Source organism: Theropithecus gelada, chromosome 15, assembly GCF_003255815.1.
Source record: "Theropithecus gelada isolate Dixy chromosome 15, Tgel_1.0, whole genome shotgun sequence".
In the NCBI taxonomy this organism is placed as follows: Eukaryota; Metazoa; Chordata; class Mammalia; order Primates; family Cercopithecidae; genus Theropithecus; species Theropithecus gelada.
Genome location: NC_037683.1, coordinates 96363786 through 96507964, shown reverse-complemented (window position 1 = coordinate 96507964; position 144179 = coordinate 96363786). Strand labels below are relative to the sequence as shown.

The following is a 144179-nucleotide window of genomic DNA, read 5'->3' as shown; positions in this document are numbered from 1 at the left end:
TGGATCACTTGAGGTCAGGAGTTTGAGACCAGCCTGGCCAACATACTGAAACCCCGTCTCTACCGAAAATACAAAAAAAAAAAAAAAAAAAAATTAGCCTGGCATGGTGGCACGTACCTTTAATCCTAGCTACTCAGGAGACTGAGGCAGGAGAATTGCTTGAACCCAGGAGGTGGAGATTGCAGTGGGCCGAGATCACACCACTGCACTCCAAATTGGGTAACAGAAAAAAACTCCGTCTTTAAAAAAAAAAAAAAAAAAGAAAAGAAAAGGAAAAAAGAAAAGAAAAAGGAAAAGAAAAAATTGAGTGTCTTCTTTTTATAAAGATTTTTTACTGCTGATATAATTTTGTAAGACATAGGATGCTATTTCAGCTTTTCTGACTTTGTGCATCCAATGAGATCCAATGTGTCATATCGAAAGCACTGTGGCTTTTATGTCCTATTATATTTGGTGATAAATCTAAAATCAAATGTTATGTAAAACTCATATTTCATTTGTCAAGTTTTACTGGAGCGTGGCTTAGTGATAAGCAAAGGTAATCTCTATAATGACATAATGTCATTGTATGCTTTTCTTATTTTATCTCCCATGAGAAACTATATGACTTAATAACTTGGTGGTGATGATGGAAACTATACTTTAAATGACCACACCCAGGAATATTCCATATCCCTCATGCAGCCGTCTCCCTGCATATCTCATATGGACGCAACCATATGGATACAAGCAAAACCTTGATAAAATAATTTGAAATGAAAATATGTTTTCTATGCAGGCAAAAAAATCAAAGCAACAGGAAAGAAATACAAGAAATAAAAATATGTATTTATGCCTGATTTATTGACCCCCTCATTCGAAAGTTGATCTATAAACCAAAATTAAACTGGATTATTTACCAAAACAAAATCCCTCTTTAATTATTTTTGAGGCTATTTGAATAACTAATGAACTGCAAGTTTTGGGTATAAAGTCCTTCTTTTTTTGTTTTTTTTTTTTTTTTTTTTTTGAGACGGAGTCTTGCTCTGTCGCCCGGGCTGGAGTGCAGTGGCCGGATCTCAGCTCACTGCAAGCTCCGCCTCCCGGGTTTACGCCATTCTCCTGCCTCAGCCTCCTGAGTAGCTGGGACTACAGGCGCCTGCCACCTCGCCCGGCTAGTTTTTTGTAGTCCTTCTTTTTAAAGGAAAACATTACTGAGATATAACTTTTTTTTTTTTTTGAAAACTTTCAGCCTTCAAGGACTCTCCATTAATGGATGCCTGAGACAAATTAAAGCTTTAGTTAAAAAGCATGGAACCACGTAATAATGTTAAACGTCTAATTTACGTGTTACTTTACATTTATGCATCACCTATCAGCCTATAGAGTGGATTCTTATATCGTATTTGTATTACATGATTTGGTATTTTATTAAGCACCCTTTGGCGTAGGCATCATCCACATTTGTCAGTTGAGTAAACTGAGGCCCAGAGACATTAAGTGATCTACTAACTAGCAGAAAATTACAGAAGTTAGACCTTCCAGTTTTAAGCATAGCCAAACTTGAAGCAAACATGTTGAAAACATTTCTGCCACCTCCTCCAGTTCTGCAGCATGTTTATCATAGAGAAAAGCAAATCACAAATAATTGCAGACTTTCCCCAACATGATTTGATTTCCACTGTCTTGGGCTGAAAAGGTTAATACCATGCATTTGCTGTACCATTATAGAAAGATCATTAAATGACTGCATCTTCAGGAGTTACCATTCTTCCACACTTTGGGGAAAGATTTATTCACCCACTATGGTAGGACGGTCACGAGCAGATGGCACCTGCATGAAGGCACTCTACACTTACAGGATTCACAAAAGACTGATGAGATTTGACTTCTTAACCTGAAGGCTTATCGGGCTGTGGTTTGAGAAATCTTCAGATAAGGTGGCATTAGAGACCTATGTCTGGTGTCAGAGTAGCAGCTGTTTTTCCCACGCTCTGCAAGAAACATCTAGAAAGAACCTTAATGGAAAGCAATGTGGGTTTCTTTTGTATTTCAGAGGTAGAATGATCCTGAGGTTGAAAGATTTTCATTCATCTAATTTAAGTCAGCTTCTAATTTGTGGACAACGCAAAAGGAGTCTAGTACATTTTGGCCATGGTGGAGACCAAGGTGCAGGCTCTATGCATAAACAACCCCTGGACAAACAGAACTTTTGTCCCTGTTGTACCTCAGTAACTAACTCCCTGTCAAGAGAGGCTGCCATCTTCTCTTCCACTTTTTGTTTGTTTTATTTTATTTTTTTATTTATTATTTATTTATTTATTTATTTTTATTTATTTATTTTTTTTTGAGACGGAGTCTCGCTCTGTCGCCCAGGCTGGAGTGCAGTGGCTGGATCTCAGCTCACTGCAAGCTCCGCCTCCCGGGTTCACGCCATTCTCCTGCCTCAGCCTCCCGAGTAGCTGGGACTACAGGCGCCCGCCACCTCGCCCGGCTAGTTTTTTGTAGTTTTAGTAGAGACGGGGTTTCACTGTGTTCGCCAGGATGGTCTCGATCTCCTGACCTCGTGATCCGCCCGTCTCGGCCTCCCAAAGTGCTGGGATTACAGGCTTGAGCCACCGCGCCCGGCCTTGTTTGTTTTAAAATACATTTCCTCAAGGCTATCAGTCTGGGAAAATCTAATGGAATAATATACTACTTGTGATGATACGTTAAAAACAAAGCAAATGATGGCCCCAACATGAATTGAAGGTTGATTTATTCACAACTTAGTTTGAAGTGTCCTTACTTCAGTCACTTCTCTTCCTTATAATTTTTATGTCATAAGGCACAGAAGTAAGTTGATATTGTGTTGCTGAAGAATAGCGTGGGAGATCCTAGACACTTACTTAAGACTGGGGTTCGTTTGATGCCTTAGACTTTCTACTTTAGAAGAAGAAAAATATTCTACTAGATGAACCAAAGTAATTGGTCAACTTGTTATAAAGAAGTGTTGAATAGATTATAATTTGCTTACAGAATGCCTATTCTTTACCCACTATGACATATTAATCATTTATCCCTCAAATCCTTATCTTTGAAGCCGTCTTTGAGTTACAGAAAAAAAAGTAGGAATCACGTAAACCTGTTCATTATTTGAATTTGGGAAGTTTCTGTACTTTCTGAGCCCCAGTTGGCTTATTTATAAAGTGTGGGCCATGATAATCAGGGAGAGCTGTTGTGAAAATTCAGACAGAATGTATATAAAACTTTTAGTGACTAGTACTGAGCATGTGCTGGATAAATGCTACTTTGTTTTCTTCCAGCCTACTTTGATTACACCCTTCTCTGAATGCCTGTAGCACATACTGTTCATTCCCCAGTATTTCTATAAAGATAACCCTGTCTCCTAAACCAAGGACTAGAGCAAGAATCCCTTATATGTCTGCAGGATTTGGCACAATGTCAGAAATAATTTGGGGAAACACCATGAATCCTCCCAAAGTCAATAGCCTGTGTGCATAATAGCTTATTTGGTAGAAAAAAAATCACCAAGGAGTGTGTGGCCCATGTCATAAAATATGCTGCAGCTGGCCGAGAAAAACCTCATCAAATTGAATTCTGATTGGCAAAGTATACAAGTAGATGAAGAAGGCCAACATTTCTTAAATAAATTGGCAGCCAAGTTGTGGTTTCTCCAGATTATCTTGAATCTTTTGAATCCTGGTTCTTGAAGAATTTTGACATAAGTCAACATTAAATGGAATGATAAAACTGGAAATGAAGTCTTGGCAGGGAGTTCCAAGAGTCCCTGTAGCCATGGTTTCAAATCTTAACTACACTCACTTTGGAATATGAATGTCAATGGTCTGGTTCAAAAAAGGCACAGTATACTTTTTCTATTTCTTTGTTAAAACTGTTACTATTTAGATAGATATGGTTTTAATTACTTTTAATGCATAGGTTTTAAAAAATAGTTGTAGCTTTTTTTTTTAGCATTTTAGCAAATATTTTCCTCATTATTAAAAACTCAGCATAATTTTAATGTTAGCAGTATTTATTAGCTACTTCTTAAATTCTGGACATTTAGTGATTTCCAATATTTTAAGGTAAATGCTGTCTCAGTGATACTTGTTCATTTGTTTTTGTTTGTTTGTTTTTGCACAGAGATTCCCATCTCCCTTTTTATGACTGTGTATTTATGCTAGATTTTCCAAAGTAGATTTCTAGTTCTAATGGGAGGTAGTTGGTCGGGGTTGGGGGGAACTTAAAATCTTGATTCACATTCAAGCGTTCTCAAAGACTGAATTAATTTGTATTTCACCAAGAATGGAAGAGAAGAGAATGCCTGTTTATCACACCCTTGCCAGTGGCTGCTCTTTTGTTGTGGGGTGGGAAATTGACCGGTGGGGACAAAGTGAACTTCAGTGATTTGAGTGGAAAAAAATATTGTGTTGTTGCATGATTGCTTTAAAACTCTTATCTTTGATTACTTGGTTTTACATTTATCCATATGTTAGCTTGTGTATTTCTTCAATTGTAAATTTGTGTTCAAGTTCCCTTGAAGATATATTGGGTTTTGCAACAAATTTTATTCATTAACTTTAGGATAACATTCTTTACTATCTAGATATCAAGTTATTATATCAATGTTTTATTTTATTTTATTTCTTATATGTGTGTTGAAAATTGACTTTTAAATCAATAGGAATTTTCAAATATAGTGTTTTTTAAACTATAAAAACAATGTTTTTTAAATGAGAATCTATAGAATTACAGAAAAAAGATTTTAAATTACCCATAATTCTACCACCTAGTGATAAACACAGTTTACATCTTTGTATCTCCACTGTCTTTTCTCTATGTGTGGAAATTTAAAAAACAAAAAACAAAAAACCAAAATTATGATCCCAAGTATAGAGTTTTATATCTTTTTTCATTGACTGCATTGACAGCATATTCACAATTGATCATTTCTAATTTATTCTCAGTTAAACATCCTTTGAAAACATACTTTTTAATGGTTACATGAAATGAATGTGCCAATTCACTAACGGATATTGGTATGGTTTCTAAATGTTTACTTTTATATGTAATAGGATGAAAAATCTTAAGATAGAGTCTTAGAGGTATAATTACTGGATTAACAGACAGGAACATATATATTTTTAAATAGCTTTCTAGAAAGTAGTAAAACACTCCACCAGAATGTCAATATCACCTCATATGCTAGCATTATTGCATTATTGTATACAATTATTATTATTTTTTTTTTTGAGACAGAGTCTTACTCTGTCTCCCAGGCTGGAGTGCAGTGGTGCAATCTCAGCTCACTGCAAGCTCCGCCTCCCGGGTTCACGCCATTCTCCTGCCTCAGCCTCCCCAGTAGCTGGGACTACAGGCACCTGCCACCACTCCCGGCTAATTTTGTGTATTTTTAGTAGAGACAGGGTTTCACCCTGTTAGCCACGATGGTCTTGATCTCCTGACCTCGTGATCTGCCCGCCTTGGCCTTCCAAAGCGCTAAGATTATAGGCGTGAGCCACCTTGCCCAGCCACATTATTATAAATAATTTTAAATAAGAATCTGCTTATTTGATAGATTTAATTATATATTATGTTTGCTTTGCCACTGCTCTTTAATAGCAAAGTTGAACATTTATTAATACATTTATTTATCATAAGCTCATTATTTGCCACTACTCTTCTAATACATGTTCATATTCTTTTCATATTTAAATATCTCAGTTTTATTTAAGAGCTGTCAGTATAGAGAATATTAACCTCTATAACAGCTATTGCAAGTATTTTTTAATCTTGTCATTTATAGTTAAGAAATTTATGTTCAGAATTACAAAATTTGTTATTTATTAATCTCCTTTATGCTTTCTTCCATTGTTTTTAGTTTAAAAGGCTTTGATACCCTAAAATTATTTACATATTAACCCATTTTTTTCTGTTTTTCAATGTTGTTTTCTCAATTAACTCTTAAGATATTATTCTTGGAAACTAGAAATGCACAAAGAAAATATGACAATTTTATGTATTCTTTTTTCCTAACTTTATTGAAGTATAATTGACAAATAAACATTGTATATATTTAAGATGAACAGTGTGATGTTTTGATATATGTATATATTGTGAAATAATTACCACGATCAAGCTCATAAACATATTCATCACCTCACATAGTTACTTGTTTTTTCGTGATGAGAATACTGAAAAATCTACTTTCTTAGAAGATTTCAGGTATGCAGTATGTTATTGTTAAACTATAGTACCAGGCTATAGTTTAGGCCTCCAAAACTGATTCACCTAAAACTGCAAGTTTATACCCTTTGAAGAACATCTCTCCATTTTTTCCGCTCTCCCAAACCCTGGTAACCACCCTTCTACTCTCTTGTATTTATTTTTGGAAGAATTGATGTCTTGTCAACATCTGAATCCTGCACATTGTCTTCAGATTTATTTCTGTTTCATTAAGTATTTCATTGCCTGCAATTTGCTGTTTAATCTATTCATTGAGTTTTAAATGTTATTACATTGTATTCTTAGAAGTTTTCTTTTTGCTCCCTAAATCTGCCTAACCAAGTTTGATTGTTTCTTGTTACTTACTTATACTTTCAATACTGTTATTTCTTTAGTGACATTATGCATTCTTATCTTACATTCTGCATCTAAAAATTCCAGTATCTGCAGGCTTTGTGCATCGGAATCTGCTGCTGGTTGTTTCTCACAGTTCTTGCTTATGGTGTCATGTGGTTTGTGATGTTTTTTTCATGTAAATTCATGTTTGATGTTTTTAGGGAATGCCTGGAGAACTGGGTGAATGTACATTTCTCTAGAGGGGATTTGGTTTTTCTTTTTCCTGATTCCTGGAACACAACTAACCCAGAATTACTGTGAAAGAAATTCTTGGGGCTTTTTAGAACAAACAGGTGGTATAAATTTAGGCCACCAACAGCGTGAGAGCCAGCTACTGATTGTGAGTAATCAGGTCAGGGAAGACAGACAGTTTCTACTCTGCCTCCCTTTTGGAGGTGAACATGGTTTATTCTTTCACTGAATAATCCATTTAAGGCTTTGGCTCTGTCTCTTCTGACTCCCCTCTTTGTGCACTCTGGGTCTCATAGCTTGTCTTCTGTGGTGCCCTTCAAATACAAAGTTTGAAACAAGTCCCCACCTTTTCATTCTAAGTGCTAGACCACCCAAATAGGCCATGCCAAGAGGTTATAATGTTAGGTTTGCCAACACTTGGCAAACATCTGTTCTCAGCCCATATGGCAGGAGGTGGAGGTTGAAGAATTGGGAGAAGGAGTTTTTTAAAAAATAAATTATTGGTATACTCTGAAGGGGGAGGGAAGTGCCTGCTTGACCTCAGGCCAATTGGGAAGGGTGATAAGAACCAGTAGGAAAGTTTGTTCCATGTCCCCTGTGGTTTACGGACCACAGGAACTAATGTCTGCTTCATATTCTTTTGAGTTTCTTTGGTTCCAAAATATGGTTGCTTTGCTGGTTGTCATCTTTTCATTTGAAAGGGCCGCTTTGCATAGGCTGAGGCATGCTAATTGCTCTGAGGCTTTAATAATTCTAATTACTAAAAATGAATACAACAGGAGTTTTGGTCATTTAATTTTCTTTAAAAATATGATTGTTTAAGTAATAAAATGCCTTTTGGTGATAAACTTATAAGAGTTGAATATCCGCATGAATCTGTGCATTCTTAGCAAACAAATTGATACAAAAAGTAGAAAATATGAACTAAAATGATATGTTTCTTCTAGTTTAGAAACTGATTCATTGGAATTAGAGAGATTCAGTCTCTTATGAATCCATAAAACCTTTTAACTGTTAGGGAAAATAATTCAATCTTATTGAGGGGGAATTTATAACGTTGCATCTGGGAGGAAATGTACATGGCTTTTGTAGAATGTGCTAAAGCTTGCACAGTGGTAGAAATGACAATTTTTGATTAACAAATTGTCAGCATGGGGCACATTCCTTCAATTTTCAGCAATTTAAATCCCAGCATTAATCAGCTTTTGTAGATGCCACCCACTGTTCATACAGCAGCTACGAAGGCAGTAATGAAGAACTGTAAAATTAGCATTAGATCAGTGATCATGCTGACTGGAGTATTCTCATTTTGTGTGAAGATAGGTTTTTCTTATTATTCAGGAATTGGTCAAAACATGCCATGCCCTCATTAAATGACTTCTACGAGTGCTTTCTTTCAGGACAATAAATGGTGCTAATAAGTTGGCAGGCCTCCCACTAAGTAGACCTTTGATATACGTTTTGTGAGCACATTAACATGAAATCAGAGTTACAGAAACACAGGGAGTACTCTCTACAAATAATTGTCTTTTTCTGGAGTGGAACATAAATCAAACTATCACGTTGCTCCCAGGAAGCCTAAACCATTTATAAAATAATGACTTTTGTTTTTATAAACTGGCTTAATTCATCCATTTCTTTATTACTCATTAGGTTCCTACAATGTGCAAGGCACCACAGGGGCTAAACAGATGCATAGGCATAGCCCTGCTGTAAAAGTGCTTACAATATCCACATACACTCCATTGTTTGGTCCCCTTGTTTTTACTTCTTCTATATTGAGACTGTGGAATTGAAGAGATGTGCCAGTATTCTTCCAGCATGCGACACTGCTAATGAACTCCTTTGTCTGTAAGCTACTGCCTTGTGATTTTTTCAATACTGATGCTAGAGACTGCCAGTTCTTCACTTCTGGTGCTCTTGGTTTATCTTGGTACCAGACTACGTACATTTTCAGAAAGGCTTCTCAGAGTTGGGTTGTGTATAGATTGGTCCCTTGAGGGAGAATGAAATAAATTGATTGATACAGGATGAGATATTGTGATCAGGATAACTGTTATTGGCTGTCACCATGAGTAGCTCTGTGGAGCAAGCAAGGGTGTGAAATAGAAGTTCCATCAGATGTAGTTCAAGGAAAAGAGAGCCCACGTGTGGATGGTTCTCAGTAGAGTGGTTTAGTAATTAGTGATAAAAACTGTGAACAGAAGGTCTTAAGTTGAAGTTCGATGACCGTGCTTCAGAGAGTACGTGAACTTCCTAAAATTATATCACGTTTTGTATTTAAGAAGCTGTGTTTTCTTGGGAAGATAATCTCTTAGCCTTCAGTGGATTCTCTAAGAGATCCACGAACCCCCACAAAAGAATTATGAACCACTGGCTTAGGTCAGGAGTAGGTGAACTTTTCCTGAGAAGAGCCAGATAGTAAATATTAGAGGCTTTGAAGAAGATACAGTTTCTGTCCACAAATGAGTGTGGCTGTATTCCAATACAACTTTATTTACAAAAACAGGGTTGTCCAGGGGGCCACAGTTCTCTGACTTCTGGCCTAAGTGCTCAAGTAGGTACATCCAAGTTTTCCCTTTTATATAGATTGTATCTGAAATAAAGCATATTTATTTAATTTTGTTGTTTCTTTCTTATTGAGGTGTAATTTACATGGGGTAAAATGAACACATCTGCTGTGTACTTGACAATTTTTTACACATACATACACCCATGTAAACACTGCCCAGATCAAGGTATAGAACATTTCCATCACCCCAGAGAGCTCACTTGTGTTCCTCTCCAGTTGTAATCTGTCCCCAACACCTAGAAGTAACTACTTTTCTCTTTTATAGCACCATGACTTCATTTTGCCTTTCTTTGAACTTGATTTAAATGGGATTGTAGACCAGTGTGTACTTTTTATGTTTTGCTTCTTTCACTCAGCTTGTTTTTGAGATTCATCTGTATTTTTCAACAGACAAGATTTTTAAAACAGGTTTCCTGAGTCACTCATATTGTTGTTTCCAAAGACACTGCTTGTTTAAACAATGAGAGTTTATTGGTCCTTTTGGTGTTTGGAGTGCTAGACTAGGGGCCACAAGAAGAGGCAGGAATATTTCTTTCTCCACCCTCCCACTACTTGGAGTTAAAGCATAAACACACATTTAAACATGTGTGTTTAAATGCAAAGAGGAGAATGGTTTAAGAAATGAACAACAGTAACAGTGTCTAGGACTGCCTAAAGTATATAAAACAAAGTGTTAAATATGTCTGTTGATTTAGCTTCTATCATAATTAGTGAACTTCATGGGAGTTCTTTTAGGAGAGTGACATGTCAAAAACCGGCTTGGCATGAATTGATGAAAATGGGAAATAAGAAAATGGAGATAGAAAACAGAGGTTTTGTCCAGAGGGCAAAAAAGAGAGAGGAGGTGATGACTGCATAGAAATGTGAAGTCGAAGGAGCCTTTTGATTTCTAATTGATGAGACTTGAACATGCTCTAATTCCAGTAGGAAAGATTCATAGATTCATTTGAGATGGAAGGATTGGATAAGAAAAATAGATGACAGTAGTGTATATTTCTGGAAAACGCTGGAGTAGATAGGATCCAAGGATTAGGAACTGACTGTGGAAAGGAAGAGAAGTGTTCAACCAATGTAAGAGAAGTGGAGAAAGATGAAAAATTGCACAGAAGAATGTGGTGGTAGGTATGGAGGGCTTTATCATTCTCCATGAAGTAGGACGTCATTGGTTCTGTGGAAAGAGGAAGCTGGCACTCTAAGGACATGTCTAGGAAGAGGTGCCATAGATTTGGAGTAGACATTCTAGAGAGGGCAGTATGTTGACCAGATGAGTGTTGCTGCTCATTTGTTTAAAATGTAAGTATGTTGTGCGACTTGCTGCAGTACAAAGCCAGAGAACATGGATAATGTTCATGTGGATTCTGATTATGCCAGACAGGACCTTGGGATACTGGCCAGATTATCACTGAAATGGTGGATCTGGCATTTAAGCAGGAAGAGAATGAAAATGAAGAAATTAGAAGGCTGATGGTAGGAGTGACAGTAAAGGAGATTGTTATTTGGAGGCCCTGAAAAGGAGAAGAATGGTCACAATGGGAATATTTAATAAAATAGTTTATAAGTAGGAAGGAAAAGGAGGCAGGGTCTAAATGAGAGATGTCCTGATCAATAATTTCAGTGTATGACGAAGTCTAAAGCCATCCTAGTGTAGCAGGTGGCTGATGGGACACAAAGGAGAAGATCAGGTTGTGAGTGATGAGGACGTCAAGAGCCCAAGGTCAAGGTGTTAGATGGGTCATCCACTTGGTTATTGAAGTCACCCAGGATGTTGGGAGGACTTGAGGTAGAGAGGAAAGGTGTGAGCATGTGCTGAAGTCTCTCAGGAATGGTGGTGACTAGGGGAAAAGGGAAGTGATGAGTCACTGGAAGGATGGCAGATGGCCGCTGTCACACATGACATAGGGGTAGATGATCATTGCTGTCAAGGGGTAATGGGAAGCACAGAGGACAAAAACTCCATGTCCTGATTTTCAGCTACTTTGACAGTGAAAGAATAAACAGTGTTCACCTGTAAGGGATATGGGCAAGTATTTGCATCGGGGGTCTCTCCTAAAACAAGGTGGAGGGATTAAGCAAAGAAACAGATACATTCATAGAAAATTAGTGTATGGAGTAGCATTTCCAAAGAGCTAGCTCAAGGATTTAGATGGGTGGGGGAGGAATAGGCTGAATCCAGGGCCCAGAAGTACCTGGTAAGAGGGATGAAGGGGGAGGAAACCATGACTGGCCAGAGACTTATACTTTGTGTATTCCTGATGAAAACACATGGTTTTTTTGCAGTTAATCTCTTTGAGGAGAGTGGTCACTGGGCCTCATGTTCAGATGTCTTCTCTCGGCTTAGATAATGATGATCTTAGCAGCTGCTATTTCTGTAGCCACTTGGCCTTGGGTGGTGTTCTTCTAGGCTGCAGTCCTGCAGCCAACACATGGGATGGTGTAAAAGTCCTGTTATTATTGAGCCTTATAACCAAAATTCCTGGCTCTGATTATTTTCAGCTTTGATGTCTTAGCATCATGCCCACTTGGCGTTAGTTAGCTTGGATTTGTAATAAGGCAAGCACACATTTTCATGGCGTTTACAGGCTTTAGAACAGTTTGCAATGGATTTTCAAGCACATGATCCCATATTATACCATGCATTTTCCTTTTATCAATGCAACAATTTTGTCTTAGTGTATTTGCTATTCTGGGAAAATTCAAGTCAAAAAAAGAAAATTTTATTTTCAGTTAATCACTTCTGTTAGATTCACTGGTTTGTCAAGTGAAAACACAAACACATTGAGAGGAATTTCGATTTGATAAATACATTTGGGGAGTAACAGGCAAGGTATCTTGTGTTGATTCTCAGTGACTCCAAATGAGTGTAGTTGAAACTAATCTTATCAAGTAGGTCTTCCTATCATTTTCTAGACTTGATAATGGCTGCTGTCTATCTTTTAATTTATTTATTCATCATTTTTTCACTTTTAATATAGTACTGCTCAGTATAGGATTCTATACTATCTCATTTGACTTTGTGACTCTTTGAGGTAGGAAGAGGTGGCAGATATTTCAAACATTTCACTGCTAATGTAAGCATCAGTTTGGCTTCAGAAGCAGCAAAAGGAGGTGGAAAGAACATGAATTGTTGAAATTTAACCTCTTGTAGATGCCCAGGCTTGAGTAGGCTACATAGCAACTCTTAAACCTCATTTTCCTCCCAGTTAACAATGAAAACTATGAATACTTATTTAGCTTGTACAATGAATATGGACACTCAATAAATATGAAGCTTTGCTTTCCTCCTCCTAGCTCATCTATATTTCTTTATTCTTGTCACCGAAGTGAGGTTTGGAAGTGTAGAAGGGATGTAAAATGGTCTTTTGTTTAAAGCACACTGGTCCTGGTAGTGTGCAAGTGCTAAACAATGTGACCTGTTGTATGTCACACTTTCTGGATAGTCTAATATTAGTTTCAGCAGTTACATGTTTTTAGAGAACTAACAATATTTTAATATAATTGTAGGCTCTATTAAAGTACACAAAGTTAAATGAGGGGTTTGAAAGTTGATACATCGTACCAAGAATGTAATGACTTGGGAAATGCAGAATAATTTGGTCAGATGAGGCAAAGATTTTTCAGGATTTGTCACTGAGATTTTCTTTTTATGGGAAGAAAAAGGAAATCATTCTTTGTAGTTCAGATGGACTGATACCCCTACGTATATTTATGTAGATTCATCTCCTGTCCTTTTCTGCGGCAGACACGTTGGTTATTGAGTGCTCTGAGGTTGCATAAAACATTTTGATTAAAGGGTCTCTTATGTTGTCCATCTCTTTTTATTACATGGACTGACTCAGTGTTTCTTGCAAGCTCTCTCAGTTTCTTAACTATGAAGACACTATGAAGAGGTAACTCTCAGAGAATTGCTGCTTTTTAAATTTTCTCTGTTGATTGACTTACAATTATGGTTCATGGATTTTTTTAAGGATTCTTATTTGTTCAAACAAGAATAATGAATTCAAAGAGTTTTCTGAAGCAAAAAGTTGGTCATTTTATGGAAAGCTTAAGGAAATTCTTATGTAAAGCCAAAATCTAGTACATATCTTAAGAAAAATTAATTGATATTAAGATTAAATATATTTTCCTTTTTCTTCTGTCAATACGTCTTACAGGAATTTTCACACCAAGATTTCTGAGGGCTGTGTTTGGAAGATTCTTTCATCGCTTGCCACAGATAGAAATGTCATCTTGACCTTGTTTCTGAAAGATGTTTTAACCTCACTAATTAAGCAGCCTCCACTTGCTATTCAGTGAAGCTCTCTTGAGAGTGAAGGGCCTTTGATTGGGGAAATTCCCTAATTGAATGGGACTTCTCATCATGAAGCAGTCATAACATGTTGATTATAGTTTTACCATTAGGAATTCTATTGCTTAACACAAATGTATTATAACAAGAATTTGATTAACCTAAGTCAATATTAGCCTGTAGATATTTGGAACTAGTGAAAAGATCAAGTCATCTTAGCAATCCAGGAAGTCTAAGGAAAGAGGATGGGTTTTTGATTCACAATCATAAAAATAAGTCTTATACAATGGTGTTTGGGTTTTTAAATAATATAAATATATAATATAATTTTATTATATTTTATATAATAATAGTAATTCTCCAATGATCGCTAATATCTAATGCCTCTTTTTTTCTGTCTTTCACCCTGCATTAAGAAATTTTTATTATGCAAACATTCATGAATGCTCAAAAGGAGAATTTTAGAATTAATTGCCATATACCCATCATACACCTTTAACAATAACCAATTTTTTTTCAAATATTGAAAAGTCAGTCCCTTTCACTTTTTTGTCCGTTTGCTGGAATAATTTAAAGCAAATCCCAAATATATTATTTCACTCATAAACACTTGTTTTCACCTCTGTCAATCTGGTTTATGCTGTTAAAATAACTATAAATACTAACATTTACCCACTCCTTTATAGTCTTAAAATGCCTTATCTCATTATTAGTTATCATAAAAATTTGGTAGATATTATCATCACTAATAAGCAGATTGTTTGAAAGAACCTCAGAGGTTCCAAGTGGCTAAATGATATTCTCGGGGACTACTGAATGATGACAATGGGTTTCAAGCCTGGGCCTCCTACAAACACTTCACTCAGCTTTACACTCTGCAGTGTGTGTGACCATATCAAGCCAAAGGCTGCTGCCTTGGGTATTTGATTTCAAATGCTCAGAGCAGAGGATCCCTTCTTTTGGTTTTGTGATAACTGAGGACCCACTGAAGGAGGAGGAGGACCAGAGGGAAGTGGCACATGCAGATGTACACTAAGCATGGCTTTTTATTCTGATGTTTTGACATCTGGGGTCATGCTGACTCTGAAGAGACTGTCCCTCCCAGGGCTAGCCAATTCCTACAGACAGCAAATTACTCGCCCACAAATGTGCTTTCCCAACCAATCCAAGGCTTGTACCGGCCTTTATCTAGCTCTTACCTTTCCAAGCTACTACCCACCTGTCCGAATCACCCCAGGGCAGGGTACCAGACAACCAGGGGTGGCCCTTGTGCCCCAGAGCCTGGCGAAATTACTCAAACTAGCCAATCTTAAGCCTGCTTAACCTGCCTCTCCTGTGTCTGTCTTCCAGTGGGAACCACGCTGAAGGCTCTTGCCCACGTTTTTCCCTTGTTCCCTCTGCCTCCTGCCTGAACCCGGTGCTTCTGTGTGTAAGCCCTGCGTGATGTAGCATGCCCCCTCCTCTGAGGAGCTCTGAGTATGAGAAACTCTCTTTTCCACACCTGCAAATTTGACTGCTTTCTAAAGCATGTTTGTAACCCCCATATCAATACACAAGGTCCCTTTTGTGGCCATTTGCAGACATGTGCAGGGCAGCAACAAAGCTGAGTCACTTAAGGTGTGCATTTGCAGCTAAGGTCCAACAAGATGAGGCTTTGCCTTTTTGTTTCTGCTCTTATACGGTAAAGAAATGTCCTCTGGGAGGCCAAGGCGGGTGGATCACCTGAAGTCAGGAATTTGAGACCAGTCTGGCCAATATGGTGAAACCCTGTCTCTATAAAAATACAAAAAGTTAGCTGGGCGTGGCGGCAGACCACTGTAATCCCAGATACTCGGGAGGCTGAGGCAGGAGAATCGCTTGAACCCACAGGTGCTGGTTGCAGTGAGCCGAGATCATGCCAACGCACTTCAGCTCGGGCAACAAGAGCGAAACTCTGTATCAAAAAGAAATGTCTCTTTCACATTTGTGCCACATTTTTTTTTCACATTTTGTGCTTCATTTTGTTATTTCACTGTTTAAAATGATTCCAAAACATAGTACTGAAGTACTCGGTGTTTCTGAGTGCAAGAAGGCTGTGATGTGTGTTAAAGAAGCTTCCCTCAGGCGTGAGCTATAGTGCCGTTGGCCATGAGTTCAGTGTTAGTGAATCAACAAGATATGTTAAATAAATGGTCACTAAACAGAAACACACATAAAACAAGGTTATATATTGATTGATTGATGAAAATGTTGTGACCAGAGATGAAAATGTTGCAAGAACTTAACTGTTTTTCCCATAAGAGCTATGGTTCCGTATTTGCTAATTCAGTGTTTACAGCAACATTATGAAAGGTTAACTACAATGAATATCGAGAATCAACGTGGTGTGTATGTGCTGAAGATAACATGCTTAGATAATTTTATCCATTCATTGAATAAATTTACACACTCATTTCACCTTATCGGCATTATATATTAACTTTTCAAATGTGACTTTATAATGCAGGCTTTCCACCATAGAAAAGTAAAAATGTCATTCAAGTAACCTTAGTGATCTGCTCATGCATAGTGGATCAGGGTGCACAGTATGATATTTCACAATTTGTTTTTCTTTATCAGTCTTCACAAAGTAGAAGTATTTGGCTGCCTTGCTCTTACCACCAGGAGTGTAGGGTCCTTGGCCCTGCAATGCCTGCACCTGAAGACCCTGAACATCGGGAGTGTCCCCAAGGTTTCTGAGACCTGCCTGGTCAGGAGCCTGGAAAATTTATGAGAAGTAACTGTGCTTAATGTTGCTGTCTTCACAATGGTGAGACTCTCTGGACTCAGAATGACTTTTTCAGTTGTTTCCATGTTTCTGTATTGCCAGAATATAAGGCTAGTAATGCTTTTGTAGCTTTTTCATGTCATCGTGAGTTAATGAACTGAAATGCACATTTAAAGGGGGACAGAATCTCCTAGTATCTGTGTGATAAGAAGGGTTTGCACACTGGGTTATGACTACTCAAAAAAAGAAATATTTGAAACTGGAGAAGCAAATATAATTCTCCTAAGGAAATACTGCTATTTAGTAGGTAATATACCTAATAGTTGACCAATCAACTGAATCTTTTGCCATTTGTGTAACTGAACTAACATTTACAGGAATCAATAAAATTACAAAAAACATAAGAGATGTTAACAATGATAATAGTTATCATTTATTGAGCCTATTCTATGTTCCAGGAACTGTACAAGGCACTTATTATAATATTATTTCATTAACTTCCTCTCTTCCTTGTGTCAGAAGTAGCAGCATCTCCAATTTGCAGGCAGAACGATTGAGGTTCTAGGAGTTGCAAGAGGTATGGTACAGGCCACAAAGCTAGCAAGCATAGATCCAGGCTTTCTGATTTGTTATCACGAAATCTCATTGACTTCCTTCTGTATGGAAGGAGGGGGCTATACTTCTCCTTCCAAATATGATTAGTTAAAAGTGATATGAACATGGGATGGGCTGATTTTCATAAATTGAATATTGATTCACATAATATTCTGTGAATTTAGAGTGGAGAGTATTTCTGGCTGAGAACAGATGATCACCATGTGACTTTTGTAAGCTTTGTAATATTGGTTGGTTGAAAGCCAGTGAAAAGATGTTCTGATGTAAGCAGCTGAATGAAAAATTTTATGAGTTCAGTTTTATCTTTTACTAGCTTCATCTTGGACTCTGAACTGTTCTTGCCTTGAATGCTCTCTGAAGAAGCAATGAGAGAACAGTACTACATTTCTTTTTCTTTTTAATAGAAATGTCATATACTTGAAAGAAATTATTCATTAAAAGTTGAAAGTCTGTTCTCAGCTTGCTAGGTGATTTAGATACGTTTGGGAAAGTCTTTCACAAGCTCAAAGTTCTGGGAAGAAATAAACTCTCATTCTTAGTCTGTTTTCACTCAAAACTGCAAAACACACAGCAACAGTAGCTTAATCTTACTCAATTTCTAGACATTCACTTTTAATGCATGAAAAACTCTTAAATTAACAATATGTACATAATGTTGGATTGCTTGATATCTTAAATAAGATGATAGATGCTGTGCTACTGCTTGCTGCTTAAATTATTAGCGTCTAGTTTCATAAATGCTGTATCACCATAATATTTGAGGTCACTTAATTAATTTAAGCATAATATGGGATAAGCACTTCCATGACTCTCTGATTTTTATTTTGGGGATTTTACAATGGTGATTCTGCAGATTCTGGCAGTAAAGTATGCAAGCTCACAAATTTAGAGGCCAAAGATATTTTGGGGGTGCTCCAGGTGCTGCTCATGAAGCAAAGCACAGTTCCTGGGACAAGTTCAGTGCTTCATAAATTTGTGCTAAGGACTAGGCTGAGACCACGTCGTCAAGGCCATCTCATAGCAAATTATGTATAAATTAAAATTTTGTGAATGAAGTCTCATTTCAACTACTGAGTGAGGGCTTGTTATATTTAGGAACTATGCCTCAAATTATTTGTAAAATGAATAGCTACTTCCTGATTTGCCTGCTATATAAGTTTGACTTTCTCTGACAAAAAATTAAAGGGTGGATCACCTGAGTATATGAGAAAATAACTTAGCATAACATGGTATGGTGAACAGGATCTCGCCTGTGATTTTCCATCTTTTTATGCCCTGGAACGTCAGACCCTTTCTGTGATGTTCTCTGAATGCCAGACTTTTCAATACATTCTTAAAAGAGTCACCATGAAAAAAAACATGCTAACTTTGCCCTTGAGATTTCAGCCTTTGAAGTTTAAGGTTTTACAAGTAGGCTTTTGTAGTCACTTATGTAGAGATCATAAGTGTGTGTGTGTGTGTGTGTGTGTATATATATATATGCACTTAAATCAGACTATAACAAGTACGGGGAATATTAGCACATCATAATGAGGCATCATAGATATACGGATAAATAGAACATATGTAGATATATGGAAAGACAGAGACAGAAATGTCAGGGTGCATGAAGGATATAGAGGGTTTGATTATCCTTTCTCTGTGGGTGTGTACATCTACAATAAGCCACTATTCTCAGATCCTGCTCCATTATAAATTATGAGAGGAAAAATCTGGGTGTGTGTTCAGTTCCTAGAACCATCTGATATGATTTGCCTCTGGGTCACCACCTGAATCTCACCTTGAATTGTAGTAATCCCCATGTGTTAAGGACGGGGCCAGATGGAGATAATTGAATCATGTGGGAGTTTCTCCCCTACTGTTTTCGTGGTGGTGAGAAAGTCTCACGCGATCTGATGGTTTTATAAATGAGAATTCCCTGCACAAGCTCCCTCTTTGACTGCTGCCATGTAAGACATGACTTTGCTCCTCCTTGCCTTCCACCGTGATTGTGAAGCCTTCCCAGCCATGTGGAAGTGTGAGTCAATTAAGCCTCTTTCTTTTCTAAGTTACTCAGTCCTGGGTATGCCTTTATCAGCAGTGTGAGAATGCACTGATACATCATCTTAGTTGCAATTAGGCACTTAATAATTTTATGATTATAATGATATTAGGGAGATAAATAAAATCTGTCAACAGAGTAGAAAGTAGTCATAAACATGAGGGTTAAAAATATAAACATAGTGAACAGTAGTTAAACTAAGCAGAAAAATCACATTAAAATCGTGGGATTAATCATAGGTTAGATTTGATTTTTTTCTGTGTTTATAATCTTCCAGTTTGGTATATTTTGATCTTTTAATAACACTTCAATTTCTTAGTGTTTTACAACTCATTTTATTCTAATAATAATTGTAAATGAACCCTATTAGGCCTAAACTTGTTATTAATCTTAGAATCTTACTGCCAACTCCATTTTATATCACTAGTATTACCAAGGTCTCTCTTACTTGCTGATTGTATTAATAGAGAACCTGGGTGCTTGTATAAGATGACTGACTCTTATTAGTTTAGCTCTCAACTGAAAGTTTATTCAGTATGGACTCTGGAGCCATCAGCCCTAGATCTAACTGTAACTTTGTTGTTTACTTAGGGATAACCTCAATGAGACATTTAACTCTCAGACTCACAATTTTCTTATTTGTAAGAAATAAGAAATAACATCTATTTTTGTAGGACTATTGTAAGCACTAGAACTAGTGTCTATAGGAGGCCTACCTAGGAATCTGGCATACTTAGGCACTTCTCAACTGGGAACCATAAATATGATGACGATGACGATGACGATGATGATGTTGATGATGCTAACTCATCTGAACAAATTCATGTCATGCTTCTAGCACACTTGATTCATTGCCCTATCCTCTATGTGCAGAAAGATTTGAACTTGAAAACAAGTCCTTGTTTGTTTCCTCCTGTAGGTGAGGGATCAGCTTGCCCATATCATTGTGACACAGTGTCATTAACTGGACAGCCTGGTCCTCAGCTCCTGTCCTCAAGTAACAGGCATGAGCTTGGTGGAAATCAGCATGAATCTGCGAGCCCTCAGGTACTTTTTTCTGTGTAGGCATCCTAACCAGACCCCAGCAAAGGCACCCTAGTGTTCTTTAAGATAATGGGTTTGGTCTTTTGATTTTTCTTTATTTAAATCACCCAAATAACCAATACTGTCTGTTTGATGGGTAAATTAGAAATGGTCACTGTCTGAGAAGTCAGCTGAGGTTCTGCCTGATCCTTTCTTGTTTTGGTGGAGCAGCCAGCATCACTCTGTGAAGTGATCTGACCCATCAATACTGAGTGGGATAGAATGAATTAGGAAGAAATAGACATGAGGTTTGGGATATGTGACATTTTGTTTGACCACAGGAAGGTGTTTTGAAGGAAAATTTTCAATATAATTTTAACAAAAGCACTGTGGCCATTCTATATTCCTAATGGGCCTGTCTTGCAATATCAATAAATGATTTAACCGTTTCTTCCTTTCACCATCAAATAAAGACAAGAACTGGGATGATGTGAAGAGGTAAATGAAGGCAGAGTGGTCGTAAATGCCCACTATAACAGAAGCCCACTTACCTATGAGTATGCACCAGAGAAAGATATAGCATTAAGGGTATTCTTTTAACGGGTCTAAGCCACAACATGATTTGCTTAATTTATTCCCATCTTATAGCTTTTTCCCCCACTTTCTTATAATCCAAAATTATAGTGCTGCAAACGACACTGAAAAAAGAACCTCCTATTTTATATGATGTAGCATTATTAGCCTGTTTCTGTGGCTGCCCAAAAAATCCTGCAGCAATTTAGTGGTGGAAGATAACCATTCGATTAGACTCACTGATTCTGTGGTTTGGGAATTTAGACAAGGCGTTTTCAAAGAATTTTACCTTTTATTTGATTAGCAAGTTTATGGACACACACATTTAATCATCAAAACAACTCCAACTCTTAAGTAGTTATTCTCACTTATTTTTCCAGAGGAAACAGGGGCTCAAAAGAATTAAGTAACTTGACCAGATTTGGCTGATTAGTAAATGGCAGTGTAGGCCTCAACATCAAGGCATCTGGCTGCACATCCTGTTTTCTTTTTTCCTCAAGAAGTTTTCATCTTTAATATGCAATATTGTTAAGATAAGGGTACTCTGCTGCTATAGAAGTTTGCATTCTAATATTCTAAGAGGGAAGAGAATTGCATTCTGGAATGCATTGTGAGCACTTTTGAACCCAGCACCTGAACCCTCCTATAAACTTTCCATTCCCCCAAAATGTCCTCTTTCCTTTAGAAGAAGGTAAAGGAAATAAAAGGCAGGAAATTCCATCCCTTGTTACAGGTTCCTACCCCTAGGTCCCATCTAAGCCAGGTAGATATAAAGAATGAAAGGTAGTAATATAGTTAATACTATAGCTGCATAGATGTTTATATACAAGCTCTTCTCCATTATGAAAGCTGAAGCTATTTTGTTCCTGTAAAAATTCAACAATGATTTCTTAAATAATTTTTCATTTAGGAAATTATTGATTCTTTTTCTCAATGTTGATGCTTAGAATATACACAAATGAAAGCAGCAAAAATATTTCAGTTTTATTTGAACTCTGCCCATAGAAATCTAGTTTATGTTATCTTTAATGTCTTTTTATAGCTCATTCTTGTAATCTTAGTTCACTGTTATGATCAGAAAATTCTATGAAAATCTAGGGAAGGCAAAACTTCTCTAGATACTTAGAGCTTATTGTGTTTGACCAAGCAGATGTGGGGAGGATAGAAAACAGAATTATTTTCTTGCTTAAAAAAGGGAGACTTGGGACAAGGCACAATGTGACCGGAATTGCACTGGTATGTTTCTTCTTTATAACAGCAAACTCCACAGAAGTGTCCTCTCAACTAGTTGTCCAATTCTTGTTCTACAGATAGGAGAAGGGAAGCTAAGTGTGCCCACTTGTGAAAAGCCTCTATTAAGTCCTTTTTACTTACACTCTAGGTATCTTGATGTGAGTGGTTGCTGACAGATTACCAATGCAGGAATCCATGTGTTGGCATGGAGCTGTCACCAGCTCAAGTATCTGGACCTGAGCTCTACAGGGATAAGCAAAAGAGGGTAGGAAACTTAGAGATTATATATTTTTTAAAAATCTGGTTGCTTTAAGAAAAGGGACCATGAATTAGTTATTCATTTCATTTTATCATTTTATGGGCACCTGTGAGTCTATAGTGTAGACTATGATAAGATAGGCCAAAGGAACATCTATAGATTCCTAAGCAGAGAAAATACATGATAAATGAAAGTATGAAGGAAGGAGATTCATTCACTCAACTGTAAGGAGAGTTATTTTGTAAGGGGAATATATGCAAATTATCTATTTTGTATCATCTGGCATGAACTGCTCTATAAACTTCAAATTAAAATATGGTCATATTTCTTCACTTTTATAATGTTTACTTAAGCAATTCCTGCTTCATTTATAGGAAACCCATTTTCCTCCTCTCTGGTTTTTCTCACTAAATTATACTAGAACCCTGGGGGCAACACAGTCTAAGAAGGTGGGTAGGCTCTATCCAGCTTCACCCAAGTGAAGAGACTGAAATCTCATTAGTCCACTACTGCCATTGTTTCCTGCTGCCATAGGGGTGATGCTAAAGATTCATGATTCACCAGATTCCAGAGTCCCCTGCTTCAGTGATGCTTCACTTGAGCCAACTGGGTTCGTTGAGATTCATCTCACTATCTCGGTTCCAAGCAGTGCACCACGAGACTGAGGTATCAAAACTGTATCAAGACTGGTGTTTAATTCCTTTCATTCCCTTATACAGCTACCTTCTAGGATATTAGTTGACTAATTACAACTGGTCTGGCACTTGTCAACTGGTGGTTCCAGAACTGCCATCGCTCTTCCTCCCCAGGTAGCATTTCCTTTTAAATTTTCAAATCATAAGGGTTCTAATTGCCCTTTCCCAGGATATTGGAACTAATACACCACCCTTCCAATGGAGATTACTGCAGTCATTTCCAGGGGCCCTACATTCACCAATCTGAGGGAGATTCCCAGTTATGCTTGGACATGAGGCTACCTTAATTATTGTTAAGTAAAGTAAAAACTATAATGTGAGAAACAAGAGAAACAAGTAGCCTAAGAATCACTACCAGGGTGTATATCATTCCTGTAAGTAATGTTAATTAGCCAGATCCCTTGTTAAAACACCAATATATCATTAGGTGTCATTGTCCCATTTAATAATTGGAAGTGCCAACCCCAGAGCAGGAGTTGTATACTATCCAGACTCTTCTTTTCAAATACCCTCATTGCATTTTGGTCATGTGCTGATTATCAGAATTTTTTAAAAAGAAAACTTAATATTAAGGAAATCTAATGAGTTCTCTCTTTTATACTAAATACACCTGACTTTTAAAAGACAAGGAAACAAATCTGTAAATTCCCAGAGCTGATAAATAAAATACAGGTTTTGAACTGGTTTCACATAATGAGAAGAAATTCCCAGGAAGGGTCTAGCAATGTATTTTCACTAGAAATATAAATCAATCCACATGTATAATTTAAAATCTTCTAGTAGCTACATTAAGAAAAGGAAGCATGAAAATAATTTTAATAATTTATTTTAACCCAATATATTTGAAATATCATTTTTACATATAATCAACATAAACAATATTAATTAGATCTTTTATATTCTATTTGCACCAAGTGTTCACAATGTCGTCGGTATTTTATATTTATAGCACATCTAAATTCAGGCAGGCCATATTTCAAGTGATCAAGATCCATGTGGATAATGACTGATATTGGACAGTGCAAATATAAACTGTAGGATCTTGTGGAACAGGAATGACATCTCATGATAGTATTATATTATTTTAATCATTGGAAACCATTTTAATCATTGGAAAACGCGTCCCACAAAGCACCCTGAGGAAAAAAAATAGTTTTATGGTTAAGTAAATTTGAGAAATGTTGCACATTATCTTCTGAAAAGAGATTTATAATAGATGACCCGTATATCAAAATCACTGGGAAGTCTTGCAATAAAGAAGTCTATTAAACATTGTTCAGCCCAATGTTTTATAACTTACTTGATTATGGGACTTTCAACTAACATTTATGAAGCTATCATTCTGTAGAATGCACATTTAAAATGCTATCTCATACTACGGCACATTTTTATCTGGAATTTGGAGGGACATAATTGGTTCACATTTGAAGATTTTCATGATAACTGAAGCTTTACAAGATGGGTCCATGAAAATGACAGAGTAAGGACCTTCAAAACTATCCCTGTCCATCATAGCAATTGAAAAACTGAAAAAAATAGCCAGAATCAACTGTTTTCGGAACTCTGACTTGCAGCACTCTTTGGGGCATTTATGCAAAAAACAAGATAAAAAGCAAAAGAATAAGAAATGAAAGAAAAAGAATATAAAAATGTAACATAGTTGGATCTTAGTAAGAACAGTGAGCTTTGTAGCTATTGTTTTAACTTACCCTAGTCCCATCTCCCTCCCCAGCTCAGTGGCCACTTAAAAATAACATCTCGGCCGGGCGCGGTGGCTCAAGCCTGTAATCCCAGCACTTTGGGAGGCCGAGACGGGTGGATCACGAGGTCAGGAGATCGAGACCTTCCTGGATAACACGGTGAAACCCCGTCTCTACTAAAAAAATACAAAAAACTAGCTGGGCGTAGTGGCGGGCGCCTGTAGTCCCAGCTACTCGGGAGGCTGAGGCAGGAGAATGGCGTGAACCCGGGAGGCGGAGCTTGCAGTGAGCTGAGCTTGTGCCACTGCACTCCAGCCTGGGCGACAGAGTGAGACTCAGTCTCGAAATAAATAAATAAATAAATAAATAAATAAATAAATAATAACATCTCACAATTTTGGTACTGATGGAAGCAGTAAATAATTCATTCCCAAAGAACTGTCATTGTTTGACTGTCTGGTAGTTCCCTGGAAGACCCCACTCAAAAGACTAGTCTTTATTTTACCTCTCTTAAACTTAGTAGGGCTAAAATCCTCTTCCCAGGGATTGTTTGTTGAATATTTTAACGTCACAGCTACTTGAGGCAATGGATAACAGCTGGAGCAAACAATACACTGACCAAAAAGCTCAAAAGAAAAGGCTAAGGAATTAGATGTCCATAAGGACTTTATTTTTAAAAAATTATTTTTATTTTTATTTTTTTTTCAGTCAGTATCTCCCTCTGTCATCCAGGCTGGAGTGCAGTGGTGCAATCTAGGCTCACTGCAGTCTCCACCTCCCAGGTCCAAGTGATTCTCCTGCCTCAGCTTCCTGAATAGCTGGGACTACAGGTGTGCACCACCATGCCTGGCTAATTTTTTGTATTTTTAGTAGAGACAGGGTTTCACCATGTTGGGCAGGCTGGTCTCAAACTCCTGACTTCAAGTGATCCACCTGCCTCTGCCTTCTAAAATGCTGGGATCACAGGCGTGAGCCACTGCACCTGGCTAGATGTCCATAAGGACTTTAAAAGCTCCAGTATATCCCTAGAAATATGGAAAGTCATGTGCAGGTACAGGGCTGTGTGCATGCACAGCAAATACCTGAGAGAACCCAAACACTCCTGTCTGGTTGATCTTGAGACTCTTTGCAAGTAGAAAGTGAAGTTAAAGCAGAGTTGAAAACCACCTGGCTGAATGAATGTTGAAAGCATGTCCCAATACATACACAGAGCCTGTCAGTAATTATTAGGAGATTTAATGGTTCTAGATATTTTAGGCACATTCTGTCCAGTTAGTAGCTAACCATAAGCTAACTGAGCAGAGACTTCAGTGGCCATACATGAGAGATAATATAGACTTTATTATTAGTCTCTGGAATAATATTACTATTTATTATTATTATTATTATTATTATTATTATTTTTTTTTTTTTTTTTGAGATGGAGTCTCGCTCTGTAGCCCAGGCTGGAGTGCAGTGGCCGGATCTCAGCTCACTGCAAGCTCCGCCTCCCGGGTTCACGCCATTCTCCGGCCTCAGCCTCCCGAGTAGCTGGGACTACAGGCGCCCGCCACCTCGCCCGGCTAGTTTTTTGTATTTCTTAGTAGAGACGGGGTTTCACCGTGTTAGCCAGGATGGTCTCGATCTCCTGACCTCGTGATCCACCCGTCTCGGCCTCCCAAAGTGCTGGGATTACAGGCTTGAGCCACCGCGCCCAGCCTACTATTATTATATAATATATATATTATTCATTTGTTGATTCATTTGATTGATTCACTTGTTATTCAAAGACAAAAAATGACTTGAAAATAAAAGGATGAAAAAAGATATACCATGCAAACACTAACCAAAAGAGAGTAGGAGTACCTGTAATTAGTAATAAGTAGCCAGTAACATAAACAAAATAGACTTTAAGACAAAATTTTTTGCTAGAGACAAAGACATTTTATAATATGAGTCAATCTATCAAAAATATTCAGCCCTTAAAAACGTATTTGCATCTAACAACAGAGCCCCAAAATACGTGAAGCTTATTTGGCAGAATTTATGGGAGAAATAGAACATTCAGCAATATTGATTGGAGACTTCAATACCTCACTATCAATGACGAGTTGAACAACTAAAGACAAGATCAGCAAGGTAACAGAAGATTTGAACAACACTATTAACCAAGATAGTTCACATATTATCTCTCTCTCTCTCTGTAGATAGATAGATAGATAGAGATATATCTAACTATAGATATATCAAGAGATATATCTATGTCTATATTTATATATAAAGAGAGATATGTAGGTACCTACATAGATATAGATATATAGAAAGAACACTTCACCCAGCAATGGCAGAATGCACATTCTTCTCAAGTGGACATGGAACATTCTGCAGGAAATACCAGATATTAGGACATAAAACAAATCTCAAAGAATATAAAGAATTGAATCACACAAAGTATGTTTTCTGACCACAATTGGTTGAAATTAGAAATCAATAACAGACTAAGGGAAATTCACAAATATGTGGAAATTAAATAACAGATTCCTAAATAACAAATGGGTCAAAGGAGAAATCACAACGGAAATCAGAAAATAATTTGAGATCAATGAAAATAAAAATACAACTTACCCAACTTTATGGTATGCAGTGAAAGCAGTGCGCAGGAGAGAATTCATTCTATATATTAAATAAACTCAAATCGGTCCCCTAACCTTCCCTTTTGAGAATATGGAAAAAGAAGAGCAAACTAACCCCACAACTAGCTGAGGAATGAAATAATATTAGTGTGGAAGTAAATGAAACAGAGAATAGAAACACAATGGAAAAAAATGAATAAAACCAAAAGTTGGTTGTTTGAAAAGATGAACAAAATTGACAAATCTTTAATCTAGACCGACCAAGAGAAAAATAGATAAGACTCAATAAAATCAGAAATGAAAAAAAGGACATTACCCACCCTACAGAAATACAATGGATTAAAAAAAAACTGTAAACAATTACATGCCAAGAAATTAGATAACCTATATGAAATGGAAACATTCCTAGAAAAACATCAACTACCAAAATTGCCTAAAGCTGGAAGCCATCTTCAAGCTGTGTTCTCACATGGCAGTAGGAGAGAGAGAGAGCGAGAGAGAGAGAGAGAATGAATAAGAACATGTGTATGAGCATATTCTCTGGTGTCTCTTCTGATAAAGGCATTACTCCTATCATGAAGGCTTCCACTCTCATGACCTCACTAAATCCAAGTACCTCCCAGAGGCTCCAACTCCAAATACCATCACACTGGGGGTTAGGGATTCAACATACAAATTTGGGGGACACAATTCAGTCCACAGCAAGGTAACTTTAACAATTTTGTCTTCAATGTCCCTGCCATTCCTCCCTATAATTGCAATCCCCACCCTTTAATAGCCAGACACATCTACTTCTTTCTTATTGGGTATTCAAGTCCCAAGGAAATCTGAAAATGTGATAAAATACTTGTTTTAAGTGGCTCTGTATAGTTACCCTTTTTCACAGCCAGCTTCCAAGATGGCCCCAATGTTCCCCAGCTCCTGAGATTCACACCTTGTGTAGTTCCTTCCAACATTGTATTAGCATTGGTCTGCGAGACCAAAGAATACAGCAGAAGTGAAGGTATCTCACTTCTGAGATTAGGTGATAGATGGCTCCATCCTGGCTGCTTGATTTCTCTCTCTCCCTCTCTTGTTCTCTTCTTTCTCTCTCTCTCATCACTTCCTCTGGGAGAAGCCAGCTGGCTTCTCATGAGGACACTCAGGCAGCCTATAAAGAGGCACAAATGTTGAGGAACTGAGTTCTCCAGCCAATAGCCAGTGAAGAACTGAGGCTTGCTTGCTGCCAACGCTGTGAGGGAGCTTGGAAACAAACTCCCTCAGTCGAGCCTTTAGATAAAACTGTAGCCCCCACAGCAACTTGACCTCAACTTTGTGAAGCACCTTGAGCCAGAGACACTCGACTAAGCTGAACCCAAACTGCTGATCTAGATAAATTCATATAAAACATAGGTATGGTCTTAAGCTGTAAAGTTTGGGGGTAACTTGTTATGCATCAGATAACTACTTATATACACTGAGAAGTGTTCAGTATAAATATTCTGGCTTGCTGAATAGGACATCGATGACCTCCAGACAGTTTCTGCTTGAGCCCATTTATCAATATCAAATCTGGCCCCTTTATGGATATTTATTTTAACAAATGTGTTCTTGAGCTCTGTGTTGCTTCCTTATTAAAAGCAAAATGAATCTATGATCTTTATTTTTCTTCTTGTTATCTTATCCTTGGATCTTTTCCAAATAGTTGAAGCTTCTGTGTACATAGTCTCTGATTTTAAGATATTAATTCTGCCCCTTCACATACCCGTAGCACCTAGCACATTTTGTACACTACTAGGTGATAATTCTTAGTTGATTGCTTAAAGCATCTTCTTTGCCAAAGCTACCTGAAAGTTTTTTTAAAGATAAAAATAATGAAGTAAAGAACACAGAGGAGGTCTCAGTTTGGAATGTGTGCAGTGTCAACGGTCACATACACATCACTGGTTACTGTTTGAGGATTTGTAACTTTTTTTTTTTTTTGGAGACAGAGTCTTGCTTTGTCACCCAGGCTGGAGTGTAGTAGCACAATCTGGGCTCACTGCAACCGCCACCTCCCAGATTCGAGCGATTCTTCTGTCTCAGCCCACTGAGTAGCTGGGACTACAGGTGCATGCCACCATGCCTCGCTAATATTTGTATTTTTAGTAGTGATGGAGTTTCACTGTATTGGTCAGGCTGGTCTTGAACTCCTGACCTCAGGTCATTCACTGCCTCGGCCTCCCAAAATGCTGGTATTGACAGGCGTGAGCCACTGCACCCAGCCACATTTTTTTTTTTTTTTTGAGACAGGGTCTCATTCTGTCACTTAAGCTGGAGTGCAGTGGCATAATCAGGGCTCACTGCAGCAGCAATCTCTTGGGTTCAAGTGATCCTCCCATCTCAGCCTCCCAAGCAGCTGGGACTGCCAGTGTGAAGCCACCATGCCTGGCTAATTTTTGTATTTTTGGTAGAGATGGGGTTTTGCCACGTTGTTGCCTAGGCCGGTCTTGAACTCCTGAGCTCAAACAATCCGCCTGCCTTGGCCTCCCAAAGTGCTGGGATTAGAGGCGTGAGCCACTGCATCCAGCAAGCAACATCGTTTTTATAATGCTTAAATGATTTCATGTCATGGACATTGAGATGTTATGTCTATAGAATGATAATGGTTTAGAATAACTGAATTTATAGAGAATTAATGTCTGACTGATCATAAGAAGTTGATGGCCTCCTGGCTTCTAAATATTACTATTACTATTTTTAGTTTGAAGTGAAGTGGGAGGGTATGGTGATGGCTGTGGCTTACTGGAAGCAATTTTGTTTTCCTGGGAACATTGAATGATGTTCTTGTACCTACTTGTTCTTACTGGGATATATCTTTTTAAAATTTCAAATAAATAAAGGACCGCTTTGTGGTTAAGTTTTCATTTCCTGGAATCACAAAGCTGAGTATTCCTGAACTAGGTGCAGCAATGCAGTTCCTGCCATTTAATTTAATGAGCATATTTAAAATGTATAATAAGTTCAAAACAATTATGGTGAACTGTTTGCAGTGAGGGATAGAAAAGAATATCCAAGACAAGTTCTTCCCTCAAGATACTAATTATTTGAGAAAAAAATATACACATGCAAAATCTAAATGTCATACGTACGTGAAGATGAAAGAAATGCGTGTAGCTTTAAGAGCAGGGGTGGCTTCCTGGAAGAGTGTAACCTTAGATAGTCTTGAAGGACCAGTAGGATATAGATGGGTGGGAAAAAGGAAAAGGAACTCCAGATGAGGGCAAATTGCCCCACATTGTGATATATTTTTTAACAGTTTACAGTTGCCAATAGCTTCCCTATGCATCAAGTTGCCCCCACAATCCTTTGAAGTACTTAGGGCAGGTGTGATTATTCCCACCTGCCCTAAGGCAGGACGTTTTGAGTCAGAAAGCGAGTTGAGACCTTTCCAAGTCAATTCATGTAAGACAGTAGTTGGCAAATGGCAGCCAGCTGCCTGCTTTTTACAACTCGAAGTGGTTATATTTTAAATAATTATATAAGAACCTATATAATATTTTTGAGTGTGACTCTTGGCCTATGATTAAATATAAATTAAACGCTGCCAAGACTAAAATATTTACTACCTGTAAGAAAAAATGTGCTGACTACTAATTTAGGATCTTCATAATGCTTCAAATGAAACATTTTAAACTTATTGTAATAAATATTTTATCGTAATGAAATAAGATAAAAAGATATGGCACTATTACAATACACTTAAGTATGGATCATTCTGTAAGTACAATTTTATCTGTGTCTTTTACACTTTTACATCTAAACTTATACCATGTTCTTGTTATCCATCATTTTTTCAAAAATATATTGATGCTTGCATAATATTCCATTATATGAATATAAAATAACTTATTTATATATTATCCTGTTGTTGAACATACAGATTCTTCGAATTCTAATTAGTAAAATAACATGGTAGTAAATATCCTTGTACAGAGGTATTTGCATCTTTGATTGTTTCATTGGTATAAAGCCCTAGAAATAGAATTACTAGTTCAAAAGTTATGAAATTACCATTTTTAAGGATTGCAATAAATATTGCTAAGTTCTTTTAAGAAAAGCTGTACCAGTTTATTATTCTATTAGTAGCATATGAAAGTGCCTATCTTGTTACACCAGAGGAAAATCCAGGGTTCCCTTAAATATGTACCCAGCATTATATGGGGGGTGTCTTATTTTATGGTTTTACTGATGATTCTTGATATTAAAAAATTTTAGTATTCTTAATGGCATTTTGCATTTTTAATTTCTTTTGTATTTGATGTGTGTGTATATATGTGGGGTTTTTGCCCCTTTTATTGAAATGTACATCTTGTTTCATAGATTTGTAAATAGTCTATAGATATGATATTGATGCTTGATCTTTGAAATATTTTGTAGATATTTGTTCAAGTATATCATTTTATGTAAAATTTTTCACTTGATTTTCGTGTTTTCTTGATGTATTGAGTACATTTTACGATAGAATATAGTTGAACGTGTACAAAATATATGCGTTTCAATACATACATTCTTAAACCTGAAAAATCTCTTCTTAAAGATAGTGTATAAGACAATCATTTACCAATTTGGATGAGATCAGGTGTGTTCATGGTAGGATGGCCGTAGACCATTTACCAATTTGGGAGAGTCACAGACAAACCCCTTTATGGAATTCATCTGCTCTGGGGCAGAATTGTAATGTGTAACCAACTGATGTTCTAGAAAAAATATAACAATTGTTCTTGGTTCCTTGCTGTGGTACTACATATATATTAGAGAGAGGATGCAGAAATGGATCTGAATGGAAAAAATAGGGCCATATTGGATAGGTATGAATTCGAACTACCCATGCATTTTTTTGCTCATTTACTACAGGTATGTTTGCTACAGATATGCGTCTCTATACTTACAGATCACTGGGCGCATGATCTTATATTAGATTGATCAAATTGACAAGCTTCTACCTTTGTTTTCTACTTCACCAATGTCATCCCTCTTTCTAATAATACTTCTATCCATTACCTCCTACATAATTTATGTAACAGTTGGTAGAGAAAGTAAACTTATCAGAATCCAACAAACTTTTATATGAGAAAAACTGTCCAAACAAATAGAAAGGGAGACATAATATATTTACTCCATTGTAGCCTTGAAGTCCTATTTTAATTTTGGCCTAACTTGTTATCTGTGTTTAAACCTGTCTGCCTTTGTTCCTTTTTGTTTTGCATCTTGGACTATCTGGATAAAAGTTGTGGTTGTAATCTCTTTGATCAGTCTCCTGCAAATGTTTGAATTTCACTTTTAAATCTGACTGAAATATAATGAAGAAAAAAGTGATACAGAGTGTGCTGGTGCAAATGATGAAATCAGTTAGATTTGTACCACTGATTTCATCTGCTGAGATAAAAGTAGCTCCCCTGGGTGATGCAGAGCTAATCAAGCGTTGTTATTCAGCTAGAATCATAGTTCTCCCTGGGATACCAATGGTAGTGGGCTTCCATGAGTGATAGATAGGTCAGGTTCATTCTGTCATTAGGAAATTATCGTCATTTTAGAAGGAGGCTGTGTCTCTAATTACATTGATGTGAAGTAGAGGTTGCAGAGAGAAAACTTCCTAAGTATGGAATATTGGCAACCAGCAGAACGAGGATCGTTTTTTCCATCCTGGCTTTGTTCCAAGGGCCAAGATCATACTAATTAAAGTACAGAGAAGAGAATGACCCGAGCCTTATGAGCTTATTTTGTCACATTTTCAATCTCTTACTGACGCTGGGTGTCTAGGCTACATTTCCTGGTAACTATGGCAACATCCCCATTTTTCGTTGGCTCTCCTGGGACTCTCTTATAGGATTATCTGACTTATGCCTTCTCAGTATTTTCCATTTATATTTTACTTCCATGTCTTAAATAAAACATTTAATTGACTGAAATGTGAATTCAAACCAGTTACATTGCACCTGTACCAAAGCCTGTACTTCAGGAGTTTAATTTATGGAGAGGTGATCACGTCGGTAAATACATGACAAGTACGTGGAGATGCTGGTATCTCCTTGTTTTACTAAAACTCTCGGAGCAATGGTACCTCCTGAGCCCAGCTGGCCTAGTTTAGCAGGATTTACTCTATTATGAAGAAAAGGATGTTCTATTCTAAAAGTGACGGGAACTTCCAACCGTGGTTGAATCATTTGAGAGAAATGTATTACAAGATATATAAAACCTTTCCCGATGTGGTCTTCCTCACATAAGGGAATTTGTTTCCTTGGAAGAAAACATGTAACATCATTCTGTGTTTATGAAAATGCTCAATAGAAACCAGTGTCTCCATCCGGTGGTGCCATCACAAGGTTTTTATACTATTGTTCAGGCTAGAAATGAACAGGAACAATTATAAAACAAAACAAATCAAAAAAACAGAGTCATCTCTACTCATTTACTAACAGACTAATCAAGAATGAGAGGCAGATTACTTTTTTCTGTGTGATGCAATATGACTTCTAACTAAAATGTTCAGGAAAAGACTGATTTCATGCTTGCACAAGTCTGAATCGTCTGTTTCATTTACTTTGAGAAGAGGAATTGCTTTGGAATGTGGACTTTGGAGGCAGAGTCCCTGGTCCAAGCCCCAGCTCTTTAATTGTTGGTGTGACCTTGGATAGGTTAATCAAGCCTCTCTGTGCCTCAGTTTCCTCATCAGTAACATGAGAATGATAGCACCTGGCTTAGGGTCATTGTGGGGATGAAGGGAGCTAATACAGGAAATGTCTTAGGGGCTTGGAACACAGAGAGCACTCTGTGTTAGGCATTAGTATTTTTCATACGATTGAGTTTTTCTTTATTCTGAAGAATATGCAGTATTTATTGTACATAAACTCAAATTACTAACTTACGAAAAGATGGTTATCTCTTCTCTCACGTTTTTTAAAAAGCAAAAACTATTTAGTATTACTCAGTGTGAGTAAACTCATGAAGAATTTTGTATTTTCATAATGGTTGCAGGGAAGACTTATTTCCTAGATTGCACCAGTCTAATGACTCACTGGAACCCAGTGAGATACCAGAATTTCAGTACTTACAGCTAATACCAAGAATTTTTTCTGTTATGAACAGAAATTAAAGAAAATGTCCATTTTAAAGATGGGGAAAGAAATTTTTTGTGTTTGTATAATTATTTTTAACATTGAGAGGCATAGATTTCTTACTAGATACATGTGTTCCATTACTGACACCTGAATAATTCTTTTAGTGAAAGTCCTTAGAAATTTTCCATGCTCTTGTTAGCTTTATGAAGTACCCTCCATAGCATGCTATGTGAAATGTTCAAAATCTAACCCAGGCCATCTTTGATAGTGTGTACAGGCCACATATACTATCTGGCTCCATCATCTGGGGGTGGGGCAAAGATCATCATACTTAGGATTTAACCATGAAAGTTTCTTTGCCTTTGATATTGGCATAGCCATATCTGTATGGAACTCTCTTACATTTCCATTATTACCATCTGTGATACTTGTCTGTCTCCTTTATGTAACAGGTCTGGGAAGTGGAAATATGTTTGATACAAACCTACTTCCCCTCATTTCTATCACTTGCTTCCTGTTCTCCACTCTCCCCTGTCTTCCTACAGTTCCATAATTTTTGCATTGAAACCTGGTAACTAACCTAACAGAAGAGTTTTAGATGGAATTAATGCTTTTGGAGGGCACAAATATGGTACCGAATATGGATTTTGTTTATTCAGAATTAATTATTTTTAGGAAATCCAATCAGTGGTAAATTAAAAATATTGCTTAATGAGATTTTTAACCTTTCTACCTATAAACTTATTTTAAACAATTTGTTGTTTAGACATATAATTTGTTAAGGTTGGCCGTGTCTTTGAGGATGATTCTCAGACATGAGTATTTTTTTAATCATCATATCACAAGGCCGTTAACATAGTTTAGCTATTTGTCCCTGCCCAAATCTCATGTTGAATTGTAATCCCCAATGATGGAGGTGGGACCTGGTGGGAGGTGTTTGCATCATGGAGGTGGATTCCTCACAAATAGTTTAGTGCTGTCTTCTTGATAGTGGGTGAGTTCTCAGCGTTCTGGTTAAGTGTGTGGCATCACCGAACTTCAAACTATACTACAGGGCTACAGTGACCAAAATGTCATGGTACTGGTACAAAAACAGGCACATAGACCAGTGGAACAGAATAGAGAGCCCAGAAATAAGGCCCCACATCCATGATCTTTGATAAAGCTGACAAAAACAAGCAATGGGGAAAAGACTCCCTATTCAATAAATGTTGCTGGGCTAACTGGCTAGCCATATGCAGTAGACTGAAGCTGGACCTCTTCCTTATACTCTATACAAAAATCAACTCAAGATGGATTAAAGACTTAAATGTAAAACCTAAAACTAAAGGAACCCTGGAAGACAACCTAGGCAAACCATCCTGGACCTAGGAATGGGCAAAGATTTCATGACAAAGACACCAAAAGCAATTGCGACAAAAGCAAAAATTGACAAATAGGATCCAATTAAACTTAAGAGCTTCTGCACAGCAAAAGAAACTAACAGCAGAGGAAACCTACAGAATGGGAGAAAATATTTGCAAACCAAACATCTGACAAAGGTCTAATATCTAGCATCTATAAGGAACTTATCAAAGTTACAAGAGAAAAATAAACTACCGCATTAAAAAGTGGACAAAGGATATGACCATATGAACAGACATTTCTCAAAAGAAGATATACATGTGGCCAACAAACATATTAAAAGAAGCTGAATATCAATGATCATTAGAGAAATGCAAATATAGTTACCTTATCCTGCTGAGAAATTCCTAGTACTATAAGTTAGTTGGCAGCTTCTGATTGGTTAGCATGAAGTTTCATTTCTCTCTCTCTTTTTTTTTTTTTTTTTTTAGACAGGGTCTACTCCTGTTGCCTAGGCTGGAGGGCAGTGGTGCAATCTTGGCTTACTGCAACCTCCGTTTCCTGGGTTTGATTCTCCCAGGTAGCTGGGGCTACAGACGCATGCCGCCACACCCAACTAAGTTTTGTATTTTTATAGAAACGGGTTTCACTATGTTGGCCAGGCTGGTCTCGAACTCTTCAGCTCAGGTGATCCACCCGCCTCTGCTTCCCAAAGTGCTGGGATTACAGGTGTGAGCCACTGTGCCAGGCCTCATTTCTGTTTAATAGAGGTGTTTACAACAAACAGCTCATGTTAAGTTTCGCTTATATTTACAAATTAAGGAAGGCTGAGGTCACTATGAAGCCTAACTGGCTTTGTCTGCTCAGGGGTACTTCAGGCCTGGCCTCCATTTTCATTTACTTTGACAGCTGCAAACCATTGAGGTCAGTGGGTCTCAAGTTTTATCTGCATCAGAATCACGTGGGGGACTTGTTAAACACACAGATTGGTGAGCCACACCTGAGTTGCTGATTCAGTGGGTTAAGGGTGAGACCTCAAAGTTTCTAACAATTTCCCAGGTGGTGATGATGCTGCTGCCCTAGGAACTATCCTTTGAGAACTAGTGATTTAGGTTATACAGAGATCCCTTGTCCCAGAAGAGGCCTTTTTGACTCTGAAACAAAGGTAAACATTTGCTTAAGAGGATCAAAATTTCATGTCTGGAATTTTCATCACAAAATCACTCCAGAATTTGTGATTTTAACAAATTCTGGAGTGGACTTAGTTCTCATCTCCCTCTCCCCACCATCTTCCCTTGTTTCCTGGGCTGCTGTTCCCTCCTACCTGGTTAATGTTAATTCAGGCTCTTCTAGTTCATTTATGAGCAAAATTAACGTGTGACGGTATTATCCAAAACAGATGGTTCCCTCCCATGAGTAATTCTGGTGCCAGAGGTTAAGATAATGATTATTTTCACCTCGTTATTAATACACATCACGGTAACACTGTAATAATTCTCTGGATTATTTCTTTAATAATCTCAAAATGAAACGCAGATGTCTTTAGATCTTTGCCTCTTTTTTTTGCTTGAATTTTTTCCCCAATGTTTTCCTTTTTTGCTGTCCGGACATTTTATCAAACGTCTTCAAAATGTGTACTTAATAAGTTCAATTTGCATTTTCACTCTGATAGGGGAGGGGAGGGTTGGTATGTCAGGGCTAAGGTAAGTTTGAGGGTGAAATTCAAGAAACTATTTGTAAAAAGTATATTTAATGACCGATTCTAATAACTTTTTCATCCTCTTTTTCCTATCCAGAGGTGGTTCAGTGGCTAATTATTGTCATACTAATTTGGAATGTGTAGAACTCAGTTTCTGTAAGAATGTCACCCTGGATGTAGTTGAAAAACTTTGCAAAAATTGTAGACAATAAGAGAACGCTGATTATGTCCACTTGTGTCTCTTTTAGTCTTATACGTCATCATAAAGTGAAACGGAAACCTGACATTCGCTGTGTACTGGTTTGTGTTTCTTCATAAGCCATCATTGTTTCCATTTTATTAACACAGAGTTGTAGCAATCATTAAGTATTTCCCAGAAAATAGCTTCTGGTAATTTCATTTAAGGATAAACCAAGTTTTCATGACCTTTTCAAGAGCAGAAAATACATTAGTTTCTTTGTGCTTTGGAATTCATGTAAAAATTCCAAAGTGAAAAATGTTTGGAAAAAAATAAAACAAAAAATTTTTCAGTCATGAGTGACTTCTGATTTTGGAATACTGTTTATCAGAATTATACAATAAGCTAATGGGAAAAAAAATCAGGACTTGTCAGAGTTGAAGTTAGCATTTCAGGTGTCCCATATTTCAAGAATTATGTGAGTAGTCCTGCTCTCTGAAATCCAAGCTTTTTGAGTAAAATCTGAGGTTTTTGTAATGAATCTTTCATGAAATGGGGGAATCCATTGAGCAACACTTCTATAGGGCACTCTGGGCCTTTTTAGATTTCAAAGCAAACAAAATAATAGAACAGTTTGAGAAAATTTGGTTTGCCAATAGTAAATATCGTCTAGAAAAATTAATAATTTGTTTATTGCTGGAAAACATTAACTGAGAGCTGAAAGGACATAATAAAATCTACCTTGTCTTTAAAAATCTTCTCTAAAGGCATGGCATTCTGAACAAATATGTTGGTGGGGAAAGTATCTGTCTTCTACCTCATTTTGTGGCAAATGTGACCTCTCTTCTTTTTTTTTTTTTTAACTAGACCTTCATTTTATCCACCTATCTTCTATGATATTAAAGACTTGCAAAATCAAGGAATTCATGTAATATCATTAGGAATCTTGATTCTGTATTTCTAATTACTACATTAGTGAAAATTAGTGTCCTAATTTGTTAATCTAAGACTCAAAGGTATTGGTAAAAAGAGATTTATTTGAATATGTCATCTTTTAAATACTGAATTATATAATGCTTTCCAGAGGAATGGGAATGGCTTTAGAGTTTTTTGTTGTTGTTGTTTTGAGACAGTCTTGCTCTGTCACCAGGCTGTAGTACAGTGGCGCGATCTTGGCTCACTGCAACTTCCGACTCCCTGGTTCAAGCAATTCTCCTGTCTCAGCCTCCCGAGTAGCTGAGATTACAGGCATGCACCACCATGCCCAGCTAATTTTTGTATTTTTAGTACAGCGAATTTTTGTATTTTTAGTAGAGACGGGGTTTCACCATGGTGGCTAGGCTGGTCTCAATCTCCTGACCTCATGATCTACCCGTGATCCGCCTGCCTCGGCCTCCCAAAGTGCTGGGATTACAGGCGTGAGCCACCGTGCCCGACTGGCTTTAGAATTTTTTAGATCTCTTTCTGACTTATCTATCTGATAAAGTCTCATTTTGCACTTCTGGGAACAGGAGCTTTAATCCTTTTTTTTCCTAAAAAACAGATGAATATTTTAACATCTCTTCATGTTATAGCATTGGTAACTACTTTCATGTCACACAGAAAATGTGTATTTCTCCATTATTTTGGATGACTATGAATGTATCTATGATCTAACAATGTACATATTACATCCCCTGGAGCTAAAATAAATTTTTGAGTGTTTTGAGATCAAATTCATAGGCTTCTGTAGGAAGAAATCTATTGTGGTCTCAGAACATAATTTGTCTTTAGTTAGAATAGTAGCTTGGGAAAAAGGTGAGTGTGTCCTTAGCAGCTGTGAAATAGTAAATTAAGAACAAGGAAATGTTGACATGCCTATCATTCTGATAGTTCTAACATTAAAATAAGCATAACTGCCTAAGAATTGTTTATAATTATTTATAATGTATAAACCCTGTCTACTTTCAAAAAGACTTTGAGACTTTTTATAGGTAAAAACACATACACACACACACATACAACTGGGAAATTCAAAATTATATTAAGAAAAAACCGATTGGAAACCAGTTAGAGAAATAATATAAATAGAACTGGGGTTAGGCTGAGAACTGCAGTTTAACAATGGAAGTCTATACAGACTCAATTCAGACTGTAAGTTGGAATTTGCTGGAAGGTAAGGCAACATGGGGAACAAAATAAACATCATGGTCCTTTCTGCCATCTAAAAAGAGGCCTACCAATACATCACAAAGGCAAAATTAATACTCTTTAAGGAGAATTGATCATAGGATCCTTCTACAATATTAAGAAACTGAAAACTTTAATCAGACAAAATTGCATAAGGTTATGCAGATGATGGTCAGTTGGTATTTTCTTATTTTTAAAATTTTAAGTAAGTTATTAATAGAATTTCCAGTCTTCCGGCATTCTACCACCATTTCCTTGTAATGACATCACTTCTTTCCCTGCAAGTTGATTACTATGTTTCTAACTGGTTTAAAAAATCTTAGAGGTGATGAAGGTAAAAGACTGGTTTGAACATAAAAACATTCCTTGCCAATGCATAAAGTTAACTTGTGCTATGAGAATATGTGAAATGTGTCTGTCCTTCCCTTCTTTCTACAGTGCAGGGTTGACAAACTTTCTGTAAAGGGCCAGAGGGGAACTATTTTAGGCTTTGCAGGCTATATGCGTGTCACAGCTACTCAGCCATTTTCTTGCAGCGTGAAAGCTAATGAGTATGACCATGTTACAATAAGGCTTTATGGACACTGAAATTTGAATTTCGCATAATTTTCACATGTCCTAAAATATGTTTCTTTTTATTTTTTTTAAACATAAAAACCATTTCAGTGAATAAGCCCTAGAATAGTGGGTGGTGGGCTGGATTTACTGACATCTGGTATCTCTGAAAGGGCCAACATCCTGGTTTTTAACTTAAGTATTCTCAACATACCCTCACTAAACACAGACAGGTGACAAATTCTAAAAATAGATTTGTAATTCTCAAGTTTGATGCTATCTTTCTCCTTTGAGAAACAATCAGTACTAGTCATAGCCAATGATATTTGAAAGACTCTTCATGCATTTATCATGCTTAGAATCCAGGCTCAGCTATATCCACTCCAGATAATCTGTGGTCTTTTATTTTCATCTTCTTTTTTGTTGTTAGATTGAAGATTCTCCATCTCTATGGCTGCACCATCACTTCTGACCTGAGCAAAATAAAAGAAGCTTACGGAAGTGTCAAAGTATTTCATGACATATCTGCCCTTACCTGCTACCATTTTCAGGAAAATAGAATTTCTGCCAACAAAGATATTGAAAATATACATAAATATGCCCAGGAGTTTTCCCCATTAAAATGAGATATACATTATTTTTTGGTTTGGAAATAATCAAGAAATAATTGTATGTGAAACTTCAGCATCATACCAAATAATGCATTTTTCTATGCCAAACACCACCTCCTCCAAATAATGATAAAGTTAAAAAGCCTAAAACTTTAAATATTGGTATTTTCTTGCTTATTAACATTATTGGTTTGTAATGGTTTTAACTCTTAACTGAGATTACTACTAACTGGCATATTGTAATCTATTTTCCTTTAGCCACTCAACATATCATGAGAGAAGAGTAAGTCAGAAAGCTCTAGAAGGAATATTTTACTCTTTAGTATTTAATGGTATGTACAGTGGCTTTATATGTACACTACAGCAAATATGGTGGTGATTTCTGCAGGCCTTGTGCCAGGACATGGCAGTGGCTTCCAGAAAGCCCATACATCACATAGGGTTCTTTCTCAACTGCACCCTTAGACATGAGTCTGTAGAAAACATTGCATGCCAAGGAAGTGATTGTACACTGCCTTCACTGGGTTACCATTCAGAGGAGGATTCATGTCAGTGTGGAAGGTTAAAGGAGGTAAGAAAGATAAGCAGTAGCACAACATTGACAACAAGCACCATGGTGGGGTGGGTGGAAGGTGGGGTGCTGGGGGTGGTGACTTTGTCTCAGTATCATTGCTGAGGGTTATGGAGATCAACCTCAAAAGTATTCTGTGTAGAGGGCAAGAGAGTTGGGGTATTTATTCTACCATGCATTGTTCATGGGCTGCTTTCAGAGGGGATACAAATTTCCAGGCACCTATGGCTCTCTGAATACACAGGTAAAGCAAACCCTACCAGCAGGAGGGTACTCCTCCAAGAAGTGATGCAGGGGCTGGTTTGTGGAAATGCATGGGGGGCTTATGGGGATGGGGCTGAGCAAAACAGCATCTGCTACATGTGTGATAGAGAGAAATGTGCCACAAATTTGAACTGGGTGATCTGGGTTTGAACCCTACTTCTACTAGCTGTGTGATTTTATTTATATCACTCAACCTGATGCTTAGTGTTCTCCTCTCTAAAATCGAGAAACATACTTTATGAAGGATGCTTAAAAGAGTAAATAACATAGCTGTGATGGTTAATATTGAGTGCCAACTTTATTGGATTGAAGGATGCAAAGTATTGTTCCTGTGTGTGTGTGTGAGGGAGTTGCCAAAGGAGATTAACATTTGAGTGAGTGGACTGGAAGAGGCAGACCCACCCTCAATCTGGGTGTTCACAATCTAATCAGCTGCCAGTGTGGCTAGGATAAAGCAGGCAGAAGAAAGTGGAATGAGCAGACTTGCTAAGTCTTCTGGTTTTCATCTTTCTCCCAAGATAGATGCTTCCTACCTTCAAATGTAAGACTCCAAGTTCTTCAGCTTTTGGACTCTTGGACTTACACCAGTGGTTTGCCAGGGGCTCTTGGGCCTTTGGCCACAGACTGAAGGCTGTACTGTTGGCTTCACTACTTTTGAGGTTTTGGACTCAGACTGGCTTCCTTGATCCTCAGCTTGCAGATGGCCTATTGTGGTCCTTCACCTTGTGCTCATGTGAGTCAATACTCCTTAATAAACTCCCCTTCATATATACATCTATCCTATTAGTTCTGTCCCTCTAGAGAACCCTGACTAATGCAGCGGAAAAGCAGCACAGTGGGGAAAAGACACTGGACAGAGGAAACAGCATGCAGGAAGTACAGAGTCTTAAAAATAGTGCATAATATTTTGGAAACAGTATGGCTGGAGGGCAGGGTATATGGGCAGAAGGTGTGAGGATGGTGATGGGGTTGTGGGATACTTAGAAGGGAAGCCTAATCTCTGTATGGAAGGTCAGGCAAATGATACTAAGTTAAGGACTGAAGTAGGGGAGGAAGATACCTGGTCAACAGGGTGGACTGAGCTGATGTGGGAAATACATCATCCTACTTCAAACATACAGAAATGTAGAAAACAAATTTAAGAAAAAGATTAAAGATGGTCTCAAAATTTCAACTGCTCCTCCTGCATCAAGAGGTGGAGACTAATGACCTTCCCGTTGAGTCTGGGTTGGCCTTAGTGATGAATAGAATGTGCCAGACCAATAGAAGGTAGCAGAGCTAATGTTCTGGGACTTCCAAAGCTAGATTGTATAAGAAGCGTTGCAGCTTTGGAACAAGACTCATTGAATATTCATCCTTAAAACCCTGAGACAATAAGAAACCCACTTACCAGATGGAGATACCATGTGAAGAAGCCCTGAGGCCACATGGAAAGTGAGAGTTGGATTAGAATGAAATCCATCAGTATAATTCACCACCGTTAACAAAATGAAGGAAGCCAGGTGCAGTGGCTCACACCTGTAATCCCAGCACTTCAGGAGGCCAAGATGGGCAGACTGCTTGAGATCAGGAGTTCAAAACCAGCCTGGGCAATGATGAAACACCCCATCTCTACAAAAAATGTAAAAATTAGCTAGGTGTGGTGGTGTGCACCTGTGGTTCCAGCTACTCGGGAGGCTGAGGTGGGAGGATGGCTTGAGAACTGGAGGAAGAGGTTGCCGTGAGCTGAGATGGTGTCACTGCACTCATGCCTGGGTGGCAGAGCCAGACCTTGTCTCAAAAAAACAAAAAAACACAGAACGAAAGAGCAAAAACAACACCATCATTTAAGTAGATGCCAGAAGCATCGAACAAAATGCAAAATCTACTCATGATAAATATTCTCAGCCATGTATGAAAAGAGAATTTCCAAAACCAATAAAGGGCATCTACAGAAAGACCCTCTCGTCACCATCACAATGGTGAAAGATGAAGTGATTCCTCCCCATCTCCTGTGACTAGGAATAAATCAAGACTATCTGTTCTTACTATTGCAATTCTACCTTGTATTAGAAGTCCAAAACCAGTGCAACAAAGCAAGAAAAAGAAATAAAAGACATACAGATTGAAAATGAAGAAGGCAAACCATCTTTTCTTCCCTATAGATGACATAATTGTGTATGGAGAAAATTCTAAGAAGTCTATAAAACAGCCACCAGAATTAAAAAGTGAGTTTAGCAAGGTCTCAGAATATAAGTGCGTCATTATAAAAATCAACTGAATTTTTATATACTGGTAATAACTGGAGATTGAAATTACAGTGTTATGTCTTTTACAATAGCATAAAAATCAGAATATACTTAGGGATAAGTTTAACAAAATATGTGAAAGACCTATAAATCATAACCTATACAACATTGTTGAGAGAAAATAATCTCACTGATGGGCAGATTCATCTCTCTGATGGGATGAATCTCACTGATGGGCAGATTCAATACTGTTATCAATTCTCCCAAAATTAAGCTATAAGATTCAACACAATCATGATATCTACAGAATGTATTTTTGTGTAAATTGACAAACTGATCTTAAAATTTCTACGGTAATACCTAGGACCAGGAGTATCTAAAACAACTTTGAAAAAAGAATAACAAATTTGGAAGACTGATACTACTTGATTTTGCAACTTATATTCACCTTATTATTAGGCAATGTAATCAAGACCATATGGTGTTCGTGAAAGAACAGATGAGAAATCAACAGAAAGGAATGTAATGTAGAGCCCAGAAATAAACCCACACATATGTAGTCATTTGATTTCTAACAAAGGTGATTCAACAGGGAGGGGATAGTGTTTTCTATTTTTTAAAATAACGCTGGAAGAACTGAATATCCATATAGAGAAAAGTGAACTTTAACTTTTTATTCACTTAATACACAAAAATTAACTTAAAATGTATCATAAAAGCAATGGTAAATAAAACTTTAATATTTCTAGTAAGAAAAGGGATACCTTTGCAACTCTGGGTAGACAGATGCTTCTTAAATGGGTCACAAAAATACATACCATAAAAGAAAAACTGATAAGTTGAACTTCATCAAAACGAAAACTACTCTTAAAAAGTTACCATTGAAAAAATGAAAAGGCAAAGCACAGGAGATTTTCAAAGTACCTATATATGTGACAGAGGACTTGTTTCCAGAATATGTAAAGAACTCTTACAACTGAATAAAATGATACAGTAAAAAGTGGACAAATGATTTGAACAGACATTTCACAAAAGATGCAAGAATGGTTGAAGACATATGAAAAGCTGTGCAACATCATTAGTCAACAGAGAAATGCAAATTAAACCTACAGTCCACATTACATATCTAATTTAAGAATTAGAATGCTTAAAGAGACTGATGCTTTAAGAATTAGAATTCTTAAAGAGACTGATGCTACCAAGGGTTGACAAGAATGTGGAGCAACTAGAATTCTCTTACATTTCAGGTGGGAATGTTAAATTGTACAGTCACTTTGGAAAGCACTTAGTTGCTTATAAAGCTAAATATGTATCTGCCATATGACCCAGCAATCTTACTGCTAAGAACTTCCTCAAGAGAAAATAAAACGTATGTTCCTTAATACAAAGACTTGCACAGGAATAGTCAAGGCAGTTTTATTCACAATAGCAAAACCTGGAAATGACCCAAATGTCAATCAACAAAGTAATGGATGCACACTCTGTAGTATAATGTATAATGTGATCCTACTCATTACTACAAAGAAATGAACTACTGAATTAATCTAAACACCTTCTGCTGAGCAAAGAAAGCCATGCATGGAAGAGTGCATAGTGTACAATACTACTGACATAGTATAAAACTCTAGAAAAAACACCATCATATTAAATCTGTATTGAGCAAGAGTAGGTTGGTGGTGAACTGGGGTCTGCAATTGGGTGAAAGATTGATGGGAAGGGAGTCAATGACAATTTTGGCATTGTGGAAATATTCTACATCTTGGTTAAGTGGAAGTTAAACAGATATTTACATCTGTGCAAGTTCACTAAACTATACTTTAAAATGGGTACATTTTATTGTATGTAAATTTTACCTCATTAAAAGTGATTGATAAATAATTTCATTCTCAGTAACAGTGGTCGAAACTCTCAAGTTTATTTATGCTGAAGAAACTTAAGTAGGATGTTTCTTAGGTATCCTCAGAGTTTCATAACACATTACTTCTTCTCTAAAGTAGTATTTGCTTTAAAGGTTTTAACAGTTTCTGTTTGCAAAAAGTATTATCAGTTACAGTTGGACAATATTAAATGGCACGTTTACAAGACCAAAAATTAAAGTCCTCAAAAGCTACTCTATTTTAACATAAACTTGCATGACAAATAGTTTTCAGTACAACAACCTGTCATGTTCTGCAACCGGCCTTTTGTCAGAGTTTTGATCCTTTAACACCTCCTTCCTCGTTTTATTTCTTCTTTAAGAAAACAAACTTACACTTGTGTATTAGTTTACAATTACTGTAAACAAATGACCACAAACTTAGCAACTTAAAACACCATTTATCATCTCAGTTCTGTGGTTCAAAAGTCCAGGAACAGCTGAATTGCGTTCTCAGCTCAGTATCTCACAATGCCAAAATCAATATGTCGATTTGATTTCAAGCTGGGGATGTGTTCTCATCGCAAGCTCAGAGTCCTCTGCCAAGCTCAGTCAGGTTGTTGGCAGGTTTCAATTCCTTGCAGCTACAGGACTGAGGTACCCATTTCCTTGCTGGCTGTCAGCAGGGTGACATCCTCAGCTCCTTAGAGGCTATCTTCAGGTCCTAGCCACCTCTTGTTCTCATGACACTTCTTCAAAGCCAGGAGGGGAATGGAATCATATAATGTCATCACAGGAGTGATTATCCCATCATATTCACAGGTCCTGCTCACTTCGAAGGGGACTGTGCAGAGTATGTACACCAAGGGGTGGGAACCAGGGTGCCATTGTAGAATTCTGCTTACCACAGTTTGCTTTTTCTGCTGTCCAAAAGTGAACTGAGGTCCACTTATTTTTATTAGATTTGATTTCTCAACTTGTTTCATATATAATATGAAACAGCGGCCAGGTATGGTGGCTCACGCCTGTAATCTTAGCACTTCAGAAGGCCGAGGCAGGTGGATCGCCAGCCAAGGTGTTTGAGACCAGCCTGGGCAACAGGGAGAAACCCCAGCTCTACAAAAAATACAAAAAAAAATTAGCTGGGAGTAGTGGTGCGTGCCTATAGTCCCAGTGACTCCAGCGACCGAGATGGGAGGATTACCTGAGCCCAGGGAGGTTGAGGCTGCAGTGAGCCGTGATCACACCACTGCACTCCAGCCTGCGAGAGAGTGAGACCCTGTCACAAAAAATAAATACATAAATAATAAATAAAAACACAGACTTTTGTCTTAACTGAGAGGAGCAAGATGGATGAGACACAGTTTGCTAACGTGGAAAAATGATATGAGTTTTGCTTAGTCATCACAAAATGGAATCAGAAGTTTGAAATGCAACACTTCTTGCTCAGTTCTAATAATGAACACCAACTCTGCTCTGGCTCGAGACATGAAATGGTATTTGATATTGTTTGGAGCCTTACAGAGATACTTAATTTTTTAAAATTTTTTTAAAATTTAAAATGATACTTAAGTTTAAAAAATTTTTTAAAATTTGCCAAAATCTGGTAACTGTCAACACAATACCTATACAGCAATGCTATAAATCAATTATAGAAACAATATGCAGTCAAAGGGGAAGTTCAACTGGGTCTCTAATGCTTTATTTAAAAAAAATAGATCTGAGGAAAATAGAATAGGATGTTCACATTTGCTAATTATGGATAGCAGTATATAAGTGTTATTATTTTCTCTTTTTCATGCCTTACATAAAGGGTAAGTAGATCATTATGATATATGCTGACACATTCCTTTTTGCAAAATCTCCTACATTTTTCCTGTAACTTCCTTAGGAATAGTAAGCTCTGAGTATATATTCATGAGAAACTAAGACTCAGCTCTTACAGGGGTATGTATGTTTCAGAGTGTTCCTGAACCTACTAGTTGGTGCCTCAGTGGTATGCCATTACTAAGATATCTAGTTCCATTTTAAATGGCATTTCGGATCTTTCTGGGGCAAAGTAACTGCAGTGTTAAGTCATACTCTGAGAAGCACTCTCATACCCGAAGAAAATTTTACGGGGTGGATTACAATAGGCTTCCACTAAAAGCTTTCCCCACTTACCAGATGAAAAGCAGGTTACAGTGGTGTTGCTCCTTCCCGTTATGGGAAGTTGGGCCAATTTATGATGTAGGAGCAAGGGATCACTTCTCATGACTCACCACCCTAGTCACTGTCTAAGATGAGATCGCCTCAAGTATGTTTTGAGAGCACTAAGTCTGTGGAAAGCTCACGGCAATTGAAACCCAACCAAACCAAAACCCAAAACTCAAAGTTACCATAGTCAAATACGTTTAGGAAATATTCGATCGAACAGCTTTATCTCGAAGGAATATAGGATTCTTTCTAAAATTTATTTGTGTTTTACAAATGTATCTGATCACAAAACTATTTCTTTCCAAAGATGTCTTTTCACTGCTTTGAGAAACATGCTCTAACAAGATTATCTCTGATTTTTAAAATCTTTGAGCAGGCAGAGAGGAAGCTGATCTTTCAAAAAGTCATGATGACAATCATGGGCAAGCTCTCCTTACCTAATAATTCACTGGCTCTCAAAGGCTGCTCTGTTATCTCCAGTTCCTGGCTAGCTGTTTCTGGATGCTAAAATAAAAAAGAAGCACCTCCTATTTCTTTCTTTTCTCTTTGCTGTTTCTTGAAAATAATTAGAGACAGATTATATGACAGTGGCTTTCCCCTGAGTATATCTGGGGTTATTCAAAAACATTCCTGCTGCTTGATACCTGAACTGACATACACACTAAGTGATGTGTTTGTGAGTGGCAGGTCACAATGCAATTGTGTAAACGTTTGTAGAAAAAGCAGGATCCAATTCTTTTACTTAAGCCGGGAAATGGTTTGGTTGGACAGAAGAGAGAAAAGCTAAAAGATCTGCTTGATATTCACATTTTGTCCTGATAATAAGGAGCTACTAACTTAATCATGTGATGAAGTGTGGCTTATTTGGGGGACAGTAAAAGCCCTGAGAGAGACTAAAGGGTGAAATATTTGATCTATGTGGTAGCAGCAAATTACAGAGGGCTCTGGATGCTCGGATGAAGAGTTTACCCTTAGTTCTCTTTTTACTGGAGCACCACTGGGGGTTTATGAGTTAGGGTACAGGCTTCCTCAACCTCAGCACAATTGGTGTTTTTGGCCAGATAATTCTTTGTAATGGGAAGGAGAGGAGGCTCTGGCCTGTGCATTATAGGATATTCCGCAGCATCCCTGCAGCTATCTACTAGATGCCAGGAGCATCTCCCCCTTATCAAATTAAGACAGCCAAAAATGTCATCAGACACTGCCAAATGTCCCCTGGGAAACAAAATTGTTACCTGATTGAGAATTAAAGAGCTGAAGAATGACAAAATAATTGGTGTTTAAGAAGGACTGTCCAGCTGTGGTTGTGCAGAATAAACAGGAGGATGGCAGGACAAGAGCCTGGCAGAATATATTAGAGGCTGTCCCTTTACCTTAGGTGTGGTATATTGTAACAGTAAGGGCCTTCAATGAAGTACATTTCTCTGTATCCCTGTTTTTTTGTAGTCCCCTCCCACATTGACTTAGGGCTTGGCCATGTGACTTGCCTATGTGTCTTGTCAATGGAATATCAGCAAATATGACACAAGCTAAAGCTTGAAGAGCACTTGTACATTGGGGCTTACTGGCTTGGAACATTGCCACCATGTGACAAAACCCATGCTAGCTTCCTGAAGACGCATGGCCCAGCCAACAGCCAGCACTAGCTTCCAGAAAAATGAGTGAGGCTCTATAACCATTCAGCCCCAATTGAGTCAACAAGAAAGCCACCTAAGAGATCCCAGGTCAGCTAGCAGACAAACCACCTAGCTGAGCTCTGCCCAAACTGATGATAATGGAATTATGAACAAATAAAATGGTAGCACTTTTAAATCACTACTGCTGTTATGCAGTGATAAATAACTGATATCGTAGGTCTGAAGTATATTAACATTGGTAGAAATAAGAATAAGAAAATGCATGCACAAGACATTTGGAATAATTCGTGTTTTTTTGTTGTTGTTTTGTTTTTTGACGTAGTCTTGCTCTATCGCCCAGGCTGGAGTGCAGTGGTGTGATCTCAGCTCACTGCAACCTCTGCCTCCTGGGTTCGAGTGATTCTCCTGCCTCACCTCCCAAGCAGCTGGGACTAAAGGTGCCTGCCACCACACCCAGCTAATTTTTTGTAATTTTAGTAGAGACAGGCTTTCACTATGTTGGTTAGACTGGTCTCGAACTCCCAACCTCAAGTGATCCACTGACTTCAGCCTCCCAAAGTGCTGGGATTATAGGCATGAACCACCGTGCCAGGCCAATTCATGTTTCTTGATGACTCTTCAATGAAGGGGCTTAGGGAAAGGGCAAAGCAAGTCACAGAACATAAAAATTCAGAAATAATGAGCACAAAGGTCAGAGTGAAAATTCAGGAATAAACTTGTGCAAGCAGTCTTCAGAAAAGCACTTCTGCCTAAGCAGTTAAAAACATGAAAGCATCTATTTTGAAAGACATAGATATCCATTAATTGCTAACAGTAGAAATATAATAATAGTTCAAAGATTTAGTTTAATAAGTATATTTGTAAAGCTTTAAAGGCATTACCAAACTAGCCACTTTTTAATTCATACGGAAAATCAATCTTTAGAATAAACAGGAAAGCACATAAGCTCAAAATCAATAACAACTTATATTGCACTAATGATAAGATTCATTTCAATGTAGCAGCTGTCCAACTGTATACAACTATATTCACTTAACAATTAGGTTGCTAAGACCAGGACTTCTAATGGAATGCCTCTCATAATTTACCAGTTAAATTTGCAGGTGGGGGTTATCAGTAGTAGTTACAGTTTAATAGAAGCTGTTAGCGTTGAACATGTTTATTGTACAATTCAAGAGGAAATAGGTCCTCAGATGTTTAGCACTTAGCTCTATGTTTAAGAACACTAGCCTGGTAGGAACGTGTTAGTAATATCCCCTACTTAATGATCATATTTTTAAAAAATCAAAGTAATAAACGATAAAGAGAATCCAGAATGAGATAAAAGAAAAACACAGAGTCAGAAAGTCTAAAATGTGGAGGAAATGGATAACGTAAATAAAGTAAAAATGAGCCAAATGTATCTTCACAGGCTGTGAGAATCGCCTAAAGGCACGGTTACAAAAGCCATAAGACAGACTGAGGGTCTCCTGGAAATGGATGGACAAGTGTTTAAAAGGATCAAAATGGGTGGATTTTAAAGATCTCATATCCATTAAGCAATCAGTATTAAAGAAACAATAGTATTGTCGGAAAAAGTGTTTAAAACCAAAGGGTAACATACCTTTGGATATATAATTTCCATGAAGTTTGTTTAAAGAAAAAAAACCTCCAAAACGACCTGTCTTTGTTTAAACAATGCTGCCTGCCAAGCAATTTTGTTTATTAAATTTTTTCTCAGGTTTAGGAGACAAGGATTGAGAAAAAATGTGGAATTGGATATCTGGAAGATCTGTGTTTAAGCAGTGGGACCTTAACGTTAGACGCACAGAAATGCGTTAACGAAAGCCAGTAAAACTGAGAATGGGGTCTTCTGGTAAATCTTGTACTTTGTTTTGTAAGAAACTTGTATGTAAAGAAGTTTACCAAGTTTCGGGAATAAGATAATAAAATGCACTTAACCCATTCGGATTCCTACCCCTACCTACCTTACCTCTGGCCGGTTAGCTTCTCACGCGCGCGCCGGCACCTTCTGTGGAGAAGCGAGGCGCTGGGCTTTACCCGAGCAGCGATTACGCGGAAGGGCAATGCTCCCCCCGCACCCCGTTCAGGCCAACCAGGTCTCCCCTTCCTACGCGGAAAGCAGCGGCGGGCTCCGGGGCGTGGGAACTAGAGAAGCGAAGGCGCGCGCTCCTCCTCCCTGGCTGGGCGGAGCCGCACCCGCCGGGAGAGTGGTGAGGGCCACCGCGGCGCGCGGGCGCTCAGTAGGGAGAGGCGCTTCTTCGCGGTGCCCGGAGCCAGAGCACACCCCACCGCCCCCGGGACCTGCTGGGGACTGGCCCGAACCGTCGTCGAAGGGAGCAGCCCGGCAACCCCCGACGTCCCTCGCCCCGCCCGACGTTCCCGCAAGTGGCCAAACCAGCCGGACAAGCCAAACTCGCCGGGTCTCCCGGCAGCAGCAGGTGGCCCCGTCCTTCCAGGGAGGGCCGTGCGCCCCGCGGCGCTCCGGAGCCCTCTCGGCCGCCCCCGCCAGGCGGGATGGAGGCGGACGGGGACGGAGAGCAGCTGGCCCGACTGCGCTCGGTCTTCGCCGCCTGCGACGCTAACCGCTCGGGACGCCTGGAACGAGAGGAGTTCGGGTCACTGTGCGCGGAGCTGCGGGTGCGGCCGGCCGACGCCGAGGCCGTATTCCAGCGGCTCGACGCGGACCATGACGGCGCCATCACATTCCAGGAGTTCGCACGTGGCTTCCGCGGGGCCCTCCGCGGGGGGCGGCGCCAGGACTGGGGTCTGCTGGGTCCTGCGCCCGCCGTGGCTGAGGTGGGGCCCGAGACCCCCGACAGCGAGGAGGACGAGGACGCGGAGGCGGCGCTGGCCACCTCGTGGGGCCCGGCGAGTCCCGACCCGGCTTGGCAGGATTTCCAGGCGCGACTCGGGGAGGAAGCCAAGTTCATTCCCAGGTGCAAGTGTGAGCTGGGGCGGGAGGTGATCCTGGCGCTTCCTCCTTTCTTCTTCCCACTTTCTTGCAGGTGTGCAGACCCAATGCACTTTACACTTCTCTGTGAGTTGCTTGTCTTCCTTCACCTACTCGCTTTGACTTTTCCAAGATCCGCTAGAGTTAAGAAAAGGGAGAGTCAGCGTTTGGGGAGAAAGTTTTACGTGCTGAATCCTGAGCCTGCAAAGGGCAGCGTGTTAATTACAGGAGCTCTCCTGAAATCTGCAGCCGCTGGCGCCCCTCGCGGGTTTAGGCGCGCGCCCCACATCTCACCGCGTCCTGGTTACGTCACCTTCTACCCCAGGCCTTAGACTCGCACCCCAGGGCTGGGGCCCGGGCTGTTTGCCAATTTGGCGTCCTCTGTATTAGTTTTCTGATTTGTCGTTTTCCTAAGACTGTATAGAAAAGGAAACTGTTGAGTTTTTATATTGCTGGACACAAATATTCATTGATGTACCTGCTAGGCATTTTACAGAGTTCACACGTTTAATTTTCATAACATCCCTAGAAGGTAGGCTAGCTTATTTCTGAACTTAGACTTAGAAATTAGACAGACGTTAAGGGACTTGCCCAGTTAAGCAGCAGAGATTCGACCCCACATTTTGTGAACTGGAAAACTCACTTTTTATGTGACGGAATAAAATGAAAAAATGACTTTATATTCTCTGCTCTTATTGCTGTGACAGAAATAACGTGTCAAGTCACGGACTTAATTATCAGGAGGTACGAGGATGCCTGCAGGTGGGATTTCAGGGCCTGGAGGGAGAGAGGCTCAGTTTTTCTTCTTTGAGCTTCGTTTGCATTTGTCCATCCCTTGGCGTGGTGGGTGTCTCCAGCTGCTATTTTTCACTTCATTCCCTGGCGATGCACACATTTCAGTGCTGTAAGTGTTTTTCTGCTTTATGTTTGGAGTTTAGCTGAAATTTTATTGAGCTCTGGCTGTCGTTATTAAGACGCTCTGAAAGGCATCATTTTGGTTGGCAGTTGGCACATCTGAGATGGAAGATTGAAAAGGAAGTATCCCTGGAAGGTTGTCAGTGTGCTTGTTCATTGGAAGTCCTCACTTCCTCCTCCTCCCAACTTCTCCCTCCAGCTTGGAAAGTGAGGGGAATATTGGGCATGGAGAGTGACTCACTGCCATGAAGGGTTGTGTAGAGAAAGTGGGTGTGTAACTATCTTTTCTATTGTTTACAGATGAGTTACTCCCCAACCAGGGAAGTACAAAATTAAAACACTGCTACAACCTATACTCTTTCTTTGAGTCATCTTTCATCTGTAACTTAGTTTGGGTGCAGCTAGTTTAAAAAGGTAAGAATTTTAGGAATGAGGCAAGATGAGTCCATATCATATTGGATATGATGTATGCATACATGTGGATCTGTTTTTCACAGCTGTCTAGTCTCAGCAACAAATATTTCACATACAACCTTAAATGATTGAAATGACCTGGATCAGTGTACAAACCAGGACTTAATATTGTTGGTGGAATTATTATTATCATGTTGCCTTTCCAAACTCTTCAGAGATTACTACGTTTAATGGGCACTGGTGTCACCTGGTAGACTTGTGTCCTAAGCCTCACCTCACCTCCTGATTTGAGATTAACAAGTACAATATTTGTCTTCCTCTCATGTTCAAGTGGAAGAGATCTAAACTGCGTTGCTGCATCTGATTGTTACCATGGCAGCCATCCGCTGTTTTGGTAAATTGGATTAATTCTGCTTCACTTCCTCATACAGCTGTTCACCTTTTCTTCCATCCATCCAAATGTGATTTAAATTTTTTTTTTGTTATTGATAATGCTGTCGGCATTATTTCAGCCAAATTTATTCCACAAACATTACCAATAGCCTGCCATATGTGAGATACTGGCTTAGGTACTGTCCTAGGTCACTGGGGACAAAGAGAAGGATGGTATGTAGTTCATGCCTTCAAGATGCTCATGGTGTAGATGAAACATTTTTCCAACAACTTCATTGAAGAACATTTAAAGCCAAAGGAAATTTGTAGGAAACTCTCTGTATTGTAGACATAGCTCAACAGACGGCTGCAAGCAAGAATTTTCTGTAAAAAGTCATTAAGTTGCTCATGTTTGTACACAATATTTTGGGACTTGTTTTAATATAAAGTAGAGTTTCTTCTGAAGGGAGAATTGTCTTTCCAGGAAAGTGTGCCATTCCAACTTGTGGCTTTGTTTCCCACCTGGCACTCAATCTTATCCCTGGGGACAGCCTGCTCCAGGGCTATCCTGGGGAGTGTTCACATCCAGTTTGAGAATAACGGATATTAAATAGGAAAATGTTTGGTTCCTATAAAGGTAAAGCATGACACTGTTGATTTTCATTTAAAGGATCTTTCAAGCAAAATATTAAGCAATTTTGGGTTAAACTCCCCAGTCATCAGTAATTGCGATGTTAGAGGGAAGATAATACGGCATCATGAAGGGATGAAAGTGGCCTTTGGGATGTGTGTCATTCTTGAGTTCATTTTCTCTTAGAAATTTGAGGGACTTTTTCTTTTGAAGGCTGAGGAAGGAGTGTCCAAGGAGCTGTGTGACATGGTAAGCTGAGCCTGGCAGGTGTGAAGGGTCTGCAAGATGGACCTTGACCACTTCCTGGTCAGTTTGATAAGGTCGGCCAACAGGTGAAGGCAGCAGGACAATGCGACATGGTTACATGGGGAATTTGGGAGGGCAGTTGCTACAAGGCTAAGAAAAGTCCTGGAAGTAGGAAGAAAATGTGTGGGTGTTGAGGGTGGAGGGGCAGGGCAGAGAGCAAACTTATAATGTAGCCTTGCCAGTTTCTGATGCCTGGGTCATTGTCTTGGTGACCGGGAGTTTCATACTCAGGAGATACTCAGTAAATACTCAGCAAATGTTTGCTGAATGAATAGAAGATACCAGTAATCTTTGATTCTTGTTTCAGATGTCTGCATTTTGAGAGGAAGTGTAGTTCATGTTGTGAGCTTTTGCAGATTTTCTCACTTTTTTTTTTTCTCAGTTACTGTTGTGAGCCGGTCATGGTGTTTAGAGATTGCCAAGAGAAGGAAATAGGCTCTGTGTGTGTGTGTGTGTGTGTGTGTGTGTGTGTGTGTGTGTGTGTATAGAGCATTTGATGGATGGCTGAGAGGAGGGATGAGGGTCTCTTCTCTGACTTCTAGTCAGAGCTGAAGCTTTTCAGTGTTTTCTCAGCTCCATTTGCAGCAATTTTGAGTGTTATCTGTGAATTGATTCACGCTGATAAATTAACTTGGAAAACCCCACTTTCTCACAAACAGCAACGTGAGGGTGCAGCTGGCACTGGAACCATCATGGGCCTGTGAGTGGGCACAGGTATCCCAAAAGTGTCCAAAGCAGGGACAACCTCAGGTCAGGTACCTGCTGTGTGACAGGTATCAGTGATGGGTGACCTGCCAGGCGGTGCTGGGCTAGGATTTGTTGGGACGTCAAAATCAGCACCATTAGCTGTTTCGCATAGTTTGCGATGTTTCTATATGCACCATGTTGAAGGGGATTCTTTTTTTTTTTTTTTTTTGAGACGGAGTCTCGCTCTGTCGCCTGGGCTGGAGTGCAGTGGCCGGATCTCAGCTCACTGCAAGCTCCGCCTCCCGGGTTCATGCCATTCTCCTGCCTCAGCCTCCCGAGTAGCTGGGACTACAGGCGCCCGCCACCTCGCCCGGCTAGTTTTTGTATTTTTTAGTAGAGACGGGGTTTCACCATGTTAGCCAGGATGGTCTCGATCTCTTGACCTCGTGATCCGCCCGTCTCGGCCTCCCAAAGTGCTGGGATTACAGGCTTGAGCCACCGCGCCCGGCCCAAAGGGGATTCTTTTATTTGGTAATTTAAAAACAAATTTAATTGAGAGGAGCCAAAACTTTCCATATGTGAATTGTATAGAGATTGGCAAAATGGCTTATCTTATTAAACTCAAGAGGAAAGGCTCCCCCATGGGACAGCAATCCTATTTAATTGGGAAATTTTGAAAAACAAGTAGCTGCCGGTAAGCAGAGGCAAAGTTTCAGTACTGGTGAGGGTTGCTTCTCCATTTCCTCTTCTTGGGTGCTAGTTTAGCCCTTTTCAGAATGATTGCCTTGTTTTGTAATAGTGTAGTTGCTTCACAGCTCCCTTAATTTACATGATACGGTGCTTGACAAGATAGAAAAGGGAGGGGAGAGACAGAGGCAAAGAAAGACATAAATAAATCAGGAGTGAGCCAGAGAGCAAGAGAGAAGGCCAGAGATAGAGTGGCAGAGGGGGAAATGGTGAGAGGGAGTGAAACACAGAGATTGGATGGAGGGGAAAGGAAGAGAGACTGATGGATTCCATCTTGCCTCGGTTTCCCCTCTTTCCACTCAGTGAGCCTATGGCCCCGAGCCACCTTGAGATGAGAGAGGCAAATCAGCTCTTCTCTCTTTGATCTCAGCTCTTGAATATCTTCCACATGTGAGCATCTTGGTGCTTTGTGATGTGTTTGTGGTATGTAAAGATATATATATATATATTTTCATGCTCATGGTCCTCATCCATGGAGGATGAGTACAACACTCACACATTTTCTTCCTACTTTCAGGACTTTTCTTAGCCTTGTAGCAACTGCCCTCCCAAATTCTCTTGTGTAACCACGTCACATCTGGTTCTCATCCAAGAAGAGAAGATGTGTTCTAGCCTTGCAACATGGTGGTGGGCTGCACCCAAGTCCTAGATATCAAGGGTATTTACCTTGAGTACCAGCTTTGGAATCTGTCACTGTGCTCACCATAGGTTTTCTGGAGGTTTCTTTACCTTTTCCGGATTCTGAACCAGGATCCTAACGTCTGTGTCTCTGTTTATGTCTGTACCTGGATCTCCTTGTTTTCTAACTGTTGCTATTCTGTAGCTTTTTGCTTTTTCTCTTTAATGTGTCCTCCGTCACAGTTACGTGTATCATTACTCTGCTGACTGGGAGAAACCTGTCTCTTAATAACTACAGCTCATTATTGCTGTATAGAAATGCTACCGATTTGTGTACATTGATTTTTGTATCCTGAGAATTAACTGAATTCGTTTATCAAAGCTTAGAAGTCTTTTATAGGAGTCTTTAGGGTTTTCTAGATATAAGATTATATTGTCAGCCAACAGAGATAATTTGACTTCCTCTTTTCCAATTTGGATGGGTTTCTTTCTTTCTCTTGCCTGATTGCTCTGGCTAGGACTTCCAGTACTGTATTGAGTAGGAGTGGTAAGAGCGGGCATCCTTGCCTTGCTCCAGAATTTAGGGGGAATGAACCTTTGATCCTTCCTCCTGGGCCTTGTGTGAATCTGTGCAAGCCTTAGGTTTTATGGGCTCTACTTGCTGGGTGGTGGCCACTTCTGGTTCTGATATTTGAATTTAATCTCAAGGTAGTAATTTCTTTTTGGCTTTCAGATTTGGGAAAAGTATTCTGGCCTTCTAGTCCTTAGAAGGCTCTCTGTTAGCCACCTGGGCAGTGGCCTGCTGTAACCCTCAGAATTCACTGATTGCTCAGAGCTTTGCTCTCAGAATTTGAAGAAAGATGATTTATTCTGTCATTCTGGTTTGTGCAAAAATCAAAGGCTTGAAAAGAAAAAGTCTTAAAACTTAGTGTTATCCGGGAAAGTTTACTGCCAGATCTACAGACTCTTCTCTAGCTTTTCCTCGAACCTGAACTTGGGATTTACTCTTCTCTAAAATTACTGTTAAATTCAGTTACACTACCCCTATCTCTTTAAGCGTGTAACAATCTTTATCTGTTTCTTGTTTTCTGCCCGTGTTATCCAATCTTTTTTCATTTGTAAAATGAAAGTGGCTGCATCATATGGGGAATGGTTAGTGTGCCATGGTGATTCCAAATGTGTTTCAAATCCTTTTTCTCTCCTCAGAGGGTATATACAGTATACATTCTTGCTTCATGTATATAACTTATTACAATTTACGTAGCACTTGAGTGCAGTATACAGTCAGAAGAGGGAAATGGGAAGAGAATATTTATTCTGAGTGGTCAGGGATGCCTCACCTGACTGTATTAGTCTCATGTGAGATTGTAAAATGGAAAGTAAACACTGTCTGTCTCCCGGAGGGAAGTTCTAATGGTGGAATTTATCTATGACACATAGGATTTCTTTAGAATTACTTTATCTAACAAACAAGTTCATTGCTTCAACTTGTAAATATTCAGGGTCTTCCAAATGATTATTGCTTTTCTCAGAGTAATTATAAGAAAAGAAGAGTGAATTTTAACCCTTAAGGCCTTAGTCTATATGTCTTATAAAAACAGGATATACAGTTCCAGTAGTGCAAATGTTTCTTTGATCCTTTCTCTAGTTCACCCAATTTTGACATTGCCCTTGACATCTCACTAGGCACTATGCATACCTGACCCTGACCTTGTTTCTCACGTTCTTAAATACTCAGGAGTTTCTGACACCTGAAGGACCTGGGGTGTGGAATAATGAATGGGAAAATTCCTCCTGGCACACCGAAACACCACTCATTCTGGACTATGGATGTTTCACATCAAATGTTTCTCAAATTGGGAGCCATAGACCCTTTGTGGTCATTACATATATCTTTGGGAGTTTTAGGAGACCAAATATTCTTATTTTCATTTTGGCGATAATGTAAAATAAATTGATGTGAGCTCATTCCAGATCACCTGCATTACAGATTCGGATAACTCTTGCATTGCAGATTTGGGTATGCAATGTCAAAACCAGCCTTTGTGTTTATGAGGCATCCCTTAACACTGTGCGCATTGTCATGAGCTAAGAAGGAAGGCTGAAAGGTGGGCTGTGCGTGTGAGCCATGTTTCCACATAATCCAAAGGTGACTGACAACAGAGTCCTGGATTTTCTGTAGTCTCAATATAAAAGTGATGGGAGAATGGGGTTTTGATCATAGAAATGTGCTCCAGATAGCCATGTATGAGCCAGTCCCACACTGACATTGACTGTGGAGATTTAGCTTGGAAAACTGCATGCCCTGTCAGATTAGCTGACTATTACTAATTCTGATTTCACTGATTTTGTAAATGTGTGTCAGTGTTAGAAATGTACTGATGCTATTGGTATAAGGAGTTTATATCCGATTTGTGTTTGTTCATAGTTAAATGTAATGTGTTATAAGCAATATTTAAGTTAACTGTGGAGTTCACAGGAGTCTTGTTTTTTTTTTTTTTTTGAAACGGAGTCTCGCTCTGTCGCCCGGGCTGGAGTGCAGTGGCTCAATCTCAGCTCACTGCAACCTTTGCCTCCCGGGTTCAAGTGATTCTCCTGCCTCAGCCTCTTGAGTAGCTGGGATCACAGGTGTGCACTACCATACCCGGCTAATTTTTGTATTTTTAGTACAGATAGTACTATGTTGGCCATGCTGGTCTTGAACTCCTGGACTCAGGTGATCCGCCCTCCTCAGCCTCCCGAAGTGCTGGGATGACAGGCGTGAGCCACCGTGCGTAGCCTCACAGTAGTCTTTAATAAGGTCTACCTGTTAATCTAAGTATGAGAAATATTATTCTAATGGGACTTGAAATCCTCAAGAACTATATAGGACTGTAAACATGCGTGTTTCATTTCTCAGTATGCATTTATCTCCTCTGTCATTTAAATTGAGGGCATAACACTATGGAAAAAGTACATCTTAAATCTCCCAATCCTAAGCAAGGAAGATCTGTGTTATTTTCCCACAGAGGAAACTCTTCTCGCCCTTTTTCCTATTTTTCATTCATTCATTCATTTATCTACTCATTCATTCCTTCACCTAACAAATTTTTTTTTTTTTTTTTTTTTTTTTTACTGTATGCCCAGGACTGCACGAGGCACTGAGTACTTAGAAATAGTCTCCTGCCAAAAGTCCAAGTTGCTTAGCTAGTTTCTCTCTATTCAGAAGGTGGTGACATCAGTGAGGATATAAAGTGGCGAGAATCACGAGGTAGATGGCCTGGGTCCAGCTCTCAGTGGTGGTCAGAAATCAAACAGACCAGCTACACTCGGGGAGTTTCCTCCCCTCTACCACAGAGAAGTGAAGCCTTCATGCCTTCCCTTGCAAGGCTGAAGTGTGCCAAAACTTCTTTCTTTTGTAGTCCAGCATGAGTAGGACTGCAGGTCCCTGTCAAATGACCTCCAAGCTCCTTCCGCTCTTACTACATACACCGTGGGCTGTGATTAATGGAGGAGGGTTCACAAACATGGAGGCCTCCAGAGCCAGGCAGGTAACGTTGACCCAGTGATGTGGACTCTATGGCCAGTAAGAGCCTCTGCTTTATATGCTGGGAGGAAAGCCACTTCTCAGCCTGGCCACTTTTCAGCTCCAGGCAGCGGCTGCCGTGCAGGATGTGGGTCCAATGTTGACAGTGATGCTGGATTTTAAGTGCCAATTTCCAATTTTGCATAGCTAAAGAGACAGCATTTCCAGTGTGCAACCTGTGAATGTGCCCTGGTTAATTCAAATGTTAGGTTCGATCTTATTTTGAAGATCCCTGTTGATCTGAGCATTTCGTTCCATGACATCCTAACTTAGAACTTTAATGGTGTTACTTATTTCCCCTCTAAGTTTGTGGGATACCCTTTTGACCCAATGACAGTTTATCTTTACTTTCTTGTTTGCTCTTAGATGTTATTGTACTTTGCAGAGTTATCTCGCTCAGGCTCAACAGATGTTGTTGTACAATATTTTCTACTTCCAGGTTATGCTGCCCTAATGGGTATGTCTTAGGGGAGGAGGGCTGAACTATGAATGCATTGGGATGTCTAGGATACCTATTACTCTAATATTTTTCTTTCTCTTCGTCTGAAGCTGGAAGTACTTGGCTGTCACAGTTTTTAAGACATGTAAAAAATCAATTGGAATGAAATGATTTGTGATGAAAATTAAGGGAATTATAAGAGGTCATATTTTCTGGTATTGTAGTATTATTTTCTTTCATTGTTGGAATTCTTCATCCGTTAGGCACCATTGTATTTTAGGGCTAAGAAATTTGAACAGCCATAACAGCTGTGTGTCTGGGTTTCTTTTCCTCTTTCTTTCTTTCTTTTTTTCATTTTCTGTCTTTTTTTATTTTGTCTTGGAGTAGTCTCATACAGGTTCAGTCAAGCTTTATTCCTTAAATGTTCTCACATGTATCTGTCCTTGTCTTCCATTTTTAAGTGGCCAGGTGGAAACACTCAAGGTAATGGCATGTTCTGAGAGCGCCTCCCCACCAAGTGCACACCAAGAGCAGCCGCTATCTTTAATTTCAATTTTTAAAATTTAGTTTTGGGGTGTCTTCGGGGAATGTTCAGCCTTGATACCCTCTGTGATCATTTACAACTATAAAAGTACAGTGCATGCTCAGATGGCCATTCTGTCATAATAGTATCTTTGATCAAGTATATCTTTTAAGTATCTAGATAGAAAGAAAAGAAGTACATAAGGAGTTATTTATTCTGAAATCCAAGTGCAGTGGTGAAAGTATCACCTATTGTTAGCTGCCTGTAGCTACCTGGTGCGAGGGCGAAGGGCTTATGGGAGGTTTAGGTAGCATTTCCTGATTTGTTACCCGTCTGCCTAGCATGGTGGACTTTACCATTTTGTCCCCTGGAATAACACAGTCACCTCATAATTCTTGCTTCTGTCAAACAGAGTTACAGTCTCCTCTGGGCTGAGGTGGAAGAATTCATGAAGAGCCAACACACATTTGTTTAGAAAGTCCATTTTAGGATACTCCTGTGTCATGTTTTCTGATGGGAATGCTGTGAACTAGTGTTAGTGTTTGTAGTGCAGAATGCTTTTTCTTTTCCTCCTTGGGGATCTCTTGGTATAGCATGTACTTCAAACTGGCAGATATGGTTTGCTTGGGGATGCTAATGAATGAATTATACTACAGGCATTTCTGCTTGAACACAGTGTATACATTCCAGAAAAGCCTAGTGTTCTGCAAACATACACAGGGCATTTGGGAAAAAAAGTAGAAATGGTGCAGACCACTCGATAGCTATACTTCTGTAATGAGAATACTCAAATAAGCAGTAACAATCATAAAATACTAGCACAGTAAAAAAAAAAAGTCATGCTAGATTCTTAATAGACATAGAAATACAGTACTCCATAATACCTGTAGGTATCTTAAAAATGGTAGCTGTTGGGTACTAGGCTTAGTACCTGGGTGGTGAAATAATCTGTACAAGAAAGCCTCATGACACAAGTTTACCTGTACAACAAACCTGCACATGCACCCCTGAGCCTAAAATAAGAGTTAAAAAATAATCTGAAAAACTGTTTAAACATGAAAATATAGGATTTTGCAGGGTTTTTTTTTTTTTTTTTTTTTTTTTTTCCGAAGGTGAAGGTAGCTTAATGGAGATGTGGGGTTGCAGCTGCTTTTAGTTAGTGGGGCAAGGACAAAATGCACAAGGATCCCAGAGAACCCAGACAACGCAGGTGGACATTCTGTGCTAAGAGGGCGATCACGGTGCGAAATGGCATCAGGTCCACACTGCATTCCTTTGTAGCCTGCGGCGTGCAGCTGTTAATGGACTTGCATTTCAGTGGCTGTTACTTGGGGGCATAAAGCATTAACACACTGGGAAAAGTCATTTCCACTTTAGCATCCTTCACTTACTAACCTAGGGAGTGAACTAACTGATGCTGCAGGTACCTGCATTATGGCAGAGAAATCCTAAAAAAACATCTTGAGTACAGAACTCATGGGAAGCTCCAGCAAGGCACAAAGACAGAAATGAATGTCAGATTGATTCTGTGTACACAGATTCAAGGTTTTGTATTGGTCTAAAAGGATAATGCATCACCTCTCTCCTACGAGATTATACCAAATGAGCTCTCTTCAGGATGATAGAAGTCCATCAGTCCACAAAAGTTTAGAAATCTATTAGGATGTTAGAGTCCTAATGACCCTGGCTAAAATGAAAATATGATGGGATAGCTGAGCACTTGGAGCCTTGGGAAGTGACCTACTCTGTTGAATGATATTTAACATTAAGGTTTTTATCAGTAACAATTAAAGTTCTTATTCAGCTCTTTTCATGAGTCCTAGCATACATTCACTGTGAAGCTGGCACATTGGTCTACATTGATTAACCCCAATGAGAGTGCAGTGATTTTAGACATTTGTATTAGAGTTCTCCAGAGAAACAGAACCAATAAGATGTGTGTATGTGTGCAAAATGTACATAAACACAGACACACATATAAAATATATGTGTTATGTATATACCATATGTATACGCATATGTCTTGACATATTATTTAGAAAGAGAGAGTTGAGAGAGATTGATTTTAGGGAATTGACTCATGTGACTATGGAGGCTGGTAAGTCCCAACTCTGCAGGGCAGGATGGCAGGCTGGAGACCCAGAGAGGGGTTGAGGTTGCAGTCCTGGTAAAAAGGTCATCTGCTAGCAGAATTCCCTCTTCCTCCTGGGAGATCAGTCTTTGTTCCAGGTCTTTACTGAATGGATGAGGCTCACCTACCCACATTATGGAGGGTAAACTGCTTTACTCGAAGTCTGCTGATTTAAATGTTAATCTCGTATATAGAATACCTTCACAGCAACATACTCACATGTTTGAGCAACGATCTGGCTGCTGTGGCCTAGACAAGTTGACATAAATAAAATTCACCATCATAGCCACTAAGAGAGTTTTTCAGATATTCTCAGTTTTGAGAAGATCACTGAGCATTTTTGAATGCTTCTAACTTGTAAGTAACAGAAAAATTCAAACTATTTTAATCAGGAAAAATTCCTATACATATATTATATCCCCCCACCTTCCAAATGCCTCAACACTCCACAACAAAGTACCTAAGTCAACTTTAAAGTTATTAATATTTTTCATCTTCCAAGAAAAGGCTTGCCCTACATCTGCTTATGGCTGTGAGATGCCCCTCTGGGAGAAGAGGTCTTATTATTCAGCCTTGTTCCTACCCCTCCACCCTCACTCTACAATCCATTTCTTCATCAAAATAGTCGTAACTTCAAACTGAGCACCTCACAGAAGATACATCTTGGATTTGAGCATAGCCATCCAGCAAGCCACACAAACATTATGCTTTGCTGGACTTTCCTGGGCAAATTCACTGCTTTCTGGCTTCCTTTCTTCTCCTTCCTTCTCACTCCTTCCTTCCCTCCTTTCTGCACATGCTGTGTGAAAGGAAGGCATTGTGCCAAGAAGTCCAAAGGCTGACATTTTAATGAGGAACAGGAAGAAATTCTTTCCAGTAGGAGTGGGTTCTTATCTGCTGTGTCCAACTACTAGTTTTTGTCCCTGAGTTGGAAGTTGCTTACAGGATGTAATATGAGAGCACAGGGAAGCCAGAAGTGTTCCACCAGGTATAAGTCCTAAAGCAGCCACAAGAGAGCTGCTAGATTCATTATTCAGCAGCTCAGTGGGCACTGGTGGTAAATCATGTCTTGTCTCTGCTAGTCAAGGGCGTTTCTAGAAATGCAAACTCCCAGGGCCCACTGCAGACTCACCGAAGCATCTGTATTTTAACAGAATCCCTAAATGGTTTGTGTGTGTAGTAAACTCTGCTGAGAAAATGAGAAGTGAGAGTGTGGGATGTGGCCACATCTGCTGGGCAGATGTTTCCAAAAAGGCAGAAAAGACCCAGAAAAAAATCGCTGAACTGAAGTAGAAGAGAGAAACTTCGCTGACTTCAAAATGTTGCCTTGGGGTGCTTCTGGTTATTTGATACCTGAATTTTGAGATGTTCATGACTGAGTTTACCTTGAGGATACAGTCCTTTATACTCCATCAAGTACTTTGTGTATTTTGTGAATGTATTCTTCAAAGACAAAACACATGCAAAAAAAGTACACAGAGCAGAAGCGTATAGCTTGCGGGGTTTTCAGATGGAATGCTTGAGTAAATCAGAATGCAGGTGAAGAAACAGAACATTTCACTACATTGCGGAAGCCCAGGTTCCCCCCTCAATCACTGCAGACCCCCCTTTCCAGAGGAGTCATCGTCCTTTGCCTCTGTGTTGATGTTACATACGTAGGTTCGTGCAGTGCATCTGGCTTCTTTCAGTCACCGTGATGTTTGTGAGCTTGTAGTTTAAAACTTTTATTTTCATTGATGTAGACTCTTCCGCAGTGTGAAAATGCCACAATCGATTTATCCAGTTTACTAAAAATGTCCATTTGGATAATTTCTACTTCATGGATGTCACACATAGTACTGCAGTGATCATCTGTCACAAGGCTTTTGGTAAGCATATGGACGTGGGCAACGCATTGGTCAGAAAAATTGTTTGCAAAATCACTGAAGCTTTCCGTGCTAATTCAGGGTCATCATATGAAGTCTGGTTTTACTCTGGGAGGTAGTAGAATGATATCCCCAGGGATTTGTGGAGATGGTGGTTCAGCTTGGCTTGTGAAGTTACTGTGTGGAGTGTCTGTCCTTGCCATCAGGCTGCCAGATGACGTTTTACTATTCTCAGTACTTCCTTCCTTCCTGGGTCTTTGTCTGTTGAAGTTTTGGAAAACAGATTATCAGATACATCAGAATCGTGTTTTTTAAAAGCCCCGTTTGAATGTAAATGATTCCTATACCAAGCAGGAGTGTCTCAGAAGCTGTTTTTCTTTTTTTCCTGACATTCCAGCCTCCTTTTGGATTCTTCTTGGCATCAGATACCTGAGTTTCAGATAGCTGGAGTGCTGCCATCATTTTGAAATTATAATATTATTATTATTTGTAGCTTTACTCCTGTTCCATTTTTATTCATACATTAACTCCTTTTTCAATTTTGTGTATTTGGAGGTTCCTCAAGTAGACACTGTGGTTCTAAATTATCTTTTTAGAAATTCAGCCACTTAGAGAGAGATAAGCACAAAACATGGACTTATATTATTTTGAATACAAATAAAAAGTAAGTGCCCAGCCGGGAGTGGGCATGGTTCACGCTGAATGAATCCACTGGAGTCAGTCACTTCATATGTTGGTCACTGAAATTATTTTTAATCCCTTCTCTTTTGAGTCTTAGGGGAAATGCTTAAAAAATTACACACCAAGATAAACAAATACTACTGCTTTGTGGATTCTCCTTGTCCACTCGAGCAAATTATTGTAATAACTTTATGACAACTTTCTGTATAGTACTGGGATTTAAAGCAACAATTAGGCATTTATTTCCATTTTCTTCAGTAGCTTTTGCATTCGTTTTGCTGCCCAGAGGGTATCTTACTATCCAAGCAGGTGAGAGAGGAGTGCGGCTCAGACCACAGGGAAACAGAACTGGAAACCAAGGGAATGTTAAAGGTTTGGGATAAAAAAATATAAACTGAGATAAATGTAAGTATACGGCTTACTGAAATTGCTTTTTCCTTATCTGATGAACCAGTGAGTTAAGATGATGACTCAATTAAGGGAAGACTGGTTTTTCTTTTCTTGACTTTTCTTGAGGGTTGAGGTCAGACTCTGTTGGCAGATGGTGTTTGCAGATCTGAAGGCTGTTTGCTCTTTTAGTGAACTGTGGCTCTGGGAGCACAAAAGTGGACCAGTGGCAGGACAACTGATCCTTGAATAATGTGCAAAAGTCGGATTTTAATGAGATTTTTTGGCTACCTTTTTTTAAAAAACACATTTCAGAAAGTCACCCTTCCATTCTGGAGAGGATCAAATGAAAAAGTAATTAAACATTCCAGCAGGTTGCTGGGAAAGCAGTGGAGTGGACAGATGATGGGCAGTGGGGTCTGTCTCAGGAGGCTTCTGCCTTGTGGAAAATGTATCCCAAGCACCATGGAGTGAGACTGGGAGCCTCTCAAAGGGTCTTAACTGTTGAAATGTCAAATTAGAGATGTCAGCAACATTTTATTTCTGAGGGGAAATGTGTTTAAGAAATTCATAAGAAAATCTCTACAGCTAATTTTACTTGTTTTGGTATTTTTGATCTATTTTTGTATCTTTTCATAAAACAGACTGGAACACTGTTATTGATTTATCTTTGTGTTTGATGGTTAGGTAGCAGGGTAGGTAGGTAAAAATCAGTGATTCTTAAAAGTAGATTATAAAATTCTGTGACATGTCTTTTGGGACACTAAAGAAATAATATCACATATATAAATAGTTTTAACATAATTCAAAGATGTAATAGACAATAATATCACGCTTAATTACATTAACTGTCATAGCAAACTAATGTAACCTTTGAAATAGGCTTTTAAAAGGGCCAGAGCACTAGGCACAGTGGCGCACACCTGTAATCCCAGCACTTTGGGAGGCCCAGGCAGGTAGATCACCTGAGATCAGGAGTTCAAGACCAGCCTGAATAACATATCTCTACTAAATACAAAAAATTAGCGAGGCATGGTGGTGCGTGCCTGTAAACTTGGGAGGCTGAGGCGGGAGAATCATTTGAACCCAGGAGGCAGAGGTTGCAGTGAGCTGAGATTGTGCCATTGCACTCTAGCCTGGGTGACAAGAGTGAAACTCTGTCTCAAAAAATATATTTAAAGTAAAATAAAAAGGCCAAAGCAGGTTGTGTAGAATTCTAACAAATTTTCTTGCCAGTGTCATGTATATTCAAGCATAAGGTTTATTTAACTGTTAACAAAATGTGATGAGGAACCAAACAGTTATCTTTCCATGATACCAGTAATAATTCAGAATTAAATGCCAATGATTTAATATTCAGTGGTAGGTATTCAATATATAATAAGTGCTAATTCAGGAAATATATTTGCTATTGAATGAACAAGTAGAATGCACTTACATATTCCACAATGTACTGATTTCGAAAGAAAAAGTGTTCTTTACTGGTATTCATGGTTCTGTAGTATATTAATAAATCATTTGGCGATTTTAGAATGACAAGCAAATCCTTATCTTTTGTAGAAGCTAATGGTGAGTTATCTATGTATGCAATATATTGTCTTTGTTGATCTCCATAGAATCATGTAATTTAATTTATTTTTGGAACTCACATATATGCTATTAACAAATATAAGTATTATTTTGTTAAAAATGCCCCCACATTTATTATTGAAGTATATTCAAAATATATTCAAGATTTGATACATGGGTTTAGCCATTCAGCTGATGTTGAAATTTCAGCAACCTCAGCTCACAAAAACACAAATCTGAGGTGGAGTGTATTCATTCATTTTCATACTGCTTTGAAGAAATACCCGAGACTGGGTAATTTATAAAGAAAAAGAGGTTTAAGGGACTCACAGTTCCACATGGCTGGGAGGCAAGGGAGGAGCAAAGGCACATCTCACATGGCTGCAGGCAAGAATGTGTAGGGGAACTGCCCTTTATAAAACCATCAGATCTCATGAGACTTATTCACTATCAGTACAACAGCACAGAAAAACCTGCCCCCATGATTCAATTACCTTCCACCGGGTACCTCCCATGACACATGGGAATTATGGGAGCTACAGTTAAGATGAGATTTGTCTGGGGACACAGCCAAATCATATCATGGAACAAAATGAAGGGGACTTTGCATATCAGAAATAGTTCCAGATACCAGCAAGACAGACAGTTTCTTGAGTTGGACTTATTTTCAGCATTCTTAGCATCTGTTATATGGTAAATAGTGGGCGCATCCCCATTGAAAACAATGTGAAAGGAGAAAAGGGAAAAAATAGCGGAGAAGGCAGCAGCACGCTGAAGACTGGTGCATGCTGGTGCGTGTAAAGTTCAGATGGAATCTGGTGTGCTTTCTAGAATCTCCTACTTTCTCACTGTGTTCAGCAGGGGAGACCCTTTTTATCTTGGCAATCATGTTTCCCATAGTTCGCCCTCTCCCTAACCCTGTGCAGGCAAGGCTCACCTGCTCACTCCTTCCCACTGTTGCCCTCTTTATTCTCTGTGAGTCAGAGTTCTGAGCCTGTCGCAAATCCAGTACAAAACTCCACCTTCTCCACATCAGTTCATGTTGAACCCTTCTTCCCAGACCTCCTGCCTCCTTCATTCATTCATTAATGGAGAAGCTGCTCCAGGTCAAACCTATAGGTACCGTCTGCTGCAAGGGATGTGAGACTGATAGGGTAACCGGGAAGGTAGAACATCCACAGAAAACTCAATACACAGAACTCAGATAATAAAGTGTGGTGGGGGTAGGAGGAGAGGGATTTCCCCGTGACTGGAGTATTCAGGGCTGATTTTCAGAGGTGACTTTTGGGAAAGCCTTGACTGATGTATAGGATTTGGCTTCTACATAGCATATATGAAAGGCTTAGATTCTGATCAAAGACTCAGATTAAAATGTACTTTGACCAGGGAGGAAAGAATTTGTTTCTCAACTTCTGCAGTCTCAAAAATTGGAAACACACACACACACACACACACACAGAACAGTGATATGAAATCAGTCAAGAAAACATGCTTCATCTGAACCTTGTCTCCTTTGTTGAAAAGTAACATATTTTGTATTGAGCCCTCTACAAAATACTTGAGGACATTGAGCACCTAAGGATGGAAAAAGAATGAAGGAAATGAGATAGGAAACTAGAGTGGCCGTAGAATTGATTCCCTAAACCAGGACTTGTTTGAGAATAAAACGAGGCGAACTAATTTACTTTAAATTATGTAATTTTATCAAAATACTATTTTATTATCTAACAAATTGTTTTCATTATATGGCGGTCCTATATAATAGTGCTAGTCAAAAATTTTAAAAGTAAAGTTATTTGTAAAATATGTAAAAGGTTGATGTACATTGAAGTAAAAATTTTCTTATCACTTATGCGAACATTAAAAATTTCATGTGCAAAATAGTACTGGAACATATTCATGTATTTTAATGTTAATTACCTATATCTATCTCTAATGCCAGAATTAGTGGTACTTTTCTGAAGAATACATCTTCCAATGTGGTCGTATTCTTAATTTTTTCTATAATATCACTTGTAATATTTAGAGTTATGGTTTCATTTTTTGACTACTAAATTTGAAATTGTTGACATCAGCAGTTGACTCTTCTGTGTAGATCATAATTTTTTTTTAAATTAAGAAAACACTCTCAAGTGTTGAACTATAATTGTAGAGTAAATTCTAAGTGGAGGATATCGTTAATTCTTTTTTGTCTTGGTATTGACATGTAAATATTAACATATGTGAATAATTTAGTCCACGATTGCCACAGGTTCTATGTCTTTGCCGCCTTTCAAAATACTTCCTTTAACAAATACTTTGACAAATTTATTAACATTTATAAGACAAGACTTATCCAGTTGTGTTCATTTATGTTTCTTTTAATGTTTTCCAATACTTAGATACATCAAAATTGTAGGACTTCTCAATTCTATCCTATTGTTACAGAATATAAATTTAATCAATAAAGATAGGAAGACCATCAAAAGATTTTTCTCATAAGTTCAGATATTCCAAATAATAATTACAGAATTTCATTTATACATTTGAACTCTCATCATTTAATCTGTTTAATTCCTTAGCATCTTCCTGTTTTCAGGCTTACTTTTCAATTAACTTCAATCTGCAAAAAGCTTGAAAAATGGATGGTAGCCTTTATAGTTCCCATTGTTGAGTGATTTGATTAAAGTTTTCCAAGTGATTTTGAAGAAAATGTAATGAAAACTTAGAGGACTAGTTTACAAAATGACGTAGGACATTTAGGATGATTTGCTAAGTAGTTCTTCAAAGGTCCAAAGATTTCCAAAATCTGAATGGTGGTAAGCCACAAAGAGAGAAAATGACAATTGCAAAAAATGTTTAGATAATGTAATTATGTGTGTAAATATATTTGAAATTTTGACTTTTAGTCTGCAGAATATTAAAGTGTATTTGGATTCAGTTATATGTGCCACCAATTCCAATGCATTTCTACTTCACAGATTTCTTGATTTGCTAAAAATACAATTTTTACTACAATGCTTTATTCTTTTATTTTTCACTGAATTTATGATAGCATTTGTAATAATAAGATTGAATGTTTTGTCTTTGACAGAATGAACTTCTTGAACTTTGATTCCATCTGCTTTTTTTGAAGCATCTCATTGCACTGATATAAAACTAGCCTGATTTACCTTTGTAGTGAAGTTCGTTTTCTGCTAATGCAGACAATAAACACAGCTATCATTTCACTCTTTGCATTTATACAAGATAATCGGTAATAAAAATTTGTGCAGAATTAATTTGAAACAACAGTCTCTTGACCTAAGAAAAAAGTCATGTTTCACAGGTGGTATGTAAGTAAGCCTTCTGCAGCTGCATGAGGAAAATTGTAGACTCTGAAGAATATGGTTGTCTTAAAAGACGTAGATCCTGTTGCTTCTTCAGGAGCTTTATATTTTCTGGTTTTCATATTGCTAATGATACCACTATAGGGCACCATGACGTCACTGTAGGGCACCATGGTGGACCATGGTGGAGGATAATATCGAGAAGCTTTTTTTAAAAAAAAGGTGGTATAGTATTCCTGTGTAACATGTACTCACTTCTCCTTATTAATATCTTGCTTTGGTGCAGTGCAGTTGTTACAATTAATGAACTGATTATTGATTCACTGTTATTAACTGAAGTCCATATTCGGATTTCCTCAGTTTTTCCCCAAAGTCCCTTTTTTGTTATTGTTCCAGCATCCATTTAGGACATCACGTTCCATTTCGTTGTCATGTCTCCTTATGCTCCTCTTGGCTATGACAGTTAACCATTTGGAGCAGTTATGCATTTATCTACTTTCTTGAGGAAAGGAAATTGAGTACTCAACTTTTTATTAAGCGTGCACCATTTTTTTGTTTATTTTTTGAGGTTGTTGCTGCCAGAAGGGTTTACTGCAAAAGATAAAAGCATTGCCATCCAGTAAAATAACTAGATATACACTTAAGCCATATAAAAAGCATCAGCTTACTGTAGCAAGAGCATCCGAAGTACTGTCCATCGCTCTGAGGCAGGCCTGTCCAACTTCTGTTTTCTGTACATATATCATGTGCACTATGTTTGTAAATTTCCAATTTCCCACTGACTTGACCACACGGCTGCCTGGCAGCGTTTCGCACATCTTGCAGATAGGAGCACAACTGACTGACTTTCGAGATGGTTGGCCGAGGCAACTGCTTCCAGTCTTTCTCCACCACCGTCTGAGTCCTGAAGGAGTTTTCTGTCTCCAGCTTCTCTTGTCCAAGCTTGATTTGTTTTATCAGTGAGTGTGAGTGTTCTGTTTCCTGCCCCTGAAAGGAAAGTTTCTGGTAAGGGTCAGGAAAGGAGAGATGGGTTTATTCCTGATTATCTTCTGATTTAGCCACGTATTATTCTATCTTTTCCCTGGCATGGATGTCTCACGCACCTAAAAAGTGGAAGTGAAAGTAGAGATGCAACAAATTCACCCTGGATTATTTTAATGCAACTGTTAATAAGTTTAAATGCACAGTTGGTACACAGTTTAAGAACAGGTAATACATGTTAATGCAACTTTTTGATTACAGTGAAAGGGAAATTCTAGTTAGATGCTTACCGTGGACAGGATACAGGACAACGAGCATAAACTGGGAGTGTGTGTCAATCTGGGAAGGTGACATGTCATCTAAAGAGAAATTGTACATAAAAATGGATACTGTACTCCTTATTTTCTCCTCAGCGCCTATCTTTTTTTTTTTTAACCAAAGTAGAAGTATTTTTTTCCATGAAAAATAGCTATAATATACCGACTTGCACTAACACTGCTAGATTATGCCTACATTTAACTTGACTCAGGTTAAGTTGATAGAAGAGAAATACAGGGAGAGCAAATGTGCATTGCAAGACAAGTGCTTTTAAAGAGCTGTATATTCTTACATATACATGTACACACATATAGCACATACATACTATAATATCAACAAAATGAACTTCTGTATATGAAAAAGTTTGATCTGGACTTGGGGCAGGATGTGAATAAAAGCCTGTTTATCTGAGTGTGGAAGAGTGAGGTCTGCATTGTCCCGTGCACGTTGCTACACTCAGGGCCTTATGTTAATAGATGGTAACAGGGGTCACCACAGCAAGGCTCATCTATCCCTCTGACTATTACTGTAATTACTTTATTACTGTAAATAAAGTTTTATTGAAACACAGCCAAACTTATTCATTTATGCATTGTCTAGGCTGCTTTCACACTGCAGTGATAGGGCTAAATAGTTGCAATAGAGATAGTATGTCCTGCAAAGCCTAAAGTATTTTCTACGTGGTGCTTCACAGAGAAGATATTACTTACCCAGGGACTGTAACTTTTGCAGGCTGACCTTGAACATGACCTAATTTAATTCTCCCTTTTCAGTTCCCAGAGTACTGCCACCCATAAGACATTTCTGTTCGTGGAGCTCCCATACTACAAGGTTTTCTTCCTTTGAGCCCCTTTTGAAATACCACCCAGACATGGACAGGAGACAACCATCTACTTCTTTTTAACTCAGTTGGGGAGTGGAGTCAGGAGTAATAATGGATGGGAACAATGGCTGGCACTTACTGATTACCAACATTTTACCTCACAGCTACCCTTAGGTGGTAGCTTCTATTGTTATACCCACTTTATGGTTGAGGAAGCTGAAGCTGGAGAGGTAAAGTGTTTGGCTCTGAGTCATAAAGCTTAGATGTGGTGGAGGAAGCATTGAAATCTGCCCAGGCCATTCCACTTATCCCGTGCTGTATTCATTTATGACTCCAGAAGCCCTAGTTGTTTTGAGGCTGTGCCTGCAGTAAACCTTCAGCACGATGCTTTCTGCTGTTTCTACCTTCCTGCCTCCATTGGCGAACTCCCAGTAACTAAATATCAGTGATTGAAAATAGAAAGCAATTTGCAATCTGGATTGTTTCTAGACATTGAATGGATCTAGTTAACTCTCTCATCTTCCAGGAAATTTTCATTTTAATACCTTTTAGTGAATGTTATAAAAATAGGTACTTAGGTAAGTAATATTTCTCTAGATGACACAAACCCAGAAAGACTTTTACCTGCAGGAGATGTATGTGGTTAAGGGGGCCTGAGTGAGGCACTGGTGGTTTAAAACGTAGATTAGAAACCCCTCTGATCAGACAGCCACAAAACCGAAGCCAGAGAAGCCTCAGCCCCTGGACCACATTGTCTTTCCAAGTCTGCTGGTTGCTGGGGCCAAGTTGAGGAGACCATTGTTTGTTTTCTCTAGATTGGAGAGCTGGATAGCCATTCTGTATGCAGATTGAGACCACAGCCAATCGTAGGCAACTCTGTTAGTGGGAAGAAGTCATCCTGTCTAGAAAGCAAGACTTAAATTTTAGAAAGGGAATTAATATTGCTCTGTTCTAGTAGCATAGCTGGATTTGGCCCTTAGAATTTATTTTCTAGTTAATTTGGGGTTTATTCTGGAAGCATGCATACTATGTAATAAAAATACATTTTTAAAAGAGTACTTTTTATTTAACTTGTATGGGAGAAAAAGGATAAACCTTTGCACTTACTGACGAAACAACTGTGATTCGTTCGGGGCATTGAACGAAGTAGGTGAACTGGTATTACATTAGTAAGAACGTACTCCTTGTTCGTACCCAAAAAGAGAAATAATTATACTATCAGATTTTAGTTGTCTGTAATTTTACCTATTCTGGAGTAGAAACTAGTTACAACTCCTGAAGTTCTACATTTCTGGATTAAATGATAATGGCCTTAGGTTTATCTTTATCTCTGCACATTTATTTCAAAGTCCTTTGTTTAATTCCTTGCTTCAGCCAAAACTGTGAAAATGCAAACTCGATCATGACACCTCTTGCTTTAAATCTTGCCATGGCTTCCCATCCTTTGGGGATATCCCCGCCGACCCCCTTCAATACGCTTTTGGTCCTTGAGGATGTGCTCATCGGGCTCCTGCTAACTTCTCCAGCCCCAGCTCTCCTGCCTGAGGCTGTGCACAGCCTGTGGCTATTGATACCTGGAAGAGACCACCCCCTACTGCACCGCCGTTCTGCCTAGTTGACGTCTATGCACGCTTCGGGGTTCACCTGTTCTATGCTGTCAGCACATCTTGTACTTAATCCTCACAGAAATTTTCAATCACGTGTGAGCTTTATGCAGGCAGGAACTCAGCTTCCTAGCATTTTATTTTCAGGATCTCACATGGTGCCTCTTGGATTGTATGCATGTTTTAATGTCTCATGTTCAGATGCTAGGATCTCAGCATCAATGTTCTTGTGGCATTCCTTAGTGTAGAATGATGAAGACATTGGCATTTAATACTGTGTGCTTTTGTTTACAAAAAATTGGGTTTTAGATACATAAAACATACAGTTTGAATAATTTAGCACCCTATTTTAATGCTTAAATCAGTAAGACTTGGGATCTGAGGGCCAGTTTTCCTAAGCCCCCTACTGGATCACTGTGTTTCTTAGTGTGGAGTGAAGTTTTCTGTACTTAACTGTTTCCAGAGATGTCCTGAGATCAGCTGTGTCCAAGCTTTCTACATACCAGCCCTACTGCATTCCAGATATATAAACACAAATATATATGTCATCTTCTGAGTAAAATGTTAATCTTATGAAAATGCGTGACCTTTAAAAATTTCTGTACATCTTAAGTATACCTGTTTTCTCTTCAAATACATGTAATTTCCCTCTCAGCTTCAATGGGAATATTTGCTATTTAGAGTTCTTATTTCCCAGGGATCATTCAAAAATTTTAAGTTGTGAAGTTTTCATCAGTAATTAGCCGTTGCTACTGTCATTCATACAAATCATCATGTAATTTATTGAACAAGAAGATAAATAACATCTAAAACATTGATAATTCAAGGTACATTTTTCTCTCATTGCATTTCACTTGATATCTTCAGACACAAATTAGATGTGTTAGTGTTGGTTGCTCTCTCAGCACAGAAGTAGAGACTGCTTTTTTCTTGACTGGCTAATGCTTACGACTTGATCCTTGATCTTTCTTTACCTGGTGTTTGCCAAGTACACCTGTAAACAGATCTGCGTGGTATTTGAGAGTGCAGGTGTAATTGCTTTAGATGAGCCCCTGGGTCCCTCATGAATTCAAAATGCTTTCAAGCCTTGTCACGGCTCGTCACCCTTCTCAGCACTCATTTGTGCCAACTGGGTCAGGCCCAGAAGAAAACAGAGCTGTGTGTCTGACCATTGTATCGTTTCTGCTTGTTTAACTTTTGACGTTGGAAGCTAGGACACCGGAAGAGGCCAGTAACTACGACACCCTTGGGGAGGAACAAAAGATTCTCTTGGCACCAAGTAATGGTGCCAAGTTTATTGAGTTGGGAAATCCACAGGCATTTAGCTGCCCAGGTGAGGCACAGCATATAAATCTTACGTAGAGGGACCAGGTGTTATCTTTTGCTATGATGAAGTACTTTTTGTTTCTTTTGTTTTTCCTTTTTCTATCAGGTGTGAGAATTGCCAAGAGCGTTATGTTCCAGTCTCTTGCCATAACCCAGAAGGTGCATCATTTCCACAGTATAGACCAAGCGAAGCACACAGGCAGATGGGGTCAGGGATGGAAGGTGGGACTCTGCCCCCTGCATGTAATAGTCCTTCCCCCAAATAGCTTTAAGTAAACTAAATTGTATAAGGTTATCTCATTTTTATCTTATTCATGCTTTCGTTCTTTTAAGGAGTCCTCTTGTAATGTGGGTAATCCTTGTAGCAGTAAAACATGTCCTCTTCCGAAGTAATTTTTAAAAAATCTTGTTATATTACATATTCCTAAATGGAGGTATGTACTTAAGACCCCTGAAAACTGGCTTAGCACTTACTTTCGGTGTGAAGAGCTAGTTCTTCCCTGGAGAGCCCAACTCTGGAGCCAGATGGATTGAATGGGAATCCTACCTCTGCTGAAGGGACATACTTGCCTAAGTCTCCTCCTCAGTAAATAGGATACTAGTGATAACATCTTCATAGAGTTATGAGAATTAAATGACTAATATATGTAAAGGCTTAAATCGGCACCTCGACTACATATATAAGGTGATCGATAAATGTCTGCTTTGGTATATGAATGCTTCAGAATAACCTTTTGTTCCCTTCTAAAAAGAGTGGGTAGTGATTGTTAAGACTTACCTGATCATAAAAGTTTTATTGCATACTTATGGTGTGAAGCTATCAAGTAAGGAGGTAAGGAAGTATGTTAATATGGAAGAAGATGATAAAATACCCAGAGAGGAAACCATAATGCCAACTTTCTAAGCTTAAGCTGACTGTAACAAAGAACTGGCTTTGTAACAAAGAACAAGTCTTACTGGCTTCATGCAATGCAAACATTTTTTTCTTATGTATCTGACAGATGGAGGTGATCAGGTAGCTCTCCTGAGCAGTCTTCTACCATGTGGTGATTCAGGGATCCAAGCACGTTCTATCACGAGGCTTAGCCATATTGGAGTTTTTCACATCAGTGATGAGGATGAGGGAGAAAGTGGGAGACAGTGAAAGAGAGAGAAAGGTGGGAAAGGGAGAAAGAAGGAGAAGGTGGAAAAGGAAGAGAGAGAAATTGAGAAAGAAAGTGAGAAAGAAAGAAAAAAGAAAGAATGAAGGAAAATGTGCTGAAGATTTTGTAAGCGATTTTAGAGGTCAAGCCTGGAGGCGGCAAACACAGACCATTTCTGTACCTACTCCATTTTCTAGAACTAGTCACATGACTCCAACTATTGGCCAAGGGTTCTTGGGAATCAGATCTCCCTGTGTGCCCTGTAATGCAAAGCAAGATAGTTGAGTTTCCGTGGTAGAGTCCTGGCACAACAGGTAACCATGTGACGTATTTTCTGTCAGTGGCAGATATTTCCTATAATTATTCTATTTGTATACTTCACTGTAAACTATTTTTGAAATTCTCTGTACTGAATTCCGGGACCAATAAATGACCCAAGAATTTACAAATCATTATGTTTCTTTCTCATTTTAGAAATTTGCAGAAAGTGAGGGAATCTACTCAGATGTCTACTTCTGAACATTTTGATGATGTACAGATAGCCAGCAAACAAGGATTCGAGGTGACGGTATCTTTGTGTGTGTGTGTGTGATGGAGTCTCACTCTGTCACCCAGGCTGGAGTGCAGTAACACGATCTTGGCTCACTGCAACCTCTGCCTCCCGGGTTCAAGCGATTCTCCTGTCTCAGCCTCCCGAGAAACTGGGATTACAGGTGCTCACCGCCACGCCTGGCTAATTTTTGTATTTTTAGTAGAGATAAGGTTTTACCATATTGGTCAGGCTGGTCTTGAACTCCTGACCTCAGGCGATCTACCCACCAAAGTGCTAGGATTACAAGCATGAGCCACCGCACCCGGCCTAGATGACGGTATCTTAATGTCCCCCTGACAGGCAGGATTCTATTAAAGAGCAGGTTTTTATGCTTTGCACCTTCCTGGTAGTCAGTAAATGACAAAGGTGCAAAGAAGTTAATGATCCATTGAAATTACGTCGGACAATCTACGAGTAGAGATTTTTCTTTTATTGCCCCCTAATAAATATGTCTTACTGTTGCAACCAGAATTTGTACTCAGTTCTGATGGGAAAGATAATGGCAGTTTTCTGTGTCTTATACCACCAAATGAGGAGACTTACTACTGCAGGTTTATTAATAATATTTTCCTTGAGCAGTTCTTTTGAATCATATTGGCCTCTGTACAGATCAAGCAGTTTGTTTATAAGAGTAAGCCTGGGGCCAGGTGTGATGGCACAGGCCTGTAATCCCAGCACTTTGGGAGGGCGAGGCGGGTGGATCACCTGAGGTCAGGAGTTTGAGACCAGCATGGTCTCAGAGACATGGTGAAACCCTGTCTCTACTAAAGATACAAAAAAAAAAGAAAAAAAATTTAGCTGGGCATGGTGGTGGGCACCTGTAATCCCAGCTACTTGGGAGGCTGAGGTAGGAGAATTGCTTGAACCTGGGAAGCGGAGGTTGCAGTGAGCCGAGATCGCACCACTGTACTCCAGCCTGGGTGACAGAGTGAGACTCTGTCTCAAAAAAAAAAAAAAAAAGAAAAGAAAAAGAAAGAGCAAGCCTGGGAGAGTTTACAGCCACATGGACACACCTTGGGGCCGTGCTTAACTAAGCTTCAGAGTTAATATGTACCTTATGTTTTTCAGTGTTTCCTAGATCTATGGATTGATTTCGAATCCCATTTCTTCTGCCAGAGTTTAGCTATTTAACACATAGGGAAGCAATATGATTTTATGGTTGATCAGGTGGCCTACAGCGTGAAACTGAGTTTGAATCCTTATTCTGCCACTTAACCACCGTGTTACCATGGGCCCTATACAGTATGTGTTTGCTAGGGCTGCCTAGGTATTTGTGGTAAGAAGCATCACAAACTGGGTGGCTTAAGTAACAGAAGTTTATTTTCTCACAGTTCTGGAGGCTAGAAGTCTGAGATGGTATCAACAGGGTTGGTTTCTTCTGGGGCCTGTCTCCTTGACTTGCAGATGGCTGTCATTTCCTGTGTCTTTACATGATCTTCTGTGTGTGTGTGTGTCTGGGTTCAAATCTCTTTTTATAAGGTGACCAGTAAGATTGGATTTGGAGCTACTCTAATGACCACATTTTAACTTAATTACCTCTTTAAAGACCCATTTCCAAATATAGTCACATTCTGAAATACTGGGATAAGAAAGGTGCTTCCTGATGTTGTTGTGAGCATTTGAAGAGAGGATGCATACACGTTTCCTCACGCATTACCAGGAATATGGTGACTACTCGCTACATATAACTATTTTTATTACAATTATAAAGTGTATTCTATCTGTCTGTGTCTTCTTTTCCAGTTGTGAGATGGCTCTCTGCATGGCTTTTCAATTACTGAGGCCTGGGATTATTGTCGTCTTTCTTGCGCCCTCATAGCATCTTAAAATGCTGCCTTCCACAGAATAATAGGGCAAAAGCCCAAGGCATGTTGATCAAGTGGATGGGTATGAATTTTGTGCTCAGGATTTCTGAGTGGTCTTCTGTGGCTGTTGCTTTGGTGTCACTGTGGTGTCACACCATAGATGGCTGTGAAATGCTCTCAGATTTCCTGGTTCCTGGAGTGGCCTGCCCAAAAACTAGACAAGGACCTGGAGAAGAGTAATCTCTCCATGTCAGGGACAGGAGACAGAAGTCGTTGTGCATTGTCAGGGGAGTAACTAAAATCACAGAACCAGATCACCAAACATAAGAATTATGCACACATTGGAGGCGATTTTTAAATCAGGCAGTGTGTCAAAGTGGTTGACTTTCCTGCAATTATTAGCTATCCCCAACATTTCTAGGCTTAATGAGAATCAATGGAATTATTTGATGCTGGTATTATGGTAAGTTATCATCTCATGCCTAAAGAATTGACTCTTCTCTAAATTTTTGGTATTTCTTGTTTCAACGGGTATAAATGTTCTTTGCTTTAAAAAAGTGCTGCTACTGTCACAACCCAGTCACAACCTGTGTTAAATACTAGCAAGCAGGGATCCACTAGGATCAGAAGAAGGCGGCCAGATTGCAGAGTCTCTGATGTAAGTTGTCAAGGAGGCCAGTATGCAGCCCATCAATGCGGAGAAGCTTGGATATGCTGGGGAACAGTGTGCTTATTAAGTCTACACATGGCTATAGCATCCATCCATAGCAGATGAGTTACACAGGCTTCATTAACTAGACACAAAGGGTATATTATTCATAGATCATGCTAGATCACTCTTAGTGAATCAGCTCTTAAACTGTGAGTCAAGGACACCACCAGCCTCACCAACGAGCTCCTTTATCCTCCATCAGATCAGCTACTGAATCTGGTTAATTTTTCTTTTGAAATACCTCTAAAAATGTTTGTCTTTTATTAAAAGGTTTTAAATAGTAACTATGAGGACTGTCACAAATAAAGAGTGTGATACAATAAGAAATAGGTAGTTGGGCTTTGTCCCAGCTTCCTGGAATACAGCTCCTAAAACCCTTGGAATCTCCAGAGTGATGAGTGTCTTTTGTATGGTAGTGAGAAGGCTGGTAGCTGGGGGCCCCTAGACCTTCAAGAGGGGATTGGACATGATTAAGACTAAGAAAGACTGACATGATTAGAAGGTTGGAACTTTCAGCCCCATCCCTGACCTCTAGGGAGGAGAGAGAAGCTGAAAATTGAGGTAATCACCAGTGGCCAGTGATGTAAAATCTCTCACATCTGTGCAGTAGAATCACCATAAAGCCCCTAAAACAATAGTGTTTGGATCGTTGCTGGGTTGGTGAACATACCGAGGTGCTGGGAGGGTGCTGTTCCCAGAGGAGGCATGGAAGTTCTGTGCACCCACACTCTGCTCCCATACCTTGCCCAAAGCATCTCTTCCATTTGGCCATCCTGAGTTATATTCTTTATGATAAACTGGTAAACCTAAGTCAAGTGTTTTCCTGAGTTCTGTGAGCCATTTAAGCAAAGTATGGAACCTAAAGAGGGGGGTCACAGAAACCCCTGATTTATAGGTGATTGGTCAGAAGTGTAGGTGGCAACCTGGAACTTGTGATTGGCATCTAAGTGGGGAGCAGTCTTGTGGCACTGATCCCATAACCTGTGGGGTCTGTGCTAACTCTGGTTGGTGTCAGAATGAAATTGGATTGTTGGACGCTCAGTTGGTATCTGAAATGTTGGAGAATTGGTTGGTATGAGGAAAAAATTCACACATTTGGTGTCAGGAGAATTGTGACTGACATCAATGCAAATATATATAAAAATGTGAATTTATATGAAGTAATTTTTAGCTGACCATAACATAATGGTTATATTCATTGCTGTGGTTTGACTGTGCCCACACTCACATCTCATCTTGAATGGTAATCCCCTTAATCCCCATGCATCTAGGGACAGAGCTGTTGGGAGGTGCTTGGATCATGTGGGCGGTTTCCCCCATGCTGTTCTTACGATAGTGAAAGAGTTCTCAGGAGATCTGATGGTTTAAGGAGGAGCTCTTCCTCCTTCACTCCTCACTCTTCTCTCTCCTGTCACCATGTGAAGAAGATCCTTGCTTCCCCTTCCGCCATGATTGTAAGTTTCCTGAGGCCTCCCAGTCATGTGGAACTGTGGGTCAGTTAAAACCTCTTTTATGTATAAATTACCCAGTCTTGGGTATTTCTTTATAGCAGTGTGAAAATGGACTAATACACCCACTGTTACGACCATGAAGGCTGAAACATGTCTTATTAGGGGTGGGTGAAACATGGAATTAAGTAACTGATTTAATGTTACCTAATTGTTCTATAAATTGACTTATCTTTCTATTAAAATTTAGAAAAAAAAACACAGCAGGAACAACAACAAAATCCTTCCTTATTAGTCACTTGCTGTACATTTTCACTGTCCTCACAGGTCCCCATCTCCTGTTGTGGAAAAAATCCAACCATGTCTCCTGACTGCTATCTTCCCTTCCTTCCGATCATTGTATGATTGCTGGTTTTTCTTTCCTTAGTTCTTCATTTATGTTTCTCTTTCTTAAAAGTCCCCTGCAGAGTTGCCTTTAACATTTTATAATTTGTTTAATTTTTCTTTATTTGGCAGAGAAGAGCAAGTTAGTACCTTGTACCAAAACATCAACCTTGTGGAACCAAGATTAATTCAACCATATGAACATGTTATAAAGAACTTCATCCGTGAGATCAGACTTCAAAGCACAGAAATGGAAAATTTGGCCATTGCGGTGAAGAGGTATTGAAGTCCTTCCTTTATAAGTGGCCTGTGGGTGCTTTAACTTGCTCTCTGACCTGGGCGGCAAATGGACTGAAGTACATTGTCACGCTATGATATTGGTGGACTTACTGAGCTTCAGGAGTCTAGAGCTTTCAAAATTAAGCCAACACTGGAGAAGTAGGTCAGTTACCAATCAATCAGTAGGTCATCATGATCCTATTATATAAACTCTTCAGGATCAATGACTTGATACAGAACAATTAAGAGATGTATCTTACATCTTGCTGCTTGAAACACACAGGAGAAACTTTATCTAGGGAAGTAGGTGGAACACTATTTGAAGCCTGGCCTTGTTACCTACATGTATGAGACTTTGCGAGCAGGTTACTTAATCTCCCTGAGTTCAATTCCTGCATTTGTAAAATGAGGATGAATATCTTCACGTCCTCTGGGTGTTAAGACTTAGTGGGTGATGTCATGGGTGAGCCCCTCACACTGCCCACCACATGGGTGCTCAGCAGTACTGCTTTGGCTCTTGTCTACTCTCTAGCCCTCCTCACTTGGCCCTCCCCCTCTGAACTGAAAGCCAAAGAACTATTAAACTCTTACTCTAATACAGTTCATATAAGCCATAGCTAGCTTACATAGGATATCTGATTGGTGTTAACAGCTATATCATGCAAAAAAAGAATTTATATGTGTTGCAGTCCAAACATCAGCCTCTTTGCCCCCTGGAAAAACTGCATTCCTTTAGCATATATTGGGAAAAAGAGGGCATTGTGCGTGTCACAGTTCTGGTGTGTTGTGCCCCACAGATGCTCCTTGCTGCCATGTGCTCCACCAGCAGCTCCCAAGATGCTGTGCACCCTGCTGGTTTCTGCCTGTAGCTTATAAACGCAGCCCTTTTAATAGGAGGCTGCCCTGTCAGCATAGGGGCGGGTGACTTGTCTTCAATTCTGCTGTCTCTTTATCCCTCCCATCCACATAATGCTGAAACTATCTAGTTGAACCTTCAGAGTAACTAAAGGACATTATAATGTGGGAAAGAAAATATTTTAAATTCTTGATACAAAATAGGACCTTTCTTATAGTCCTAGAATCAAGCAAAAGTTAATCTATTCACAAGGGACTTCTTATGAACATTTTTAGTACCTGACTGACCGTTTTTCTCTCAAATTAGCCTTCTAGGGGCTTCGGGTAGGATAAAGCGTGGTCCTCAGAACTCCAAATTCTGTAGAGCATGCTGGAGTGTGGATCAGAGTCCCAGCGTTGGCCTCTTTTGACATGTGACAGGCAGACACACACATTGATTCTTCAGAGCACCCAATAAGTATTAAAACAGACAAACTCACAGGTATACACATAGGTACACATATACAGACCCACACAAAGATATGTGGGTACACACACATACACATGCCCCCGTCTGAATATAATACCATGTACACCTATGAGGGAAAAAAACAGACTGGCGTGCTTGATGTTCTCATTACCAGCTAGGCTGCTTTTTCACGGTGGAGTGAGTACATCACATTAATTAGAGCTGTATTGGTTTCCCCATCCACTTCCTTCTGTGCTGCCCGGGCCATCCAGAGCCAGGCTCTACGCCGAGCCTAAGTCTCCTAAAGACTCCTTTCTTAGCTATCAAAGACGTCAGGAAGTATTTAAATGGCTACTTGTAAACCATTCCTTACATTCTTAGCCATCCATCCTCACCTCTATTTTGGATTGGGGGAGGGTTTTGGCCATTTTGCTCTGCACTGCATCTGAAGAATGGGTTCCCAGTGTCCTGGTGGGAGCCCTGGACTAAGGTCACAGTGGGCAGACATTTCACTAGAAATTAGAAATTACTGGGGCAAGCACTCTGTCATTATGCATCACCCTGATTTGCAAAAGAAGAAAAACGTTGCTCAGAAGTGAAAAGGGCAGAGAGAGTCCATTACGGAGCAGTCCCAGATGTGTGGGATGGGATAGCTAGAAGAAGTAGGTGGGAAATGATCATAGCACAGGGAGAAAGGATATGTGCCTTAGCCATTTACAGTCCCAGAGTTGACCAAAAAAACCACCAGGCATTGCTATGGAGATACATAATTTCTGGACTTCAAATAGCAGGTATTTATAAGCAGAAATAAACTGATTTCCCAACTTTGGTTAACATAACTTTAGACAGGCTATAAGCTGAGGAAAAAGTAAATACAAACAGAAAATAATAATGTTACTGAAAACTTTACTTTGGGGTTTTTTTCCTCCCATAATATTTCCTTGGAGTTTTATGTGGAAGTTGAACCAATGCATGAATAAATTGTGTTGTGAGGGAGTAAATAAGTCAAAAGCAGGTAAGTTGCTATAGCAGAGACCCATCAAACTAGAAGACAAAAATCTTCTATTTAAGCCCTATCATTGATTAATAGCATGTCATTTGTCCAAATGAATCGCCTCTAAAGCTCATGGTTTAGATGCAAATCAATGTGCTTTGCCTCCATAGAGATGTGATTTATAATCGCACTCGTAACAGAAACAAAATTTTTCTAAAAGGTAACCTTATATACATTCTAGAACTTTAGGGGACAAATAAGAAATAATGATTGAGATCTTTTTTTCCCTTCTCACTTTAACATATAACATTGTGAGTTTTTTATAGTGAAATTTCAAAATTATATCTAACCATCACTTTGCCACGGAGTTCTTTTTTTAATCCAGGATTGTAACTCAGTCATGAGAGAAAAAAAAAAAAAAATTCAGAATTTATTGAGAGCCTCCCAGCACTTTGATATCTTTATTCTTTGCCACAATCTAGTTTAATATCATTTTATCCAATGTATTCATTTATTTGATATAGTCAGGTACCACATCACGATGTTTTGATCACATAAATGACGGTGGTCCCATAAGGATATAATCCTATATTTTTACTGTATCTATTCTGTGTTTAGGTACACAAATACTGGCCATTGTGTTCCAGTTACTTGCAGTATTCAGTACAGTCCCATGCTGTTCAGGTTTGCAGCCTAGGAGCAATATGCTATACCGTATAGCCTAGGTGTGAAGTAGGCTGTACCAGCTAGGTTGGTGTGAATACTCTATGATGCTTGCACAATGATAAAAATCTCCAAAAGACACATTTCTCAGAATGTAAGCTAGTTGTTAAGGAATGCATGACCGTATCTAGTTTTAAAATGATTTTACACCAAAATGGTCAAATTGCCAATCTCATTTTGTTATGTAGATGGAATGGGGAATATCATTTTGAATGGTGTGTTTCTCTTCATCTGTAATATAGAGGGCTTCACATAGATAAGTCTGAAGTTTCTCTTCATGTTTCAAGTTCAAGAGTGTAATGAAAAGGTGTGCATCCTTTTGAATTTCAGAGCCCAGGACAAGGCAGCTATGCAGCTGAGTGAGTTGGAAGAGGAAATGGATCAGAGGATTCAGGCTGCAGAACATAAGACACGGAAAGACGTGAGTTTCTGGGTTGGCCATTCATTCAGCAGATCTTTATGAGGTGCTTTCTGTGGAGAGGGCCTAGACACTCTTCTGGGTATCATGCATGGGTACAGCAAGTCCAGCTTCCCGCAGATCCTCCCAGCAAAGGAATTTTTTACTGGTGGTGTTTTTTGGGGATGGGGTAAGAAGAAATAGAAATAATAATCAAATAAAAAAGTAAAGCAAGTAAGTTCAGATAGTGACAAGTACGATAAAGAAATAACATATGCGATAGTGACTGGAAGAGGAGGCGGCTTAGGTTGGGGGTTAGAGGCCTCTTTGAAGGGGTAACATCAGAGACAAAGCCTTGGGAGAAGGCAGAGGCAGCCTTCATAGAGAAGGTGACTTGACTTTCCATGCCTGTGTCACTGCCCACACCCGCTGCCCACTTTAAATCTAGATTAGAGTGAAATTAAAATTCTGTCTTCAAACTTTGGCGTTTTATAATGGAATACAGCCATCACTTGGTACCCGAAGAGATTAGTTCCAGGACTCCCCCGCAACCCTGCATACCAAAATCTGCATGCTCAAGTTTTTTACAAATAATGTATATTTACTTACAACCTACGCATATCTTCCAGTATACTTTAAATCATCTCTGGATTACTTATAATACCTAGTATTTAACACAATGTAAATGCTTTGTAAAGAGCTGTTATACCGTATTTTTATCTCCATCACTTTTACTGCTTAAAATATTTTCAATCTTTAGTGGTTGAATTTGCAGATGCAGAACCCGTGAATATGAAGGGCTGACTGTATGCCTTTATTCAGCATTATGGGAACCATTTAAAGTTGAAAGTGATATGTTACCTTCAGTGATTTCCATTGAATAAAGAATTTTTTTCTTATATTTTTGGGTGATTAATGTTTATTGAAAACAGAAAATAGACAATGCTAGGTTAAAAATGTCACTTTTATTTATTCATTCACCCTGTTAACACTGAATGGCAGCAAAATAATGTGCAAGTGGCCTGAACGTTGGCATCTGGGAGACCTCAGTTTGCATCCTGGCCCTGATCGTATCCAGGTGACATTGGGAAAATAACCCAACCTCTGAGCCTTTGTTATTCCATCTCTAAAATGGGATAATGCAACCTACCTGCCTTCACGGGAGTTAAACATGATGATCTATATGAAGTGCCTGCCACAGTACCTGCAATGTGGTGGCTGCACCCTGGTTGTTACTGTCCCGCTCTTTCCTGTGGCTCTGTATATTCTTGATTCCTTTTAGATTCTTCACCTTAAATGGCTTTACTGCATATGTGCCCTGGGGTGTCTTTGTCTCCTTATACAAAGTTTAATAAGAAGCTGGACATCATATTCAACCAGATAAATGGTTCAAGATTCATGGTCCAGCTTCAGAGCAATGGATCACCCCTTCTGCTAGCACTTTCCTTTTGGTAAAAAGGAAAGAGTAAAATTATTTTTCTACCTTTTTTCTCTCTCCATCTGCTGTGTTTAATCTGTGCACTCATTCATTCATCAAACACATATCAAGCACATGTGTTATTCTGTCGTCATATCTTACTGCTTCTTCTAGGTAAATGCCTCCCAAATTTGTTGCTGGTAATGAGGATATTACCATGGCCCCCACCTTTTAGAACTTCATGTTTTGTTAATTACAACATCTTTAGTTTCCTTGGCTTCAGTCCGGAGGTGGCAAACCCATGCATCTGTGGCATCATTTCTCTATTCCACAGCAATGACACATGTGGCCTGTAAGTCACCATATACACGTGGTCTCCACACCTCAGCACGCCGGTCCAGGACCTCACTGCCAGCTGAGCAGCTTTGGCACTGTGAGGAAACTTGTTTGCCTGTCCATCCCAGTGTCCACCTCACACCTTTCTAAAGATAGCTTCTCTGGAATAACGTGCCCAGGCCAGTCTAAGATTTTCCCTCATTTCCTTCCATTCCACACGGCTCCCTTCAGCTCTCCAGGGTTCTTCACCCCCAGCTCTGGCCCAGTGGCCTTGCTGTGCCTGACTCTGCTTTGTCTCCAGCTGTTTTCTTTGCCTTGATGATTATCTCCTCAATCCTTTCCTCCTTCCCAAATTCTGCAAAGCTCAGAGGAACCCTTACTTTCTTCTTGATGCCCTCCCCTGCTCCTCTAGCCGCATTCACCTTTTCCTGACCTGGACTCCTATGGCATATATAGCATATATTGCCTTGCTTCAGTTTTTTTTTTTTTTTTTTTTTTTAACTGTAACAGCTTTATGAAGGTATAATTGGCATGCAACAAACTGCATATGAAGTACAGTATATGTGAAGTTTGGACATATGTATGCACCGTGAAACCATTCCCACAGGCAAGATCGTAGGCATAGCTATCCACCCTAGAAGTTTCTTCATGCCCCTTGAAGGCATAACAAGCCTTTCTTCCTCCTTTCTTTGCCCCTTTTTGCCAGATAATCATTGTTCTATTTTCTGTCACTGTAGATTAGTTTGAAGTTTTCAGAACTGTATAGAAATGGAATCATGCAGTATATACTATTTCTTGTCTGGCTTCTTCCACTCAACATAATTATTTTGAGACGTATCCATGTAATCAATAGTTTGTTCTTTTTCATTGCCGAGTAGTATTCCATCATGTAGGGGTACCACAGTGTTTAGCCATTCATCTGTTGAGGGACCTTTGAGTTATTTCCAGGTTTTGGCTATTGCAAATTAAGCTGCTATGCATATACATGTGCAAGTCTTTATAGAGGTATATACTTTTATTCCTCTTGAGTAAATTCCTGGAGTGGAATGGGTTGATCATCCATGTAGATGACTGTGTATTTTTGTAAGACACTGCCAACCTGATTTCCAGAGTGGTTGTACAGTTGTGTTTCAATCAGCGGTGTATAAGAGTCCCATTCTTTCAGCATTCTAATTGGTGTGTAGAGGAATCTCATTGTGGTTTTAACTTGCATCTCTCTAATGACTAGTTGTGTGGAGAATCTTTTCTTGGGTTCATTTGCCATGTGTATAATTTTTTTTTTTTTTTTTTTTGCTGAAGTGTCTTGTTAAAAATCTTTGGCTCATTAAAAATATAGTTTTTTTTTTTTAAAAAATACTATGTTTTGAGAGTTCTTTTATATTCTGAATGCAAGTCTTTTATCAGATACCTGATCTATAAATATTTTCACCCACACTGTGACCTGTCTTTTCATTCTCCTAACAGTATCTTTTAAAGAGTATAAAGTTTTAATTTTGATTAATTGTAATTTACCAATTTTTTTCATGGATCATACTTTTCTTGTGGTCTTTAAAAATCTTTAACCGAAGTTCACAAAGATTTTCCCCTATGTTTTGTTCTATATAAGCTTTATTGTTTTAGGTTACATTTAGGATCTATTTTGTATTTGGTGTCAAGATATGGATCAATGTTCATACTTGTTTTTTGCATGTAGATATCCAATTGTTCCCACACCTTTATTAAACAAGAGTAACCATTTTCCACTGAATTGCTTCTGCACTTTATCCAAAATAGTTTATTCTATGTGTGTAGGTTTATTTCTGGGTTCAGTGTTCTGTTCCATTGATTACTTTGTCTGTTGTTATGCTAATATCACATTGTCTTGATACCTATTGGTTTGTAGTATGTCTTGATACCTATTGGTTTATAATAAGTCTTGAAATCAACTAGTATTAGTTCTTCAACTTTGTGCTTTTTTTTAAAAGTTGTTTTGGCTATTTTAATTGCTTTAATTTCCATAGAATCAGCCTTTCAATTTCTTTTTTTTAAAAAAAAGCAAACAAAAACTCAAAGTCTGCAGGGAGTTTGACTGAACTTCATTGTATCTATAGATCAATTTGGGTAGAATTGACATCTTAACAATATTGAAAATATGATTTATCTATGTCTTCTTTTAGCAATGTTTTGTGTTATTCACTGTACAGATCTTGTACATCTTAGATTTACTCAGTATGTCATATTTTGATGATCCTGTAAATAGTATTTTTAAAATTTCAATTTCCGATTGTTCATTGTGAATGTATAGAAATACATTTGAGTTTTGAGTATTTGTCTTGTATTCTGTAGCATTGCTTACATTGTACACAGTGCCTTTTTGTTGGTAGATTTTGTCAGATTTTCTAGGATGATGATTATGAAATACATTAATTAATAAGTTTTATTTGTCTTTCGAATTTGGATGAAGCTTTTTATTTTTCTTGCCTTATTGCACTGGTTAGAAGAATAAAGGAGATGAGAACATTGAATGTGATGTTAGTGGTATAGTATTCATAGATGCCTTTATAAGTAGAGTAGAATCCCTTCTGTTCCTAGTTTGCTGAGTATTATTGTTGCTGTTGTTTTAATCAGGAATGGATGTTGAATTTTCTCAAATACTTTTTCTGTCTTATGATCATGTGTTTTCTTTTTTAGAATGTTAATGTGGCGAATTACATTGATTGATTTTTGAATATTAAAACAAACTCGCACTTGAGATAGACCGTAATTAGTGATGATGTACTATCCTTTCTATAGATTGTTGAATTCAGTTTGCTAAATTTTACTTAATATTTTTGCATTCATATGCGGAAGAGATATTGGTTTGTATTTTTAATGCCTTTGTCTGATTTTGGCATCAGGCAAATTCTGGTCTCATAGAATGAGTTGGGACGTGTTCCCTCCATTCCAGTTTACTGGAAGTTTGTCAAGAGTTGACCTGAACCACTACCATGCCTCACCTGCATTACTGTAACAATCCCTTATCTGATTTCTCAGCATCTACCTGTCGCAGGTTTGGAATGAAATAGGCTAGTGATCATTTCCTTTATTGAGCTCTTGATAAAATATTTCTTTTTGTTTTTTTTGTTTGTTTGTTTGTTTGTTTTTTGAGATGGAGTCTCGCTCTGTCGCCCAGGCTGGAGTGCAGTGGTGTGATCTCGGCTCACTGCAAGCTCCGCCTCCTGGGTTCATGCCTTTCTCCTGCCTCAGCCTCTCCAGTAGCTGGGACTACAAGCACCCGCCACCACACCCGGCTAATTTTTGTGTATTTTTTTTAGTAGAGACGGGGTTTCACCATGTAAGCCAGGATGGTCTAGATCTTCTGACCTCATGATCTGCCCGCCTCAGCCTCCCAAAATGCTGGGATTGCAGGTGTGAGTCACCACGCCCAGCCTAGATAAAGTATTTCTAAACCCTAAAATGTTTATGTTTGGGTTTGTGGCTGTGGATCTAATGAAGAGACTTGCAGTCAAGTCCATTTTGGTGCCAGGAAGGCTGCCTCGTTAGTACCTCATTGTGAGACCTCTGTGTCTTCATCCACATGTGAGGCAGGCAATACTTGTTGCCTCACCTGTAAAGCTGGATGAAGTCAGCTTTTAAAAAAAGTTACCTTAAGAGAAGATATTGCTCTTCTGCTAAGCATTTCACATGGATTATTTAATTTACGTGGATTATTTAATTTATATAGATTATTTAACTTGGATTATTTAATTTAATCCTTACAATAGTTAAAAAGAAAATGGAGGCATGGATAAGTTTAGCAACTTGCCCAGGCTCCACAGCCAATGAGTGGGCAGTGAGACACACTGCCTCTGGCAGGTATTCAGATGTGGGAGCCTTCGTCAGAGAGGCCCTACCTTACCCTCTAGCAGACTGACTTCCTGCCACATCTCCCTGTTTTTTCTTTCTTTTTTTTTTTGTATCATTTCCTGAAATTGTCTTTTTCTGTCTCCTCCACTAGAATGCATGAGAACATCAGTTTTATTGTCCCCCTCTCTGTCTCCATGTCCCCAGTCCCTTAGAACCATTGGTAGGTGATCAGTGAATATTTGTACACTGAATTTTACTGGCTATCAACATAAAACTATTTGAATACTGAATGTAAGATATAAAATTATATAATTTATTAAGAGAAAAGGAAATTTAGAGATGTTTCAGCCCATGGGAACTTCTGAATGGCAATCCCCTGACCTCCTGGGGTGCCTTATTGCCATTCTCTGCTCCAGAAGAACTTGAAGGGACACCCCTGAAAAGTACCAGCCCACAGGGAAGCACTTTGCGTAGCAATTTGCAGTGATGTGATTGGGATTTAGATAAGGCATCATCTCTAGGGAAAAGGATGCACCCAGGATGCCTTCTTGAGTCCTGATGACATGATAGGATTCCAGTAAGCACAGCAGCCCTTCACTGTGCCATGTCTTTTAACTAATTATAGCAATAATTAATTAATTGGTGTGTTACGGCCTCTATCACAATGTGAGTAATAGTCTTAGAGGTGTCACTCCTGGGTGAGGTGTGTATGTAGGTTGTGGGATTCTGCTCTTCTGTCAGTTTTGTAGGTTTCCATTCCAAAATTGCGGTACTTCTGAAGTCAGTTGATTTCCTTCTGATATCCCTTCTCATCCTCCCTGTGTAGGAAAACTGAAGTCAGCCTTAATTTGACACAAAATGTTTCTCACCTGTGGGGTTTTGAAGGTTGTTTAAGAGGGTGAACCTATTTAAATGAACACAATATATTTTTTTTTCCTTTAGGAAAAGCGCAAAGCTGAGGAAGCCCTCAGTGACCTCAGACGTCAGTATGAAACTGAAGTAGGAGATCTGCAGGTGACCATTAAAAAGCTAAGAAAGGTAGGCATGTGGCAGCTGGACTTTTAGGAACAGCCTCAGCATCTCAGTGTATCTAAGTCATTAACAACCAAAAACATTTGGAATCCTATTGAAGTGGCACATAGATCAGATTTCAGAATCAAGGAATTCCTTGGAAAGACCTTTTCTTTTCTTTTTTTTTCCTTTTTCTTTTTTTTTTTTTTTTTGAGACTGAGTCTTGCTCTGTCAACCAGGCTGGAGTGCAGTGGCAAGATCTTGGCTCACTGTAACCTCTGCCTCCTGGGTTCAAACAATTTTCCTGTCTCAGCCTCCTGAGTAGCTGGGATTACAGGCACATGCCACCACGCCTGGCTAATTTTTGTATTTTTAGTAGAGGCAGGGTTTCACCATGTTGGCCAGGCTGGTCTCGAACTCCTGACCTCAGGTAATGCGACTACCTTGGCCTCCCAAAGTGCTGGGATTACTGCGCCCAGCCTGAAAGACCTTCTTTTAAGAGCCCCTTGAGTTCCTCTTTATTTTCCAGGGGCCACATGTCTTTTTCTTAGATCTGATCAATATTTTCTGATCCCTTCAACCGTTGTCCATAAAACTTCAGTTTGCTTTCCTTGGTCTTCACCAGCTTAGTACTCAAGTCCTTCGTGTCTAGTGGACTGCATGCCTCATGACTGTTTTTTTTGGTCATGTCAAATATCCAAGTGTCCCTATCCCTAGCTTATTGCAAAGTGCATGGTAAGTATTCAGGGAATATTTATTAAATGAAATGAATATTGCTCTTCTAAGTAGAAAATTTCAGATTGAGGGTACCCTGATCACCAAGGGTCACCTGTTTTTGAAGAAGAGCAGAACTTGTTGAAGTGTGAGCAAAGATGTGATTAGGTTTTTTTTTTTTTAAATGTGGTTGGTTTTTGGCTTTTCCTCTATTTGGTTTCTAATAAGCAGGTTCTGTTTGGCTCAGTCATATCTGGCCGTTGTTTACCAGGTGGCTCTGTAGGGGGTGGAGGGGAGGGGAGGGATGCCTATCATTTGTCGATTTCCATGGTATAACTACTCCTGTCATTACTGATTTCATGCTACCAAGTTGATACCACTGAATTTAAGGTTGAGAAGAGATGCTTAAAGCAGACTCTCACCTGCCGGTACAGGCTAGCCCCAGCACTGTACTAGACACACTTCTTGGATCTGTTTGTCGTTTTTCCCATAACTAATGGGAATGTGTTAGCTAAAATGAAAATGGATAATTAAAAAAGGATCATCCTTGCTGGGCATGGTGGCTCATGTCTGTAATCCTAACACTTTGGAAGGCTGAGGCAGGAAGATTGCTTGTGCTCAGGAGGTCAAGACCAGCCTAGGTGACATAGTTGAGATCCCACCACTGTAAAAATAAATAAATTAATTCATTAAAAAAATTAACTGCATGTGATAGCACATGCCTGTAGTCCCAGTGAGTCAGCAGGCTGAGGTGGGAGGATCACTCGAAGCTGGGAGAGCAAGGCTGCAGTGTGAGCCATGATTATGTCACTGCCTTAAAAAAAATCAAAAATCATTTCTGAAAATGGTGATGAGATTAAGTGACAATTAGCTATACTTTGTATTTTATACACTATTGCAATGTAAACCTCTGGGATGATTAAGAATTCTCCCCAGTAGCCTCCTTAGAAAATTAACATCAATTTGAACCTGATATCTAATTTTCAAAAGTTATTAGGCCATGCATACCATGCTTGTATTACAGAATTGAATAGACCAGTCTTCTGTTTATGCTAGAGCCACAAATTCACCGAGTCAGTGCCCTGACTTATTTCTGTGGCTTCCCCAATCTTTAGACTAAGGGAACGTCTACAAGAAGAGATGCTGCAAATGATGAGGGCCAAGTGGTCTGAACAGTAAGAAAGGCCATATGTCGGGAGACCTGAATCCTTGTCAAAACTGTACCCATTTTTTCCCTGAAGCACCTGGGACAGTTCAGATCATCTTTCTGATTTTTAGTTTCTGATCTGTAAAATGCAGTTAATAATAAACTGTCCTTCCTATCCATAATGACTGATATTTTATTGACTGTGCAGTTCACTAAGCCCTTTTTCATGACTTAAAAAATCAAATTCTCAAACTTTCTCTGAGGAGGCTATAAATAACCTGCTTTTAGAGATGAGGACTGAGTTCCAGAGAGGTTAAATAACTTGTTCAGAGTCACACAGCTAATAACTGATGGAGCCATGTTACTACACAGTTTGTGCTTTCTCACTTATACCAGACTTCCTGCATGCCTGATGTGGTTGTTATGCAAAACAGCAAGGTGTTTATTTGAGAGTACGTTAAGGGCTATAGTTTACTAATTTGTTACAATAGCCACTAACTGTGTCCTTGATTCTGAGAAACTCATTTTTTCCAGATGGTTTTTCTTCTCTGAAGTCAAAATGCGTGTTTAAATCAATGGCTCTTCTCAGTCATAGTCAGCCTTGTGGCAGTCATGATGTTTTTATATAAACACTATCCCTTTATAGCATCTGGCAAGGTGAAGAAAGTCCAGAGTCAAAGCACTTAGACTTGGTGAAATGTGGGATCCATTTTGATCAGTGCATAAACATTCCATAAATGAATCCCAGCAGATCCCCACCATTCCCAGAGGATGTAAGCTGTTTGTAGGAAAGGCATTTTGTTGTTGTTGTTGTTCTCCAGGTTATAAATGCTGTGGAACCAGTTTAGTCTGGTAATCATAACGAGTATGTAGTTGTAATAGAAATGAGTCAACCAGCAAGCAAAGCTCATGCAGAAATGAGTTAATCCTCAAGCAAAGCTTAAATGTACGTATTTATATAATCAAGTGTGTTTGTGTCTCTTGCTTCATGTTATACTCAGATTTTATTGATTTTAGTTATTTAATAAGCATTTCTTGAACTCACCATGAAGAGAACATATAGGTGAATCGGACGCTAATTCTGCTCTTAAAAAATCTTGCTCTCTAGGAGGGAAGGTAAGACATTTCTAAATAATTGTAATACAGAATGGAAAGTGTTAAATGCAGATAATACAAAGGAGAATAGAAAGATCAAGATTCCAATATAGCATAACCGAGTTAAAGCAAGAATTGGATTGCTTAATAGTTGAATGATTTCCAAAAAGGGCTTTTCAGCTGTTTCCAGAAAAGTTCATTTCACAACCAAACCCCCTTTTTCAAATGTTTAAATTATTTAGAACAAAATTTCAAATCCTTATGGATTTTATGTAGTTTAATGATTTATAAAGTCGCATAATGTTGAAAATTGGTGACTTCTAGAATTCTCATATGTATATTCAAGGATAGTCCTAAACTTAAAGCAATTCAAAGTGAGTTTGTAAGCACACAACTTTTATTTGGTCTTTCAGCTCGAAGAACAATCAAAACACATAAGTCAAAAGGAAGATGTGGCTGCACTGAAAAAACAAATTTATGATTTATCAATGGTAAGAATTACCTTTTCACTTACAGAAATGCACTTCCTGTTAGACCACATCATCATGCTCTTATTTCAGTGTTCCAGGAAGACCAGCTTAAAGAGAAATTAATACTATGGTTAGAAAAAATCCTTAAAATACGTTTGATCAAAGATATTATTTATGCAGGCTTTTCCCTCAATAATATCCCACTTATTGTGAAAGCTTTAACTTATTTTTCTTACAAAGTAGTAAAGACATAGTGTTTAAGTTTTGTAAAACATGGTAAATCCTGTATTCTTCCAACATCAGCTCTGGTCTGTACAACGTGATGCTTTGTGATGAGGATATTAGTGCCTTGCCCCTTCCTCCAAGTTTTTTTTTTTTTCTTTTCTGTCGCTTTTCTGTCTTACGCCAGCCACATCTTTACTTTTAGTACTAACAGAATTGATAACATTTACATCTCTTCTGTTATCTTTACTAAGTTTTATTTATTTTGGTTCTAGATTAACTCCCAAGTTTGAAAGCAAATAAAGAGTGTTTTCTTTATTATGATTCTAAATATTTTCACTGCAGAGCTAAGAAATGAATGAGGCTTGCATTTCTTTCTCTCCATTCATTATCTCTGTTCCACTTAGAAGGCTCCCAGCCTCGTGGTCAATTGAATTCCTAGTTCCAGATTTTTCCACATCTTAGTTGGCTTTGTATTTGGATAACGACATTCTTGTAGAGCTTTTTGTTTTTCTTGGGTTTCTTGTTGCAAAAAGAAGCTCTACTATTTTCATGATATCACTGATACCTTAATACTTATTTATTCTTTCCAATGCATGAAATTTGTTTAGTTTTTCTCCTTGAAAATATTAATTTTGGAGTCTATAAAATTTCAGTTCTTTTTTTTTTTGAGGTGGAGTCTCACTCTGTTGCCAGGCTGGACTGCAGTGGCATGATCTCAGCTCACTGCAACCTCTATCACCCGTGTTCAAGTGATTCTCCTGCCTGAGCCTCCCAAGTAGCTGGAACTATAGGCACGCACCACCACGCCCAGCTAACTTTTTGAATTTTAATAGAGACAAGGTTTTGCCATGTTGGCCAGGATAGTCTCGATCTCTTGACCTCGTGATCACCCACCTTGGCCTCCCAAAGTGCTGGGATTATAGGCGTGAGCCACCGCACCTGGCACAATTTCAATTCTTATTGGACTGTTTTTTAAACTTGCTACCCATACATTCTGCAATTTCTTTTCACTGGGCTTTTCACTGAATTGCAGCATTTTGCATATTGCAATTTTTTGGGAGGAGAGGGTTATCCTCATTTCGCCATAGCACATCCTTAAGAAACTTCTTCAGAAAGAACATGTGAGAGAGAAATTTTCTCTGTTTTTGAATATTTGAGAATGTCTGCATTCCCCCTCACAATTTATTAAGTTTGTCTAGATAAACTAGGCTTTTCTGGGACTCCTCTAGGATTTATTAATTTAATTCTTTCTCGGTACCATTTTTTTTTTTTCAAATACCTGGCAATGGTTGGTGATCTGTTCATATTTTAAAGTGAAGGACTAGCTTGGTTACTTGAGGTAGCTCGTGTAGGATCCTGTGGGGTGTGAACAGATCGACTCACCTGAAGGCCTCTCTCCCGAAAGAGTGTCTTCCTAGGAGCTCTGTGTGTGAAGCTGGCAAGGGACCCCAGGTACCAGCGTGAGTGGGGCAGGGATATTCAGAGAGAAGCCTTAGCTTTTTTTACAGGAGCCACTCAATTTTAACAAAGATAATCTCTGTCTTGTCTTTAGAACCCACTCTGGCTCTCTACTGTTACTTGCTAGGGTAAGACAGGGGATGGGCTTGGTGGGAAGGGTGCCTTACTATACAGTTTTAATCTCTCTTTCCAACCCCATATCTGGTTCTGTCTTTCTGGGGTTCGGCCTGGTCACTTGTCTCCTCCTGGGTTCTGTGTCAAAACCTTGAACACACTTCCTCTAGACTTCCATTTCCCCAGTCTTTTCCCTTTGGCAACACATTTCCATCAGTTTCCATTTTCTAGAAGTGCGTTTAAGTCACTTGAATGCTCTGGCCCCCTCTTCCATTCTTTTAGCTGTTATTGGTTCATTTCCTTTGGCATTTCATTTTACTGAGGTTTTGGAAGGGGAAAAAGACAAATTCATGTGCTCCGTCCACCATCTTGAACGGACGTCTCCAATATTATTTTAAGAAAACACAGAAATGTTCGGATCACACTGGTTTATTTTTAAGTGCAAAACTTAAAATATTAAGTGATAGAATTTATTTGTAAAAAGTAGCCAGTGTACCTACCAGGTACTATAGGTACTATTGATTCCACAAAATGTTTATCAATAATTTTATAGCTCTCATGAAATAAAGCAGGTGTTCGAATGGTTGGTGTCAGTTAATTTGCCAGTAACGTGTTGAAATACATCATGGTAAACCCTTGACTGTTGTAGTTTGGTATCAAATATCAAGCATAGAAAAATGAAGAATAACTTTGAGAATTTAGATTTTTGACATTTATGAATACATAATGATTTCAAACTACCTTGAATTGACAAATAGTTCTTTGAACACCGAGATTTGAAGAGTTGTGGAAGGGTGAGAGTGGTGTGGGAGGGTGACACGACACTACTTCATTTCTCCCAGCCAGAGGAAAATATGAATCTAATGACCTCCACTTTTCCTTTTATCCAGGAAAATCAGAAAGTTAAGAAAGAGCTTTTAGAAGCACAGACAAACATAGCCTTCCTTCAGAGTGAATTAGATGCTTTGAAAAGTGATTATGCTGATCAGAGTCTGAATACTGAAAGGTATGAACTTTGCATTTTATTTGTTAGTTTGAGTAGAATATTGAGATGATCATCTGAGCAAAAGAAGCAGCTCAGTTATGGAATAATGAAGAGTTAGTAACTTTGCTAATATCATCTTTATTTTATAAGGATTTTATTTTCAGTATCAGATTTCCCAGTGTTTTTTGTGTTTTTAATTTTTTAAAGCAAATAGAATAATTATTGTCTGCATAGGCTAGCGTAGGGCTTAATAAATGTTTGAATTAGCTGGGACCTTAAAGAATATACCTACAGTGTCAAGGGTTAGTGCTTATTAAAGTGCTTTGAAGTCAGGAATCCTGGCCATAAAACATAAGAAAGGGAGAAGTAGGCAAGTCTATTTTTGTGTGTGTTAGTTTTGCAGTATGGTGTTAATACAATAAATCCTAATACACATACATACACTCACAGACATGTATTTATATATAAGGAACATAGACATGTATATTTTTATATGGATGGTAAATATAAAATGCATAGATAGGCGTATATGTGTGTATCCCCTAGGACATGTACGCTTGGGAAAAATATCTTTTTTGGGGTTTGTTTGCAAACTTTAATCGGAATTAAGGTCTTATAAGATCTTAGAAAACAGTGAAATATTATTATTTACTACATACAAGTCTCTGAACTAGATAAGGAGTTATGAGAATATATATATATCATATATCATATATATATGATGTGGGCTCTGTGTTTTGAGAATTTCAAATTTAGTTGGGAAAAAAAAAGCAAAAAGATTATAGGGTTTAACAACAGAAGAGCTAAAAAATATCAGAAGCAGTGCCACTAACGTAGTCATGGTTTGGGTTAATTGCTGTGTGATCACAGAAAAGATTTTGTTTTAGTTCAGAAGAGATGAAGAACTGCATTAAAGAGGTGATGCTGGAGGTGAGCCTAGGTAGACAGATAGCTCTGTGCTGGGACAGGGGGAAGAGGCAGCCAGGATGGCACCATCAGCAACTCAGAGCTGGTGGCACTGCCGCCTGCCAGGCACTGTCCTGGTCCTTCACAGGCATTAACTGATCCAGTGCACACAACATCCGATGAGACAGAGACCTTCATTATGTCCATTTTACAGATGGGAAAAGAGAGTCTCAGAGATGTTCCAGGTAAGGCAGTAACCAAAGCAGGGGCCAGAACATAGGGAAGGATACGGCTTGGGGAAAGGTGATCAGACCACAGGGCAGAAGGAGACATTTTGAATAGAAAAGCAAAAGTTTAAAAAAAATTAAGAAGTTTAAAAGCTAGTTTAAGGTTATAATAGAAGGCCCCCGAACTTTGGGTTAAGGAACTTAAATTCCTAGAGACAATTAGGAAATGTGTACTTTTATCATCCAGGGAGCAGATGGACAGGTTATTGTGAACCAAAGATAGCCTGGGCGTTTTGGGAAGCTAGTGATGAGGTTTGTGTGCTCAGCGGGATAGGGGCTGGAGGAGAGGCCGGTGTTCTGAGTGCAGTTTGGGGAAGAAGCCAGAGCTTCCATCATAAAGCAACAGAGGGATTGCCACAGGGTGAGTGTCTCATGAACTTAGCAAGCCTGGTTCTTTGGGGGTCTCTGTGGTTTAGGTAAGGAGAAGAGGGAGGGCAGGAGTAGGGTGAGACAGGGAAAGAGGAAGGAATCACAGGAAAGGAGAAAATAGATGGAGTTGGGATTATATAAGGATGAGCAGGGAAGGTTCAGAGGATTGAAGGCACAGTTTCTGAGATGCCCTGAGGAGAAGGGACCCAGGAGGTTCAGCCCTCATGGAGAACAGAGCTGGGTCAGCGAGGGTGGGGATGGAGGAGCTGGTGGGTGCTGAGATGGGCTGAGGAGGAGAATCTCTAGGCTTGTGATGTCAGAGGTGGGGCGGAGCCTCACAGGAGAAAGCACAGGATGTGAGTGTGTTTGTGGAGTCGCAGAAGGAGAGGAGGCCGCTGAGGCTACAGAGGCCCAGAGCAGGAGCACGGGAAAGGTAGAAAACTGTGGCCAAGGACACTCGTCTTTGAAAAAGGTGGAAAAGGGTCTGGGAGGGTAGGTATAGATGAGGCAGGGCTTGACACCTAATTCTCACTCAAACATAAAATATAATTTTACAGGGATCTGGAAATAATCCGAGGATACACAGAAGATCGAAATAGTCTTGAGAGGCAAATTGAAATACTCCAGTAAGTTATCAGATCAAATGCTCATTACATTTACATTTCACTTTTTTTTTGTTGATAAAAGACATAACACATAGAATGTGGGTTTGCCATGCTCTGAGGACTGCATTTGTGGCTCAGTGTGTGTTTCTTCTGAGGGTGTGTACTTGGCATCTCCTTTTAGCTTTCTGATGCTTATAATCCTAAATATATTATCCAGATGTGGAGAATAGAGTATAAATCTCTAAACATCTTGGGAAGTCAGGGGATATGTCCAGTGTGTATTATGCCTCTATAAAGAAGAACAGCCCTGAGCACTCAGCTTTCTCTGAGTTCTGTACTGCGAGTTTTTCAGGCTTCTCCTATTAGTGGGGCCACAGGGCTCTGCCTCCACAATTCTTTCTCAGTTTGTTGTGTTTACTTAGAAGTATATTTTTCTTAGTTTTTTTTTCCTCTCCCCAAGTAGAAATATACCCACTCTGTCAGCTTTATGACTAGGTTATAGCAGTTCCATTCTCTGAGAGTCTTCCCCACAAAACCTAGCTCTCTCCCTCCCCTTTCTTTCTTTTCCACCCATGCCGCATTGTCTTCTGGTTTCAGTTCCCGCCAATGAAGTCAGGTCAGGTTTGACCTTTTTTCTTTCCCACCATTTTTGAATGCTTATTAAGTCTCACCTGTGGCAGTTGTACAGTTCATGTATTTCAGTAATCCTTTGAGTTATTTTATTCATTCATTCATTCAACAGATTTGTCAGTACTTCTTACAGGCCAGGTATGCCAGGAGTAAAGGATAGAGTGGGAAGTGGGTGAAAAATCTCTCTCTCCTTGTGGGGCTAGTCTAGGAGAAGAAGAGAGAAATGGATCAATAATTATAGAAATAAATAGAAAAGGCCAAACGAGAGAGATGCAGCAAAAGAAAGGTACATGTCCCCTAAGGGGAGATTTTGGCCTATCAAAGAAGGTCAAGGAAGTGTTCCGGAGGAAGTGAGGATTGAGTTAAGATACGAAGGGTGAACCAGCCTTAAGCTGGGGAAGGTTGGCCACTCTGTGGGGTAGGAGCTGTGGAATCATAGCTGTGCTGTACAAGAGGGTGCTGAAGCTCTGACAGCTTAAATGACTTCTGTTAAGTCATATGGAAATAAAAGTTAGGATTTGAACCCAGATCCGACTGAGATCATCACCCAAGTGTTTACCTGCTACACGACAGTGCCAGGTGGAACAGTGCCAGGCTGTGCATAGAATGCAGGAGCTGCCAGGAGCATGAGGCCAGATACAACACACTGCGTTCATCCCTGACCTCTGACATGTGGGAACTGGCTGGCCAGGTTCAGGCATTTAGGGAGCTTTCGAAGACCTGCATGAAATCTGTTCAGTCAGCGGGGCTGCATGAAGGAAGAGTGAGTTCCATAGCTCAGACAGGTGACTGCTGCAAGGCCCTGCAACCTTTAAGGAGAGAGGAGCCATCGTTTCAGGTCTTCTACTTTAAGTAATGAATTACCTCAGTTTATGAGGTTTGAAGGGAAGTGGTGGAAAGTTGCAGAAGATGATAAGCTATTCCACATTCTGAATGTTACAGCTAGGAAAGAAAGTGATGGCAGTGACCCCCCCAATGATACTTTCCCTGTCTCTCTTTCTGCTTGTTTCTTTACTCTGCAGAACAGCTAACCGGAAGCTACATGACAGTAATGATGGCCTTAGAAGTGCCCTTGAAAACAGTTACAGCAAGTTCAACAGATCTTTGGTATGCCACATAGATTTTTATCCTGTATTTCATTCTTTCTAGTGGTGGAGTATTTTGGTGTTGATGAAAATAATGTAATTTCTTAAAGGAGAATGTCACATAAGTCCTTATAATAATGAGAAGATCTTTCTGTAAAATAAAACGAGGCAGCATTCTTCCAAATTAAAAAGTGTACTACCCCTCTGAAGAAATAAGTGTCTCGATGTTAACCAACTCTTTTTATAGATGTTCTAGGAATCTAGAGATAGGTGTGTAAAATGTAATCTTTGGCCTGAAAGAGTTTATCATGTAGTAGGAAGTTAAGATGTACACAGATAGATAGGAGAATCCCAGAGAGGTGAAAATAAAATACTGCCCAGTTGAGAGCTGGGAGAAGGTGCTTCTGTCTGAGGGGTGAGTTTAGACTTGTGAGTATTCTTTATGTCAGTGAGATGCTCAGAATGGGAGCCTTGGATTTCAAACCCTCCTACAGAAATCAGCTTAGCTCATTTGGAATTGTAAGGACCTCTCCCAGACTGCATTTGTCACGAGGCCTCTTATCCCACTTGTGGAAGTCAGCTTCATGTGTGAGATTCCAGGGTCATATTGGGATATGGAGGGGTCAGTCACTAAGCCAAATTATGGTTCAAGAAGAGACACGTTCAAGGAAGTTGGTGGTTCACGGTCCTGGCAATGTGGGGAACCACAGTACTCCTTTATGGAATGTGCAGTAGGGTTTGGACGTAAGATAGGATGAGGAGGCGAGCATACTATGGCAGTCATCTTCGTCGCAATGTTTCCCTTGACTTTTTTGCTCACATTTGCTCAGGTAGTGTAATATAACTTTTAGTTATATTAGAAGTTTGAATAGTGTGATATGGTTTTAAAAAGTGGGTTTGTGTGTGCCTGTGTGTATATAAAGTGTTTACATGAAAATTACATGAACTAACAAATAATTACTTCTATATTACAGCGTATAAATAATATCTCACCAGGGAATACCATTTCTAGAAGCAGTCCCAAATTCACTGGTCATTCCCCTCAACCTCTAGGCTATGACAGGTATGTTAACACGTCCTCACTTTTTGTTCGAGTTCAGGATCACAGTTAAAAGGAAAGTAAATTTCCTTGGAGGTGGATTAAAATAATAGAATACATTTTGGTCACTAATTTATATTTTCCATGATGTTAAAAGTTTCTAAAACATGAATCATGTAAAAATTAAAAGTGTTTCAGAGAGGCAAAGTTATTTCCTGATGATGTTATGAGTTGGTTTTTTATATGCTCACCATTACCTCATCTCTAATCATGTCTTGTTTCTTAGAAGTAGACTCAATAAGAGATGTTTCAGGGATGCAAGTAGAATTATGGTATATGATGCTGCAGTATTTCTGGTGTATAATGTTGAAGCTTTTGGCATGATCTGTAAATATTCAATAGCTCAGCATAATATTATGTGAGCTATGTTGCAGAAAAGGGAAACTTTCAAAGCAAATATAAATATGGCTAGTAGATCCTTATAAAATAGCTACTGTATTGAAGGAGTCACAGAGGCTTACCAAAGTTAGAATTTAGCTCTGCATTTAATCAAATGAACTGAAATATTAGGCCTTTTATTACGTGAGACCTAGTAATCACTTAGAGATTACAGGAGTGTATGTGTATGTTTATACACATATGTCCAGTGTTGCTAGTTAAAAGTTAATTTTGTAATATGTCAAAAATTTGAAATTGGAAGTGAAAGCATAAACATAAAGTTTCCAATTCTCTATATCTTTGTGACTTTTAGCTTCATGTTTATCCCCTTTTCATTGGGATACTTTTGGTAACAAGAATAATGTACTTAACATCCTGGTGTTAGAAATGGTCATGTTGCCATTTAGGAAGACCTGTTACGAAGGCTTATTGGTGACCACTTCCAAGAAAATTCTATCAGGTTTAAGTTGTTTCTACTGTTTACTGATTTGCTCAATAAAAAAAAATCTAATGGCTTGATTTATAGATAGCTGACTATTCTGTTATTGAGAAATAATAGATTTTTTTAAATGTGTAGGTGTGATGTCATTTTTGACTAATATTTAAAATGATTCTAAGCAAATTGAGGGGAAAGGTATACCACTGAAAAGTATTTCAGAAATTTCACTGTGATTCATTTTGAAAAGATTATTACCATGAAAGGCTCATAAGAACTGGAGTAAAGCTCATCAACAAAACATTCTACGGGACAAAGTCATCACGTCCCCAGCATGTTTGAGTGATGTAGCACTCATGTGCCTACTTCCTTGAGCTGTGATGAGAGACCACCATAGCCTCAACACCATGCCCTTTCTGGGTGTGTGTGTGTGGGGGGGTGATTATTTTGATATAAGAAGTTAACATTTTATTTTATTTTTGATGCTGATATAAAAATGTAATAAAAGCATGTACATAAAATTAGATGTACAATAAAATTATATTGTTTTTATAGCTTTATTTGGTTTTATCTTTAAAATTTATGTTGGCTTTGTTTTTTGCAAGAACTCTAACAAAAATTTAATTTGTTTTGTAATTTTACATAGTTAATTATAATGAAAATATTGAGGGGTGGCAAGATGGTTGACTTTGAAAAGGATATGCAGTTCAATTGAGTTTGAGAAAGTTTGACCTGTACCTGTGTTTTTATTTTTATTATTTTTACTTTGAAAAATTTTTCAACTTTTATTTTAGATTCGGGGGTACATGCACAGATTCGTTACATGGGTATATTACGTAATGCTGAGTGTGCCTATATTTTCAATTTAGAGTCTAGATGTTTATTCAGGTGAATTCTTAATTTGGGACTTCATGTTTTCTTTGCTCCTTGTCAAAATACAAGTGGGCTTAAAATAAATCATAACCAGTAGTGAAGACATGGAACTGAAGTAGTTTATAGTAGATTATAACTAGAATGGTTTTCTTATGTACTTTACAGATGGACCTAAAATCAGTTTCAGAAGGAGAGTTTTATAAATAATGCAATAATATGTTAGCAATATATTTTCAATGTTATTGTTAATAATACATATTAACAATAAATATTAAAATATATTAATGTATTTTATTATTGTTATTCACAATATATTAACACACACTCACATGCACACGTGCACACACCTAGCTAGCTACATAGATTGAGATATGATATAAAATTCTTGACTCAGCATAAAGACTTTATAATTGAGCAGTATTGAGAGAGAGGAAGTTAAATCATCTTTTTAGTTAATTTTAAACATTTGCTAATGGCATAAAAATACTTTTGACTTCTCAGATTTACATGGCTCATACTTAATTATATTAAGCTCACCTCTCATCTAAGCATGTCTACTTCTTGTTTCTCATATCTGAAGACCTATGTATCGTGCTTATTCTCCCTTTCCAATGATTCATGTAAGTGTATTGGTAGGATGGTGCCCATGGTGTGTAGTGGGTGGTAAATAAGTCATAACCATCATTGGTAAACTTAGATTCTTATGGAAATTAAATGGAAAAGCAAAAGTAAACAGGGATGTATACAGTTTCTTTTGATTCTCTTATTCGATGTGAATTTCTCCCTCACTTATAACATCTCCAGAGTTTCACTAATGTTAAGATCTATAGAAGTCAGGAGTTCAAGCCTTTATCTGAGGCACCTCCCTCCCTATGAAACATTTCCCGGAGGGGTGTTTCCAGACGGTGTTTTAACATTTAGTGGCAGAAAACTTATGTGTCAAATCATACATTCCAGCAATGTTTCTAATTGCTTATCATTTTCATCAGATGTTTCTAATTGCCTATCATTTTTTGCCATGTTGATTAGAAATCTGACACCCAGAAAAGCTTATCTTATTTTGTCTTGTGCAACCTGAGAGGATGTGGTCTTCTTCATGTATCAGCTCTTGAAGTATTTGAAGAGAGAAACCGTTAAGGGTTAAGTTGAGTACACCGAATCTTATTTTTCAGATCTGAGGGTCTTGAGTCTGACATTGTGGTTGCCTTTTCCATTTGGGCTCTCAGCAGCCCTTTTAAGTACAGATGTTATCCAGAAATGGACACAGTGTTCAGAATATAGTCTGACCACCTTAGAGTAAAAAGGCTCATATGTTCTGCATACATTTTTATAAATACAACTTGAGATTGTGTTTATGTCTTACGTACCCTAATTCTTTTTGTATCAGGAAATAACATGAGTTTTTAAATGGGCTTGTTTGTTAAGTGTTTGATGTAAGGGTCTTTATCTTAACTGATTGCTGCATAGAATGAACGGATGCTGCCTTGAGCATTTTATGTCCCCTAATGCCTAATCATGAAATACACTGCGGCTCTTAGCAAAAGTGAGAACGTCGGCCTACTTGATTCCATCTAATAGCATATGGTCTATTGCCTGTACGTTCTTGAGCATCCCCAGCCCTCAGGTAAATTGGTCTTCCCCTTTATTACCAGGTCATCCCGCTCTTCCTATGTGGATGAGGACTGTGACTCCCTGGCCCTCTGTGATCCTCTGCAGAGGACAAATTGTGAAGTTGACAGCCTGCCTGAAAGCTGCTTCGACAGCGGCTTGTCTACCTTGAGAGATCCCAATGAGTATGACTCAGAAGTGGAATACAAGCACCAGAGGGGATTTCAGAGGTCACACGGGGTGCAGGAGAGCTTTGGAGGTGATGCTTCAGACACGGATGTAAGCCCTAGACACCACTGCTCTCCTAGGCCTTCTACGTGATTGAAATCTGTCACCTTATTTGCCTTCTGTCTGTTATGGGAGTCTGTTTTAAAGGTCACAAACATAAAGCATAGTTAATAAAATGCTTTTTTCTCCACAGAGTTAGGGAGAAATTCTCATAGATTGCCATTCACTGTCACTCTGTTCCCGAATATTAATAGCATTGACTGTTGATTTAGCTGCATAGTTTTCTTCTTTGTAATCCATAATACGTACATTTTAGGCTTTGTTTCTTAACTGCTGACATTTTTTTAAAAAATAGGTTCCTGACATAAGGGATGAAGAGACATTTGGTTTGGAAGATGTGGCTTCCATCTCAGACTGGAAGCCCCAAGGAACTGTTAGTGAAGGCAGCATTGTTAGTTCATCGAGAAAGCCCATCTCAGCACTCTCCCCCCAGGTAGGTGTCTCTGAGACACTCCTGTTCATGAACACTGCTTATTTTCTGTGCAGTGTTACGTATTAGGATGAGAACTGGCAATACCTTTATCATTCACTGTGGCTTTTCTCCCCAGACAGACCTGGTAGATGACAACGCTAAATCTTTTAGCTCACAGAAGGCTTACAAGATTGTGCTTGCTGGGGACGCTGCAGTGGGGAAGTCTAGTTTCCTCATGAGACTTTGCAAGAATGAATTTCGAGAAAATATAAGCGCCACCCTGGGTATGGCTCCTATTTTGGTTGATAATGGGAAAATGATCTTCCTTAGCTTGATTTTCTCTTCTTCAGGGATTACATACACAGATACTCAGTTAAACAGTTTTCTCTTTCTCTGTGTATGTGCACATATGTAGGTGTGTGTGTGTGTGTGTGTCTGTGTCTCCTAGTCTATGGAAAGGTCCTTCTTGTTTTGGCCAAGGCCTGCTTTTAGGAAAGGAAGACTAAAAGGACAGAGATATCTGGCTGGGTGCGGTGGCTCATGCCTGTAATCCCAGCACTTTGGGAGGCCGAGCCAGGTGGATCACTTGAGGTCAGGAGTTCAAGACCAGCCTGGCCAACATTGCAAAAGCCCATCTCTACCAAAAATACAAAAATTAGCCAGGCATGGTGGTGGGTGCTGGTTGTCCTGGCAACTCGGGAGGCTGAGGCTGGAGAGTCGCTTGATCCTGGGAGGCGGAGGTTGCAGTGAGCCGAGATCGCACCACTGCACTTCAGCCTGGGTGACAGAGTGAGACCCTGCCACAAAAAAAAAAAAAAAAAAAAAAAGTATCTGCTTAGCCAATCAGATGAATCAAATCAAATTTAGAGCCTGAGATATCAGATTCATTTATTCAGCATGTATTTCCTGAGTCCCACTAAAAGCAAGATGCTGTTGTAGGTGCAAAGAATACACAGTTAAGAAGGTTGACAGTTCCAGCCTGCACTGCACTTACGTCCCAATGGAGGGAAAAGGTACAAAAAAGAGGTTTAGGGAGCAGTGCAGTTTTACACAGAGTGGCCAGGAAAACCCTTTCTGCTAAGGTATCATATGATGTTGACAGAGTGACAATATGGATTGCCACTTTGTCATTATGGTCAAAACCATAGCCAGACATATGCTCCGTTCCCCACCTTCACAACAGAACAGTAGAACAAGTAGTATCCTGATTTCCCAAATGTGCATAATAATCAGTAAAAGGAGCTGAAGATATGCAAATTGTCATTTATTTTTCTTCTTCGTCTAAAGAATTCTTATTTTGATTACCTGAAATGTTAGAACAGTCTTCTTCACAATGGGTGGCTTTGTAAATTTGTGGTTCTCTGACACACTCTTCAGGATAACAAAGCTGAAAGTTTACTTCAATTTGATTCATAGAAAGACTACATACAGTATTTGGTTCAGTTGTCAGAGACCATGATGCATGTAAGTGTGTGTGTGCTCTAACGTGTGTATATATACACACACATGTGTATACATGTTTAGATATACATACATTTATACACATATACCTACATATACACATACATGCATATACACAAAACGTATCTGCACCTACACATATACTTACATGTATACACCTGCACATTCACGCATGCCCACTCATACACACATGTACACATGCCCACACACACACACAAATATGACTGAGTTCATCCAGTCATCAGGGAAAATAAAACACAGATTTTTCCCTTGGCTCATAAATTAAATCATTCTCCAAATCAGCCAACCTGCAGATGGTGCCTCTGCACACACGTGTGGTCTGACTTGCCATTCCTATTTGAAGGTCACTCTCCTTAAAGGTCATGTTCATTCTTCCCTCCCTGGCTGAGCTGTGGCTTATTGGCTTTTGCCTCATCTAAAGAGGGCTTGAAAGTAAAAAGCCAATGGAATTATTTACATCATGCTCTCCACTCTCATGTTCCTTTTCAGGAGTTGATTTCCAAATGAAAACCCTCATTGTGGATGGAGAACGGACAGTTCTGCAGCTCTGGGACACAGCTGGTCAGGAAAGGCAAGTGCTTTCTGCAGCGCTGTGGGCTCTCCTGGGTTTGCACTAACAAGCCTTGCAGGCCACTTGATGTTCTTCATACTCAAAATTCTATAATTATAATATACTTTATAATTATATGCATAATTACATGTATAATTATACAGTGTATTATAACTGTAAAATGCTTATCTTTTCGCACATCTTCTCCTCCTTCATTTACCTATGACTGCTGTGAGAAGAGGATCTTTAAGCTTCTTTTGAGCCGATGTTCAGTTGAGACAGAGTGTCCTTTGCTAACAAGAGAGGCAGCACTTTTGAGTGCAGTGACAGCCTGAGGAGCTCCCTGGCTGTAGAACAATAAATGATGGAGAAGAGAACCAGTCAGCTCCCCTTGATTAAGGGCAGAGGCACAAACCAGATAGCGGACTCGCATCTGGTGATGGCAACTTACCTTGCATTCCTCACCGATAAGCAGAGCATTCAGCACCGATTTTAATCTTGTCTAACTCCTTGGGAACAAAATCATTCAGTCGTTCAACCCATAAGTATGGGATGCCTGCCTCTGTGCCAGGCATTATTCAGCGTGCTAAGATTCAGTGGTGAACAGACAGGCACGAATGCCCGCCCCCATGGCACTCATATTCTCTAGCAGACTGGGAATTTCAACATTTAAAAAATATCTGTGGTTGACATGACTGTATTTTTAAAGTACTTATAAAATATTGCACTGGGTTTCGAGTTAGGGCATGTGTGTTGAGGTGTGCTCTTCCCACGGCAAATCCCCTGACCCCCATGTATGTGAAGTCCTGGTATGTTACGGCATTCCACACTGGTAGTTCCTCCACCCACCCACCCACAACACTCCCTGACCACCACCACCAAAAATAAGTATTCTCTAGTTTGTACCTCCTTCCAGCCTCCTCTGTCCCACATGTGGCTTCTGGTAGCTTGTTGCTGAGGTTGAAATTTTTGGAAACTGTGCTCTCAACCTTGCCCTGGTTATGCTCTGGGGATTGTAGACATTTTTGGGGTTGTTTGGTAGGGAGAAGGATTGGATTTTCTAAGTCGGTCACCCAGACTCTCATCCTGTTACCTTTCTTTGGGTCATTTGAGACCTTTGAAATGGCTATTTCTCAGTTGTATATTGCAGTGAGAGTCTTCTCAGTTTGGGGTTGATTTTAGAAGATGAGAAAAAATGAGCATAAAAGAGAAGAAGAATGAGGCAACACAAACTGACTGATTATGCGGTTTTCTCTTTCTCAGATTCAGAAGTATTGCCAAGTCTTACTTCAGAAAGGCAGATGGTGTTTTGCTGCTGTATGATGTTACATGTGAGAAAAGCTTTCTCAATATACGAGAATGGGTAGATATGATCGAGGTAAGAAATCACAATGGAGAAACAGAAAATTACACGAGGAAGTTTTAGGCCATCTTGGAAAATGCTGTTGCTCTTCTTTGTCGGAATGAACTTGATTAGGAACCGTTGATCCAAGCCATCAGGAGGAATTGGATGCTACAGGCAGAACTGGCCACATTCATCTCTTCCTCAGGATGTGGGCACGTTTCCCTGAAGCCAAGGACACTAATGAAGGAAGTTTTGGGGAATAAAACTTCTAGGTTTTCTTATAGATAAAATCAGAATCCCATTGTAAGCAAGTAAAACTCCAGATAGCCTAGGAAGAAGCTATTACAAACAAGGAGATGGTGTGGTTGGGTGTGTAGTGTAGTTGAGGGCATGTAGGGGTGTCCACGGGCATGGGAAGTACAGGTGAAACACCACCTGGATATGAGTGTGTGTCAAGGTTCAATTTGTATGGGAGCTCTCTTCTCTTCTCAACCTTATTCTGGTAGCGATTTGGGATCTTTAGATGTCTCAGGGTACTACCGAAATACCAACTGGTATTTTAAATATGAGCGTAGCTTCTGTGCTTTCTGTGGTTAAATAAGATGATGTCTTTCACCTGAGGAATGTTCCTGTCCTCTGTTTTCATGGTAAATAATTTTGAAAAGTAGGAAATGATGTTGACCCCATTTAGCATGCTGCCAGCAGTTATTAACATAACACTACAGTTCAAGCTATGGTTCAGCATGCTGTCTTGAAAAATAAAAGTAGTGGCTAATACAACTTTTCAAGTAAGTATATTATCTATAATTTAAGCAGGCATTAAATTGCAGTAGTGGCTGAACAGAGGACTGGTTGCTGTCTGATCTCAATTTAGCTTCTGGCATTATTGTTCACTTTCTAACTAAAGAAGTAATGTGAGAAATGACTGATTGCAATTGGCAGTAAGACTTTAACAGTGATAAATAAATATGCACTGTGTTCTACCAACTTATCATGACTTAAAATGATTGTAAACACAGTGAAAGAGTGTTTACATTTATGTAACATTTTTACTTCACAGAATTTCCCGTGTTATAGTCGTCTCTCTAGCATCTGAGAAATGAAATAAAAAACATTAGCCTAATATTTTGTGAGAAAGTTGAAGCATAGAAAGCATAGGTAGCACTTACTTATTTAGTGGTTAGGAATAGAATAGGGGCTCACACCAAACCTTCTGATTCAACAGTGGTTGTCGTTTTGATAAAGCACCAGCGTGAGCAGAAGATTACTTGAAGAAGCCTCTGACCTCAAGAAGGAATCCCAAGGCCTGTAATTCCAGCACTTTGGGTAGTCAAGGCAGGCAGATGGTTTGAGCCCAGGAGTTCAAGACCAGCCTGGGCAACATAGTGAGACCCCATCTGTACAAAAAATACAAATATTACCTGGGTATGTTAGTATGGACCTCTAGTCCCAGCTACTTGGGAGGCTGAGGTGGGAGGATCATATGAGCCCTGGGAGGTCGAGGCTGCAGTGAGCCATGATTGTGCACTGTACTCCAGCCTGAGTGACAGAGCGAGACCCCCATCTCAAATATAAAGGAATCCTAAGGTGTAATTAGAGCATAGAGGAGTGGAGGCTACGCAGATGAACAAATGGAGATCCCTGGGATAGAGCAGTAAGTCCAGAGAATAACAGGTAACCCTAACTCATCCATATTAGTGTTTAAAATCCACAGCAAAATTGTTTTATTGTTGACATTTTTGGATTAGTCTTTATTTAAAATCTTTGGGTTATGCCGAAGAAAAGGAGGCACAAAAGCCTAGAGTAGCCACAGCGAAATAACCCTTATGTCAAGAGGCGCACTGCCATAATTTGCAAAGCACCTTCACGAGCTAAGATATCTTTTCTGCCACTGGTATCACCTTTTCATAGGGTCTGAAAAGGAAGAAAACTGTAGAAGAGATGAATTCTGAAATTTGTTCTGGATGAAAAATTAGATACTACTAATGGCGTTTGACTTTCACCTTAGAAAAAGAGTGGGCACAGTGAAGTTTCTCCATGGCTTACTCTTTCTAATTTGAGGAAATCCTGCAGGGACAGTTTATATGGCTACTGTAAATATGGGTAGAAATGAGTGGTGTGATCACCTGGATAGACCAGAGGATTGAGAAGCAGTAGACTGTCAGCGGTGAACAGACCCTCTTAATTAATAATTGATACACTTCGATGGAAAACTGCTGAGTTAAAAAATCTTGTAATAGAATTATGGATAAAGTAAAATTATAGCCATTTATTTATCTGGCATGAATATTTTATTGATTGAATATTTGGGTAAAAGCTGAATGGAGATACTTGAGATGTAAGATCTCTTCCCAACTTTAACACATTCAAAAATATTTTTTGACTATCTACCCGGTTCCTGTGTAGCAGTCTAGGTTCTCGGAATATATCTGTTAAGAAAACAGAGCCCTATCCTTATGGAGCTTGTGTTCTAGTAGGGGAGACAGATGAAAAGCAGCAAACATAGATCAGTAAATGAAATGATATGCTAGAAGGTGATAATGTTATAGAAACAAAATGAGAGCGAGTTGAAAGGCCTGACGATGAGGAAGTGGGCTGCTGTTTTCATCAAGGCAGCCTCACTGCGAAGGAGATATTTAAGTTGAGACTTGAAGGAGGTGCCCTTTACCTCTGTGGCTTTGAGGCGTCATTTAGATGCCTGGATTCTTGGGCTTACTGAAATGAATATTTGACTAATAACTTTCAAGTGATGCCCCTTGCATCCTGAGATCATTAAAGAAGACAATTAACTAGCACATGAATGAGTGAAACAGCTAATTTTGGAGAAGGCCATTCATTCCCGTCTTTCCTTTGATTTTATTACACTCTGGAGCCTTCTGTCCAAGGAAAGTTGCCTGAAGAGAAAGGAAGTCAATTACAATTTCATGTTGCGGCACGTTTTTTGATCCTGCATCAGGAATAGCCCCAAACCCAATGAGTACGCAGGTATCTTTAGTCACTGCAAAGAGTAATTTCCACATGTTTTCCTCAGGGCTGCCACTTCTCTTATTTAGGAACCAGAAACTTGTGTTTCTGTGCTAGTCAGGTTGTCTTCTTGTATTCTCATCATAGCCTGCTGAGGTGGGGTATGCCCTCATTCAGTCCTTCATTTTACAGACAGGGAGACTGCAGCGGAAACCTGTGGAGACTTGCCTGATCTCACACAGCCAGTGGGTCCAACTGGTGGAGGGGTGGGTCTCAGACTTGACTCTGCCACACTCATCTCACATTCCATGAGTTCCACTGTGACTCTGGGACCCTGTGACCATTGCATAGGCTGACATGGGAGCCTTATCTTAGAAACCATTACTTTGAAATATTGGTCCTTGACTCTTTCTTAGAAAAATGTTGACCTTCAGGAGTTTTATATTTTGCTTTTGTTGTAAACCAGAGAGCAGTGAGTGTGGAACTTCCAAACTGCCTTTTTGTTTCATTATAGCTGAAGAATTACTGTGTGTTTTATAACTGTAATAATGAACTTGACTTGTGATCACTAGTGTTTGAAGTAACAATTGTAGAAAATTATGTGGGCACCACAGCCAAATATGATTCTATGGTCATGCCTTTTGAGTTTATATTGACTTGTTGTGCTCTGTGTGCTAGAGATAAGAAATTAACAGATATGTGTTTCCTTTGCCGTAAAACTGATTAATCCCGGTGCCGTTTAGCCTTTTCATTAACCTAAGGATGGGGCATTGTATAGAGGCCAGGGTTATGGAATTAGTTTGGACCCAGGCCCTGACCCTTATACCTTCTTATTTAATGTCTCTGAATTTCAGTTTTCTCTTCTATAAATGGGAAAATGTATGACTGTTTTTAGAGATGCGTTGGGGTTTAAAGATATCCTCTATATAGGATTTGTCACAAAGGGGGCAAAGGGAAAATGGTAATTGCTGTTGCTGTTGTTCTGTGGTCAGCGTAATGTGTCCAGTGTTTGATGTGTGCCCCATTTTTCTTTCTTCCTGGTAGGATGCAGCCCATGAGACTGTTCCCATCATGTTGGTAGGAAACAAGGCTGACGTTCGTGACACTGCTGCTGCAGGGGGACAAAAATGTGTCCCAGGGCACTTTGGAGAGAAACTGGCCATGGTAAGAGTAAGAAAGCCTCAGAGTTGGAAGAGAACATAGGGGTTTGATGGCTTTGAAGTCAGTGACCTTTCACTTTTGTCTACCTTTGCTTGAGAGGTCCTTTGACAAACCTCCCCCATCTGAGGCATCTGTCCTTAACACAGGCAGAACTGCCATGACTCCCACTTCTTTTATGCCAAGGATTAAGTCCCTTGGGAAAGTAAAACAATCACATAATCATTTTCTCCCATTGAGTATCATTGACAAAAAGGAACCTACATAATCCCATCATCTTCCTCCTCCCTCTCACCTAGTTCCTAGAAACCTTCTCTAGTCCTGGAATCCAAGTAAAGGAAGAAAATGGTGTCCTGTTTTGAAAAGATAGCTTCGGTTTCAGAGGGTTATAATGCCAAAGGTAGAAGATGGTACAGTGTCTCACCCGTGTGGAAGGGAATTGGAAGACTTCTTCTCTAAGATTTGTGTCTAGTTGATATGAAAAATCATTCCCATATACAAATGCATACGCATTTTGGGGTATGCATTTGTATACAGGAATAAACTCATTCCTATTCAGATTGTTGTCATGGGCAGTGTTTATTCTCCCATCGGTGTCATCTGTCATCATGTCAGAATGCTACCTGGCTCTCTTCTGACCTGTCTTACCCATACAAGTACTTAGATGCACTTTGGGGCAAATAAATTCATATTGCAGCAGTCTGATTTGATGTTGATAGTGTTGTCTGTCGTCAGCACCAGGAAAGAACTACTCTGTAGCATATGTATGTGAACTTCAAAAGGAAGTTTCAGTTTTAATATTTTAAGCTGGAATAATCGTTCTTGTTTTAAAATTTAGAACTGCACACCAAATGTGATAAATGTCAAAACTAGGCAATGAAATGCAGAAGAGATTCATTCAATCCATGTTTATTGGTATTCACCATGTAAAAAACCACTTCATTATGTGCTGGGCCAAGAGCAGAGAACACAGCAAACAGTCCTTGCCCTCGTATTGTTTACTATCTGAGGGAGACAGATGTTAAGCTCATGAAATCCACATGCTAGACACGGTCCCACACAGCCACTTTGAGATCTAGTTCTTCTTGGCTGCCTGCCAGCGTTATTCCCTCTCCACGATTTCCCAAAGTTTGCTTCTTTATGCATCTTGTGACCTCCACAGTCCCGCGTCCTCAAAGGCAGTCTCTGTTTCACCCCATATCGCCCTGGATGTAGAGGTCAACACCAGCACTGACGGTTTCTACCGGAAATGCATTTGCTTTGTGGTGTTTGCAGATTTTGTATGGATTTGTGGGCTCATGGGTAAAGTTCCCATTGTGGCATTTTTCCCCATTTCCTGGCTTTTCTCATTCTCTCTGTTCTAGAGCAAGTATCAACTCCTTCCCTTGTCCCACACAGGACTGTTTAACCCACACCCAGGCCCACAACACTTAGTTCTCCTTTTTTTTTTTTTTTTTTTTGAGGCGGAGTCTTCACTCTGTCCCCCAGGCTGGAGTGCAGTGGCACCATCTCGGCTCACTGCAAGCTCCGCCTCCCGGGTTCGCGCCATTCTCCTGCCTCAGCCTCCCGAGTAGCTGGGACTACAGGCGCCGCCACCGCGCCCGGCTAATTTTTTGTATTTTAGTAGAGACGGGGTTTCACCTTGTTAGCCAGGATGGTCTCGATCTCCTGACCTCGTGATCCGCCCGCCTCGGCCTCCCAAAGTGCAGGGATTACAGGCGTGAGCCACCGCGCCCGGCCTAGTTCTCCTTTATTAAGAGAAAACGTCTTCAGCTGGTCAGACAAAGATACATAAAAATAACTTGAGCAATTATAATTGTGGCAGTTGCTGTGCAGGAGGATCAGAGAGTGCTCGGAAAGTTTACGATGGGAAGTCCTAATACAGATTTTTCAGGTTAGGAACGACTGAATCTTAACTTCAAGGCAGCATTACCTAAAAATCCCAAAAGTAGGTAGGTGTCAGACTGGTGGAGGATGGAGGGAACCTAGGTGATGGGAAGAGCAGGTGCAAAGGTTCTGAGGTGCGAAGGCTTTGCGGACACTGGAGAATTGGAGGAAGGCAGAGGAAACTGCAGCTCTGTGAGTGAGGGGGGATGAGTGAGGTGAAAGGTGAAGCTCGGAGCTTGCCTGGGGCCACATGAAGCTGGGCCTCATTGGCCATGGAAAAGCATTTGTACGTTATCTAAAGAGGAACAGGAGGCATTGAAAGATTTGAAGCAGGAGAGTGACATGATACCATATGCACTATGGCTGGGAGGTTGCATAATAGAAGACTAGAGCGTGTCCTTTGGTTTCAGCAAACATGGAGGCTGCTGGAGCCAGAAAGGAAAAGTTAGCGGGAAGGAGGGTGTGTTAGCTGCTGGCCAAGAGGAAACAGACTCTTGATGGACATTTAAATCCTGAGTGGTTATCTTGAACTCATTTTTATCTGTCTCGGAATATTTGATAAAGAACATTTGGTAGCATGTGTTTTGACTGTTGGAAAGAAAAACCTTAAAACATGAAATGTTCTATTTTTTAAATGTAAAGTAAAAATCCTCCAACTAGGAACTGTTCCTGGAGTAACTATGCTTAAATCATTTTCTTTGTAAGTACGGGAACTCTGAATTCAGTTTCTTAGCTATTAGTTACTCTTAGCATGCTCAGTAGGAACATATTTTTATGTTACTGATTTTAAAAGCTAAAATTTCAGGAAACTCAATGAAGGGCTTCATTTAATTGTGTATATTTCTTTTCTACAGACGTACGGGGCATTATTCTGTGAAACAAGTGCCAAAGATGGTTCTAACATAGTGGAAGCTGTTCTGCACCTTGCTCGGTAATGTTTGGGAAAATGGATGTGGGACTGAATTTTCGCTTGTTGCATATGTCACATTTCTTGTCCAGAATGTGCAGATGGAATATATGCAGGAAAACACTCTCTTATCTTTCAGTCATGGTGGGAGAAATAAATATGTGGATATTATAAAAACTGGCAACATTGCTGTGAACACTGGCAAAATATCTTTACTGCCAAACAAAAGAGGTGCATCTGAGGTGTCGTTGACATTTCTGAAAAATGTCACCACAAAGTTACTAGTTGACTTGTATGAATCATTTCCAGGAACCAGATTTTATACACAAGGGACTATTATGAATACAACTGTCAATTATGATATTTCCCCGGGCAAAAGGGGGGAAAAAACAAAGCAAATTGTATGTCATGCCAGTTAGAAACACTTTGTCAGAATTATTACCTAGGTAATTATTAAGCTAAAGCAATAGTGTTAATAATAAATAACATTTGGGAAGTACAATAGAACGAAAATGGCATCATTAAAGAACTTGGATATAAATGTATGTGGTTTAATCCTTGAAGTAATTCTTAGGAAATAACATTATACATTAGATTTTTCCCTTCTACCTAGTTTTCTGCCATAAATGAAAAGATTATTATTTACTGGCCTAAAGGGATTAAATATCAAAAAAGAAAAAAAATCAAAATGTACATTACAAAATTCAGAGCAATCATCTTTAATTGCAGACAAAGTTAAAATATAACTTTAGGCATGTCATTCTTTTTCTGATTATTTGTAAGGTTTTATAAGAATCTCAATTTTAGTATGATAATTGGCCTCTTCTGCTGGTGAACATTGATAGTTAAAATACTTTGCAATATCTTTAATGCTGTTTTTCAATTAATGACTTAGGGCCGGGTGCAGTGGCCCATACCCGTAATTCCAGCAGATCCCATTGGTTTCAGCAATATGGAGGCTGCTGGATCCAGGAAGGAAAAGTTAGCGGGAAGGAGGACGTGCTAGTTGTTGGCCAAGAGGAAACAGATTCTTGATGGACACTTAATTCCTGAGTGATTATTTTTATCATTTTTATGAGAGGCAAGGCAGGAGGATCACTTGAACCCAGGAGTTTGAAACTAACCTGGGCAACATAGTGAGACCTTGTCTCTATTAAAAAAAATATATATATATATACACACACACACACACACACACACACACCCCTATATATATATATATGCACACAAACATACACATATGCACATTAATGACTTGGCATTTATAGTGCTTAATAAAATAGAGTTCTATTAATAGAATGTTTGGACTAGGGCCACGTGATAAACTATTGCCCTCACTTAAGAGAATCAGGATATGGACTTTGGGTGTCCTGCTTGGCATTAGTTTGTGGCAGGCTTGGCAGATGCCCTGTATTCACACTCAGAGTCTTTGAACATTTCCCTCTTTGACATCAGTCCAGGAAAGATAGCCACCTCCCCCTACAACACTGGAAATCATTTTTGTTTCAAGCAAAAACAGTGCTAACCTTGAATGTGCCCTAGCACATTTTTCCCTTTTGCAGTAGGCTGTTTTGTGCATCTCTGTAAAGGAATACCCAAGACTGCAATTTATAAAGAAAATAGGTTTAATTGGCTCATGGGTTCTGCAGTCTTTACAGGAAGCTTAGTGCTGGCATCCGCTTGGCTTCTGGTGAGATCTCAGGGTGGAAGGTGAAGGAGCCAGCATGTCACATGACGATGGAGCGAGGAGTGGGGAGGGGCTACACTCTTTTAAACAACCAGATCTCCTGTGAACTCAGAGCGAGAACTCACTCATCACAAGGGATGGAGCTATGCCATTCATGAGAGATCCACCAGCTTGATTCAATACCTCCCACGAGGCCCCACCTCTAACACTGAAGGTCAGATTTCCACATGAGATTTGGAGGGGACAAACCTCCAAACCATTTCATCTTTTAAAAGAAAAAAAAAGCAAATATTTGAACACTCATAATTCAACTAAATTAGATGGGGTTTCTTGGGTTTTTTTGTTTGTTCGTTTGTTTTTGGCTGTGAATAGTAGGAGAATCATGGGCTAATATCACATTCGTGAAAAGAGTCAGAGTAAAACTTTATCGGGTTGAATAACAGATTCCACGCACTTGTGGGTACACAGGGAACACCAGCTGTTTGGCCAAACAAGCTATATTCAGTAAAGAGGGGAGTGTTCAGTAAAATGCAGAATTTGACTTCACTAAAGATCAAATAACTGTTGAATTGTCAGGTTTTTACTTTTCAAATGGTTGTGTTGGTGTTTCATTCATGTGTTGCGAAGAACTGCTGGATGGAAGTGATCTAGTTGCTGGGGCAGATGGCAGCAGGGAAGGATCTGCAGGTCTTTGGAGCATCCCTGGGATGCCTTAGCCTTGGTCAACGGAGCACTGCATTGCTGCTCCCATGCAGCAGTAATGGATGCAGCGGGTCAAGCCTTGCATATGGTTACTGGCTGCTCCCCAGCATATTGGAGGATTATGGTGTCACGAGGCTCCAAGTCCATTCTTAAATCTATTTCTAAACAGCTATGAGGTCTTGAACAAGTCCCTGTCTTTCTTTTGGCAACTCTAATTTGTAAAATGAGGGAGGGGGCCGAAGAAAATGACCTCAAAGGTCCTTTCTAATTCTAACAGTCTGTGACTCTAACAGTCTATAGACTCTATATGTGACAGCCTGTACTCCACTGAATATCTTAATCACTGTTTAATGCTCAATTGTCTTATGGGGTCATATTAAAGTTAAATGGTTCCAAAGTGCCCCGGTGAAGAATCGATCTCTTTATTATGTCATAAAGATGGGAGAGGCTGTAAGTTTCCTTTGACTTTTTCCCCATCTGCTCCTATGAGGCATGTTGGGTCAGCCAGGTGTTGGCCCTGCTTACAGTGAAGCTTGGACACCAGCTTGTGTGTGTTTAAAAACAACTGGTATGCAAAAGCATTTTGATAACTAGGTTATTTCAGCTGCATAATGGATAGGTTATATTTATTTTAAAAAGCTTTAGACAAGTAAAGAAATCAGATAAGCTTCTTGAAAATCATTTCGCATAGAGGTTTTTGTTTCATTGTTACTGCATTATGGCCTGGCTTTGGGCTTCTAGTGATGTTAGTGATGTGTTAAATATAAAAATTATAAATAAAGCAAACATGTGAAGACTTCAATTGCTTTATACTTAGCCTTCAGATTTGCTTATCAAATTACCCAACCTTTAAATGGAAATGTTATAGTCTCCACAGGTAAAATTATCATTTGTTCAAATTTTACAACCGTGGGAAATTTATGTATAATGCAAAACATGTATGTTCTCAATTTAGATTTCATAGGGTGAGATCATATAATGGCATACAACTAGGAGAAGGTATGGGTTTGCACTGTCTGAAACAATTTATTTTTAAAGGGATGCCATAAATATTTGGTTAACAACCTGAACTACTCTGCATTTTCTTGGAAAATCTCTCAATCCCAGGAAGAGTTTCTCCTAGAAACGCAGTTTCTGTGTAGTGCTGATAGGCTGTCGTTCATGACCATTGTCCCATTAGCAAGTAAATTTGCCATCACCAGAACCACAGGCTGTAAACATTTTGCAATAGATTCAAGTTCAAGAGCCATTTAATTATCAGTTGCCTGAAATTGGAGAAAACACAAAAAAAACTTAGGCTGATGTATCAGTTCAGCATCAGAGCTGAGCCCGTTGGGTATAAATCTGTCCATAAGACTTAGCCATTTAAACTGCAGTCATTAAGCGTATGGTAGATTTTGGTGAACCCTAATTTTCCCAGCCTTAAATCTGTTTTAGATGTTTGGAATTGTATCTTTATGATTTCCTTAAAGTGGAGCATGCCTGCATTTTTGGCTGAAGGCCAGATGAAAGTGTGGGTATATACTTTCCCCCTTAATATTTGCTTTCAGGTTCAATAATGTCTGCATTATGGGCACTGAGCATGTGCATAGTCCCATGCTGTGTTCAATAGAGACATCAAGGGATTAAAAGACTGGCCTTGCAATTTAACATTACAGAAAAAAAATGACGATATATGACCAGGCAGCTATATGGTACGTAGCTGATAGAGGCCATTGGATCTACAGGAAGAGAGAGATGTGAATTGTTCAGTGAAGATGCTATGGTTATTGTACCCATTTTACAGATGAGGAAATTGGAAATTAGAATACTTAATCAGCTTGCTCAGTGACACAGCTAGTAAGTGGCAGCGTGAGGACTCTTCACCACCAACCTGGATCACTGGCTTGCTGCTTAAATGTTGGTAATCTCATGGTCTCCGGCTGTTGTCTCTTTCTTTTCGTTCTCTGTCTGCCTATATCTTCCATCCACACAGCTTCTGGAACCATCTCTACCTGGTAACTTCCAGTTTTGTATTTTTTAACCCCCCACCTCTTTAAAATTCCATAAGCCTAGAGTGAACTCCCCACTGGAAGCTCCATAGCCATGGTGACTCTGCATATCCAAATCCTAGTGTGTTCATGTGGCTTTAAACGTGTTCGTCAATCTGCATTCCCTTTCTCAGGAATCTACCAAAATTGTAATTAAACAATAGTCACCTGGAGTCAGTCTTGATTCCTTTTCTCTCTTGCTTCACGCCTTGCCTCCAGTGGCTTCTGAAGGTCGTCTTTCAGTCTCTTTGAATCCATGCGTTTTTCTCGCTTTCTCCCTTTTTCTGCTTTGGTTCAGGCCTCAAAATTCCCTACCTGGGCTAGTGCAAGAATTTCTGCCTCAGAGTTTCTCTAATATCAGTTCATTCTCTACTGTGTAATCAGGTAATCTTTATAAATAAAGATCCAGTTAATATTTACTTTCTTGCATCCAACCCAACATTGGTGTCCTACTGACAACACAGAGTCCCAGCTCCTTAGCATGTGGCTGATAGCCCATCACAGCCTGATATGGTTTGACTGTGTCCCTACCCAAATCTCAACTTGAATTGTATCTCTCAGAATTCCCATGTGTTGTGGGAAGGACCCCGGGGGGAGGTAATTGAATCATGGGGGCTGGTCTTTCCTCTGCTGTTCTTTTGATAGTGAGTAAGTCTCACGAGATCTGATGGGATTTTCCGGGGTTTCCACTTTTGCTTCTCCCTCATTTTTCTCTTGCTGCCGCCATGTAAGAAGTGCCTTTTGCTTCCCTCCATGATGCTGAGGCCTCCCCAGCCATGTGGAACTCTTAAGTAGAATTAAACCTCTTTTTGTTCCCAGTTCGGGGTGTTTTTATCAGCAGCGTGAAAGCAAATGCCCTGACCTCAGCTACCTTTCTGGTTGAATTTCTATCTCTTTTTCCCAAATGAATGATAATCTGTAGACACAGCAAACTTCATCCAATCATGGCCAAGCTCTTTTATGCCTCTGCCTTTCTGCATGCCGTTCCCTGCACCTGGAGTCTTCTTTTCTGTTCTTTCAAAAGGTCTCTCCAATATCAAAAGTCTCCATGAAGCCCCATCTCAGTGAAGCCCACAACACATCTGTGGGCACAGAGTGCATCTGTGGTAGCTGCTGTCTCAGGACCATGAGATTATTTATTTAGACATCTGACTCTCCCTCAACGCTCACTAGCTGAAGGTCCCAGAGCCTGGCATAAGTTGGGCATTTATTCAATGACAGAATGACCGAGATTTTGCATTTGGAAGTTGTGTTAATTTTCTGTCGTCCTTGTAACAAACTCCCACAGATGTAGAGGCTTAAATAATGCAAATTTATTATCTGACAATTTTGGAGGTCAGCAGCCTGAAATGAGTCTTCCCGGGTGTTTGGGTTTGAACTGTGTCTCCTCTTTCTTCTCCTGAGTCTCTGTTGCCTCATCTGTGAGGTGAGGATAGTACTGCTCACCCATCTCCTGTCGGGTGTGTGTGTTTGGGGTATATATCAAATATGAAAAACATGTATATTGCATTTACCAGCTGGCCTACAGCTAGAATGAGCTTATTTTTTTCCCTGCTGAGATGTCCTCTTTCCAACTGACAGTGCAGTGGTTTTCAAAAGGTAGGATTTATCGGCACCTTCTGCAGCTATGCTGGCCAGTTTGGTAGCCACTAACCACTCACAATGTGGCTAATCCAATTCAGATGTGCTGTATGCAATCAATATAGACTGGATTTTGAAGACCTTCGACACATTATCTCATTAATCGTGTTTTTATTGACCACATGCCGGAATGACTATATTTTTGCTATACTGGGTTAAATAAAATATATTAATAAAATTAATTTTACCTATTTCTTTTTACCTTTTAAAAATCTGGCTACTAAGTAATTCAAACTGACATGTATGGATCCCATTGTATTTCTGTTGAGCATTGTGGCTCTGCTGGAGACACACAGACTCCTGGTAGTTTCAGTTAAGTGCTTCATCTTAAACCATCCCAAAATGTAGTTGCCCAAAACAACAGCCAAATTTTATTTCTCACAATTGGCAAAGGTGGCTGGATCTCAGCCAGAAAGTTTCTCGACTGCTCTCGTGTGGGTATCTCCTATGTTTGCAGTCAGATGGCCACCAGGGCTGTGGCTCGGGCTGGATGTCAGCCACCAGGGTGCTTCTCCTTGTGGCTTCACTCCATGTGGCATCTCAGTCCCCAGGGCCACTCTGGTGGCCTCTCTCCATTGAGGAACCCTGGACTTCTTGAACCCTAGACTTCAAAAGGGGTAGCGGTTGATGCAGCCCCGCATTATAAACACTTGGGCTTAGAAGTCACAGAATACCATTTCCTCCATATCCTATTGGTCAAAGCGGGGAGAGAACCCGCTCTGACCAAGAGGGTAGGGAGGCAAACCTTCACCTCTTGATGGGAGAGGCATCAGGCACTGACAAGGAAGGGCAGAATTATTTGGGGCCATCTTGGGGAGGCACTCATCTCGCCCACAGAGATAGCCATTCAGCTTGTCTAAAGTGAGACTTCTGGTCTTCATATTTCACAAGCATCCCCAGTGGCTACACCTGGAAGGATACTTCCCTAGGGGGTTTTCATAACATCTTGGAGAGTAAGACCTTTTTTTGTGAGTCTTGCCTCTAGCAGTTAATACTGGAAGAAACTTATAATGACAGAAAAGGATGGTGATAAATCCATTGTTACCTCCATGATCATGTATAATTAAAGCATGGTTATAAAATCACCGTTGCTTTTGTTAAGCTCAGCAAGCATTACATGAAGCTGGAAACCAGGTTCCAGAGTGTTAAGGAGCAAGCTGTGTGTATCGCAGGTTCTGCAGCATCCTGAAACCTTGGAGACAGTGAGGGGAGGAGGGTGTGTGTGTGTGTGTGTGTGTGTGTGTGTGTGTGGCCTGGCGCTCAGAAAACAGGTGCTGGAGCCAGCCTGTGTGGTTAGAATCCCACTTCTGTAGTCATGTGACCTAAGGGAACTGTCTTAACCTCTGTTTGCTCTCATTTCCTCACATACAAAATGGGGCACAGCAAATTTATATGGTTCTTATGAAGATTAAGTCAACACCTATAAAGCATTTAAAACAATGTCTAGAAGGCCATGCAGACACTCAGCATGGCTATGTTTATTTCTACAGAACCATCTGTGGCTTAGTTTTTATACCTCAGTAATCCTCTCTCTCTCTCTCTCTCTCTCAGAGAAGTGAAAAAGAGAACTGACAAGGATGACAGCAAATCCATTACCAATCTCACCGGGACCAATTCCAAAAAGTCACCACAGATGAAGAATTGTTGCAATGGCTAAGTCCCAAACATCCTTGACCTGTGAAGTCTTCATTTCCAGAATACTGAATTTGTGTGACTTATTTGGCTGTTGACAGAGTGGCATATCCTACTGACACTGTCATATGGAGAGTTACAGTGCAGGAAACCCGAACCCTGCTCTCAGGTCCCTCTGGAACTTTGGCTCTTCTTTGTTTTGTCTCAGTGAGTGGTTTGGGCCCTCTGGTTAAATAGACTAGTCATGTCCTTACAGGTCTTAAAAGATAACATGTAAATGTTTTCTAAAATGGTAAAAAAAAAAAAAAAAAATCACATGCTCACATCAAAGCTGTAGAGGAAACTGACATAATTAGATTCATGTGGTAGCTGAATTAGGTCCCACAAAGTCAGCATTTAAATATTTGATATTAAAGTTCTAGTAAAAAGGGGTTCTCATCCTAGGTTTGCTGTTAACTGGCCTTGTGATCTTGGACATGTCACAAGCCCATGTCGGATCTGTTTCTTCATCTGTAAAATGCACAGCTTGCCCTCAAAGGCCTTGCAGCCCTTGGCACCTCAGATTCTGTAGGAAGCAGTAGGAAGGAGAGTGTGGCGGCCCACAGCTAATAATAAGAACTGTGGTTATTCCTGCTTTTTAAATATTGGAGTATTGATTTTTCTCACTTCTGAAATAAGGACAGAATTTAATTGAGAAAAAAAATGGAAACATCTATTTTTTATGTATAAAGAAACATGCTTGAGACAAAAATAGTTGTATATAAAAGAGGATATTTCATAATCTCAGAATAGTTGCAAAGCCCATTGTTTAAATTTGGTGTTAAAAATTGTAATGAAAACATGTAAAGCCACATACTGCTGAAAGCACAATGCTCAGGAAAGTTGTTACTCTTCACTTAAGGGAGTGGTTGCCAGGGGCTGAGAAAGGGAGGACAGGGTATGTGGTTTCTTTGAGGGATGATGAGAATGTTCTGGAATTCAAATAGGGGTAATAGTTGCATAACTGTTTGAATATACTAGGAACCACTGAATTGTATACTATGAAAGGGTGAATTTTATGGTTGTGAATTATCTCACTAAAAAAAATACTAGTACTTAGAGTGATTTAACATGTTGCAAAATGAAAATATCCCTGCTGATTTCAAACCTTCCCATGGTTTAGAAGCGTAACCTGTAATGTAATCCAAGTCCCCTAACTCCCTAGTTGCTAACATTAACTTCCTTAAGTAATAATCAATGAAAGAAATACTATGTATGGTTTTGAAATAATGTCTTTAAAAGAGGAATTGCCATTAGGAAAGGTGAGTCAGGATCCTTTGTTTAATGTGACTAGTCCCTCATCATCACCAATGACCTGGTTGGGCCTACTCTCCTTCCAGAATCTGCATTGCTTCCCAGACGTCCCCACTGAGATGTCTCTAAGAGCCAAAGGAGTCAACAGCTGAGCCTAGGGTGGGGCTATAACACAGAATTCTAATTTACCTTGCTTCATCTAGGTCCAGGCCCCAAGTCGCTTCCTGAAGGCACTTAAAAAAAAATAGCTGTTATTTATTGTATTATATAAGCTAAAGACATTTCTTTTTGTTGAATCAAAACAATTCCATGTAGCAATACTTTTTCTGTTCACGATGTTTGTGATAGAACCTTATATTCCGCAAGCGTCAGTTTTTTAAAAAACGGGAATTGACCAGATATGTTACAGGCAAAGATTATAAACAGCTACAACATCATTTAACTTTTGTAAACATACCTTCTCCCTATTGAAGACATCTGATATTTTTGCTGGAAAGTTGGATCTATCCTCAGCAACTCTGCCATGCATTCCTGTTTCCTGGTTCCAGAAAAAGAAAAGATTACATTTCTAATCAGAAAGAATGTCTTGCGTATGGGAAATTTTTCAAAATAAAGGGGGTATTATTTATGTGGCACGACGAAGCAAAAGTTTTACCATGGCTGTTTGTCTTAGTGGCATCTTTTGATGAGATTGATGAGATTGGATCTGATACAGATGCTGATATATGGGACACATGTTTAGGTTTTGGTGCAGTTGCACAAAACTGTGTTAGTTTATATGTTACTGTGTTGCCTTTATTTATTCTCTCCAAAGTGTCTCTTTTTATTTGTTTTACAATCTGTAAAAGAGTATACCTGTAATGCAGAAGTATTTTCATAGTCTTTGTCTCTGGATTGTCCCGTCAACGTACCCGACGTTGATGAGATTACACCAGTGCCTTTGATCATCAACCAATCGTCTTTAACTATTTGAGCCCTGATAAATATTTTGGTAACATCATCCAAATTAGAGACTTTGAGCTCTGGTTAGCAATCATGTTTCAAGAGAAGCTTCTTAATGTATGCTGCAGTGCTGGGAGATCCTGATTATTACCAGCGTTTTGATTTCACGAAGGTGTTCTCAAATTTAAAGCACATTTTCAGTAAGAACAAAAATATTTAATGTTTTTATCTTAGACTTAATACATTTGCATATTACTGTCGAAGTTATTCACCTTGTCCCTGTTTTTCTTTAAGAGCTTTTAAAATCACAGTTACACTATAGTCCTTTTAAAAATGTATCCTGATACATTGTAAAATATTTTAATTTTATTATGGAAAATAATGTTGGAAAAGGAGATATTTTTCACTGTTAACTTTTAGCCCATGCATTTTCATAATTTATTTTTTTCGCTTGCTGCTTTATATGACATATGTGACATTTGATTATTTAATACTTCATGTGATTTGCATAAACCCAAGTTGCACAGCCCTCCTGCTGAAGATAAAATAGAGGTTAAAGATAAAGATTTATTTTCATATTTGTACAGTGATCGGCTTCAGAGTGATGGTTTTTGTGGGCTTTTATTGTATGTGTGTGTAAGAAATTTCATATGTATATATTAAGTAGGCCTCTGAGTATTGAATAATTGTTTTATGATTTTGATTTATATGGTTTACATTTTCATTGTGTGGGCCATATTTCGTTTATACTGTTTATTTCTCTTCAAACCATTAATAATTATAAAAATAAAGTGTAATTTTTATAGCAATGCAAATGTCTAAGGAACTACAAATGTTTTCTACATTGTAAATTCAATAAAGCTTGCTTCCTTTGGCCTTTTGACTGTTTCCTTCAACTTTACTGCAGATATCCCTGAAGTAATTTTAATTCTAGGATGTGTCTGCCTGAAACCATACCTCTAAAACACTTGCCTTTTCTGGCCATGGTGAGCCGAGTTTTGGGAGAGAAGAATACACGCCTGGTGTTCAGTGCTGTGGCACAGACAAGTCATCCTGGCCAACGGGGCAGCAGGTAGACCAGCCTGGGGCAGGACAGCCAGGAATAGTGAGGCTTTTGTAGAAGAATGTCAGTACTCTGGCCATCGTCATGTCCTCTGAGGAGTTAGACCTTTTCCCTGATTCTCACCCCTTTCTTTCTACCCCCACATTCCCATGCACCCCAGTAGGCTGAGGCTACCTGCCCTCACTCCCATAGTACCTTTTTAAAATTTGTCAACATCCTTGTTGCCCTTATACTTATTACATAGACAGATGCCCCCTGCCCTTAGCCACTTTGTCTGCTACCACCTCCCTTCTGTTGTGTGCAGTGCTTGATACTTTAATCATCCTAATTGTTGAATGGATGGTCAAAGAATTAACTAGTTAAATAAGGTAGGCTTTGCAAAGAGTGTCTGCCAACACCCCTACCACCACCAACACACACACATAGACACACATACATGATGATGATGGACAATATAAGTAAGAGGCAGTATAATGTCCATGGTTATGAGCTCTGAGGCCAGCCTGCCTGGTTTGAACCCGGCCTCACGTGTAGTAGGGTAACTGTGAGCAGGGGACTTAACCTCTATGGATCCCAGCTTCTTTATTTGTAAAATAAGAATGATAACAGTACCTTTCCTGTGGAGTTGTTCTGAGAACTAAATGAGTTAATGTATGTAAAGGTCTTGAATCATGCCTGACACTGTGATTGCCCTCAATTAAAAGAAAAAAAAAAATCATTGTGCAGCACCATTGCCTGCATTGGTCTTGTTCAAGACCCTGGATACTGCCACCAATGAATAACAGACCTCCAGGAGTATGCCAAGTCACACTGGGGATAGAACACGTTAGAGGATTCTCTTTGACATAAGTTCATTGACTACCTTCCACGTACGTTTTTGGTGTTTCAATGGACACAAAGTTGGGGTATCATATAGGATAGGTTATTGTAAAGGGTGGATTAACAGAGGAGGAAACAATTGAGGAGAGAGAAATGAGGGTCTGAAAGTTAGAAAAGTGTGAATGGAATCATGATTAGGGTAGGATCTCCATTTACTAATGGCTGATAGGATCAAGTAGTGGAAGGGATGAGGAAAATACTGGAGCCTGACTGGGATTTTGAATCTAAATGATAGCAAAAGTGGTAGTGGGATAATGGAATTCTCTAACTAAATGGAAACTGAACTTAATAGCTTGTTGAAAGAGAAAGAAAGATTGCCCATAGATACATCCCCATATCCACATGATGGGAATGAATCCCCAGGAAAGCATATCATTTTGTAAGATTTAAAATAAAAAGAACAACTTTTCTTTTCAGATATCAGCATGGAAATATATTTCCGAGGGTGGTTCCAAGATGGCCGAATAGGAACAGCTCCAGGCTACAGCTCCCAGCATGGGCGACACAGAAGACAGGTGATTTCTGCATTTCCAACTGAGGTACTGGGGCATGTTGGACAGCGGGTGCAGGACAGTCGGTGCAGCCCGCCCAGTGAGAGCAGAAGCAGGGTGAGGCAATCACTCAGGAAGAGCAAGGGGTAAGGGAATTCCCTTTCCTAGCCAAGGGAAACCGTGACACACAGCACCTGGAAAACAGGGTCACTCCCACCCTAACACTGCGCTTTTCCAAGGGTCTTAGCAAACGGCACACCAGATTATATCCCATGCCTGACTCAGATGGTCCCACGTCCACGGGGCATCCCTCATTGCTAGCACAGCAGTCTAAGATCTAACTTCAAGGTGGCAGCAAGGCTGGGGGAGGGGCGCCTGCCATTGCTGAGGCTTGAGTAGGTAAACAAAATGGCCAGGAAGGTCAAACTGGGTGGAGCCCACCACAACTTAAAGAGTCCTGCCTGCCTCTGTAGACTCCACATCTAGGGACAGGACATAGCCAAACAAAAGGCAGCAGAAACCTCTGCAGATTTAAATGTCCCTGTCTGACAGCTTTGAAGAGAGTAGTGGTTCTCCCAGCATGGAGTTTTGAGATCTGAGAATGGACAGACTGCCTCCTCAAGTGGGTCCCTGACCCCTGAGTAGCCTAACCGGGAGGCACCCCCCAGTAGGGGCAGACTAACACCTCACATGGCTGGGTACCCCTCTGAGAGGAAGCTTCCAGAGGAACGATCAGGCAGCAACAATTGCTGTTGAGCAACATTCACTGTTGGTAAAAGGTAAAAGCAAAACATCCACAGATTAGCAAACTGTACATAAGATTGAGAGTCATTTGGTAAAGAATCAGATTTATTGAATGCTTTCTAGGGTGACATAGCGTATCATTTCTCTCCTCCCTAAAATCCCATTAATAATAGAGTCAAAGGGAGTTTTAAATCTATCCACAAGAACAGAAGACAAAACCATCAAAATTGTGAAGCTGGAAAGCAGATGGATAACTGAATATTGAGATAATTGAGTTCTGAGTTAACAGACCCAAGAAAGCTGAATCCTAGGTCAGTCCTGGGAGAGAGTTGTGAACAATTCAGATATATATCCTGGATTTCTCAGAAGGCTCAGGAAGTGATAGAATTAGGTACCTCAAATGGTGCTGTGAGGCAAAGTGGTGTGAATGCAGTTTGAGAAGCAACTCTGTCCTTACAGATTATTCTCTCATGCTACACCGTTATTACCCTGTGTAAAGTCTGGTGATGTGTTTTCTTGAGTGAGAAAAACAGAGGGCTTCTAGAGTTATGGATGCCACTGGATGCAGTCGAATGTGTTGGTGCTGTTCAAAATTTGGTGGAATTGATGACATCATGTATTCTGAGTGCCGAATGCTAAATGCTAATACTCCCCACTCAGCTTTCAGAGCACTGATCCTTTATCCTCCAGAGATTGAGAGACTTTTCTCCGAAGTGCTGCCCTAACAAGAGGAAAGCCCTAAAGATACATCAGGTATGTTTACAACAAATGGCTCCCCTGATCACCCTACAGTAAAGTTCAAAGTTGACAAGTTCTTCCCTACATTCAGAACTTTAAATCAGGTTATTAGCTCCCCTGAGCAATCCAAGGATCACTGGATATTTGTGGAAAGCCTCTTAACATGCAAAATGCAGACCAAAACAAACAAACAAAACAGAAAAATATCAGCACAGGGAAACAGAACATATGCAGAGAGGAAAAAAAAAATCTATCAATGTATTCAGAGAGATAGATGTAACTATTGCAGCCATGAAACAAGAACAAGGTATTATCAATAAGGACATTCATAGAGCAAAAATAAGCTTTTAGAAATTAAAAACATGATAGAAGTTACTAACAACAACAACTAAATAAACTTTGGAAGATAAATTTGGGGCACCTTGCAGAAAGAAGAGCACAAAGAGAAGACAGGAGAGGAAGGATGTCCGATGTCCAAAAACAACTGTTCCAGAAGGATACAATGGAGAAAATAGGATGGCCTAATCATAAATTATTCAAGACAAAATATCCAGAACTAAAGTGTGTGAGTTGCCTACCTAGAACAGAGGAGAATGGACGGAAATAGAGTATACTGTCATTAGAGCCCTATGTCTGGAGAAAAATACTCTCCAAGTTTCCAGAAAAATAGGAAAACAAATTAGGAAACAGGAATTAGAATGGTTGTATAGATCTCAACAGAAACACAGAAAGCAAGAAGACAGTGAAGCAATGCCTTCCAATTTCTGAAGGAAAATTGTTTCCAACTTGTAATTCTACACCCAGCCAAAATACTAATAAAATGTGAATAATAATGACATTTTCAAGATATTTAAAGTCTCAAAAAACCTGATATCTCCTACGCTATATGAGAGGACTTCAAAAAGTTTGTGGAGGCCAGGCGCAGTGACTCACACCTGTAATCCTGGCACTTTGGGAGACCAAGGCGGGTGGATCACCTGAGGTCAGGAGTTTGAGACCAGCTTGGCCAATATGGTGAAACCCCGTCTGTACTAAAAATACAAAGATTAGCCAGGCGTGGTAGCAGGTGCCTGTAACCCCAGCTCCTTGGGAGGCTGAGACAGGAGAATCGCTTGAACCCGGGAGGCAGAGGTTCGGTGAGCCGAGATCGTGCCACTGCTCTCCAGCCTGGGCAACAAAGAGTGAAACTCCATCTCAAAAAAAAAAAAAAAAAAAAAGATGTGGAAAAACAGAATTGAAAGATAAAAATTAAAAATATAAACTTTAGTTTTCAACATAAGCTCCATCAAGTTCAAGACTTTGGTAAGCAATGATACTAGCCATTAGGCATCCCTAAAGAACCGAGGGTCCTGGGAATTTAAGTATGTCAATGCAGTCTTTTTTACGTGATACTGCATTCTGGTTTTAGCTGTCCCAAGAGAAAGTGTTTGGCCATGGAGAGAAAGAAAGAGAAAAGAGAACTGGAAGGGAAGGAAGGAAGAGGGAAAGGAGGGAAGGAGGGAAGGGAGGGAGAAAGAAGGGAAGGGAGGAGGAAAAGAAGGGAAAGAAAAGAAAGGAATAAAAGAATCACAAAGTGGCACACTCTTCCTGCCTATGTTGCTGCTGGATGTCCAGTGCTCAGCTCACACTCATCTTCCCAGGTTGCCCATCTCTGGTGAGTCCTGTTTCCAAAAACGAACCCATCGATTTTCAACTGATACACCCAGAGGGTCTCTTACAAACTCTTAGGAAGCTAAAATTAAGCTTATTCTCAGGAAATAAAGGAAAAAATGAGGAAAAGAGTGAAGGTAGGAAAGAAGAAAGGAAGAGAGGGAGGGAAGAGGAAGACTAATGTTCTATGGAAAGCAATTTGTAAACTTTCTCAGCAGGGCGTGGTGGCTCACACCTGTAATCCTAGCACTTTGGGAGGCAGAGGTGGGTGGATGGCCTGAGGTCAGGAGTTCCAGACCAGCCTGGCCAACATGGTGAAACCTTGTCTCTACTAAAAATACAAAAAATTAGCCAGGCGTGGTGGTGGATGCCTGTAATCACAGCTACTTGGGAGGTTGAGGCAGGAAAATCACTTGAATCTTGCAGTGAGCAGAACCTTGCAGTGAGTCGAGATTGAGCCATTGCATTCCAGACTGGGTGACAGAGTGAGACTCTGTCTCAAAAACAAAAAAGAAATCTAACATATATTTGCATTTTATTAAAACACTTTTATGTCACTTGCCTGTGTTTTTAATAACTACAGGCAAATGAGTCTTCATCATATTTTAAATGTATTGGTTAATAATCAAGAAATTAAATGACTCAGATGATCAGACCCTGTGGTAGACATTTGCCACTTCTTTTTTTTTTTTTTTCCTGGCATCTGGACACCCTTTTCTTTAAGGGGAGTCTCTCTGTGAATATTAGTGGGAAGCAGAACTCTACATATCACTAGAGAAGCTGAAAGGAAAGAACACTGCCTCTGCCTGTCTCCTGAACCTGGGGTTTAGGTGTGTAACCTAGACTTAGCACAGACCATGCCTGCGCCCAGCACCCAGCTCTAAAGGAACAATGCAGACTTGAAGGGCAGGTATTGAGTCACTCACATCACGGTGCTGTAGTGGCAGGCCAGCACGGGGAACATCCTGACTGGACTCTAGACTCTCTGGGATGTGGCGTTAGCTATACCCCCTGGGATTCCAAAGCTTATTGTTTGTAATCCGCACGGGGTTCTGTCAAGGCTTCCTATCAATTCTGTAAGTTACCTATTGGCCTTTGGATGAGATCATTTTGCTAAGGTTCAAAAATAAAACACAATATAGACCGGGCTTGGTGGCTCATGCCTGTAATCTCAGCACTTTGGGAGGCCAAGGTGGGTGGATCACCTGAGGTTAGGAGTTTGAGACCAGCCTGGCCAACATGATGAAACCTCGTCTCTACTAAAAATACAAAAATTAGCCAGGCATGGTGGTGGACATCTGCAATTCCAGCTACTCGGAAGGCTGAGGCAGGGGAATCTCTTGAACCAGGGAGGTGGAGGTTGCAGTGAGCCCAGATCATACCACAATACTCCAGCCTGGGCAACAGAGTAAGACTCCGGCTCCAAAAAATATATATATATATATTTTGTGTGTGTATGTGTATGTGTGTGTGTGTATAGTTTTTATTTATATATACAATTCATCTATGAATCAATCAAAAAGCCAAAAAATTAGTCTGTTATATAGGTCTTGTTTTTCTACTTGATCTGTATTACTTTCCTATTGTTCTCTAATGAGTCCTCACAAACTTTATGACTTAAAACAAAGCAAGTTCATAAGGCCAGCAATACAAAAATGGGTCTTATGAGCTAAAATCAAGGTGTCAGCAGAATGGCCTTCCTTCTAGAGGCTCTAAGGAAGAATCCCTTCCTTGTCTTTTCCAGCCGCTAAGAGGCCACCTGAAATCCTTGGCTTATGGCCCCTTCCAGCCATGGTGTCATTCCAGTTTCAGCTTCTGTCTTCACATCTCCTCAGACCCTGACACTCCTGCCTCCTTCTTTCCCTTACAAGGACCCTTGTGACTGGATCAAGATTACCTGAATAATCCAGGAGAGTCTTTCCATCTCAAGATCCTAAATTACATCTGCAACATTCCTTTTGACAGTAAGGTAACATATTCAGAGTTTCTGTGGATTTGTACTTTGGGGATCCATGATTCTGTTTTTTGCAATATCTGCAATAATTATATATGATTATCTTTTTATTGTCACAATTTTCATGTTACTAGGTGACATATATTTTTTAAAGGAAGAAAGTTTTATTCTTTAATATTTTTCTTTTTAACCTTCTAATGAGGTGTGTTGGTGATTTTTAAAAATTCCTAAGTATCCTTTGAGAGCAGTAAGTGAGCAACTTGTCATTTCAAACATTAAGTTTCTGTAAATGACCACAACTTGACCTGGCCAACTAAACACTTATACAGCACTGATTAGGAAGAGAAGTCTTTGAACTGTGGAGAGAAAATTTAAAAAAGAAGGTATACTTCTTATTCTTGAAGAACATATTGGTTAGTTCACAAGATCATAGAAAAGGCTATCTTCTCATCAACTGGAGAAAATGGAAGCAGTAGTAAATTCCAGCTATTTAGCAACAGGAGAATGTGGGTTCTCACAGGATTTCCCCACCAGCCACTGGTTTGTCTGCTCCATACTTCTTAATGTTTTAGAAGCTGTTCAAATGGCTATAAACATATATGGCCTTTTGAGAAGCTTATAACTCCTGAGATTTTAGACTCAGTGAAATGTCAATGGGAGTACTGATCAAGCACACAAGGGAATTACTAACATACATGGAGGCATATACAACTGACCGTGTGCTGATGGTCTATCATAAAGGATGCTAGAAATCCACCCACAGAGTATCAATCAGACTTGTGCTTAGCTCATATTCTGGAAGGCACAGATATCTATTCTGTAGACAGGAAGGCTAGTATTTCCCAAGTGTTTACTGTGTCCTACAAGCTTGTGACGTGTTTTCTCATGTTATGCTTGCAATAAGTCCTGTTTTAACAGATAAGGAAACAGGCTTAGCCAAGTCAAGTGGCTTAGCAAAGTTAATTCAGGGCCAACATGACAGAGCTGGGACTCAAACCTAGGTGTGGTAGAATCTTTGCACTACAGTACCCTGTCTTAGCCAATGCATGTCTTAAAGATCACCCAGCCATGGAAAAAGGATGAGATCATGTCCTTTGCAGGGCCATGGATGATGCTGGAAGCCATCATCCTCAGCAAACTAACACAAGCAAGAACAGAAAACCAAACACTGCATGCTCTCAGTCATAAGTGGGAGCTGAACAATGAGAACACATGGACACAGGGAGGGGAACAACACACGACCAGGCCTGTCAGGAGGTGGTGGAGTTGGGGGGAGAGCATTAAGATAAAGAGCTAATGCACGCAGTGCTTAATACCTAGGTGTTGGGTTGATAGTTGCAGCAAACCACCATGGCACACATTTACCTATGTAACAAACTTGCATATCCTGCACAGTATCCTAGAACTTAAAATAAAATTAAATTTAAAAAATAATAAAAATAAAAGTTAAACAAAAAATAGATCACCTAGACTATTAAGTCTTAATACTCTTGGAGAAGAAAATATCTCATGACTTAATGATTATAATGTGTGTTTAAAAAAAAAAAAAAATCTTCCCTTTCTACTCTCTGAACTCATCGGGTTGAAGTGCTTGGAAGGAGGGGATGGCAATGTAAGGTGGCTAATGTTCTGTTTCAAATTCAAGGCGACCATCTCAATGGTCTTTTCCTTGGGGGTGGATCAGGACTCTTGCAGTTCTTGTTTTAGTAAGACTATAGTTTCTATAGGGTCTTTTTTCCCATTAGTCTTGGCTATTGGAAACTCTGCAGTTCTCCTAAGAACTAATTCTTGATTTACCAATTCAATGGGCAGTGGTGGGAGCAGAGTCGGGGAGAAACTTTCTCATCTCCATAGATTCAGTCCATGAGGAGACTCTCAGGATAGAGTTCTCAAGCGCTAGTGCTGAGAATGAGTTCGGAGATTATCCACACACTTGTTTTAATTGGTGAAGTAGCTGGTAATCAGGGGTAGCCTGTGGTTGTCATTGTGGTCTCAGAACCGGACCCAGGCCCCAGGCCTCTTGTCTTCAGACTGATAGTTCAAGACGCCACACTTCCTCTTGCTTTGAAGCAACAAAACCCGACAGTGTGGGGTTGCTTTCCTCCACTCTGTCTTTCTTTTTTTGTTTTGTTTTTTCTTTCTTTTTCCTTCCTTCCATTCTTCCATCCTTCCTTCTTTCCTTCCTTCCTTCTTTGTATTTTTTTCTTTCTTTTTGGTGGGTACAGAGGGACATAGGGCTAAGCTTCAAGTCAGAGAAGGGAAGAAGACCTAGATGCACATGACTTGGTTACTAGTGAGTCTCTTAAGCATAGAAATAAAATTATTTCCCTCATGAACAAACAAGTAAACAAGATCCTAACCTAAGCTACTAATGACATTTAATGCACAGCACTGACTATCAGGTAATTTTCTTTTTAAAAAGAACCCTAATAGGCATAAAGCTAATCACTAGACTTAGGGGAAAAGACTTGTTCATGTGAGACAGTTTTACAAAGGAATACAAAGCACATAATGACTCATCAGAACACAAACTCAGGAAACCCAGCTGAGATGGCTATTTTTCTCTTGATAGAATACTTCAAATATTATGAAAAATCGCCTTCCTTCCTTCCCTCCCTCCCTCCCTTCTTCCTTCCTTTCTTCCCTTCTTCCCTCCTTCCCTGTTTTCCTCCTTTATTCTGTGAAGTATGTACTTATTTACTCATTTTTTAATGAAAGCATTGTTGTAAATTGAATTATATCTCCTAAAATATATGTCAAAACCTAAATTCCATTAGCAGTGAATATGACCTAATTTGGAAGCAAGGTTTTGGAAGATGTACTCAAAATACAAGGAGGTCATGTTTGACTAGGGTGGGCCCTCACACTGTGTGACTGCTGTCCATACATGAAGAGGGGAAAACATGTAGAGGCACACACAGGGAGGACACCATGTGACAGACTGGAGTGATATGTCTTCAAGACAAGGAATGCCAAGGGCTGCCGGCAACACCAACAGCCAAGAGAAAAGGATCAAACGGATTCTCCCTGGAGTCTTCAGGGATGCCTGGCCCTGTCAACACCTTGATTTTAGACTTCTGATTTACAGAACTGGGAGAAGATCAATTTCTGTTGCTTCAGGCCACCCAGTTCATGATAATTTGTTACCGTTTTCCTAGGAAACTACTACAGTCACTAGACATTTCCAGAATTCCTGCTACAGCCAGGTGCTTTGAGGGTGTGTGTGTGTGTGTGTGTGTGTGTGTGTGTGCGTGTGTGTGTGTGTGTGTGTGTGTAGTCAGGAGGAGAGGACCAGATGAACAAAACACAGCTGGTGCCCTCTAGGATCTCACAGTCTGGCAGTAACGTTAAGAGACTTTGTGATCGGTCCACTTTACCCACAGGTGTCTCCACTTTCAGAACAGCAGTCGAGGGCAGGTGACCTCTATGGCTATATACACCTGTTACACTTTCAATGAGGAAACTGATTGCAGGAAAAATTGCAAGGAGAGGAGATGTTAGTAATCTTCAGAGTACTGTAGGTAGAAATTGAGAAGGCCAATTTTTTAAATTACTTAAGGAATTTTGAAAAGATTTACGATTTCTGTTTTGAGTTGTTTCGGGGTCCTTAACCAAGATGAAGAAGACTGGAGAAATCAAATAGAAAAAGGTAGGAAAGTTCTGTCTGAACATATGTTTAGGGGAAAACGGGGTGCAGAGAGCATCAGCTCCTTGGAGACCTGGTCATATGCCATTTCTTCAGCATCAACCCTTCCCGCTTCTTTCATGTACTTTACATATTCAGGTTGGGTTGAATTAAGGTGTAGTCATTTCCCCAGATCTTATTTTACACAGGACAGCTGAGCTGGTGAAGAGAGGTGGGGAACCACAGTGGCCTCAACTTTTGTGCCAGTGAACATACCCAGGTGGGTCTTATCCTCTAAAGTCAAGGTCAGGCCATTTCTTTTATGAACTTTAGAGGAGATGAAAAAGAAGAAGATGGAGAAAGGAGAGTGGAAGTCTGGGGAGAGTGGAAGAGCAAGGAGCAGCAAGAGCAGGTTGAGGAGATGGTTGGAACCCAATCAGATGGTGGTGGCCAGCCTGCTTCAGCCTAGTGGACACTTGGAGTTGGGCTCACACCTTGATAGAGCCCAACCTGAATGCTTTCCAACCTCTCCTTTATAAAATAACTAGGGGTGGCTACAATTCTAAAAGTAGCTGCCCACTGATTGATAATGTCAAATTTAGCAATCCTGTTCAGAAGACATATAACCTTCTGAAGAGGTTTATATGTCTGATGGAAAGAGATGAGTAGACAAAGAGGAGGCAGCACGACACAGCACGAGGCACTCAAGAGCTGCATTAGGGATATGTCTAGATCAGTGTTTCTCAAGTTTTAATTTCCCACAAAAAATTCTTTTTAGACATATTTTCCTAATTGCCCTCTGCCCAGGAAATGTTAATGCCACAGATATATTACATGTATGTTTATGAACTGTGCACATAGCTGTGTTTTATATATTTAAAAAGTAAGGTCCCTCTCACCCTCCCCTCCAAGAGAAACAATTTTCCCCTTTAGGGGGTAATATCACCCCCCTTGAGAATTCATGTCTAGATGACTTCCAAGACCTAGGAATTGCTGAGTTGGAACAGAGGTCATTGTACCCAATATTGTATACAGATGGGCTTAGGAATCTGACAGACCTGGCCTTGAATTCCACTTCTGCCACTTCCTAATTCTGTGACCTTGGGTAACTTACAAACATATCTTGAGTTTTAGTTTCCACATCTGTCTTATCTATATTAAAGACTATTTAGATTAAAAAGTAAAGAAAGTTAAGTGTTTTGCACATTGCTTGACACCTGGCCCATGATCAGAGTGGATGTTCTTTCTAGTTATTTGCCAGGCTGTTTTCCCCACTCTCTGCATAGAACACTAAACGAACACCAAATGAAGGGAAGTATGTGCTAGTTAGGTCAAGGAGTGATACAAATGTGAGCAACTAATTTGCAGAGATTTGTTTTTTCTTCATAAAGAATCTTACAGATAAAGAGCATGACAACTGTATTCTCTAAAGGGATTTACTCACCTGGGAGCCTTGGGCCATTGGGAAGCTCTGTCTCTGTTTCCTCTCACCAGCCTGTCCTTACGTTGGAGAGGAGGCTGCAGACTGCTTTAAAATGTTAAAAACAAAGAAACAACACTCAGATGAACCATAGTATAGAAAAAAATTAATTTCTCTTCAGTTGTGTTTCCTTAGCCTAAGGTGACTCTGTACATGGGTAATGGGAAAAAGGAAAAAAAAAAAAAGAGAAAAAGGAGTGATAAAGGAATAGTTCTAAAGAGATGAACAAAAGCAGAAAAGCGCTTCCTTCACAATGCAGGTGGTGTCTAGGAAGGAGCTTAAGGTGGTAGTCATTTTCTAAATGAGGTGTTTACATATATCAGCTCTCAATTTCTAGGAGATGAGGTGATGATGCATTTGGATAATCCAGGACACTTGCTTTTCTTTTACCAATAAGACATCAGAATTTTTGCCATATTACAAAGTCTTAAAAGTCTGAGACCTGAAAGGACTTTCAGGTAACAACTACAGTTTTTATGATAAATCAGTTGAGAAAACTGAGACCCCACCAAAGAGGTTAAGTTATTTACTCAAGGTCACATGGCTTGTGAGTAGCAGACTGATGTACACACCCAGGTTTTCTGATCTCAGATCCACTGGTCTTTTGGTTCCAAGGTAGCAGTTAGTAAAACCAGGACTTGGAAAAAGCACAGGATGTGCAGTCCAATTGACTGGGACATGGATCTAGCTCTTCCCCTTATCAGAAAGGTAGCTTTAGAAAAATCATTTAATCAGGTTTGTTTCTGATAAATAACAGCACTGTGGAACAGCAAAATTCTGCCTGAGGAGCAAATATATCTGCACATTGTAAGTGCTTCATCAATGAGACAGTATCTCAAACGTCAAACCCAGGTCTCTTGGTTCGCAGAATATTGGCCCCTTTGACTGGAGGCCTCTCAAAGGGGTCCTAATACATTTTCATCTCTGTCAATTTTTATCATAAGAAGTTTCTCAATATCATACATTATAAGAAAAGTGCATATTAAAACCATAATGATATATTAGTTTTCCTAATGATTAACTTGGCAATTGCAAAAAGTTTGATAGTAAATTGCGTTGGGAAGTATTTCTATGCACATGCGTAGTTTGGAGTATTAACTGATATCACCCATTTGGGGGGTGATTTGGCAATATCTATCACAATTTAAGGTGCATATATTCTGTAACCCAGCAGCTTCACTTTCACAGATATGTCTACACATATCCAAAATGCCTTATCATTACAGCATTATTGGAATACAACCTAAATATTCATTTAAAAATGAGTTAAATATATTATGGTACATGTATACAATGGAGTACTATGAGGCCTCAAGGAAGAATGAAACAGCTCTATATATACTGCTCTGGAACCATGTCTAAGATGTATTGTCAAGTGAAAAAGAAAGCTACCGACTGATATGTATACCATGATGTGGTTTGTGGTATAAAGGATGTGAATACACATATGCTTACTTATGCATAGGCTATCTAAGGAAGGATACAGAAGAAATTCAGGAGAGGAGAATTGGGGAATTGGGAGACAAGAGTGAGAATGAGATAACTCCTTGCTATCCGTTTTGGAACCTTCTGAGATTGGCTCCATGTATATGTATTACCCATTTAAAAAATAAACACAAAACCAAAAGAAAGCCCAGCCAAGCAAAATACTTGTGGTCTCCGGTGCTGGCACAAGCTGCCCTCCTGCGCACCTACTCTAATCTGCTTGGCTCACCTTATGTGGCTCTCTAACCTCTTGGATCTTCACCTTGGCTCTTTCTCTTGATTTCCAATACCTACCACCAACCTCCTTTATCTTGACGACTCACTGCAGATGCACACCTCTGGCTTCTATCGCTGGCACGCTCTCCTGGACACGAGGCTATGAATGCTCTCTGGCTCTGTGGAGTTAGGCTTGCTGGAGCCGCCGACTCCTGATCAGGCCAGCTAGGTCACTAGTTAGCTTATACATCCTGGCTCCAGACACTGCCTATGTACAAGGAGAAAATGGACTACTTGGTTGTCCATTGAACAGAGGTACAAGCAGGGCTGCCTATGGCAACATTTTACCTTTGATTGGCCGGGGACATCTTGGTTTCTTCATTTACTTGTTTCCTCGTTGGTTGATCTGTTAGTTCTTTTTTCAGTCATTCAGTCAATACTTCTGAATGAGAGGAACAAAAGCTACCGTCCAATGGGATTAGTATTAGGAGTATACCTCCAGATTTCATATTCCTCCATTTTCCTTTTCTCCAACCCAATGGATAATTTAGATTTTATTATATCCTGATAGCATGAGACAATAATTAAAGCTATTGCCAACTGAATATGTTGTATGAACAGTGGCAGCTTCGAGGATTGATAGGGACCTCCCTTTCACCCTCACTAACTAGAAGGATCTACAAGGTACAACAAAGAGGCATTCAGTTTAATGACATTTGCAGATGAGCCTTATTTCCCTTGGCTGATTTTTTTTTTTAAATCTTATTATTGAGTCTTTTCAGGGTTTCAGTTCTCTCAGAGGGCACCTTGGGAGGAACAATGAATGCCTGTAGCCAACTGACCACTTTCTGTCTTCAACCACCTGGGACCTAGGATGAGGTTAGAAGTGCTGCTAGGGACCCCATCAATATTGAAAAATGCCTCTGGCTTGATTAAGCTTCAGAAACGCCTCCATTGATTCTATTCAAATATTTATCGAACACCTACCTCAGACCTGGTACACGAATTGACCTCAGAAAAGTCCCCTTTGCCCAAGCCTGGGAGGGGGAAGTATACAGGAATGCTGGCTGAGAAAAGGAAATTCCTCATGGGTTGACTGAAAAATGGCTTAGTTCAGGTCCAAGCAGAGAAGGATCCAGGAGAAACAAACATTGGGTCTAAGAACACTGATAAGGGTTTATGGCCCTTGTTACTAGCTAGTTGATCTGACCTGAACTAGAATCCAAGAAGTAAAGAAAGTCTTTAGAATGGCAGCAGATACAAGCAATGACCTTCATAAAATCACCTTTCGGAGACACCATCTTGAACAACTGCACAGAAAAAAGCATTACAGTCTCTTGACTTGTCCTATAGAAAATATCTTTTAAGGAGACAGTGTTAAATT

General features: G+C 39.5%; 1 protein-coding gene across 1 annotated transcript; it reads left to right on the top strand.

Annotated features, from left to right (window-relative positions):
• Positions 1–51750: 51750 nt before the first annotated feature.
• RASEF (RAS and EF-hand domain containing) lies at positions 51751–129351 on the top strand. The gene is made up of 17 exons (XM_025359605.1): positions 51751–52474; positions 82914–83060; positions 86411–86501; positions 92998–93093; positions 96436–96513; positions 99180–99295; positions 101394–101462; positions 103094–103178; positions 104131–104219; positions 107595–107829; positions 108134–108271; positions 108387–108534; positions 110222–110303; positions 111546–111660; positions 115636–115755; positions 118491–118567; positions 126155–129351. The coding sequence occupies exons 1-17, from the start codon at positions 52053–52055 to the stop codon at positions 126258–126260; spliced, it is 2214 nt and encodes a 737-aa protein (XP_025215390.1). The 5' UTR covers positions 51751–52052; the 3' UTR covers positions 126261–129351.
• The last annotated feature ends 14828 nt before the right edge of the window (positions 129352–144179 follow it).

What these genes read in the sequence shown, in the direction of transcription:
- RASEF (XM_025359605.1), top strand. Translation starts at nt 52,053, where the DNA reads ATGGAGGCGGACGGGGACGGAGAGCAGCTGGCCCGACTGCGCTCGGTC. An exon ending in GAAGCCAAGTTCATTCCCAG is followed by an intron (nt 52,475 to 82,913) that starts GTGCAAGTGTGA and finishes TTTATTTGGCAG; the next exon opens with AGAAGAGCAAGTTAGTACCT. An exon ending in AGGCAAATTGAAATACTCCA is followed by an intron (nt 101,463 to 103,093) that starts GTAAGTTATCAG and finishes TTTACTCTGCAG; the next exon opens with AACAGCTAACCGGAAGCTAC.